Below are 144,179 nucleotides of genomic sequence, written 5' to 3'. Positions count from 1 at the left end.
ATCTATTGTGCCTTACCAATTAGTTCCACAAGCTGGCTAAGGATTTGGCCAAAGTATGTCGTCACCATTAACGCTAAATTCACTTTTAGATTTTCTCTTCTTTGCTGTTGGCTCTAACCATTTTTGAGCTCGCAGCAAGTTGTCCTTTAATCCAGAGACCTTCTGGTCTGTGTACCCAGAAACATGACACATTTAAGCCAAAGGGTGTCCCCTGGGTGTCGTAGAGAACGGAGGAAGCAGCACTAATATCTGTGCTGCAGATACTGACCTGCTGGTCTCAATGCTTTCACATCCTGTTGAGCCGGAAACCACCTTGGGAAAGCCAAGCTCGCAGGAAGCAGCTGACCTGCTGTGACTGGATCATAGCTCAGTTACTCCCCATTTCAAGCTCCACACAGCCTGCAAGCAGGCCGTGAGGCCAAGCCTTGAGTCTTGAAGCTTTCACAAACGGACGTGGCTTGCAGCTTTCCACAGAGGGCGGGGCTGCAGCCTACTGCGCCCCCCACAGTCCCTCTCAGCAGCTCCACATCTGATCCTCCTCTCAACAGCCATCCCTGTTGGACCTCTTACTGCTGTTCCCCCCAGAAACCGTGGCAGGTTACTTCCAAGCTGCTGAGCTTGAGGTCATTTCTTGTTTTCAGTTCCCCGTAGAAACTCAGTCAAACCACGGGCCCTCTATTAAGATGGTGCCTGGCTACCTCGTCCTCTGGAATGGGCAAGGAGTATGAATTCAAGAGGTTTCTCCTTCCCTGCTGGCCTGCCAGGCCAAATGGATCACTGTTAGGCTAAATCCCTACCCTGCCCTAGATTCACAGCTTGTGAAACTGGATTTGTCACATGGCTGGAAGGGCCAGTTTGTTGTCATCAGGGCTTTCTCTGTCTTTCCTTGTGGTTGTGGTTTTAGGTTCCCCTCCCAGGGAACAGTTAGAGCTGGGGACAGCTTTCTTCTTTTCTCCACCTTGTTCGTTTCCCAGTGCACTTTAGCTGTCCTTCATCTTCTTGAGTTGTGTCCTGATGCCCACCCTCTTTCATGGTTCTCTGAGTGCAGGATCTCTTTTGTTCCCCTGCCCTTCCCCAAGTGAAGTCGCTTGTACATATGGAAAGGTATCTTGTCAAAATTGAATTTTTCCTCCTTCTTTTACTTCTAAGGAGAAAAGAGTTGTGCTACATAGAAAAAGATAACACACGAGCTTTCCCGTCTGACTTTCTGCCCCTGCCCTTTTCTTGCTACAGAGCTGGTCGTGGCTATTGGCTACTTCTCTTAGATTTCAAAGACACTCTGCTGTGGCCCGTGAGTCAATAGTGAGAGGGTGATTTAGGCTCTGGAAACTGAAAAATAGTGGCTAGAGCTCAAGGGTAGGAAGAGAAAAAGCACGGCAAGAAAGTCTGCCTGGGGAGAAAAGAAAAAGGAAATTCCTCTGGAAGGGTGTTCCTAGAGCAGTGGTCCTCAACCTGTGGATCAAGATCCTTTGGAGGTTACATATTAGATATTTACATTGCAATTTGTAACAGTAGCAGAATTACAGTTATGAAGTAGCAAGGAAATAATTTTATGGTTGGGAGTCACCACTGCATAAGTAACTGTATTAAAGTGTTGCAGCCTTAGGAAGGTTGAGAAGCAGTGCCCTAGAAGGTATTAAAAGGAAGGTTTGCTAGGGATTTTAGAAACAGAATCTCCTGAGAGATATAACAAGAGGGATTTATGCTTGTCTGCAAGCTGCAGAATAACCTCTGAGTAACAGTCACTGAGCCAATATGGAGCATTGTTTCTAGAACACACACACATACCACACATGCACACACACATGTTCATGCACACACATGCACCCAGACACCCACACAAACATACGCACTCATACACATGCATGCATACACACACATTCACACACGCATGCTTGCATACAATGTTCTTGCATACAATAAGTGGTATTGATGACTGCTATGGAAGTTACATGATCAATAGCATTTGGTGATATGTGCCCCTCTTTGTCTTCCATCACTGTTGGTGTAGTCAGTTTTTCAGACACCAAAATAGGTATTTCAGCTCTAGTTAAGTCATTTATATTATTGCTGCATGAAAGAAAGAACAAAGGGATTGTGCTGATGCTTCTTAGGTATTTCCCAGGAGTGACTCCAATTCATTCACTTAAAAAAAAAAAAAAAAAGCATTGCTGACAATCTACTTGCATGACTGCAGTCATGTAATGTTTTGCTCTATTCCAGCAGGGTATCCTGTTTAAGAAGAGGCTTTTCTGGAAAATGGACATTGAGTGAATGATTAATAGACATCCCAAGAGAGGAATAGGAATTTAAATGTTGTATTGTGAACTATATGATTAAATGCTTTAAATTCCACTTGAAAAAATTAAGTTAAATCTTGATCGGTCCTGTATTTTATTGCCTATGGCACAGACATGAGGTTCAACCACAGGAGCCAAGGTTCATTGTTCCTCTTGCTACTACAGAGGTCATTAAATATCTATTTCTGGTTGCTTCTCTACACTTCTCCCACTGAAATACTTTCTTTCCCCCTGTATATTCACTTATAAGACAGGAAAGCATATTGTCCCTATCGCTGCTTAAAAGTACTGCGTTTTCTAATGAATGGTCTTGAACTCTTACTTTCCAAATGCTGTTTTTAATCATATCCATTCTTTCACCTTCTTTTTACATTTTTAGAAGATAGTGACAACTTTTCCTAGTGCTAAGCCAAGTATCAGTGACATAGACCTTTAACCCTAGCACTTCGCAGGCAGAGGCAGGAGGATCTCTTGAGTTCAAAGTCATCCTGGCCTACGTCGTGAGTTCTAGGTTAGTCAGGCTGCATAGTGTGGAAATAAAGTAAAATCAAAAATTTTGGTGCTCCAGGGCTACTGCCAGGACCAAATTCTGCTCATCATGCAGCTTTGTTAGAAACGTTAAGCACTACCTAAGTCAGAACATTCTCTCTCTCTCTCTCTCTCTCTCTCTCTCTCTCTCTCTCTCTCTCTGTGTGTGTGTGTGTGTGTGTGTGTCTGTGTGTGTTACAGAAGCAATGTTCTGTATTGGGCCAGTGATTCATTTCTTGTACTCATCCTTATCTGAGTTTCCCTTTCTACCCATAGAAGAATTTAGAAAATACCCTGTTGCGTCAGGAGTCTCTTATAAAGTGGTCATTGTTGAGATGAGGGAATGTCATCCGCAGCCATCTTGAAGGCTGTGTCTTCAGTGTTATTAAGTCTCTTTGTAGAGTGCCATCCTCATTTCTCATTTCATGGTAGTTAGAAAGCCTCGGTCCTAAAGTATATAGATTAACTTCTCACTCTCCTTGCAGGATGTTAATTGCACGTATGTGGTGGTTTAAAAGAAAATGGCCCCCCAAAGGAAATGACCTTGTTGGAGGAAGTGCGTCACTGTGGGGGTGGGCTTTGAGGTCTCTTTTTCTCAACCTTCACTCACTGTGACAGGCAGTTGACTTCCTGCTGCTTCTGAGTGAAGAAGTTGGACTCTCAACTCCAGTGCCTTGTCTCCCTGCCATGATGATAATGGACTGAACCTCTCAAACTGTAAGAAAATCACCCCAATTAAATGTTTTCTTTGTAAGACTTGCCATGGTCTTGGTGTCTCTTTACAGAAATAAAACCCCTAACCAAGATAACATGCTAGGGATAAGATGACAAAACAATGCATACTGATTACTGTAAATTTGGAAAAGCATAAAGAGGAAAAAATAATCTTGGTCATGTTCATAGGACTCTTTATAGTGTTATGTGCACAGGTTTATATGTATGTAAACATATATGTGTGTTTTAAGGAAAATTTAGAATAGCCTATACAATCTTTTGTTTTCTGCATTCTATTTGACCATGTTCCACTTTAAAAGGCACAGTTTTTAATTAATTTTGTAATTGCTGCATAGTATTTACATAGAGAAGACTATTATTCTCTCTAATAGTGATTTTAGGTTTTGTTGTTTGGTATTTAAATCAAGTTTGTGAAAATCACTTTCACAAATACAGGCAAAGCCAAAAACAGTAGTCAGATTACAATACTTAGTACCAGCTTGATTAACCAGTCTGAGATTCTTGAATTTAGACATCACCCTTACATCCTCTATAGGCTTTAAAGACAGCATCCAAGAAACTGTTCTATCTTGCCTACACGGCGTTGGTCATCACTCTTCAAGCATCTGGTCTTACCCTCCGTAGTTGGCAGAATTCAATGGATGCATGGCTCTATGATTTCCGGGTCAACGTCATAAAGGGCCTTGCATTTTATGCTTTGCAGGCATTTAGAAGACGTCTAACTACATGGGGCTGCTGCCTCTAAGCCTAAGTTAGTCATGTGCTTAGTGTTCACGGTCTACAATGAAGAATGGGAAAAAGAGGGAAGGAAAGAAGGGAGACAGGGAGAGGGACATTTTAAGGACAATTTGTGTGGATGAGTCTAGCTGATCCTATGCATTCCAGTAAGAAAAAACAAGCCAACTTGAACACTGAGGCCAGCCAAGCTTCCGTATGCTAGGCCTAGTCACTGCGCAGTTGATCCGAGGTGTGTTGCCTATTGCTTCTCACTTCAACCTTAGGAAAACAACTTAAAGGCAGAGGTTATTAATGACTTGTAGTGTCAGAGTTTCAGTCCATTGCTGGCTGGATTTATTGCTTTCCTCTCAAGGCAAGTGTCCTTGGACAATGCCCCACCTAGGGACCAAATGTTCAAAGCCCGTGGAAGACATTTCATATTCGAACCCAACATTCCTCTTTGGGCTTCCAAAGTCTCAGGGCTTGCTCATAATACAAGATCCATTTATTCTAAGAATCTTAACAGTTGTTCGAAAGTCCAAGTGTAAAGGTTATTCTGGGATTCAAGGCATGGGCGACATAAAAGAAAACAGATGCTTAGGAGATTATAATGGCACAAAGTTCATTCCCAATCAAAAAGGCAGGCATGACTGGAAAGGAAGAGTGGGATCAATATAAGACTGAAATTAATTAGTGCAAACAGTATGTCCTTAGGTCTATGGCTGGTTGGTATGATACACAGGGCTTGGGCATGCCTTCCCTGTGGCTTTACTAGTGCCAGCACAGAAGACTAGCCTCTTGGGCTTCCTATTGCTTGCAGATTTCTTCAGGGACTCTTTATGTTCCAGGCATCTCTAGCTACATTGCCTTTGGTGGGGAGGGTCTTCTTGTCTGCTACATCTTGCCTAGCTTCTCAAGGTTTCCTTTGATATATGTAGTGGTTTGAATGAGCATGGTGTCCATTGGGTCATAATCCCCAGATGATGAAACTATTTGGAAAAGATTAGGAGCTGTGCCCTTGTTGGAGGAGGTGTGTCACTGGGGGCGGTCCTTGAGGTTTCAAAGACTCACATCATTCCCATTGTGCTCTCTGCCTCCTGCTTGCCAGTTGAGATGTGAGACCTCAGTTGTTCCCGTCCCCATGCCTTTGCTATGCCATCACAGACCCTAACCCTGTGAAACTGGAAGCCCACTTAAGCATTTTCTCTTATAAGTTGCCTTGGTCATGTTTTATCACAGCAATAGAAAATAACTAATACAATGTACAAGAGGAAACCTTCATGGTCCTATTCTAGTGAATTCTTAATGCCAGTAGAGGAGGCATCATTGTCTTCTCCTGACATTTGTATGTAAAACCCTGTGGGAGCAGAGCATATAGAAGGTATTCTTGACTAAATTACAACCTTTGAAGGAGTTTATCTTTTATGCCTTTAGAACATGGTGGGTAAGGTTTTGCTGATTCCTGAAAGGCCCCAAGGCATCTTTATTACTGTCCCAGTGTGAATCTCTTTCCTGGCCTTTTTAAGACTTGATTTTAAATGCACATTTTTACTCAGCATACACTGACCGTTGAAGTAACACACTTCATTATAACATTCCTGTACACACACAAACACACACACACACAAACACACACACACACTTTCACTCATCTATTATGCTTTCTTATTTTCTTCCCCCTTCCTTTCTCTTTCCATGTTCCTAACAGACCCTTTACTTTGCATCTCCTTTCCCCTTTTCAGTGGTATAAAAGAAAATGACACTCATAGGGAATGGCACTAATAGGAGGTGTGGCTTTATTGGAGTAGATGTGGCCTCATTGAAGGAAGTATGGCATTGTGGAGGCCAGCTTTGAGATCTCATATGTGCTCAAAGCCATGCCCAGTGTGTCAAACTATTTCCTAGCTACATACATGTCAAGATGCAAGAGCTCTCAGTTCCTTCTCCAGCACCATGGATGTCTGCCTGCATGCCACCATGCTTCCCGCCATGCACCAAATAATAGCACACTAAACATCTGAATGTAAGCCAGACCCAGTTAAATGCTTTACTTCATAAGAGTTGCCATGACTGTGGTGTCTCCTATGAGAGAAAGGATGGGTCTTAATGTTTTCTGTGTTACCATGACAGAATACCCTGACAAAAGCATATAAAGAGAGAGAGGGCTTATTTGGGCTTTCTGTTCCTAAGAGCTACAGTTCACCATGACAGGGAAGACAAGGCAACAGACAGGGAAAGAACAGTGGCCATATTGGAGATTGGTATCATCATCTTCTCCCAATTCAAGAAACAGTCAGGTACCCTTGGAACATGTCTGCTTCAAGGCCTGTCCCCAGTGACCCATTTCCTCCAGGGAGAGATGTTCCACTTCCTAAAGCTTCTACAACCAGTATCACCAGCTGGGGATCAAGTGTTCCAACATGTGAGCTTATTATGTCTGTTTCACATTCAAAAGACAAAAACACACACTTGTCTTTGTGAAATTAATTCATTTCACATAGCATCATCTCCTTTTTCATCTGTTGTCCTGAAAACACAATTCTGTTCTTCATGGTTGAATAAAATGTCATTGTGTATGCATGCGTGCACACACACACACACACACACATGCACTTTCTTCCCCATCCATCTGTTCATGGACATCTAGGTTGGTTCCCTGACATGACTCTTGTATCATATCCTTTTCCATGGCTCTAATATCTCCAGTAACCACAACTTGTTTTGTTTGTTTGTTTGTTTGCTTGTTTTGCTTTTCCTGCCCAACATGGTTTGCCTGAGACAATTCTCCACTCCCTTGTACCTAAAAGGCAAATTTTAGGGGAAAAGCAAAAAACAAGGCAGAGAAAAAATGATGAAGGAAGAAGAGAGACAGGACACTTTCCTGTACCTTGTATTCTTTCCGAGGAAGAAAAAAGTACCACAAGAATTAGGACACTCCTTTCTCCCTAACTCTCTCTCCTTTTTTTCTCTTTTGTAAACAAAGTACAAAAGGCACCTTTTCTGGATCCTGGAGAACAAAAGAAAGGACAGTCACCTTCCTTCAAGATGTAGAAGGAAATTAGGACTTTGGCAGAGGTGCAACAGTGTGTTCCTTGCACTCCTGGAGCCAGAAAGCTGTGGGAACCTTTAGGCATGGGTACTTTGTTTTGGTACTTCATAATCAAGGGTCCTTCTGCTCTGACAAGACAGCCAGTCACAAATGCACAAGGTCAGATTGGGGCAAAGGGACAGCAAGTATCTTTTCATTATTATTACCTTGTCTTTCTGATTCCCTTGTAAAGGACTCCCAGTGTTCACATGGTCAGGCTGCATAGTGCCCTTTGTGCATAAAAATACTATCTAGCACAGCTGATTCTAACCTTCCTAATGCTGTGACCCTTTAATACGGTAATGTTGTGATGACCCTCGACCATAAAATTATCTTGTTGTTATTTCATAACTGTAATTTTGCTACTGTTATGAATCATAATGTAAATATACAATACGTAGGATATCTGATATACAAACCCAAAGGGGTCATGACCCACAGGTTGAGAACCACTGATCTATAGTATGGTACACTCTATGCTATTTGAGGTCAAAATCCCTTTAGATGTTAGAGCGGCCTCAAGACTGGCCCTGTCATGTTAGAGAGGGTATTCCTCTACCTTGAACATGAAAGTTCCTTAAAAACATGTCAACTGAAAATATCCTGGGAACTCCTGCAATGCATTCTCTTGACCATTCTCCTGAGGGCAATTTGAGTAGCACCGACTGGAGACTTCCATAGAAAAGACATGAAACACAATGACTATGCTGGTTCTGTGTCCGTTGCTGCCAAATATATAATCCACAAAGGAGGCACTCTTCTTAAGGATTCTATCAAGGCCTGGTGGCTTGCTGTGCACCGTGGGAGACTCCTGGAGAGCCTCCTCCTTGCTTTATTTATTTATTTATTTTTTTAACTCACTTAATTCTGCTTTCTGCTTTCAACATCTCTCTGCTCAGATTATCCACTTTAAACAGGCGCCCCACTGACATTCCTTTGTTCTCTCAGAGGCTGTGGGTGCCTGAGAGATTTTCCACAGTGTGTGCTACCTGGCTCACCTCGGTACAGAGTCGGCTTTGCCTTGTACGACTTGAAAGGCCCTTTATGTGGGTGTTGGTTTCTTAAATGTGGCGTGGTCCATCTTATTATCACTTCTAGTTTGTTTTAAAATCGAATGTTTTGCTATCACACCCACTAAGTCCATCCAAAGAGTGTCTCTTTTTCTCCCTCCCCCCCCAAAAAAAAGATTAAGAAAAGCCACCCCAGGTACCTATTATGCAAAGGGGAGAGGTGGGTGGGGGTGTTTTGCGATGTGATTTGGTGTCTGAGAGTTGTTATCTCTGTTTAGTCTTGTCTGTCCTTGGTCTGTAAGGCACAATATTCAGCCATCAACTACCTTGGCAATCTTCTGACCGGCTACTCTGGAGGGTCAAACATGGCAGGTTCATGGCGCAGTAATAAATAATTGGTAGCGAATACGTACTGGATCAATCCTGGAGCCGCTGTTTACATTTGGGGTATTTGGTCATCCTTACAATACTTGTTGCTATTGTCATGGCTATTAATGCTCGCTGGAGTGTGTCTTGAGAAATGCTGGCTTGGGCAAAGGAGATGTTTGCAGTTTAAATAGCTGACTTTTGATTTAAAGATTCCGCTAGGTATCAGCTCTACCGGGGAGCCCTTTTCTGGTTCTGTTACCTGTGTGCTTCTATTATACCACTTACCGTAGAGCACAGTGCTTGAGATACCTGTCTGCTACCTAATGGTTGCTCACTTTAAGTACACTTACCACAAGCTTAGCTTAGAAGAATTCCCAAATGGCTGGGTGCGGAACACTGGCAGAGCCCTGGAGCAGTAGGGTGATGCCGGGACTTCTGAGTAATGGCTATCGTGTTGCTCATCTTGCAAGTTGTCGAAGAGGAAAAAAATGTTGATATGTCCTGTCATTTTATTTCACAAACATAACTGGGTGGTTACATGGAGTGGAAGATTGTCAAAATATTCCAAAAATGTTTTAAAACTGTTTCTACTTATTCAGCTTTAGGAGGCCAATATCTTAGAAGATTCGCCAGTCAGCAGGTCATCACTTTGTTTTTCCTTAAGTTCTGATTTGGGGTTTTCTAGCTAGGAACTCATATTTCCTTGTAACTCATTTCTGTTCCTAGCCTATAGCAATAAGAATGGTCCCCAAGGGAACCCAAAATATATTTTATTAACCTTTCTTTATGACCATGTTTGGTTTAGTTTGGACATGGTTCAGACAAAAGAAAAGGGCAGAAAAACACCCTTTTACACTTAAAAAGAAAGCATTATTTGACAAGATTCCTTTGGGGAATACACTGTGGTTTTATTTCCATTTTCGTTTTTATTTTATTATGGTTTATGTTTCTCAAGTAATCAGTAGATGGCTTAATATAGAAAACAAGTTTGAGAGAGTTTAAAGTTTATTTGACAGCTGGATAACAAAAGGAGATGTAAGGGATAGTTTAAATATTGGGGATATTTCTGTTCTTAGCGAGGATGCCTAGTGTAAGCTAATGTGCTTACATGCCTCTGAGGTGGTTCCTGCATCAATACAGAACTGAAAATAAAGTCAGGGGGAAGATGGCCTCAGTTCCAACAGCCAAACTCGACGACTAACAAGAACAGAAAAGATAATTCAACAGTTCTGCATGAAATAAATTCACCATGGTAAGAAAACTGTTTAGTTTGAGAACATTCCTACACTTTCAGAATAACTCATCACATCATTTTGTATAATGGATGAGTTTCTCTCAGCGGTCACGGTTTCATAATTTGTAGAACCTAACAAAAAAAGCCTAACCTTCTAGTTAGAGGTTTTATTTTTATAGTTCTTTTCTAGAATGCTGTGGCATATTAAATTACATTGAGTTGAACATTTTAAATTCCAAGAGATACTGCTGCTAAAGGCACTTTGAGAAGCAGGCAGAAAGGGACAGAGTCACAGGCTTCCAGCAGTCATCAAGGCAGAGGGATTGGGTGTGATGGCTGAATGGATCATGACCCTTTACTAATGAAAACATACGATTTCATTAGTTGGAGGTCTGGGTCTCAGGTTTCTGCTTCATAGAAACCCTAGCATAAGTGATAAATAAGTCTTCTCTTCTGGGGTCTTTAAGGATGTGGTTCTTGAAAAAATAACCCTTATTCTGAATTGGGGACCATTCCCATTGGTGGGAGTGATCAATGCTGTGTAGTCTCAGCAGGTCCCAGGTCCTGGGGTTCAAGCTCAGAGACTTATATGGTTGCTACTTGAGGTTTGATGCTGGTTGATGCCTCAAAGATGGTCAGAAAGCAATGGTTCAGGAGAGGCATGCAACTTTCTTGTTAGTGGGTTGTGACAGTTATAGGGTAGAGACTTGGGCTGTTCTGTTGACCCTGGGGAGGGACAGATGTTATTGTAAAACTCTTTGTTACGAAGTTTTCCACTGAAGAAAGAGGGTAGGGATGAAATGGGTGGTCACAGTTATAGTCATGTTATTCTTGTTTCAGTGGCTGGGAGCCAACCCCAAACACAGTGGCAGAAAGGAAAAAGAAGAAAATCAAAAAAAACATTATTATTATTATTATTTATTTTGCTCAGGGATTCTTTGGGCAGGGCATAGTGAAGGCAATTTGGTTTTGTGAAGTCTGGGTTCCATTCGGAAAGCTTGGTAGCCAGAGTCTAGAATCACCTGTATGCTTGCCATTCATATGTGTTGTAGTTAACCCTGGTGGTTAGAGGGTAACCCAAGCTCCAAAGTCAAGGCATGTGCAAGTAGGCCTTCTAGGAGATAAGGCCCATTGGGACAAGAAGGGCAGTACAAGTGCTTTTATAAAAAGACACCCTTTATTCTTTCTCCCTATGACAAAACACAGTAAGAAGACGGTGATCTGTGAAACAGAAAGAGGACGCTCAATGGAGTCTGACCCGAGGGCACCTTGATATAAGCCTTTAGCATAAGAACTGTGAAAAATAAATGCACGTTGTTCAATACACTCTGTGACACTCTATTACAGCAATCTTAACTAGCGAAGACAGTTATCACCTGAAATCCCTAGCTCTGAATTTCCATGGTCAGAGGGTTAAGCAGGACCCAGCTTTGTGACCTGTGCATGTACACAGGTCCCATATGCAGAGAGAGAGAGGGGGGGGAACCCTGAGCTGGCCATTGGCTTAGAAATCTTTGTTATGAGTAAGCTCATTTTCACATTGTGCTGGGTCCCAGGAATTCATTATACTACTAAGAAAGAAAGGGACACAATGAGGAGGAAAAAGGAGAAAGGGGGAGAAAAAAGGGGGGAGGGGGTGGCTGCGAGAGGGGCGTGGGGAGAGAAGTACTCAGAAGCTACGAGGAGTTTTTCTTCTTTTTGACCATATCTAGAAAGTCGGGCAACGTTACTTAGAGTAGACTGCAGTTTGCTAGAAGTGCGTGCTCGAGGTGTTCCATATTCAGAGGGGAGAGAATAGATTATGCTGTTTGATGGAAGGATGTCAAGGCTCCGGGAGAATATGTGGGAACATAAATATTGCTACGGCCATTTTTGGAAAATACAATCTGCCACACATGCTCTGTATGTATTTCGCAGGTGCCACCTCCTGGGTTAGTTTTTATTTTGTTTCTTGTGTAATCGAGTGTTAAAATTAAAGCTAGAGACTGAGGCGCCAAGATAGAATGGATGTGGTATTGCAAAGCTAGATCACAGTATACATAACTTTCTCTCTGTGACTTGAATCTCTACAACTACTTTCCAAATGGGAAAATGGCAATGCGAGGATCGGCATCGAGGGATATCTTTGGAAAGAACATTTCTCCCACTCTCGTTTACCCAAAGTTTAGTAACAAGAAACCTCTGTGAATCCACTTGGAGGGTCTTGAATCGCATTTCCCATGGCTGGAATGCTCAGAGGATTAGAGCCTAGGATGCTTTAGAAAGTCAAGAGGATAACGAGAAGAGAATAAAATAATACTGCAGAAGGGACAGGGCTCAGGGGAGAAGCACTTGCCTGGCAAGTGTGAAGCCCTGGGTCCAACCCTTAAAACTGTAAATATGAATTGCAATCTTTGATTTTTATTAAAGGAAATCTTATTTTACTAAAATTTATCATTTACTAATATTTATTTGAACTGTTTTTTACTATGATGACTTTAGTTGCTGGGAGTATTAGTATTTTTAAGGACAAGTTTATCAACAAATCAATCAAGACAGGGAACTCTGGCTCACCAAATTCATCATAAAGGTTTCAATTGACTCTAAGATATCCATAAGCATTTTTTTTCTCCAAACCCAAAATTGACACTCCTGAAGCCTCTCTGTTAGAATGAGGGAGGGGCTCATTCTAACAGGTCAGGGCAATCTCAGAGGGAGAGGCCTATTCTAACATGCCCAAGGCAATCTCAGAGGGAGGGGCCTATTCTAACATGCCCCAGGCAATCTCAGAGGGAGGGGCCTATTCTAACATGCCCAAGGCAATCTCAGAGGGAGGGGCCTATTCTAACATGCCCCAGGCAATCTCAGAGGGAGGGGCCTATTCTAACAGGCTCAGGGCAACCTCACTGGGAGGGGCCCATTCATACAGACCCAAGGCAGTTTCCAGTCTGTCCAGACAAGAGACAGGGAATAGTGCAACGGAGCAGCTTTTCCTATGCAGATGGTGATAAGTACATTGAATATCAAATCCAGGCAGGCTAGGGCACTTCTAGCTCCAGAATTCAAAGGGCAGAAAGAGATTTCCTGGAACATACAGGCATTTGAATGAGTGAGTCGGTGTGAATTGGTTCTGAGTTCCCATAGTATCCTAAAAAGACCAAGAACCAAGAGCCTGGAGCTAAAATTGACACTAGGTAATTGGGGGCTGCAGGAAGATTCCCAGGGAGCCGCTGACAGGGATGTCCAGACGGTTGCTCTGCCGGAACTAGGGAATTTTCTGTGTGGCGGTGGTACCTACAGGAGATAATTAAATCACAAAGGCGAGACCTTTAAGGAGGTAGAACGCATTTTAGTAAGTCCTGAGTTCTGAAATGGGGACATGTGCACAATCCAAGATAACTAGTCCCCATACTGGTTCTTCTGTAGTGAGGTGCGTCTTCCTGGGACCGGGAGGTCAGAGAGAAGCCTGCAGGATGCTCATGGGCTCTCCCACAGCACGTTCCACGCCCAGAATACTGAAAGGTATTCCTAGGTACTTCTCCATTTGGCTTTAACTCAGAAACTGACCAGTAAGCCTCAAAGTAGCTTCAGGAAGTCAGGACAGAGACCGGCGGTCTAAAGAGAGTAAGTTCCTACAGTCAAGCCATCATACAAAGGGCAGGAGGAAGTCCGGTGCAGAACTGTTCAGTTTCTAACTGTGCAAGTAATTCACTCTCCACACGTCGGAAGCGACTGGGGGACCCTCTGATCCTAACATAGAGTCTTGAGTAAAGTTCTGGGATGTGCTCAAATATTTAGTCTCTGGCAAAGGGATGTCAGACACCCTGCATAGGTGTAGACATCAAATAGTTGACGTGATTTTTTTTCAGTGAGCAAACTTGTTCAATGTCTGTAGTACCTGAACCTTAAAGCATTTGTTATCCAACAAAAAAATCAGAGACAGCAAGTCAGGAAAATCAATCAAACAGACACAAAAACTAAACAAAAAACAAAAGTTGATGCTTTTGTTTTACTTCCATGAACTATTTAAAATCCTTCCAATGGAATCCCACGTTTTCCATTCCTCACCCAGTCACCAACATCCATTCCATTGAGTTCAATATTTGCCTCTTTCCTACATGGGACAAGCATCTCTAGGAGGTTCTGCCCAATCTCCCACAGAGACTGTAGCTTCGGTTAGCCTACAGGTTGACTGAAACAAATCACAGCTTCTCTCACTGCCTCAGTCAAGTCATTCCCTTGCAGATGCATTGATCATCAAAGCCAGGCATGGTGGGGTACTTTTAGCTCCAGAAGTATAAAGACAGAAAAGTCATTTCTCACATGTATGGACCCCCTCCAGTGCACTCAACCTAGGTCATCAGCCTCTTGAGTTCTGGCAGACAGGCAGAGCCTTTTGAGACTGACACCCTAGCTAGCCCTCGGTCCAATCAAGCATGGACTTCAGTCCCAGGCTCTAAACTGAATCCTTGAATCTTTGGACCAAGCCATCCTGTTGCCAAGGATTTCTGTTTGGGGACTGCTGTTACTATTCTTCACGGTTTTCTCGGATCTGAATTCTAGTCTCGACTCTGTTAAGATGCTGCATAACTTTAAACAATCGCACTGACTCAGTGAATCTCAGTTTATTCATTCACACAATTGGAATTAAAAGCAAGGATGCTGTAAACAGATAAATGAATAGATGTGACAGCACCTTATTAAAAATTATAGCACATACCGTAGATGTGTGTGGAGTGTTATTTGCCAAGTTAAAACTGGGATTTCCACTCTTCTAATTTGAGCCTTTACTCTTATCATTTCTGCCACCTCTATCGCTCATGTAGATCTCTGTAGTACCCGACAGTAAATGCCAACATCCATCTCCTCTCTGGACCATCATCTAGGGACAGTGTCTTCCTGCTGGTCTGTACAAAGGCCAGCTGCTTCCTTCCACTCCCATATGTGCTTTCTATGCCTTCTCTGTTGGAGAACCCTTCTCTCTGGCCTAACTTCCTGGTGACTGCAGAAACCTGTGAAATTCCAGTTCAGCCAATGCTCTTCTCCCTTCTTTCCTCAGAACTGCCACGAAGGATAATCAGGACAGCAAAGTGCTCTGGCAGCCACGTGAAGACTGTTTTAAGGATGGAGAGAGCAGCTCTGGCAAAGCTGCCAGCATCTCAAGGAAGGTAAGACCTTAGTATTGATCACTGAATTCTGCAACGTGGAAGTTGCTGTTGAGATGGGGTCCGAAGTGTGGTTCACATAGGTTCAAATTGGAGCCAGGAGCCATAACTAAGTTAGAATCAGGCAGGTGCAGCTCTCGAAAGGATAATAGCTAGAAAGAGATAAAAAGAACATTTGTTAAATTAGAGCTAGAAAAGTGAAAGGCAAGAGAATCATTGCAGGAAGAGTAGAAGTAGAGAAAGAACATGTCTACAGTTATGGCTTAAGTAGGTCAGAGCAGATGGGCTGGGCAGGGACCCACCCTAGAGGCTGATCTTAGGGGACATCCATAGCTCAACAACAGTATTTGCAGGGAAGTGAAACACTTGTGCACACAAGAAAGGGGGTGGGTGGTTGCTTCAGTATATTGTAGAAGAGGAAAAACTCTCTGTTATGAATGAGGCATTGGAATTAGAAAAAAAGAGAAAGCAAGGGTTAGTTCCACATTACGGTGGAATAGTTAGCAGTTGGGGAAACCTGATGAATTGCTGGGCAGTGTTGGTCACCATCTTCCTAGTCACAGGCTTGCATCTGCATTGCTATCATCAGTGTATTTTCTCTGGATATCCATACCTGCTCAGGCGCAGAGTAAGCACAATGCCAAGCTTAGCCAGTCAGGTGTTATTCAGTATAGTTCAAAGAAAGCAAGGAATCTGAGGGCAAATGTAAGCTGGTTAGTGAGAGCAGTGAAGCTGAAGGAAAAGCTAATGAAAAACCCAAATGTCCCATTAATTGATGGTCAATTGTTGGATAGAGGGATTGCGGGTATTAGGGTATAGGAACTGAGCTAAAAAATTAATTTTGATAGTTATTAGTCAGAAAAGTAAACAAATTGAGATCATAGGGTATTTGTAGTTATGGTTAAAATCAAAGGACATATTCATAGAAATGAGTGCTCAAGGATGTGTGTTTGCGTGTGCACATCCTCTATCTATAAATAGAGGTGGCCTCTTCCAAGATTTGAAGTAGAAGACACTGAAAAGCATCAGCAGCAGCATGGCCACAGAGCTCACCAGGAAGCTAGAGAGGAGGATTAGAAAGTATGGAACTTAATTATCTTTACAGAAACGGGGAGTAACCAAGTAGGTGCTGGTGGCATGACAGATGGAGGTGTGGACGAATCCAACAAACTCACTTCCCTCTACTATGACGGGCAGATCCAGCTTAACATGGTCCCCTAAGTGCTTGATGCCAGCAAATGGGCTGTGAAGGATCATTGATTTTACTCTCAAAATTGTGTTTCAATTGTAGCTAAACATATTAGAAAAAAAGAAGCTGAAAAAGGAAGAATTTGTAGTGATGATAATTCAGTTACCACAATCCAGTTTAATAATTCATCTCAAAGTAAGGTCTAGGAACCTCTCTTTATGCATCCCTATTTTTTTCTGATCCTAAGTATTTTCATAACAATACTAAGATGTCATTTGCTGTTGTTTCCTTCTTTATCCTCTGAGTACAGTGTAGATGTCAGGAAGCTATGTAGAATGAACACAAGGACTGAGTGCAGAGGCAATTGCTGGAATCCATCCACTGCCCAGGGAGGAAGAGATGAGGGACCAGATGCTGGACAATCAGGCCATCCTCTTGTTATGTTTTCTTGGTCCTATAAAAGTTATATTTTACATATAACTATTGTTTCTGTTAGCTTATAGTGGGACAATTCTTCTAACTTAAATAGTTTCTAATTTATTTTAATTTAGATTATGTTAAACACGGACAAGCATTGCATACACAAATACATACCAGTATTTAAGAGAGCAAAGGGGACCTGAAGCCAAAACCTTTAAGAATCTCTGACTTTGGCCACTTGCTAGAAGATGAGGGTGAGGGGCCAGTTTCAGAAGGTTGAGGCAGGGTCCCACAGGGGCTTCAGATCATTGGGATCTGCCAGCAAGATCATCTCTCAGTGGCTGGGACTAGGAACGTGTGTAGGAAAGCTATTAAAACGTTCTTTTGTTCCCAGCCCCTTTCCTAGCCTGGAACATCATGAAGAGTATTCATTTTATAAGTAATTATTCTGAAAAGCTGAGCAAGACATGAGTCTATATTTTTTAAAAAATGGTGTCTCTTTGCGATCTCTATGAAGTCTAGTTGTTAGAAAGGCTTTGAGGTTTGTTTCTTTTCTTTGATTACGAGCACGATGTAGATCACTATAGAAAATGTAGAGAATTCTGAAAAGTCTCAAAAAACATAAATTTTGCTGGTTGGTGGTATCACACGCCTTTAATCCCAGCACTCTGGTGGCAGAGGCAGGCGGATCTCTGTGAATTTGAGGTCAGCCTGGACTACAGAGTGAGTTTCAGGACAACAAAGGTTACACAGAGAAACCCTGTCTCAACAAAAAAACAAAACTAAAACCAAACTAAAGCAAAACAAAACCTAAAAACTCCATGAATTTTATTTCCCTCACAGAATGAGTTAGCGTATAAGTTTCCTTTCTATTTTCAACAAATAATTGTTATTATAATGTTTATTATTAAAATAAGTGATTGCTTTATGCCTGTTGTGGCTATTAGCATCTTTGATGATTGTTTTCTGGTTTGGTAATCATTTGACATTATTATGCACATGGAGTAAAATCTATTTAAATTATAAAAATAAATTTAAACTGCAACTGTATATAAAGAGTTGCTCTACATTATCTTCTTTGATATTGAATTCTTGAGTATACCCTTCCCAGAATATTAATTTATTTTACACACAGTCACTCCTGAAAAAACAAAAAAAAACCCAACAAACAAAAAATCCTATCTCAACATATATACTGATTTCAAAAGTGTTCATTTTACTATTGAAAAAACATAGAAAAGATATAACTTTTTCCAAAATTGCCTGTAATTTTATTATTCTTTCTACTGTTAAATTTATTGACAATTTAAACAAAATATATGTTTTCCTTTCTTTTTTAGCATAGTTAAATGAAGTTGGATTTTGTTTGGTAAAAATCGTAGATAAGAAAGAAATGGAAATGAAGAGATCATTGAATAGAAATGATGGAGACAGCAATATTGAAATGTACTGTAAAATAAGAAGAAATGAAATAGTATGATTTGATAATAAAGATGGAGAAATAAAAAGAAGTCTTGGGAAATAAACCCTATGTAAAACACCTAATATACCCGTAAATAGTGTTTAAGTTCTAATAGTTTCACCAATAAGCAGCGACACTGGTAAATGTTCAATAAACGTTGTAAAAATATCATGGCTTAAAAAAAAAAATTCTTTTTCTAAAAAAGCCGGTTTAGCGAGATAAATTGGAAGAAAAGATGTATGGTGCCATCTAGTGGTTTTTCATATAGCTGCACACATATTGCTCCACGTTTCCACTGGCAAAAATCAAACTTCTTCGAAGATTCCAGGAACGAAAATCATTCATTAATAAAATATTTCATACCGGTTCCACCAGAACTAATGTAAGAAAAGTCTAATTTTAATGCTGATAAGATGATTTCTAGGTCCTCAGAGATTAAGGTAGCCTGTGTAATTTCTGAAGTTAACGTGCAAGAAATTACAATTCCAGACATTTACATAAACAAGCATGCCAACCTGTCATACTTTTTTTAGTAACACAATGAAACAAAAGGACAATTTGAATAAAAGCACGCTGATTGAAAATTCATATATGGGAGCAGAACCTGCCAGTTATAAGTTTTGAATAAAGAACACAATTGGAAAAACCAGTTCTCTAGATTGAGGCGCCTATGGAGGCTCTGTGTTTGCCCTGGGCTGTAGATAAGTAGTTTTTGGGCCCACTGCAGAATGCCTCGTCCCCCTAGTCTCCAGGTAGGTCACACACGTGACCATCACCACACTGGCCATCTCCACACTCATTCTTTGCCTGCGCAAGTCCCAGTCAAACAAACCAAAATTGCTACATTGGCACAGGAGCAGATCTACAAAGCAGCCCCTCTCCACTCCCTGCTTGCAACAGTAGCTCCCTGCTGTTAAAATCTTCTCCCTCACTGTGCTTTCTTGGGCCATCCTTAGTCTCCTTTTGGGTGTGGGAATGAGATAATGGGGACAATGCATTTCTGTCTTGAGTGCAAGCCTAAACTTCAGAAGCTTCAGGTGTCCACGAATGTAAACTTGAGCCTCAGACTAAACAAGTGGGACAGAGTTCAAGGAGCCCCCGTAGGAGATGAATGCAGAGCACCCTGATGTGCTCCACTGTGGCTGTGTTCAGCCCTGTTGAGAGCTACTCTGACTTCTCAGTATCCACCCAATGAGCCCTTCATTTTGCTGAATCATATGCAAACGCTTCTCTATCTTTTGATCCTGAAGAGATTAAATAAATAAATCATCCGTATTAAATCAATCATCCAAAGAGACAGATCATATCTAGATCACTCAGTGGCTGGATCACTTCCAGGTCTAGTCTAAATTCTTCGATGACCGATGAGATCTCTGGTGACCTCTCTGTGTCGCATTTCCCTTTTCCCCACTCATCTTCACCCTCCTTCCTCTCTATGCCCCAGGCAGCGGAAGGATTTCGATTCCACATTGTATGATTTATCAGCCACTTAATCAGGCTATTCTTTTTCCAGAAGATATTTCTCTCATATTTCTTTCCTCGACAGCTTTGTTTTACCCTTTGCATAGGAATTCAAGCTCCTTTGGTCTCCCAGGCTTGGAGAGTTTCACTGGCACCATCCCATCCTTCATTCCATGTCCCTAACCCTGCTACAGCTTTGCCAACTCTGCGGAAAGATGGCATCTCCATTTGAAAGAGACTAAGCTCTCTGATGGGTGGATGGTGTCTGTCTCTCTGTTGCTTTGTACTGAACCTAGGATATGTATGGTAAGCACCTACATATCTGTCCAAAGAACTAATGAATATATACAGAGACCATGTCTGTTATTTAAGTGAGAGTAAGGCTCGAGTGGGCTGGGCAATGTTTCCTGGGAAAAGGCTGTGTCTAATTGACCTCCTTTCTCCTTCAGCTGCGATGTGTAAAGCCTTCATTTCACGGGAGCTGGTGTTTCAGGTTTCAAAATGAGACTCAGACTTCCAGTGTGACTCTTCCTTAAGTCAAAGCTGAATGTACAGGAATCAGTATAAAGATTATCTATATTTTGTGGACATGGGTGGTCCAGACACCCACAAGGAGATAAATAAATGTTTGAGGTGGGTCCCTCAATGATTTTTCAATAGATGCCAATTTGGCAAGCTTGACTGGGCCCTACCAGTGTGAGGAACCATGATTTTGGTATGATGTTGGGGAATTTGTGGCTTCCATCTGCTGGTTATCTCACAAAACGGAGAGCTGAGAAAAATCACATACTGATTAAATCATAGAATCCCACACTTGGAAGGGACTTCATGAGATGATCGGGCCCGCCTCCTGAAGGTCAATGCATAAATCATCTTGTGCAGATGGCTGTTTATACTATTTTTAAAGCTCTTTAAGGATGGAGATTGCACAGCTTCCCTTGGTAGTCTGATCTTCATGGTCAAGAACTTCCCTTTTTAAAAGCCCAGCTCCTCGCTGCCGTTTGGCTCATTTCCTCTTTTTGTCAGCTCACTGTGAACGCAGGGAGTACATGTTCAACCTCCCCTGCTAATTATCCCTGGCCCACATCTCACACCCTCGCAACTAATTATTAAGAGCTCTGCTGTTTCCCCTCCTAAGCAACATAGTCACAATTCCTTTATTTTTCAGGAGACTTATGTCCCCAACCTATTATTTTTTGTAATTTATTTTATTTTATTTTATTTTTTTTTGCCACACAACCATCTCCTAGTTCACTGTATAAAACCGGAAATTGCACCGCCGTTCATGTCCTGATCAGCTGTCAGTGAACAACAGTGCTCACTCACCTTGCTTTCTAGACGGCAGCATTTCTTTTTCTTTCTTTCTTTCTTTCTTTCTTTCTTTCTTTCTTTCTTTCTCTCTCTCTCTCTCTCTCTCTCTCTTTCTTTCTTTCTTTCGTGGATTTTGCCCTGTAATAAATCTCAAGCTGCTTACTGTAAGTGTCCCATGGGTACTCTGTCTTATTTGTGTTGGCTTCTTCCTCAGAAGTGCCTGTCCTGACCTCCAGAAAGTGAACAGGTTCCCTTGCCTGCCGAAAGGATTTTTGCAATTACGATTAAGAAGCTTGAGTTGAGGAGATGATTATCCAGGTGAGCTCAGTGCAGATACAAATGCGAGGATAAAATAGAGACAGAGGGGTCTGGGTCAGGAAGGAAGGATGGCAGCTGATGCCGGAATGACGGGTTTGAAGACAGACAGGGGGCCACCAACCAAGCGCCACAGCCTATTCACAGATGGGGAAGTTGTGGCTATTGAATCTTTTGAATTTCTGTGGAGAGCAGGGCCCTGCTGCTATTTTGGTTTCAGCCAAGGAAAAAAACCAGTTTGGCTGGTTTGTTCTTTATTATTATTTTCCCCCTTCAGGCCTGGGCATTGGAACTAGGGCCCAATGGCGTGTTAGGCAAATGCTCTCCCATGGAGTTACATCCTTGGGTCTCCTCCTTTCTTTTGAGATATGGTCTCAAAGTTGCCCTGCCTGCCTTTGGATTCATTTCTAGCTGAGGCTGTTCTTGAATTTATAATCCCCCCCTGCCAAAGTATCCCTCCTGATAGCTGGGATTACAGATTTTCACCACTCGATCTGGCTTGATTTGGGCTTGTGATCTGGAGAATTGTAAGGGGGATACATTAGTGTGATTTGAAAGGACAAAACTGTTGGAAATCTGTTAGAGCCATGGGAAGAAACAGGGTCCATTTATGATGAAATTATCTGTGCTTGTTTTGAATTTAAGAGGTTTTATTTTATAGACGTTTGGGGGCCTATGAAGGTTTATTAGTTCTGTCTAATACACAAAGCCACGGCAAAACTAACAGATGTGTACCAGGTGAGCAGTAACCTCACTACTTCTTACGGTTTATTTAAGATAGTTTTTCAAGTCGGCTTCACTGATTAAACAAGTTCCCTGTAGGCGCATGCTCCATGAGCTTGGAATGGCCCACCTGTGCCTATCAGGGATAGAGATGGATTAAAACGGTCGCTTTTCTGGGGCTTCGAGACGCAAGTTATGTGCTCACAGAGCTGACATTTGAGCTACTAGCCTGATTTTGAGGCTGTTTCCTCTCTCCTGGACCTGCCGACCTGCTGTGCCGTCAGGTTCTGTGTCTCTAGGCAGAGTGCAAAGGTGTGAGGCATTTGAAGCATCAAGCACTGTCAAGGGAGATGTGTTACTATGGATGTGACTTCTTGGGGAGGGGAGGAAATGCCATCTTCCTAGAAATGCCTTGTATTTGTTCCAGATGTCAGATGGAAATGTTTCAAACATCAAAAAATAAAATTACGATTGTTAGAAAAGTGAGAGGGATCACTCACTCAAAAACATCTCTTGAGCAGGGAGAAGCCAGAGCTCCCTGCCTTGGCAGGAACTTGTGATTTCCCTGGGGAAAAGCACTTCAGAGGAGAAAGGATTCTAAATTAGTTTTCAGTAGAGCAAGGCTTGAACTCTGCTTCTGCCCCATGGAAGTTTCTGTCATTGTGCTGCTCTTCAGTGGGACTTTATTACCTGTGTAATTTGACGTGTGAGGCAGGGAGGGACAGAGCTTTATTTCTGTGTGATTTTTTAAAATCTTTTTATTTACTTTTTAAAAATAATCTTTTCTCATTTTACATACCAATCCCAGTTCCCACTCCCTCCCCTCCTCCTGCTCCCTCCACTTCCTCCCACCTTACCCCCATCTACTCCTCAGAGAGGATAAGGCTTCCTATGGGGAGTCAACAAAGTCTAGCACATCACTTTGGGGTAGGAACAATGCCTTCCCCCCATATCTAGGCTGAGCAAGATATCCCTCCAAAGAGAATGGACCCCCCAAAGCCAGTTCAGGCACTAGGGATATATCCTGGTCTCACTGCCAGTGGCCCCACAGACTGCCCCAACCATACAACTATCACCCACATTCAGAGGGCCTAGTTTGCTCCTCCCTCTCTTTGACTGTAGTTTGGGAACTTGGCCCAGTGCTGGCTGTGGATCTCTGCATCTGCTTCCGTCACTTGCTTGATGAAGTTTCTATGTAATTTCTGATTACAGGGGAAGGCCAGTTCAGGTACCCTCTCCACTACTGCTTAGGGTCTTAACTGAGGTCATTCTTGTGGATTCCTGGGAATTCCTCTAGTACCAGGTTTCTCAGTAGATCTACAATGGCTTCCTCAATCAAGATATATCTTTCCTTGCTCTTTCTCTCTGTCCTTTCCCCATCTTGGCCATTCGGTTCCCTCACATCTTCCTCTGCTCTTCCCTTCCCCCCTCCTCCCTTTCCACCCTTCCTTCTCGAAGAAAATGTTTATGAAGGTATAAGAAGCTTACAGAACACTAGATAGACTGGACAAAAAAAAGTCACCTTGTCATATAATAATTAAAACACTAAACACACAGAATAAAGAAAGAATATTAAAGAGCTGCAAGGGAAAAAGGCCAAGTAACATATAATGGTAAACCTATCAGAATTACACCCAACTTCTCAATGGAAACTCTGGAAGCCAGAAGGTACAGGACAGATGTGCAGCAGACACTAAGAGTCCACAGATGCAAGTCCAGACTACTATACCCAGCAAAGCTCTCAGTCACCTGAGACAGAGAAAACAAGATATTACATGACAAAACCAGATTTAAACAATACCACAAATCCAGCCTTACAGAAGGTACTAGAAGGAAAACACCAACCCAAGGAAGTTAGTTGTACCTACAAAAACATGGGCAACAGATAACCTCCCACCAGCAAACCCCAAAGAAGGGAAACACACAAAAACTACCATTAAAAAAAAATAACAGGGGGCTGGAGAGATGGCTCAGTGATTAAGAGCATTGCCTGCTCTTCCAAACGTCCTGAGTTCAATTCCCGGCAACCACATGGTGGCTCACAACCATCTGTAATGAGGTCTGGTGCCCTCTTCTGGCCTGCAGACATACACACAGACAGAATATTGTATACATCATAAATAAATAAATATTAAAAAAAAAATAAAAAAATAAAAAAAATAAAAAAAAATAACAGGAATTAACAATCACTGGTCATTAATATCTCTTAATATCAATGGGTTCAATTCTGTGTTATTCTTATCTCCCCATTCTCTCTGTTGTAAAGGGAGAGTACAGTTTTATTTTTAATGTTACCTCTCCTGATTCACCTTTTGTATGAGGACTGCCGAAGCTAGGGGACACATCTATTTGTTGCTTTCCTGTCATCTGAAATCTACCATGACAAATTCAGTCAACAAATACCCATTGACTCTGCTAATCTGCCACTTTCCCATTTTAAAATCTGAACAATTAGTTTAAATTTTCCATCACTATTCAAACATAGTTTTAAGATCCATCCATGTTTCTATCAGACCATGCACTGACATCCTTTTTACAAATAAACTTTATGGTGCCCTCACCTCTTTTCTTTCTGCTCAATCATTAAAGATCACAGTGGTGTACAATTGTTCTTTGTTCCTCACTTTCTTGTCTCTTAGTCCATTATAATGCATCTTGCTTGACAATCCCTTCATGACACAATAGAACCCCCCCACCCCCCCCCCGACACACATACCTTAGGTTCTTATGGGGTGGGAGTGGAAGTTCAGTTGGGTATCATTTCTTTCCTGTACCCAAGCCAAACCCACTGTTTCTACAGCCGTGAACATTGCTCCTTGTTAAGAATTTACTCTTCAGAGCACAGTGGGCAGCATTTAGATGCTGAGCCAGAAACCCAAGGTTCCTCTCCCTCTTAGCATCCACAGCATCTCTTTAGAACCGTCCCTCCTGCTTCTGACCTCACTTCAACACTTTTTCTTTCTCAATCCAAGTCACCATTTTTCAACGGAGTTATTGAACTGCCTTCCAGACTTCCAGACTAAAGCTTGTCTTGAGTTTCAGAATTAACCTTTTTTTTTTTCCAGGAGAGGGGGGAGAGAGAGAGAGAGAGAGAGAGAGAGAGAGAGAGAGAGAGAGACAGAGAGAGAGAGAAAGAATGGAGGTGTGATGTCGGAGGTATGTTTACTATGAAATGTTTTATTGCCATTGGTTAATAAAGAAGCTACTTTTGGCCAATGGCTTAACAGAGTAAAGCCAGGCAGGAAATCTGAACGGAAATGTAGAGAGGGAGCAGGCGGAGTCAAGGAGATGTAATGTAGCGGCTGCCGAAGGAGACAGATGATGGACAGAACCTTACAGGTAAACCACAAGTCATGTAACTGATACAGTTCCTGGGCAATTATTTTGGGTCTAGTCAGCCGGGAAACGAACAAGCAGCCTCTACGTACAAAGGTGGCTGAAAAAGATGCGGATGGCAGTGACCTAGGCCAAAGCCTCTAAGAAACGAAAAGATGGCAAGAGAAGTCGCGGCAGGCTGAACAGATGAGCTAAAATACTGAATCAGTAACAACTCTAGGGTGCTCCATGAAATGCAGGCTGCGGAAGCACTCATAATACTGGGAGGCCATTTATGCCGATGAGAGGAACTGAGGTAGCAAAAGTTTAGCCTGAATTGCCAACTGTTGCTGTAAAATCCTTGGATTATTATTAACAGCACTTGGCTATCCTGGATAATTTACTATAAACTAGGAACATGGAGACCTTCCAGGCTCTCTAGCTCCCTCCCTCCCTCCCTCCCTCCCTCCCTCCCTCCCTCCCTCCCTCCCTCCCTCCCTCCCTCCTTCCCTGTTTTCTTTGTTCTGAAGAGTATTATGAGATATTTAAAGCACTCAAACATACACAAAATGCCTCAAATTACCCTCCGTTGTTTATAGAGGTCCTGCTTTCTAACCACGCCTTCTGTTGACGTATTCAAATACTGCCAGTCTCCTCGGAGTGAACGGCATCGTTTTTCATTGTGCATTTGTCTGGCTTCTAGTGACGCCATTTCATTTTCATATTTTATGCATTCTCTGTTGACTGTCTTTGATACTTTTCTCATAAATATTTTCCTTTTGCTATTAACGTAAAGAGTTCTTATATCATGCATCTTAAGTGGAATATAAAGTCCCTGAAGTTATTGGACTTAAGAAGCTGAAGACGAACAATTTCTGACACATTATCCATTTTCTGGTTGATATCTACTCTGTCCAATCTTTAATAAGCACCTTTTCAGTATTTATAATTGTAGTGTCCAAGATGTCCTTCAGTTGTAGAATAAATTGATTTAGTCCAATAGGCAATAATCTATACCATGAAAAAGATTTAGATATGTAAGAATCACAATGGATAAATATTTTAAAATATGGCATAAATTTTAAAACAGTAAATGCTTCCAAAAGTCAGTTAAAGAAGGATGCTCTAATCAGGGCATAGGTCATTTTCAAGTACTTGCCTATCAGGCCTGAGTCGCTGGGTTTTATATCCAGCGTGGCAGAATAAATTAGCTAAAATGGCTACAATTCAGATAGACTTTCAAAACACATGGTATTTTGTATGTTATTTGCTTTATACTACATATAGGCAGCTTAAACATAAATTGTATATGGGAAACATCAACAGTAATTTAAGAATCACTTTACTCCTGGGAGAGAAGAAAAGGGAAGAGATGGGGATTGAATACCTGTTCTATGCGCTCAACTCCTAGCATTTGGATTGGCAAAATACTGTATCATCACATGGCACCGAAATTATCTGTTATATTTTGTTTTCTATAGCGTTATACAATATCATAATTATTTGTTCTGTTTTATAACCTTTCCTTGCATTTACACTTTATTATTTTAAAACTTAAAACACATGTATTTTTCATCATAAATTATGCCTATAGTCATTTCAAGTAAATGATGGCTATGATTTAAACTACACCAATTAACAGTTATATGGCAATCGAAATTTCAAGGTTCTCTGTGTTGAGTTCACAACTTACCAGATAAGGGAGTTCTCCACTTCTACAAGCAATAAAGCCTAGAGGTTAAGCAAGATCAAAAGTTACAGAAATTTTTAAAGTATAACTAAAGGATCCTACATCTGTGAGCTGCTTGCCTTTATAACACTCCAAAATGCATAATTGTTGAAGCATGGTACTTAGTACAAAATCACCGTGCCACTGGGAAATCTGGGTTCTTTCGTCACTGTGCCCCTCATTGTAAAGTTTCAGCTACTCTACTCAGAACCACAATTTATTTGTCACTTTTCTTCCTTCCTGTTATATGTTGTCACATCATGAAAACCGGCAAAAGCTTCCAATCAGGGTGTCCCCTGTTGTCTGGGGAAAGCAGGCTATTAGGATGGACTCTGCCCCTGGTTTCTGCTCGATTGCTACATACTTAGGCAAATCACTATTATCTTTTCCCTCCAGTTACCTCATGATTTCAGAAAACATTCTGATTCCCATTTTCCATTCAAATCCCTAACCTCAGAGGTGACCACTAAGGTACCGCCAAGCCGCTGTGTACTTTGGATGACTCTTAAACTCTATATAAGTAGAATCACTAGTGCTTGCCATTTTGTGTTTATCTTCTTTTTGTGACCCAGCATTTGTTAGATTTATTTGTGCTGTGTGTGGTTTTTGCCCTGCAGTATCCCATTATGCGAACATAAGCATTTTTCTCTTCTCCACTATTATTGGACTTCAGGTTGTTTCTAGGTTTTAGCTATAAAGAAGACCTTGGAGAATCTTGTTTTACATTCATTTCTTGTGTGTATGGGGTAGGGAAAGCATGTGTCATGGTATACCTGTGGTGCTCAGAGGACAACTTGTCTCTCCTTCCACAAGGTGGTTTCTAGGAATGATACCAGGTCATCAGCCTTGTTGGCAAGTACGTGCCTTTACCATCTCGTTGTCATCCCATTTTATGGTTATTTAGTTCTCCGTCTTGTGTGTATAGCTTTATCCAGTATCCTATTGAGAGTGAGTTAGATTATTTATTTGTTCTAAGTTTTCATAAGGTAGATGCTTAACCATCTAACCAAAAGCCCAATCATTTCCCTGAATCCCCACTTTATGCAAGCATGAGCACTACAGCTCTTCACACTTTGGACACTATTTGTTTCTTTTGAGGGTTTGGCGTAAGTACAGAATGCAGTAATTCCGTTTTACTTACATTTTATGAGAATTGATGGTAATTTTTATCAAAGGTTGATGTACTGGATATAGAGTTAATGGCAAAACTTTTTTTTGTTTTGCTTTGCTTTGTGATCAGCAAATGGCTTTAGTAGATTTCCTAATTGTGAACCACCCTCAGAATCTTGAAATAAGTCACAGCTGATCTTGGTGCATTGTTAATGCTTCCCACTTGCTGTTGAATTCCACTTAAAATCAGTATTCATTAGTGAAATAAATCCATGTAATTTTCTCCTCTTTGGCAAGTTTTTTTTCAATGTTATTTGCAATACTTATAGCTATAATATTTAAGATATTCTTTTTAAAAACTAACCCTAAAACAATTTGCACAGCTCATAATTTCTTACTCATTGAAAATTTGAGAAACCTTGACTAGGAAATTATTTGGACCTGGTGCCTTTCTTATAAAGTAGTTTTTGTTTGTTAGTTTGTTTGTTTGATGTAGTCTGGGAATCAAACCCCGTGCTCAAACATGGTGGCCAGGTACTCCACCATTGACCTATATCCCAACTCCAGGTTTTGTTCATAGATTAAATGATACTTCCATTTAATCTATAAAAATGGTTTACTCTCAGGTTTTCGTTTTAAATCATCTACTAGTGTAATTTCAAAATAATTACATTATCTTATATGTTTTACAAATTTCATCTAAATTTTCAAACACACTTGTTCATTGATTTTAGCACTCTCTTTTCATCTTAATTCTTATTGAAATAATTATTTCCCGACTCAATTAGTTTCACAGACCACTTCCCCCTTTCCATTTAGATAGGCTAGTCTTTTTCTATTTCTTTGTTTCTCTCTAGACAGTCAAAACCTTTTTAGTACTACTGTTTTTATTACATTATTTTATACTTGACTTATTTCCGTTTAAATTTTCAAAAATTGTAAATGCTCTTTTTATGTCAACAAATGAGTTCACTGTATTTATTGAGACAGCCATACAAGCATTCCTTCTATGTCTGTTAATGGGAGACACATCAAAGCTTTTGTGATGCATTGCAAGGCTGTCCAGGGTGGTTCCCAGAACCCCTTAAGCCACAATTGTCAGTGCTCTGCTGTTTCTCTCACACATTGCTGGGTTTGAGTCTCTCATGTTGTGAATAGCGGGTTTTCATCTATGTTCCTTAGCCCCATGCTGTTTTTCTTTCAGGTAAAATCCTTCTGAGAGTGTTTATTTGAAAATTATCCTGGTATTATAAAATGAAATAGGAAGGATTCCTTCTTTTTTCCATGTTTTGAAGAATCAATGTAAATTTTTTTTTCCTTTTTAAAAAATGCTTAGAAGATTTCACCTGTGAAGGCTTCGGGACCTGAAGATATTTTTTGAGAAAGTTTTAATGTGAGATATTTAATTTCCACAATGGAGAGATATTAAGGTTTTTCTATGTTTTCTATGTCTATTTTACTATTATTTTTAAAGGAATTTTTCTATTCATCTCATTGTCAGCTTTATTGGACACAAAGCTCGGTACAGTATATTTTCATTGTAAGATCTGTAGAGATGTGCACTCTTGTTACAGAGAGTGGGGACATTTTTCCTCCTTTTTTTGTAGTAGGAGGCTGCTAATTCATTTCACGATTGCCAAGACCTAAAATATTCACACAGAAAGGGCATTAATTCAAATGCTGCTTGGTCTATTAACTCAGACTTCTTATTAACTAACTCCTGCATCTTAAGTTAATCCATCCCTATTATTTTGTGTTTTACCATGAGGCTTGTGGTTTACTAGTAAGATTCCAAGGCATCTGTCTCCCTTGGTGGCTACATGGCATCTCCCTGACTCTGCCTTCTTCTTCCCAGCATTCAATTTAGTTTTCCCATATAGCTCTGTTCTGCCCTACCACAGGCCAAAGCAGCTTCTTTTTTAACCAATGATGATAAAACATATTCACAACATACAGAAGGGAATCCCACATCACCTGCCGTTTTCCTGACTCTTAGAGCTTTGTAACTCCATCATCACCAAGACTAACATGCTTCTCTGTCTCAAATTCAGGCTCCAGCCTGAGTTGTACCTCCCTTGGCATCTTCCAAATCATGCCACCAGGAGCACAACCTACAACAATTATTCATCTAGGTTCTCTCAAGCCTCCCATTCTTCTCTCCTGAATGGTGGCACTAAGAGCTCCTTTGTTACCTAAACTGTATTTAATTAATTTATTTTGTATTTAATTAATTGTGTGTGTGCATATGACGGCACTCATGTGGTTGTCAGGGGACGACTACTGGGAGTCAGATCTCATCTTCTATCACATGTCCTGAGGATCAATGTCAGGTCTCAGGCTTGGCACCAAGTACCTTCACCCATTGGGACATCTTACCAGGGCCTTCATCACTTTGAAGCACCCTCTTTATCTTCAGCTTCGTTGATGATGTCTTTGTATAAGATTCACACATGCAGGCTGGAGAGATGGCTCAGAGGTTGAGAGCACTGACTGCTCTTCCAAAGGTCCTGAGTTCAATTCCCAGCAACCACATGGTGGCTCACAACCATCTGTAATGGGGTCTGGTGCCCTCTTCTGGCCTACAGACATACACACAGACAAAATATTGTATACATAATAAATAAATAAAAAAAAAGATTCACACATGCTTCGTATTTTATGAAATTTTCAATTTCTTTATTTTGGCTCCATATAAATGTTTGTTTTAATATTTGGTTCAATTTTCTATTCAGTTGGATGACAATGTTGCACCAAGAATCTGGACTCCCAGAGACCACCAAGAGACCAGATCCGATGCAAAAGCAAAGAGTCTTTTTATTGTGTGTTCGAATACAATGCAGCAGCAGTGTAGCAGAAGAGATCCCAGCAGCACCAGAGCAGGGCATTTATTTGGGGTAGAGCATGGGATGGGGGAGATGAGGGGAGTCTAGCAGAATCGGGATTGGTGTACCTCGGGGCTGGGGGTATCTATCCTGAACTGATTGGTTAGCTACAGCTGCAATATAGCTGCTACATCTATCTGATGGAGGTTGCTATGGTTACCACACTCCATCTTTACCTGTAAAGCCCCTCTGAAGCCTTCTAGCCTAATTTCTGATTGGTTCTTCACCATATGGGGACATCTTGTAGTTTTTCCAGTAACTAGGGTAAGGTCAGGGGCACATCCTGCCACCATCTGAGTCAGGGGCCTACATCCTGCTGGGTTCTTTCTTCAACCTGCCATGGCTACAGGATTGTCTTAAACAAGGGTCTGGGCAAGAGCGTGGGCCCTTCACCATTCGCCTTCAATTTGGTTCCTTTATGTCAGTGCGAAACTTATATTTGGAATGGTGTCTGTCTTCTGCTGGTTTTTTTTTTTTTATTTTTTATTTTTTTTCTTTTATTTATTTTTTATTCTTTTTTTAATTAAAATTTCCACCTGCTCCCCGTTTCCCATTTCCCTCCCCTCCTCCCAAATATTGCCCCCTCCCCCCACTCCCCTCCCCCTATCCCCACTTCTCCTCTCCTCCCCCCACACCATTCGCCCTCCCTCTCGATACTGAAGAGCAGTCCAAATTCTCTGCCCTGCGGGAAGACGAAGGTCTTCTATCTACGTCCAGGAAGGTGAGCTTCTAAACAGGCTAAGCTCCCACAAAGCCAGTTCATGTATTAGGATTGAAACCTAGTGCCATTGTCCTTGGCTTCTCATCAGTCTTCATTGACCGCCATGCTCAGAGAGTCCGGAATCAACCCATGCTTATTCAGTCCCAGACATTAAGCATATAATGTGTGATCCTATAGAAGTTAAATAAGAAAGTGAACCCAAAGAAAATCATATAGTCATCCGCATGGAGAGGGGGAAGTAGACAAGATTGCAGGGCAAAAACTGGGAACTTGCGGGTGAGGTGGCATGGGGCAAAGGGAAAATGGGATGAGAAACATGAGAAGGGGAGGATGGGAGGAGCTCGGGGGATTGGGATGGTTGGGATATAGGAAGGATGGATACGGGAGCAGCGAAGTATATATCCTATCTAAGGGAGCCATCTTAGGGTTGGCAAGAGACTTGACTCTAGAGGGGTTCGCAGGTGTCCAGGGAGATGTCCCTAGCTGGTACCTTGGGCAACTAAGGAGAGGGAACCTGAAATGACCCTATCCTATACTGATGAATATCTTGCATATCACCTTAGAACCTTCATCTGGCGATGGATCGAGGTAGAGACAGATTCTCAATTTGGAGCAACGGTCTGGGCTCTTAAGGTCCAAATGAGGAGCAGAAGGAGGGAGAACAAGAGCCAAAAATCAGGACCACGAGGGATGCACCCACCCACTGTGACAGTGGAACTGATTTATTAGGAGCCCACCAAGGCCAGCTGTTCTGCTGGTTTTTATCTGAAATACAGTCGACACTCATTTGTCCCGGACTCCCTATTTACAATATCCACCTTCTCTCCGAAATGTATTTGTAGCCTCTAATGCGGTAACCACAGCACTTTCATGACTATTTGCAGGCATGGTAGATTGGTGACGCTTTCAAGTCATCAATACGATTTCCTAGCTGAGTTCAAAAAAAGGTAAAGTTGTGACCTGGGTACCTGTCCCTTTAAGAGACAAACCCCACCCTCCCAAACCCCACTTTCTGGCAAGCAGTCTCTCTCTCTCTCTCTCTCTCTCTCTCTCTCTCTCTCTCTCTCTCTCTCTCTCTCTCTCTCTCTCTCTCTCTCTCTTTCTCTTCCTCTGTCTGTCTTTCTGGACAGATAGCTTCTGCCTCTCTCCCTTCTCCCCTCTTTCTCCCTTTCCCCTTTCTCCCCTCCCCATAAATTAACTCTATACTAAATTAACTCTATACTCAAACTCTCTCTCTGCATGATGTGTCTGTCTCCCATCCACCAAAGGGGACCGGTAGAGACCTCCGGGTGACCTGCCCCATTACCACAGCTGCCTCTCATGGGATCGGTCCCCGCCATCGCCATGTCTTTATAATAGAGATAACACTTGGTAGCTTGATTGTTTTGTTGGTTATGCCTCTGTTTATGATGCTGTCCAAGCATGACGTGTGTGTGTGTGTGTGTGTGTGTGTGTGAAACATTACTGTCCGTGCTCCTAATAGCAACAAGTATGTGGATTCATGAAATGACTGCTAACTGTTTGAAAGGCAACAAGCTAGAAAGCCTTGTTCCACGACGGGAAGTTATGAACCGTGAAGTCCCATTTCTCAGGATCAAGAAATTGTCAGCCCTTTCTTAGGTAGCGCTGGCTGCCTCATGTGTTTGGAAATGTGACGCAATCCAGGAAGTGCTGAGCACTGAAGGCGAAGGAGGCAGGCTCTACTAGCAAGAGACTACAGATGCAAGAGAGAAAAAAAAAATTAAATACCCGCTAAGAGCTATGCAGGAGAAGGGTTATGTGGGAGAACCAGGTTTCAGTGGTGATGAAGATGGCTTGTTTCCCAAGGAAATTGGCACAAACATATACAAGGAAAATGGTATTTTAGTTGACAAGAATGTTAACAGAGACTTGTGAGAAATTAAATCTGCATTCCTGATAGGAATAATAGTCCTGTATTTGTGGTCTTGTAGAACATAACTACCACATTAATATAATATAATATAATATAATATAATATAATATAATACAGTATAATGATCATTGACTGTGTTCTCCGTTTCCTTTCTTGCTGGAGGTTATTAATGAAAATATTTTATATTCTTCCAATATCTAAATTGTCTCTTTGTTTGCAGTACTTTCCCCACTGACTCTTTTACTGCCGTTTTTCCAGCTACACAGATATATTCTTCAGTGGATTTATTTCCACTATATTCTTTTTCTTAAATTGTGTACTTGCTCTTGTTAAGCTATGTTTGTAACACCTCTAAAACAACATTAAGTAGCAGTCAAAATAACAAGAATCTTTCCCTCGTTTGCGACTCTATGGAGGACTCGTCCAATGCCTCCCGCTAGCTGGAAACTCTAAGCTAAAATATGTTTTAATAGCTTGAGAAATATCTGTTGATTATTGTTTTATGGGGAGGGGGTTGTGAGTTTAGTATCGCCCCCTGATTTTGCTACTTGTGGAGATGTTATTGCATTTTTTGAATCTGTTAATATAATAAATTATGTTAAAGAATTTTAAAATATAAAGCCATTTTACATTGATATCATGATTCTTCCTGGTCACAACATACTATTTTTTTAATGTACTATTTAGTATTTAATTTAATTGCATCAATTTTATAAATCCAGTTCATTTAGAAAATTCAAGCACAATTTATTCTCACAGTTTGGTCTTGACATTATACTCATTTCTGAAAATGAGTTAATACCTTTTCTCTTTCAGTTTTCTAGATAATCTTACTTATGATTGAGTTATCTAATATTCAAGATTAAGTATAAATTACTATTAAAACATTTGGTTGAGGAACATTTTCACCCTTTCTGCATAGAGATAGTATGTGTTTTGCTGCAAAGCCCTGGTTAGATTCAAATTATGCAATTTTACTGTCTCAGTTTCCCATGTGTTGGGATTGCAAGCATGCCTAGGGAAGAGGTTTTAATTTTTATTTTTTTCAGTAGAACATGAACACTTTAGATTGTTCTTCTATATTTGTGGTGACATTGGCAAGTTATATTTTCCTATAAAGAGTATTTTTCATTCTAAGTTTTTAAACAGAGCTGGAGATGTAGCTCAAGTTTAGAGTAAAACCCTGGGTTCCATTCCAAGTCTGTCATAAATCGGGCGCGGTGGCACCCAGAAGACAGATGCAGGAGGATTAAAAGTTCAAAGCCATCCTTGACTAAACAGGATATTAAAGGCCAGCCCAAGTTTCAGGAGTCCCCCCCCACCCCCCGCCAATATCAAAAGATGTATTGATTACATGGGACCGGGGAGAACTTAATAGAGGAGTGCTGGCTTAGCGTGCATGAGGCCCGGAGTTTGTCCCGCATCTCACTATCTAGGTAAGATGGCACAGGCTAGGGGAACTCCAGCACTTTGTAGACACAGACCAAGGGCATCCTCAGCTACATAGAGTTTGAGGCCAAGCTGGGATACAATGAGATCCCGTCTTAAACCAAGAGCCACATTTAAAAATATAATAATAACAAGTTGTTCAGTTAAATTCAAAATTTGAAAACAAAAATGATTTTCTTTGGTAATGATTTCCAGTTCCTTTTCATTTGGTTTTTGACCCTTCTCCTGAATAAGGATGGGGTGGGGTGGCGGCTTCCGTCGTTTGTCTGTTCTGGTGAGCAGACTTGTTGAGTTAGTCACGGGTCTGTTCGTTTTCTCTCTCGCTGTTTTGTCTTTATTGGCACGCTCAGTTTTTATCTTTCATTTCTTTTTAGTTGTTTTAGTTTTCTCACAGCCCTTTGAAATTTGTTCCTCATCTACTTGCTTCAAGGGCTGCCTGTATTGTTTATTTTAGTGGGCAGGTACAAAGGCTTTTGGAAGAGATGATCCTTTCTGGCTATGGTGGCATTCTGTTGTCCTCGAAAGAGCTTTTTAATCACGGAGGCTTCCTTTTTCTTTTACTCTATGTGGGGGTAACGTTTGTACGTGCTCCATGTATTCTTGCAGAGCGTGTGTCTTTTCCCATCAGAATTTGTAGTTCAATCTAGACCTGTAAAATCTTTCTGGTTATATTGCTCATTTCTTCCATTTCTTAACTTGTGCTCCACCTCAGACCAGAAAGCATAGGAATCTATAATTGTGGTGTCTCATATTTTCTCCCAAAGTCTGCACATAGTTTCTGCTATATAGACATGAGCAGGGTGCAATTAGATGTAGAGATATTAATCATCTAAATTTTCATGACAAATCATAGCAGGATTTTGACGTGCCCTCACATCCCTTCTTTCTTCTTCGATTCTCATTTGTCTGATGCTGAGAGAACTTCTGTGCTATTTTATATGCACACACAACAATTGCTGTATTCAAGTTTGTTTTGTATTACATGGCTCAATGATTTATTTTTCATTATCCTTTATTATTTGCCTCTGGATCTTCAGGGCAGGTTCATATTATCTGATTGTAATCACTTGCAGTCTTTTGGGCTTGATTCCTGGTGACCTCCACACTGTTTACTCTTCTTTTTACTATAGCCAGGTGTCAATGTTTATTGTAACCAACCCCTCTTTTCTATATGAGTGTATTGTGTGGTTCTGAAGGCTAACTAGAACACACACAAAAATGCTCTACTCTCCAGGGTTTGGAGAGCATGTATATTTATTACAAAACACTATTATTTTTATAAAACACACACATTTTACATGGAGCCTATTAGGTCATCTGTGGGTACACAGGATTGCAAGTCAATAATTTTCATAAAAGAAATCATGGTGTTGTCATTGCATTTCCTTGAGTTCCTTTTGCTAGAACTGTGGAAAGTATCGTTCCTTATTCCTACCAGTGGAACACTTTCACCACCAACACAGATATCTTCTGTTAAACAAACATGCATGAAAACAGACAGAAACCCAACTTTGAGTCTGTGGTTATACAACTTGTGAGCCTCTCACTGTGAGATACTTTGGGGGAGAAAGGGATGGTTTTGATTTTGGAGAAGCCAAAGACAGATGCAGTTTCCTGCCCTGAGCACTAATAAGACAACCATTTTATGATCTTACTATTACTGAGGCCTCAATGTTAAGCAAATACAGAGAGTTGAAAAATGGAGATACAATAATGATTAGATTGCTTTAATATTTTTTTTTTCACATGAGAAACTTGAACCCAAAGGAATTAAATGACTTCTTGGGATCCTTCTGCCAGCTCTAACCTCATTCAGATATCTGTGGTCTTATAGTTTCTAAGTCAGGAGAAATTTTCTATTATATGTCATACACGAGTGAGTGAATGAGTGAAAGTCAGAGGTTTTCTCCAAATCCACAGCTGCAGATCAATTACACAAGTAAATTACCACACCGCAAACTTTGGAATCTTATTAGTGCGGAAGTCTACCACACTTCAGTGCTGTGGAGATGGAGACATAGAGGTTGCCATGGTGCAAGAGGAAAGCTCAGGCAGGCCAGGCATCATCAGGGTCAGTCAGGACACTGACCACAGTAGAACTGGGAGAGCAGGAAATAGGATATTGTGGAAAAGCTCAGATATCTGCTGGTGTCAGGCAGACAAGTATGTGAGTGGGCCAGAGGCAAGTGCCTAGGTGTGTGAGTATACAGGCAGGGTGAATGAGGATAAGCAGGCATGTACTGGGGCGTGCATGTGTGTAAAGGCAAAAATATTAAACTGGCAGGCACCTGGTTTCCAAAAGTGGATGTGGCTATTTGGCCCCAGGAAAGTTTTGACTTTTGAGTCTCATGCCGTCTGATGACATTTTTTTTATCAAAATGAAACATACATAATTTTTTTCTATGATGGATGCATTGTTCACTGTTAGTACAACATGGTAGAGTACTGCACAGTCGTTCAAAGCATGAAGTTGCTCCTTACATTAGATTTGGGTTATGGGTCACCAGCTAGTAGAATGGGTGCTTGGAAGGAGGGACTTAGAAAGAGAAAAGAGACAACAGTAAAGAAGGATGGGATTTTTATTTAAATCTATCCTTGATACATTGAAAGCTGAGTGCATTTATGATAAAGGACTCAAGGAAGACGTTCCCTCTCCAGGTTCACCAATGCGGCCACCAGGCTGTCATGTCTTCTGTTGTTAGAATGCAGGTGTCGTGACCGTCATGATTTATATCACACAAGAGAAATCTCACGGCTACACATGAACAGGTGGGAACTTTAAAATGAGAAGAAAATATGAGAACCCAGCACTTTCTTATTGTAAAGTTTTTATTTTATCAACATCCTGGAAATACTTCATTTCATTTACAATTTTTTTAGCTACACAATGCTAAGGGAAGTGTGTTTACCCACGTGTAAAGCAATACGGCTTTAGAATGTAATTCTTAAACATATAGAACTTAAAATCTACATCCCAAGTGGCCGGCTGGCGATGTTGTGAAGATGCTTGTGAAGGGTGACATACTTATTTCCTATGGAAAAAATAAAAAGAGTTGTTTAGAATAATTATAATAACCACATGCTGCAATTAATTTATTCAGGAAATAATTAAATGTCATTTAATAAAAAATTGTTTAGCCATCTCTTTACCAGTAAATTCCTCAACATTTTTACTTGAATTCATTTTCATTTAAGAATTCTTTAAACTATACCAAAACATTATTTATAAATAGTTATGAAAATTAAGATTTACCAATAAATGACATTTTGATTTGATTTCTTTTATTTGTGCCTTTACCTATGTCTTTCTTTCTTGTTTCTTTCTTTCTCAATGCTGGAGACTGAGTCGAGGACCCTGCATATGCTTGGCAAGCCCTGTACCCACTGAGCCGCATCCTGGCACACAGCTGGGCTTTTAAACTAAATAAACAATGCCACATATAATGACATTTTACCCAAGTGCCAAACTTATAGCATCTTAATGTGGTATCAATATGTAATGACTTAATTCTTCTCCATATTTCATTCATATTGTGATTGCTGGTGCTTTGTTTATCACAGTCACCCAGAGAATGCTTTGTGAATTAAAAGTGGATAGAAACGTCAAGGGAAAGTTAAACAGGATGGCACTCTTAAGTGACTTCAGTGTTCATCATATGGATTACACAAGATGCTTCTGCACGGCGGAACAACTAATGGCTGTGTAACCTACATTTATGAAAGTTTTGATACACTTCAGGATGAATTGAAAAGTGCTTACTTGTCAGTGATTTTGGTCTGAATCAGCCAGTTGATGAAGTCTCTGGTGGCAAGATTATCGAGAATCGTGTTCATCTCATCAGAGAAGGAGCCGTCAGCATGTCTGCGGCCGAGTTCTTCTACAATGGTGACTTCCTCTGGGAAGCTGAGAAGAGAGGGGTTGACGTTAGTGCTTGATTACCTCAAGCAAATCCTTGTGGATTGCTGATCTTTGGTGAAATATAAGAGTTGTATTTGAGGGCTTTGATTAAAAACCCCTCACAGAAGCCCACACAAAGCGGAGACCATTCAGAGGCAGAAGGTTTTAGACCTTGGACCCAAAAGCAAGCTTATGTAGCTTCATGCCCCTTTTCAACAATTCATGGTTGCTTTAAATAGTTTCATTAGTTGGCAACACAGACACCATTGTTTAAACTAATCATTTCTCCGATTCAACACAGATGCCTTGGGCCACGTAGAACCAGTGACTGTGAAAGCAGCCTTGCAAAGTGTAGAAGTAAGGGATTAAAACTTTGCCTGTGGTTGTATTTGGTTTTGGTACTCATTTGCCACCATGGAATCTGTTACAGATTGATGAATATCCATCAAGATGCACCACTAGGTGCAGAGTTATGATGGTCTGTGCTTACACATCAGCCTCCTTCCCATTTCAATCTTTCTCAACAAGCATGTTTTAATTCTGCTAAAAAATCAGAGTCAAACATAAACTTTCTCCTGCTTCCATTTCAAATGCAAATCAAAATGGTCACAGGAAAATGAGATGCTTCAGCATCTATGTATGTTTAAGGTCTAAGCATGTAGCTAAAGAACTTGCTCTTATTTTTCACCTTGAACATTGCATGGCTATCTATATGATGGTCCTATAAAAGCTAAATACATGGTTAGATGTGATCAATGTCTCTACACATTTTAGTATCTACTAACACATGAATATGAGTTGAACAAATATGGAACTCCAGGTCAGACTATGACCATTTATTAAATATTGAAATGCTCTTAAGTTTTCAGTACAATTTTTTAAAAATTTTCATAGAATAGTTTGTTCCCCCCAAATTTCTACATTAAGGAAAGGCATCAGGAAAGAAACTTGAGACTTACTCTCGCCGTCCTCTGCCTTTCACTAGCCAAGCAATGAATTCCTTTGCTGCCTGGCCTTCCAAGTAAGAGCTCACATCGCTGGTAAAGGTCCCTTCAGCATGCCTCTGAAACTCATCATGACGTTTGGCAATGTTGTTCCTGGAAGAAATGTGGAGGTTAAATTGAAGCTCTGTCTCCTCGGCAGTGTGGTCCTCCCTGAGAAGCGGTGGGAACTTCAGGCTCATGAATGAATGGCAAGATGGCTGAGGAGTTTGGGAGGTAAGGATGGCTAGATGATTATTCTGAAGTTGCATCAATGATCTGGATAGAAAATTAGTGGGAAAAGTCTAATGAGGGGCTAAAAAGTTCCTCCCTTTTCCAGGGTCTCATCTCTACCCTCTCTGCTTCCTCACGCCATTGGTTGTTAAAGCTTCGTTTAGGTTTTACTTTATCCTCAGAGCAGGTAGGCTGTCCACTAGGCAATGCAACTTAAAGCCAGATTAGGAACTTGTTAGTAATGAACATCCAGTCAGAGTTAGTTAACGGATTTAAAGGAAAACAAAGGATGGTTTTGAATCATTATGATAAAAACTATTTGATAATGAATTAAAGAAAATACATGAACCAGCAGGAAAGGAGTGGAAGTGTGCTTTTATCCCCTGTTAGTGTGTGCAGGGACCCAGGGGAGCCAGAAGGAACTGCTTGCTGAATGTGCATTGCCCTTGGAAGATTCATCGGAGATGAACAGACAGCCAAGGTTATAGGTGACCTTGTGTTATTTTTGCATGTTGCATCATTCCCATTATGAGGTCAGAGCCCCACTATGAGGATGAGAACAATTGTTTTCAACTCTATAAATGTGTGTTTTCTCATAGTTCAGACACCTTACCTATAATCATTGGCAGGGACTCAGTAGCCCGCCCCCCCAAGCATGCTTTGGCCAGTATGGCCATCTTCATGGCTGCTGGACTCTCTGCTTTAAGGTTACCTATGCACTGTCACCTCTTCTCATTCCCTCTTCCTCCCCTTTCATCCCACCCAGACACATCCATGTCCTTTTCCTGGTTTTTAGATTTCTTCAGCTACTTGGTATGCATAACTCCCTTTCCCAAGTGGGCCACCCTCCAAAGAAATTGTGAAATTCCACCATCTCTGTGAAACTCTTGTGGATAATTTTCTCCAGTAGCCTAGGAGTAGCAAAGCCCCCAACACTCCTCAAACAAAATCCAACATTAAAATGTATGCCTTATGATGGGTTTGTGTTCCTGTTTGCTGCCTTCTCTCTTTATGCTCTGTGACTAGCTAGGCTGCAATTTTAAATGCGTGTCTTGGATTTTATTTTACAAGAGAAAGAATGCATCTATTTTCATACCTTACCGATGATCAACTCAGCTATGGGATAATCTTAATGTGATTATAGTCATTGGCTTGAACCCCACAAAGGCACATTGAATTTGCTCTAACTTTAAGTAAGAATTAACTTTCCAACCTAGCAGGTCCCCAAAAGTTAGTTTCCAATTTGAAGGCAAAATAGATGAGAAGAAATATTGCTAAGACTATTATTTGTTTGTGATAATAAAATGTCTGTGTTATATTGGTGTGTAGATAAGGAAATTGAAAAAGTGAATCGTGAGAGTTGTAATGAAGGGTAGTACCCATAACCCCAAAATCATCCAAATTGAATAAGCCTATTTAATGAGCATGATAACCTCAGAGTTAGGAGAACTTCTTGATATGCATTTGTCTACAATATGGGGAACAGGTTTAGACTCCTACCTGTTCCTCTTGGTGTTCATCAGCCACTGCACAAAATCTTGGGCACGGCGGGAGTCCAGGTATTTGCTGTAGTCACTGGTGAATGTGCCCTGTGAATGGCGCTTGTCTTCATTTATCTGGTCAGGGTCCTGCAGTGGCTCTGTCTGGGAAGCTGGGAATGATCTGCAAGCAGCCATGATCAAGCAACATAAGTAAGAGTCCAGGAGCAAGGACCCTAAGGGTAAATACTCCCTGAGTATTCTATAAACAGGCTTATTGAGAGGATCCCTCACTGCCAACTAGAAGGTTCCTTGCAGTAGTGAGGTTGTTGCTTCTGCAGACACCTTAATTTCTAAGGGACCTGAGAGGGTCCCTAGAGGGACTTCAGCTGCTTCTGAGGAAAGCTTCAGTGTATTGGAGGATACTTGTTTTGAATTCTAGCAACAGGTTTCTCAAACAGGATGAAACAAATCTTTTCAACTAATTAATCTACTCATGATTATGCTAATATGATAGAGGAGAGCAGTGACTTGAATATTTTAAAAGTTTAAGACTCTGAAATCATTTGTTTGGGCAGCAGATCTATGCCCCCAATTTTGTCTTGCACATACTAATGTTAAAAAAAAAATAGCTCAATTACTTAGTTATACGGTAGCTAAAGATTGGAGAAAGGGACAAAAAAACACCATCTGCTAGTTTGAAAATTCCTGGTGGATATTCCTATGTAACTGGTTGGCATGGTAAATATACAGGAATATCAGTGTAATAACCACAAATAATATATGATTTTTACTCATTGAATTAAAATTACTAAATATTAGAGAGGATAAAATATTCCTCTACTGGTTATGGGAAGTGGCATGAACTTCCAGAACTCTTCTGGAAGGCAAATCAGCAAGATCTTTGTATAACTCTGGTTTAAACTCACTCAAACCCTTTGACACAATAATCCCACTGCCAGAGATATATTGTTATCACCCCAGAAAGTATTAAGAAATGTGGGGCAAAGTGCATGTGGAAACTCCTGACTTGTAATTTCCTTTATGGAAAAATTTTAAGACTTCTTAAATGACCAATAGAAGATGAACAGCTAGATAAATATCATATATTTATGAAGTGAAAAGTATTCAGCTCTTATATATATGTAATGAATATTATAATAAAAGAGAAAGTTAACAATATAATTCCAAGAGAAAACCATGACTTATGGCCATATAAACTGAGGGATATTTGTACAGTTTGTAACAGGTAGAGGGGAGGGGCTTGGGGAATGGGTGGGGAGAAACTGATATAATGCTATTTTAATTAAAGACTTATTTTAAAAGTTTTTAAAATCCAGGAAAGCAACACAACAATTTTATATATTCTGAATTGTTGTGTGTTTTTTTGGATAGTAGAAATTTGAATACTTAAAAATTTTGCATAATTTTAACATTTTGCATTTTAGACATGTATGCTTTTTACAATTAGCAAAGACTGATATTAGTTTCAAAGACATAAAAGAGGAGCTTGAGCTGAAATATTTAAAACAATGTAGTTTGTCGTGTGTGAGTAATGAGTGCTTGCAAAACCTCCTGAAGACTCTAAAGGACTATCGTTTCCCATTTTCATGATGAATATACACTCTCCTCTGTATTCGAGAAAAACCCTTCTTTTCTTATCACTGTGCCTTCAGTATTTCAAAAGTGTGCAGGGAGGCCATGCCTCTGAACCATTGTGACCCCCTCACCAACCTCAGTTCTCCAAACTTTGTTTTAACCATATTGACAGGCTAGGTCGAGTCTACAGGTGAGTACCTGGGTTTCTCCTCCGTGTCCTGAAGGGAATGCTGCCAGCTGCCTTGCACCAGCATTATAAAAAATCCAGCCACAATGTAAATGTTCTTCATTTTTTTTCGTGCCTGTTGGAGCACAGGGTAGGGGGTTGGGGAATGACAGGGGAGCAGGCAGTTCAGATGAGTTCAGTTTTCACTAAGTAAAGATTATCCACAGGAAAAGGTTATCCTGCCAAGTTTATTCTGCCTATAGTTTCAATTCCACCTTAACTTCAAGTAGAATATATCTCTCCATGAATTTTGATAAGCAAAAAAAAAAAAAAATCACACAAAGGATATGTTCTACTATTAGGCTTTTCCATTAATGTAGGACAGTTCTGTTCATGTTTAGAAGGCTGGCTTCCAGACTTGAAATAAAAAAGTGTCCACAATAAACATTTAAAATACCCTCTGAGGATGATACGCTGCATATGGTTAGCCGGAGTGGCACCTTATCCGTAACACCACCCCCTTCACTATCAGTCTGGCTTTCAATTAATCGTCCTTCACTTCCAAGCATTTACATTATACTGCATTTCAACCATCTTAAAGCTGCCTCGGGCTACAACTTGGCATACCAGCTGTCGGTTCAGATGTATTATTCATTTATATTTTAAATAGTGTAACTTGGTCTAGACTTTGTAATTATAAAGCGGCCAACAGATTTGAGGTATTTTAGGGTGCTTTGACCTGTTCTAAATTAAAGGAAAAAAATCATTTTAAAGACAAGCAATTTGCAATAAGAACTAATGCTCCTGGCAACTTGAACAATCACAACTAAGAAATTAAAGATTTGTATCCTGGGGAAAATTAATGCTTGCTTTTGAAGTCCCAGAAGTCCCTGGGTTATCTGGTAATTAGGCTCAGTCTGGGAAATGACATTTCCCACTAATGACACTATAGGTCTCTCTGTAGCATACACCTGGTTTCTTGTCTGTCAAAAACAGATCCCCCATGAAGCCCAAAGATACCAAGTGTGTGATGAGGAGGACGGAGACACACATGAATGTGGACCAGGGATGCCTCTATGGAGCAAGCTCCTCTGTTTTCTGAATTGAAACCTTGAGTCCACTATGTGTCAAGGCTGCTCTCTGCCACTTTCGAACTCCAGCGTTTTATTTTTGAGAAGTGAGAATTTCAGCCCAAGTTTCATTATACTTCTCCATAAATAAATTAAATGAGTATTTTTAGCAAATGACATTTGGTTAGGAATAAGGATTTTTACAAATATTATCATTTTAGAACATCAATCTTTTCTTTAGCATCTCAGCCATATTTACTATCTGTCTTTGGCAGTAAAACAGAGAATGTCATACCTGCAGTGGTAATGTTCTGAAATAAAAAAAAAAAAACAACTCTCATAGATGAACTGGCCAATCAGACAAAGCAACGTAACAGAAACTAGGCATTCACGCTTCTTGATCATCAACATCAGATGACATCGCTTTAGCTTAACCAGTTGGTAAATTTTACAAGCCTGTTCTGTTTTCAGGTAATGTTTTTGATAATACCTCTCACTGGTCACATCTTTTTATAATATTGAAGAGTTAAAGCAAGCACTCCCCTTTAGGATTATAACAGTATTGGAAAGCCTCTTGTAAAGACAGTGCCAACTGAGTCCTAGAGAAATCCTTCAACCCAAAGTCCCTGAAGGTTTTCCGATAACCCTGGTCATGTTTTCAGGGGCAGACTTAGAGCAGGTAACACTGTGAGAACGTATGTCTTCTGATGCAACCCAAAGAATTCTCTTGGTATAGCTCACTTTTTGAAAGTCAACAAAATTTTGAGGAGACTTAATAGAATTAAGTAGTCAGTTTAATACTATGGTTGAGGATTAAACATATTATTTTAACATCAAAATTTTATTCAGTAAGGAATCTGCATTTACCTCCCTCCTCTTTTTGCTAGTGTAAATAGAGAATGTGGTATTTTTTTTTTAAAAAAAAACAAAAACAAAAACAAAGAAAACTACCACAATTTTCCAATCAGAATCAAAGGGAAACTATAGCCACAGTACTATCCCCTATAAAAAGTCTTAGAAAAAAATATTCTATTTGTAGGAGAGAAAAGATCATATTACTTTCCTGGAATATAGTGGTGTTGTAGGATACATAAATACTTTCTTCTTCCTTGTCCCCTTTCATAAGGAGTCCCTAGAGGGTGTTTAAACACCCTCTGCTCGATGGCTGGTTGTTGCTGGCATTTGTGAACCGTATATGAAGTCAAATAGGGACTTCAGAATATCTGATTTGTTTTCCTAAAGAGAGGTACAAGATTCCATTCCAGATGTAGCTAATTTGGATTTTATTTACAGTCATAGGTCCTCAGTATGTTGTAAATAGCTGCTAGTTTATAACCTACGAAAAAATCCCATCATCAAAGATGCTTATTCTCTGCACCAAGGATACCAGCATTTATTTGCAAGGGTTGATGCATAGACCTTGATGTTTGAAATGCTTATTAGAAATTTGGATATTTGAAAGATGATATCAAATATCTTCTTTTGGAAAACAAGAGCTTTTAACTGATAAAGAAATTGCTGTTTTGGTCTCATAATACATACTTTCCTTGTGAAATTAGAAAGCCCCTTCTGTTCAAAGTAGTGCGTGCATCTATCAAAACCAAGGAAAAACTATTTATTTTTCACAGTGTTTACTTACTTGAATATGCTGTTCTCATTGTAACGAGTGCATTGGTCTGAATCTTTTTCTTTCTATTTTATGCCTACATTATTTCTCTAAGTAATTTGCGGATTCACTATGTCAAAGTAGGTATAAGTCTAGTCAACAACATTTTTATCTAAATAATGTCCGTCATATTTCTATCGATAAGGTAAAAGATGAAAAAAATCAATGTTTTCATTCATAATACTTAAAAATACTTAGCTGCCCAACTTCCTCCAAACAGGCTTCACTTCACAGCCCCGCAGTTCGCCTCTTACCTTGTGTGACTGAGTCGAGAGCAGGTGCCGATGAAGGGAACCCACTTGGGAACTTCGGAGGTGTTCTCTGCCCAAGCTCTGCACTTCTGCACCAGGGTGCCGTGCTTTTATATATTCTCTGGGCTGTTTAGCCTCGCAGATATTGTGCTGACAATATAAATTTCTCATCTGTAAGTAATGGGGTTTTGTTCAAATGATTTCACTCGCCCACTCGCTTTGCTCATCTGCCTTCCCCGGCTGATACTGGGTTGAGACCTCAGAGACCCGGAAACTTTTTATTTACTCTTGTGCCCTTCTGTTTGGGAATGGAAAGGGCAATTTGGAAATCTACCCTCCAATCTCCCTCCGGCATGAAAAACCACTTAGGTTCTCTGAAGTGAATTCTGACGTCAAATAAGCCGAGTCTCGTTTGAGGGTCTTGTAGTCCTTTGGCCATCACGAGTTCCTGAATAACGGATTGATCATTCATCTAGGCAAACAAATAACTCACCAGCCCACATGTATCAATAAACCTCTTGTCCACATTATACGGAATAAATTTGTGTTCTTTTTGTGGGGACTTTTTAAGTGTCAGTTAAAATGTAATGAGCACCATATTAATGAGACACAGGAGAATGCAAAAAATGAGAATATCCAAGGTGCATGAGGCTAAAGGTTTTGAATCTAATTTTATTGAGAAGGGGTAGGGCAATAGTATACAAAAGAAAGCTATGTGAGGGGAACTTTTGAGATGGGTTGCAGGCTGTTACAGTTTCCAACTTCCGATATGTATATAGGGCCTTACTAATTATAGTACACAGCAGATACAATTCTGGTCATTTCAACAGAAGGAAATAGAAAATGGAAAATAACCAGGATGTACTAACAGACAGCATGAAACTCCTGCAATTATAAAAAAGATTTTTCCTTTTGCTGTCATCAATAAGCTGTGTGACCCTGGTCAAGCCACACATTCTCTTTGTGACTCTATTGCTGACTTGGAAGAAGAGAACAGTGGTTAAGCATTTCTCTAAAGTGAAGCTCATATTCTACATGACAATATCACCATAGCATTTGCCAGCTAGACCTCAGTATCCAAATGTGTCAGCTCGGTGCTTGATGACTCACATGGAAACAGACCATTGATGCAACCGGAGAAGTACTCTGAATGAACTTAATTCTTCAGTATGTACATTAAATTAACTGGCGGATGTCGGTGTACATTCAGAAACAGTTATCAGGCTCCATGTCAGTTGGGAGACCTTACTGAGGGGTTTTGTGCTAGTCACTATTGATGATGCAGGGCCCTGGTACCTAGAGTGAGGTCCAAATATCAACGTATATGAGACCCTATTAAAAATGGAAAAGGCTCATGGCCCAGAACTGATTTGCAGAATCAGAATCTGCATTTTATCAAGGTCCCTAAGGAAACCTACAGGCAGGTGAAGCTGAAAAGCACAGCTGAATAAATCGTCTATCTCACTCTCATTGGTGCTGCTGGCTGATCCCAGGACAGCTCTTGGCAGAACCAGCAGATGGGGTGAAAGAGCAGAGAATGGCATCCAGCTCAAGGTCCAGCAGAAGTAACCCAAACGTAATGATGAGCTTGACCATGTGGGATGGTTTAGCACCGATGAAATTGCTCTTTATGGCTACGACCTTCAGGTGCACGACAGCTGCACCTTTATTAAATGTGTGTTACTCCTTTTATTCTGTTGTCCATTTTCCTCCCCATTTCCTCTTCTCCCAGTTTCTCTCTCTCTCCTCCCTTTGCAGATACTATCAGTTTGTGAAGCACTCATAGCAGGGAGTTCTGCAGAGGACATCTAAGATGTCTAAAGGCTATAATTATAGCACCAGAATCCTGCTAAAACCTCTTGATAGCTCACCACATAGTGCTTCTCTTCTTTGTACCTTATTTGCCTTCTGTTATGTTAGAAGTAATCATCCCAGTTTTTTTTTTTCCCAAGAAAAATTTCTCTAACTCTACCTCCAACCTATTAATTCTGGCTCATGGAGGTAAGGACACCATGGGCACCATGAAGATAAGTCTTATGATAAGCCAGGGGCGTTCTGTATAGTACACTTCTCTTCCTTGATGTGCTAGGAGGATCAAATCAGCTTCTTAAAAGGCATTTTCTTATGAGACAATGTAGGTGCTAAGACAATTATTAAACTCAATTTAGTGTGCAGCAGATCCAATGATATCTTTAACATCAGTCTCTACTTTGCCTTCAATTCCCATCATTGCAATTGTTGAAACATTGAGATGTTGGGAAAGAAAAGAAGTAGATATGTATGCCTAAGGCTAATATTAAAAAGTTTGCCTTGAAACAGAGTAACTCTGTGTTTGGGAGGGTGTTGCCTAGAATTGTTCTATTGGTGGCAACATGGAGACCTTTGGTTGTCTGTAGCATTCTGTATTGATAGATATGATTTGCCTTCCTGGAAAATTGGTTTTAGTTATCTGTAATAAATGGTTATCTTATGAAATGAAATGAAAGATTTTTACATCAGTATTTAAGGTAAAACAAAGTACATAATTAGTGAAATTTTAGTGTTATTTTTATGAGGCTTAGGATAAAGGACAACTTCCATGTGTTTTCAATCTATGCAGGTTCACATACCCACATGTTTAGAAGGCTCAATGCTTGTCCTAATTTCTCTGTTTTACTGTCTTGAGAGTCTAATTAACAAGGCTCCACACTTTGACTTTGTACAAATTATATAGCTTGTTTTGCTAAGGACTTCACCAGAAGTCATGTGTGGTGTGAGGTTGCTGTGCACTGATTTTTGACAGCTCCGGAGGATATTGAGATTTAAATATTTGGGAATGGTTCATAATGCATTCTGGCAGCAAATCTACAGGAGGGAGGGATATATTGTATTGTTTGCAGAATACAATGTGTTATGTTCCCCTTTGGGGGATGAGTTTTAATGTTTAAAGAGTTATCAATACCTAGGAACCCTGACCCAGCAAGATTAAAGCACCATTTTGAAGTTTAATTGCACAACTGATGCCGCATATACTTGTAATGATGTGTGGAAGGCTCTACTGCTGTATTTTGCATAATCACAACATGTTAGCAATTATCTAAGGAACCATCCATATAGCATCGTCTACAAACAGTGCAGGTGGTCTCTATTTATCAATGCAAAGGATTCCAAGAGAGATTGCTAATTGAAACAGACAGAAGCATTGAATAACTACATATCAGACTACTTTTTTATGTTACAAGGAGAAAAAAATACAAGTTTATTTACTCATAATTGCATTAAAGCTGGAGGAACCCATGAGCTATTGATGAAAGTTTACCTGTTTGTAGGATACAGTGTGGGGCTGTACAGTAGTCAGCGGTAGGGCATGAAGAAATCATCTCATTACATGACAGTTATTATTCTTTGACTATTTGGTTCAAACTGTTACACAAAACAACAATAAAGTTCAGCCTACAAGGAGTAATAGTACAACCACATTAGGAAGAGGAAGGCTTGTAGTAAATGTTGAAAGAAGTTTTATTTATCTTAGTTATTAATTAAAACAATTGAAAGATCCATTAGCAAGAGAAATAATTGATAAATTGTGACATAAATTCATACAGTTGAATACTATTCAAAAACAAGGTACCAACAATGTTTACACATAGTAATGTAGATCAATTACACAGACAATGTGCACAGGAAAAGAGGCTGGGCACACAAACGTCAGTGCCATCCTGTGTGGATTCAGACATACAAGTTCAAACACAGGCAAAAAATACTTTTTGCTTTATTTATTTATTTATTTTGGTTTTTCGAGACAGGGTTTCGCTGTAGCTTTGGAGCCTGTCCTGGAACCCGCTCTGTAGACCAGGCTGGCCTTGAACTCACTGAGATCTGCCTGTCTCTGCCTCCTGAGTCCTGGGATTAGAGGTATGTGTCAAAACTCAAATTTTATTAAGGGCCCGAACTGTGGCTATTTCTTGGAAGAGATCAAGAGAAGTTATCTTGAATAGAACTTTCTGATAAGAAGAAAAGTTCTTTATTGCAATAAATGCCAAAAGATCCAAGCCAAAGTTAGCGATTTCAAATTTTATAAATTTTACACACACACACACACACACACACACACACCACACAAAGGTGTGTAAGGGTTAGGTGGAGGCATAGATAACATCTCAGGCAACACTGGTAATGTTCAGATGAGTGATGAACATATGGAATGTATTATGTGGATCTACTTACATAGCATATGCATGACATTTTCCATACCAAGCAGTTAAAATAAAACTACGATAGCTGCTTGTTAGGAGTGAGACATAAGCACCAATACACCAATTGTTTGGGGAATCAAGAGATTGCCCTCTCAGTTACTGAGCAGAAATGAGGTAAAATGCATGGCGTTCTAAGGCACCTGGCAGCAAAGAACCATATATGGGTAAGAATTCTCTTTTCTGTAGGAAGGGTTTTGTCAAAATAAGATTCAATGATTAAAAAAAGTATGTGTGATATTTGAGAGAAATATTTATGTCAATTGACTTTCTTTTAGATGTGAAGATTAAAGAAAAATTTGAAGGTTATATAAAAACAATGAAAAATTTTAAAATCAGCTTGTAGAATATCATGGTCAGATGTCCTTCATATCTTCATGAGTGGCCTAGTGGACTAAGGGATGAAGAAACAGCAAGAAAAGTGTTTCCATGGGGTTTCTAAGTGAGCCAGAGGATGTGAGAATACCCTTCCTGAGAGATATTTAAGAATAAGTTCATGATTGTCCATCTGGAAAGATTTGGAGGATGCCTGTGGAGGATGGGAGGTTCCCTAATAAGATGGATGGACAGTTTCATGCCCTGAGGCTCTGAGACCCTGTAGACAACTTACCATCCGTGCAGGGGACCGTGTGGCATCATGGCTTAGCAGTCGTTGATTTTATCTTTTGTAAGATACCCTGTATAATGAGATGTTTAAAATTGTTCTAAGTTTCAGTTGTTATTTTTATTCCTAAAGGGAACAAGAAAGAGAAAGAAAACAAAAAAATCACATTTGTACAAAAGAACCTTATTTCATAATGTATAAGCAGAATATATGTTTATGTGTATAAATACATATATCTCATTGAATACATGTGCTATGCTGCTACTATTTTTTGCATATTGTAGCTATAAAAAAACAAACCATATGTCATTACATTTATCCAACCTCTTGCTCATCTGGAAAGATTTTTTTTTTTCTCTTCAAGCTTCTCAGAGTCTCTAATGTGAACCAATTAAAACATTGTCATTTTCAAAGTCTTCTCGGAAAGGAAGTAACTTCAGCCATTAGAAAATGTAACATTTGAGATCTGAATACTAAAAGCATGCATGCGAACATATAAAATGAAGTCATCAACACTGTTGTCTATTCATTGCGCTTTGTAATCAGCTTTGCCCCCGCCTGGGACTTACTCAGCGTCGCCAAGTCACATGTAATCAGATGGATTGTGAAGATGGGCCCAGCTTTCTGGTGCCGCGGAGCAATAAAACGATGGAGGACGTTGTATAAAGCCATAGCCCCTTGCCCGATTTTAGATAGAGCTTTGTTTATTTGAGTTCAGTTTATCATTTAGTTGTTTTATTTTTTTTTCAAACCTGGAAAGTGGTTTTGTATGTTTTCATTTCATAAAGAACTACTGAAGTCGTTTGTTCTGTGGTCAACGTCACATCTAGGACTGAAGTCCTAACAATTGTTGGCTGATGGGTCCCTTAGAAGGACCCTTCTTTGCTACTGTGTTGCTGGAAACATAGAGGCTGATCTCTTACTCCTATCTCAGTAAGAATCCCTTTCCATTTTAGTCAAAATCCTTTTTGATAGACCACAATGGGATATGAACTGTTTGCTCTTCCTAAAGTTGAGGAGAAACTCTTCTGCTTTCTCCTCTGTTTGCTCTGTGCTCATCAGCATCCTTTCCCGTCAGCCCAGCCAACATGAAACCAACAACCATGACTCCTACATGTCTTTCTGGACCGCTTTGTCATATCTTCAGGATACTGCATTGAGTATCTGCATTTATGGTTTCACTTAAAAATCTGATCTAACATTTTATTGTCCTCAATAACTATATCATATAGAACAGTTGTCATTGATTAAAGCATTAAATTAAAAATGATAAATTTGAAAGCACGTTCGAATGAACATTTTGTTGCAAAATGTAATATTCATTCTAGTGGTCAGCACACAACACCAAGACAACATGTTTGCTGAATTTATTTTTGTTTTTCATCTGAATTAAATTAGACACTCAGACGTAGGTCAGGTCTTTTAAATGGTAATAATATGAGTGGAATGTGAAATGCTCCCAATGACTTAGGGCAGGCTTTTTCTTTTGGTTGATGAATGAGAAGCAAATCCCTAGGAATAGAAAGAGCTGCCATTTATTCTGTGTAGGCCTTCGGCTGCTTACAATCTATTCTAGGTCAAATCCACTCACAGATGTCAGATAGCCAAGTGCAAGATCTTTAAGTGTTACACAGTGGCTACAGGGAAGTGCGATTTGGTGTTTCTGAGGACACTCAGGGAATTGTCTGGCCATTCTGCCCTGGAAACATAGTTATCATTCAAAGAAGCAGGCCCGCGTTCTTTGGCATCTGCTTTCTTGTCCTCTCTCGGGGCCTTTGACCATTGCCAGTCTATACTGTCTTTATATGTTAGATTTCTCTTCACATTCCACACTAGAACCGATCTCAAGTATCCGATAATGTCTGACATCTTTTGCCTTAAGGTTCATCCATATTGTAGCAGTAGCCAGCAATTCATTTTTTTATGGCTGAATAATAGACCAGTGTATGCACAATATGGTGTTTCATGTCCTCATTTCTTGTCTGATGGGCATTTGGTTTGTTTCCACTTTTAAACTATTATGAATAATGCCATTTTGAACATTTGTGGACAAGATCTAGCATAGATATATCTTTAATTATTTTGTGCAAATAACTAGGGGCAGAAATTTTGGGTTATGTGTTTACTCAATGTTCACCTTTCTGAGAAAATTCCAAACCCTCTCCCAAGCAACAGAGGAGGTTTTGTTTTTAGTTACCTGAATCACAATGTTTGGTACACAATGTTTGGTTTTTCTGTCTTCAATAGCTGTAGATTTCAAGGAGGGCATTTGAAGCACTTAGGACTAAAGTTCCTGTTTCTATGGTCTAGACTGAAGGCAGCGGCGGTTAGGGGCAGGACAAGGTTGGGTGTGCAAAAGTCTCTTTGGAAGAGTGAGGGGAGTTTAAAAACTATAATGCAGAAATCTAAAAAGTGAGTTTCTATTATCTGCCATGCTCAATTCCTCTGACTGCTCAGAGAGTATGAAACGTGGTTGTGAGATGAAAGGAAATTGGGATGAATATTAGTTTCTTCATATATATATATATATATATATATGTGTGTGTGTGTTTCTCAACCTGTGGGTCACGACTCCTTTGGGGGAGGTCACATATCAGATACCCTACATATTGGATATTCCTATTATGATTCATAACATAGCAAAATTAGAGTTATGAAGTAGGTATGAAATAATTTTAAGGTTGGGCGTCTCCACAACATGAAGAACCGTATTAAAGGTTCTTAGCATTAGGAAGGTTGAGAGCCACTGCTTTCAGCACAGGTGTGGTTAAAGTAAGTAGAACTTAAACCTTAACTTCTCTTATTGTAAAGGAAAATGGTTTCTGTTTACTTGTTTGTTGTTTGTATACTGGCAAAAAGAATGGGTCAAAATTGGTGTCTCCATAACATTAAAGAGTCAAATACCCAGGAACTATCCAGAATACACTTCCCCCTACAGCAGATTCTCTGCTGTAGAGATGACCTGGAAGTTCTTGTGGATTGTTTACGCTGAAGATTGAGATAATATAAAACATAGCTTATTAAAATTACCTAGGTGAGATTTGCATAAGAATTATACCCTTTAAAGCGAGTTGAGCAATGGATTTACTGCTTTTAACCAACACCTCTGCCATCTGTCAACTCACATCATTCCAAAATAAAAACTTACAGCCTGCAAGCAGTGTTTCATCGCCTTTCCCTCCAAACTCTTTGACAACCACCAATCAAAATCCTGCCTTTTGGGATTTACCTATTCTGGACGTTCTGCATATATGAAATATACAAATAGCCCCTTGTTTAGCCTCTTCCATTTGGTTTGCCTCACTACTCCTTTATATTGTGGTTTGCGAAGCTACTTCTATGTTGAAGTACTATTCTATTGTGTATATGTATGTGTGTGTGTGTGTGTGAGTCTGCTCAACCCTTCACCCACTGATTTGGTAAACATTTGGGCTGCTTACATCCGTTGGCTGTTATGGAGAATACTGCAGTGCCCATAACCAGCGGTACTTAACTGGGGTTTTAATTTTTATTCTTCTAACTGTTAAGCTTGTTGAGGACTTTTGTATACTTTCTTTAAATAAAGGTTCATTGAAGATTTTTTTCCTCAATTTTAAAATTGAATTCATCTTTTTGTTATTGTATTGTAAGAATTTTTATATGTTTACATATGTACACATATAGATATAAATATATGACTATGTCTGTAAAATTTATATAAACACATAAACATGTATATAATAAGTATTTAGATCTTTTCCAAAAATGGATAACATTTTAATGAATTCATTATATAGTTTTAAGTTATACTTGTTAGCCATATAGTCATAGTTTCTATTACTTTGATATTTCCTGGGAAATATGACACAAGGATGATATGAACATTTTTCTATTTACAATGTTCATTATACATTGTAAAATTTGTTAAATTCATATTATTTCTAAACATAAAACATGAATTAATAAATAAACTCATCGTGGATCTACTAAGAGAACTTCCTACTGTGTTTTTCCTAGGACTTGACTTTTTCACTTAAGAAGATTAGGTAAATAATATTTTATGGCTCTTGTTACTCTAAGTTGCAAAAGCAAATAATAAATGTTGAAGGTGCTTTGACAGTTTGTAGGTATGCATGATTTTTGTTAAAACAAAATTTGATTGTTTTACTAACTAAAAAGGCAGTCAGACCTGAAAGGCATTTTCCAGCGACTCTTGTGAAGTTTTATTTTTATCTTTCTAAAAATGTAATCTGAAGAAATGAAACTTGAGATTTGCACACTCAGGCTTCTTTCCGATTGGAGTCTATTCTTTGACAGTTGGAGTGTGGTTGTCATGATGGAGCCCTTGTTAGTTTAGAGACCATTCTTAAGTGATATCATGAAAGTGTTCCCCCAACCCTTCCCCCACCTCTGTTTTCGTGGCTATGGTGTGGGAGTTGGCAGCGGAGCAGGCCTGGGAGTGTGCAGTGCAGGGGCGATATTCACTAGAAGATGCCAGTGGAGGAGAGATGGCAAGAAGATTGGAAAGCCGGCATCATTTTGAGGCATGTGTGAGGTTTACAGATGAGATAGCTTGTGTGTTGACACACACAGTTTTGCTAAGGCCAGAAACAAGTTCTGCAATAGCCGCCTACCTATCTTTATTGAACAACTACCTAATGGACACTCCACTGACTGCACTGAAATTCTAACAACTGATAATAAAGAGCTAACTACCTAGGCTGCACGTATGTAGACACTAGATTCTTTGAATTTTATATTTTGTGGAGAATGTCATGCATAATCATCACTGCATCACTGCCCTACTTCTTCTCAAACTCCTCCCATGTATTGAATGTTTGACTAATGACAGTAATATGTAATCTGGAAAGGCTTTGGACTTCACTGTTCTTTTTCTAGAGTGTCTAAAGAGAGGTACTGACACCATCACATGTCAACTTGAAGTAGTAGAGAGTTCACAGTACCCGAGCAGATGATCTGGGACATATACTTTACTTTGTAATCACAAACACATATATCTTCATTTCAAAATTACAGTTTCTTGTCTTAAACAGATTGATGGACATGGAGCTTCAGTTATAGTTTACACTCAAAAGAAATAAAGCGCACTAAATTTAAAGTAGAAGCAGATAGATACCCGTGGGACGTTTAAAACCCACTCTTCTGGTTTCTCTTTTTGGAACTTGGAAGGTCTGGAAAAATCAGTCACCTATTTTTGTAAGCAGCTGTGGGAGACAGTAGTTGTCACGCCATTAGATGCTCCTCTTAGCTCATCAACCTCCCACCATTAATTTGAGAAGACCTCATTGTAACTGACCATCCTTGGTCACTGGGTGTATTTACTCCTTCTAATCGTCTGCATGGCCTCAAAGGCTACTTTAACAGGGAACTCTAGGCCAAGTTGTCTAATAATTTATTGAACAGATTTTCAAATAGCATTTGAGTTCACCAAGGACAGTGGTAGATGGTGATGGTGAGCATAACCCATTAAAAATAGTTTTCTCCCAATGCTGCCTAGGTCAGATGAGCTATTTCCACATCAGTGTTCCTAGGGGATCTATGATTGCTGTCCAATGGAGCATTTTCTATCCGATCCCTAAAAATGGTACGTTAAAGAGACTCATTAGTGTTCCATACTGATTTGAAAGCCATGGCTCTATCTCTATGGAATAAGGAGGAAAAGAATAACCGAACCTTAGGAAAAGAGAAGATCTAGCTAAAACAGGAGAACTAGAACACAGCTATTTGGACTCTGACAATTCAGAGGAGCACAAGCCTCCTCTGCCACGGTGGGAACTCAGAAAGTTCAGTTAATTCATGTTGAATCATCAATGACAAAAATATGGCTCACGACGTACGATTTCTGGAAGGCTCATTCATCGAGTTGTTTCGCATGACTTCACATTGTCATCTGAATTTAAAAGTCGGAACCAACGAAATTTCCTGGAGTTGAACTTGAGATCTAGCAAAGGGCAGAGACAGGAAGCCATGGGCAGAATTGTTTTATAGTGTAAAATAAATCTTTAGTACTTGAACTATATTTATCAGATGAAATACATTTTTAAAATTAGTATTTTTAAAGGGTAAAGATTTCTATACCCTGAAGAAAATTTTGAGAAAAGAAGTATTTATAAATAAAAGCTGCTAGGTTCCTCAATAGCACTTCATATACTCATCTGATGCCTTGAGTCTGAACATTTTGTGCCAAATGTCCTCAGTATGTGGCGTCCCTTTGATGATTCATCAAGAGGCAGCAAATATCTAACTTGGGACAATGCAGTAGGCTGTTTCTATTTCCTAATCCAAATTATTTTTGTTTAAAAGGCTGATATCTTTTCTGTCTCTGATTAAGATTCCCTTCCTCCTTAACCCTGTTCTGCTGTGGGCAGCATGCTTCTCAGGAATTTCCTTTCTTACTCTTCTTAGGGGGTGGGGCAACAAAGTTCTGTTACATTCTGAGTTCCAGGAAGACTAAACCATGTCTCCTTGGAAAGCTTTACACAAACATTATAATTTCGTGGGGCCTCTTAGGCACACAATGTGGGGGCTGAGTCAGCAGATTTTGACAGCCGCTTTCCCTCCTTTGTTTCAGGTCTAGTCTTGGCACTGAATGTAAAGCGGTAAGTAACAGATGAAGTTTCTGGTGTTTGCAGGGACAGAATAACACACACACATAAGTAAGATCAATTATGATATATCTAAGTGCTATCAAGAAAGCAAAATTTAGGAATGTGGCTGAACAGTTCTGACTGTGGTAAAGGCAACATAAAACTTGGTGGCCAGAGACATTCCTTCAATGGTGACACCTAAGCTGAGATCTACATAGGACCCAACCAACAGCCAAGTAGATAAGAGATGTCCTGAGTTCTGAAACAGAAAGAAGCTTGATAAATGAAAACCACAAAGATTATCAAAGTGGGGATCCAAGGTGTGCCGTAGATCACACAAGAAGGGAATGCATAGCCTTTATCTGCATAATTCTCTGGCAGTCTGTGTTTCTCAGAGGCGATTAGCCAACATTGGGCCTCAAAGGTTACCACCTTTGCAGACATTAGGTTTTGCAGACAGGTCGTTGTTGAGGTAAAAGAGTAACTCACTCATTTAGGATAAGTGCCAAGGCAGGTGAGCGTCTTGGAGACTTACAGCCTTAATGTTTGTCATTCCTAAAAGGCCATTGTTCTAGGTGTATGTGGAGAATTCCATAGAAATGACTAGGGATTCTAACCCATATTAAATGTGTTGAGAAGAGAAAGAGATTATTGACTTTGGATTCAAGCTATCAATTTCTCAGCCAGGTGGTGGTGGTGCACGCCTTTAATCCCAGCACTGGGGAGGCAGAGGCAGGAGGATCTTTGTGAGTTCAAGGCCAGCCTGGTCTGCAAGAGCTAGTTCCAGGACAGCCTCCAAAGTTACAGAGAAACTGTCTTGAAAAACCAAAATAAATAAATAAAATAATATAAGTAGATTCAAGCTATCAATTTCTTAAGAGTTACATTTTTTACAACAATGAAAAGTGTTTTTTGTGTTAAATAATAACCCTCAAATTTCCTATGAGTTAGACAGTATTAGCTCTACAAATATTATCTATTGTAAGCTTCCAATCAGCTCCATGGAATGGGAAGTGTGATTACGTCTACTTCGCTGTTAAGAAAAAGAAACAATGGGAATGTATGGAAATTGAAGAATTTTATGTAGCTGTAACTTAAATTCAAACCAGGTACTCTAATTTTGCCCTTGTTGTCTAGAGTGAACTTCTTCTAAAGTGAGCCTTTATGAACTGGTTGTATGTAAAAGGATGGCATGTGGGATACGCTGTATCCCATTTGAAGTAAAAGGAATGTTCTATGAGGGAAAGCATTGCTTTAATCTTCTAAAGGAAACAAGATAGCAGCAATGTTTCCTGTCGGTACGAAAAGCTGTGTATATACTAAAAATCAGTATTTGGCCATCATATCTTTAAAAATGTATTAGTTCTTGGATTTTAATAATTACTGCTCAGCATTGGAAAAGTAGCTTATTATCAGCATGATATAAAACATTTAAAACACTTCTGAAAGCTATTTGAAAGAATTGTTAAATAGCAACCTGAACTATGTGTGAGTGGGTGTGTTTTACACGTACTGACCACTTTTATTCTGTATTATGTGTTTCCTTAAGACACGCATTTCCAAAGTTTACTTTCTATTGTAGGGAAAAGCATTCCTGTTCCCAGCAATTAATGACTGGCACAGGTGATTCTGTCTTTGCAGGTCAGTGAACAGTAATTATCAAAGAAGGAAGCGGGGTTGTCAGGTTGTGACCTCCGCTTGACTCAGCCTTCCTCTCACTCACAGAACACAGCCTGTCCATAACCAACCACACAGCAAAGGATGCCATGCTGTACCAACAAATATTTGTTAAAATGTAGGGTGTCAAAGCAGTTTTTTTTTTTTTTAAAAAAAAGAAAGTAGCCAATAATGGAGTATTAATTAGAAACCAATGAAATGGAATCATACCGGTCTAGCTTGCCAAAGACATTACCTGTGTGTCAAAAGAAGCGTTTGTGAGCAGCATGCTGGGATTGCATGCCAATGATCCAAGCAGGTGGTCATTAGAGGCCTTGCTGCAAGCCAGATCATTTTCTCCCTGAATAGCTTGGTGAGGTCCAGGCACTAATTTCTCCCCAAATTAAAAATTATCCCACACTGAATTGCCAAGGTACCTGTCCACTATGCCAAGGAAGTGTCTCAACAAGGTTTTCTCAGGCTGCAGAGGATTTGCCACACTCACAGTCTTTCAATTTGTCTTATTGGGTAAACTCAGAATATTGGCTTTATTGATTCAGTTTGAAATCTCTGCTAGGAGCCTTATTTGTTCCTTACAAACAGCATAATTGAAAGCATTGTTTTGGTAGAATCTTCTAAGAAGACCACATAATCACCATTTAAATTAGCCCTAATTCATTTTACATTTGCTTATTTTACTTTCCCAGAACTAATTTTTTTTAAACAATTAGAACATCTGAATTTTAATTACATTGCCATCAAGAAGCTCATTAAAGTCACTTAATTGGCAACATTTCCAAAAAAACCTTAGCTGGGTTTAATATATTTTAAAGAGTTACTGTCAAAGTATAATTTCACCATTACAAACAGCTTGGCAACAACATTTGCATAAAGATCTGTCAGCTTCTGAAAAAATGCTTAAATGTTGGGAAAATCAGATTCGTTAACTCGCCTTTACTGAAACAGCCTAAAATGGAGACATTGTGACATGCACTCATCTTAGTAACCCCTGAAGTGCACACACTGTGCCAACCCAGGGAAGGGCTCCTTGAAGGAAATAAATAATACACTTTGTACTCTGAGGTAAATTTAAAAAAATAAATAAACAAAACGGCAGTAGACGTTCCTTCGTTTGTGTTGAGTTTAACCAAATTTCCCATGCACCTGCTTCTGTTTCCTCACTCTTTCTAAGAAATATTACGCTATCATTTAAAACTTTGAAACCTTGACAAGTAGTTAGAGGGCCAGGACCACGGGGGAGGGCATGAAATTTTTTTTACACACTTTTACGATTTCTTCTTATCGTGTATGAGGGTTTTGTTTTTCTTTTAGTCACCCACAGTACATAAAATAGTGATTTGTGTCTGTTAGTGAATGAGCTGATGAAACTCTTGGTTGTAGTAGGTGGATACTTTGTGATGTGCACTCTGTAGACTCCAAATAATCCAAGAGTAAAATGTGGAAAATAGAAATGTTACTATGTTAGTCTTTTTTTGTTTTGTTTTGTTTTGAAAGAAAAGAGGTACTATGTTCTAGAAGTATCCTTTTAATCTGGCATTTTCTACTTAGAATAGCTCTCATTGTTGTTTACAGTCCTTCTATTCTTCCATGCCCCAAAGAGAATCTAGTGGAACAGGATAAAATGTAAATATTAAAGAATCTCCAGTCAAATTCCTGCCTTTCCCTCCTCAGAGTATTGCAATGTCTGGTACACAGACAGATTCAGCAAATGTCTGTTGAGTGAACCAGTCAATGAATGAACGTAAGTACAGTCAAAGCCTTAAGGAAGACCTAGATGTTTCTTCCTAGAGGGTCAGGTTAAGCTCCATCAAAAGTGATGCAGGAAACCTCCCTCTCCCACGAGTAGAGAGGTGTGACTGTAATGAACTGTTGGTGAGATTCCTCCGTTACAGTGCGTTGTAGGATTCAAGCCATGGAGAGTGCTCTAGGATATGGCTGCTCGTTACTGTTCTCTGTGCTGATGTCAATAGCCTAAATCTACACATCTCCCACGGTACCTACTACTCCTTGGGGAAAGTATGGTTAAAGTATATTTTAATTTCATCTAATTTTTAATCATTTGGATTAAGATAGCCACAAATGGCTAGCGGCTACACTAGACTCTCTCTGTGTGGTGAGATGTGAAGGAATATGGTACATTAGGAGAAATTCAGTTCTTATGGAGTTCTTATTGGAGAAAGGTTAGGAGAAGTCTGCACGGGAAAGACTGTGAAAGAATCATGTGTCCATGTGCTGTGCAGTTGAGGTAAAGATTAATCTGTAAATGGGGAGACTCCCTGGAGATGTCTAAGGAGGGAAATGACCTGATAGGAGTTGTCTTTTGGAAGTCACTTCTGTGTGCCCAGAAGCAGAGGTCTGAGGCTCACAGTTATTTCTGTACATTAATATAGAAACTGGCTTTTCACATTCCACAAAAATGTGAAACTCAACTTGTTGATGTACCAAGCATTCTGATAGACATCCTGTTAGTAAGTCTTAGGCAGAGTACCGCTAGGAAAAGTCTATTGGTTATTCTCTCCTCCCAAGCTGGAAAAGGATGAAGACCCTTCTGGGCTTGCTTCAGAGGCTGTGCTGTGGGGAACAGATACTTAGGGGGCCTCATTCTCTGTGGCCCAGGACAGCCAGCCTCTCTGTGTGGTGAGAGACAATCTTCTGGAGGTATGAAGGGGCTTTCCAGCTCCCCAGCTACTCTGCAGCCCTGTCGCTGTGGGAGGTGAGACTGGGTGGCCAGAGTGAGAAGCATCTTTCAAAACTGGGCAGTAGAAAGGATTTTGGGTTGAGGACTGTTTCATGCTTTGGAAAAAAATGGTGACCTGTGAACCGTCAAGTGCCTGTTCTTCACTTGGAGTGGGTCTTCCAGCTGTAAAAATGAGAGGAGGTTCTGAGGGCATGGAACCTATACCCAGAAAGGAAGACAATTTTGGGGGAGGGGTGGAGTACCGAGGGCAATCCAGAGCTGGGAAACATAAATAAAATGCCCTCTCGACAGTGCTGGGTGGATGCTTCCAAATTCATTCCCGCTTATCTGCTGGTGTCCTGGTGTGGCAATCACAGAGATGGCAAACTACCTAGAGTTTCTAATCGATGATGGGCATTGTAGCTCTCTATTTTCTGAAATGAACTTTAGAATGTAAAACTTCAGAGGTAATAGATAGGTATATAGATGTAAATTATTCTTGTTTAGATATTGTTGACAGTTTTATTTTGTTGGTTTAACTTAGTAATTCAGTAATCTGAGGTAGAGTTTATTACTAATTCTGTAGAAATTCAAAGTCATATCACTTCCAGGTTTAATGTATTTCTTAAAAGGAGCTTGGATTCAAAAGTCTGACTTTTCCCTTATCAACATAATTGGCAGGACTAGAGAAATTTTTGGAATTAAAGTTAGAAAACATTTGTTAGAGGGACAGCAGAAAGTGTGGACTTTTCAGATTCGATCACTGCATGTGCAGAACGGTGCCTTCCTTTACTCTGTGCTATGTGTCCCAGTATTTGGGGTACTCATTACAAACCCCCCAAAACTGCATCTAGTTTATCCTCCTCTATGAACACTAAGTTAGTCAAGTATTTTTCCCATAGAAGTATTTCCCACAGTATGGCACAGAGCCTGAAACTAGCGTCCACAAATGACAAGACATCACTTGAACTTCTGACTTTATTTCACCCCAAGTGAGCAGGAGATAAAAACCATTGTGTCCAAAGTGAGATGCCTGGGTCCCTTCTTCTCTTTTTCCACAGAGTATAAGAAAATGTAAACAATATTGAGCTTGAACTTCTGAACCCTCCTTAATTGTTAGCGACCTTTCCAATGTTCATGGTCCACGTCATCCACGCGAAGCTCCCAGACTGGCTAATACCTGCCTTGGTTCAGTCGGATAAAGAAAAGCATTGTTTGAGGAAGTGGGTCATGTGGATGTATAAGTGGTTGGTGGACCCGCGAGATGATAGGCCATGGTTCTGGTCCGAGTACCACTGCAACACAAAGGAGAGAGGCAGGTTTTATCCCTGGAGCTACGAAACACACCTCGCTTTGGTTTTCTTGGACTGTATAGTCACAGTAAATTTCCTAATATTTTTGGAAGATTCTTTTAAGAATCCTTGAATAATACAATTGTTTGTAAGCAAACCTTGGGAACAGGAAAGAGTAGAGTTCTTATCAATATCCAGTACTGTTTTACATCCTAAAGGATGAGCTCTTCTAAGGGCCAGCATCCTGGGGATTAGAATCAAGAGTTTTGGCTCCCAGAACTGGTGCATTAGGTCTGTTACTTTATTTTCCGGCACTTTTGTTTTTCATGTGAAAAGTAAAAACGTTGTATTTAATTTTCCCTAGGATCCTGGTAACTCAAAAGTTCCAAGAAGCTTTTGGCCTGTAAATATAATTCTCTGCTTCAGAAAAATTCACGATGTAATCTGTCACAATAGCATAAATATCTTTTATAGAACTTTAAAACACCATTGTAACAGAAAAAAAGGGGAATAACATAACTTAAAACTTCCTTGTTGGAGGGATTGCAGTAGGATAATTGTCTTCATTGCTTAAAGGTGGCAAAGGCCATGATGTAATGTTATACATTTTCCTAGTTGAATTTTTTTTAGGAAGTCACAATAAACAAAGGCCACAAAACCTCATCTCGCTTCTTGTAAATTATATTTTAAAAATACAATCTTCTAAAAGCTGAGGAACTCCCTTTCTGGAGTCCCATCCAATATAAACAATTGAGGGAGAAAATACATTTATTGAAGCAGGGACACCCCGGCTACCAATCTCTACTCTCAGTCTTGGCCTCATTGCCTTCTCTGATCCCATTCTGCATTCTTCTAGCAACCTGGAATACATGTGCCAGGCCCTGAGCACAGACAGATGAACGGATTCTCTAGCTGAATGGAACTGTGGAAATTCACTGAGATTCTGGGAACATCTTGCAATTGCTTCTTACTGAATAAACAGAACCTTTTAGCTGCTTTGCTACTCCTGGGTTCTGTAGGAACTCTGATGCACCTAGACTTATGCACACAGGACTTCAGAACCATTACATATTTGTGCTGTTCAATCTTGCAAATTACCTTATTTTATATGATTCAGGCCAGTTTATATGGCATAGGTGGTTCAACTTTTGAGGGGATTCAGAAAAAAAGTCCATGATTCATTTACTAATACTCTGCTTTCTCTACTCACCAGCTGTGTTTTTTTCCAGATTTGACTAAATAAATAACTATATAAATATATATGCAAGACCCCTGTCTCTTAGCATAGTGGTCAAAGGTCATGAACAAGAGTAAAACGGAATCACGTACCATGGCCTGGAAATCCACTTGTGCATTAACCAAAGCTTTAGCAATCTGTGCTGAGTTCTGGAAATGCACATTATCTGCAACAAAGAGAGAGCGAGAGTGAGATCAAGAGAGAGAGAGAGAGTTAAAGTGCTGCTAAATACCAGAAAGCCTAGAGTGACAATGTACTGCCTGGAAATGAACACCGACAATTATCTAGTCATGCATTTGACATTGTCAACAGCGAGCAATCACGCTCAGCTATGGAAATGTCCCTGACTCTTAGGTACTGACCCTGAGCACAGGCATAGGAAGATGCTTAATGTTTCTTAAACAAAGTGATGCTGGCTCAGTATTTTTATGTGTAAGAGTCTTGCTTAAACCTCACCATCTGCTGTTCCGTGGATGAGAAGATAGTCTACATTTCTGAAATATTCTGCTCTTGCCATCACAGTTGAATTCTGGAAAAGAAGAAAAATTAACATTTTAGTTGCTGCAAAGTTCTAATAGAAAACTAGCTAAATCATTGTGCAATGGACTTCGCACCAATACTGAAATTATGTATTGCTTTGGTTGATAAATATTTAAGAGTCAGAGCAACACATTTTCATCATCATTTGCATTACTTCCATCTGATTCTTAGTTTGAAAAACTGAAAGTTTATGTGTCATATGTTACATATGAGTGAGACCTTAGGCATAAATGATGCCCGCTCAAGCTGTGTAGGCATTGGGGGTGGGGAGGGGAGATGAGAAAAGGGAGGTTAGGGAAAGGAGGATGGCGAAAGAATCGAATCCCCAAAGAGTAACATTTCATTCTAGTGATGCGTTCCAGTTTAACAAAAGATCATAATTTTTTCCAGGGTATCCAGAACTGATTCTGCAAAACTCTGAATCACTGTTTTAGAATGACTTAACACATGCGAAATACATTAGTGGCCTAGATACAATGGGAAATGCTTACTTTATAGTGCGCGAGATTATCATCCTTTGTCGGGAGGCCCATGAATCGCTCCGTGTAGATGGATGCTGTGAAAAGACGCCCGTGTGTGTTATTTCCACTTTCTACATGTCACTTCACAACCTTATGAAACTCCTACATTAGCTACAGTGCCCCAGTCCTCCCATAGGGAGCCTTTGAGGCGAGCTCTTGTTTTCCTTGCTATCATGCGTGGCCTCAAGGAAGGTGTCCTTTCCATAACTCACTGAGGTCCGAGAAACAATGCAAAAAAAATATTATGGAAACATGAGCGTCTAAGAGTTTCCTTTCACAGGCTGCTCTTAAGCTTTTCCCTGTACTCTCCTTGAGGGAGTGTCGAGATGGGAACGGCCTCATTTTATTTTAAAATAAAGTGCAAAATCCACCACCCCTGGTCTCTTCACTGGTGTCTTGTTGCATCTGGGATGACAACGTGTCCCCCAGATTTGCTCGATTCAACATCATGCGCACATATTCAAACACACAAATGCATACCTTTCTGAATAAAGAAAGATTTTTTTGTAAGGCATGAATGTCTCATTTTTACTCCAGACGAGAAAGAGAGTCTAGAAGCTCTTTAACATTTTGTTTTGCACAGTTATTAGAGTTACTTTCAAATAAGCATTCTGCATTGAGGTTAATCACGAAAACAGGCACACACAGGAATGGATACTTTTCAATTACATGCACACGCACGTGCACGCGCGCGCGCACACACATATTTTTTTTTCTCTTGACTTGACTTGTGAAGTAAAGGAGCTGTGCTCCACACTGTAGTGTGAAGGTGAATTCCTTGGCCCCCAGCCTGACTTTGCAAAAGATTTGCTTAAAAGCTGTCTTTGCTGGAGTTATGTGTCTTCAAAAACAGAGTTAGCTCTGGTGTTAAAGATTTGCTTTAACAGGGACTCAAAGTTTCTGAGAAAAAATAAGATATACCGGATTTCTGAAGAATCCTTCCTCTTATGATCTTGAAGAGATCTTCTGAACCACTGAAGGTGGTCACAGCAAAATAATAATGAATTATAGGAACAGCCTCGTTTATAGGTTATATTTTTCCCCAATGATGCTGGGGTGAACTTTAACTACATAATTTGTTTTCCTAGCAACCTCAAATACAGAGTAATTATGTGTTAAATGTTTTTGCGGCAACGTTTACGAAATGTTTCCATACCGTAATATTCCCAGCTGGAGACGGGAGCCACTGCTATCCCACACTTGAAAAGACCCGTTCCGGATGCAAGGGCCAGGGATGAAACATAACCTCCGTAGGACTGTAGAGACATTGTTATTGGTCAGCTCTGAATGCATGCGCAGAAGCGTCTCTGCTGTTATTAAAGCTAACCTACTCACAATAAAGACGGGGGGGGGGGGGGGAGCTGGAGGGGGTATGCATAAAGTAAATTAAAGGGCTCACCTTGCACCCCAGTGGCAAGCGCCACTAAGAATTTTATCTCTGATAATAACAGACTCCCTGAAAACAGGGTAGGCAAAGTTTAGGAGAAATATGTTATTACAAGGTTTCTATAAAAACACAAAACAAATTGTCCATTTAGATCTTTCTAACTAGGACTTTGTTAGAAAGAAAGAAAGAAAAAAAAAACAAAACCAAACAAACAAAAAGCCAAGTTTCTTCTTGAAAAAAGGTGCACAGAAAAAGAGAATGGTTTCCAAATGCAAAGGTGAGATGCTTTCTGAAGTTCACGAGAGGTCCATGAGGCAGAGTTTGCAGCTACGTTTTTACCTCGTTCTTTAACAGGGCATGACTGGAGTTTGTGCTGTTTTGAGGCATTCTAACACAGCAACTCGAAAGAAGAAAAATTGCTGATATCCTTCAAGCCCTTCCATTTCTAACAAATTTCACAGAAAAGTAAAGAAATGCTAAAGGAGACGCGGGGCAGAGCTGGGAGTACTTTAGGTCTCACAGAGTTCTTTCTCCAAGGAATCGGTGTGGGGGGGCATTTCAGGACCAGCTCTGTGAACAGAATGTGTATGTGGCTTAGCAAGCAGAAGAAATGAATAGGACATCACAAGGGGGTTTTATTTCCTCTTGGAAAGCAAATCTTGCCTGTACAGATAAGTTTGGAAGAGTTGCTAGTACTGGGTACATGGTCTAAGCGGACCTATAAAAGATGGACAAAAACCAAGTCACACAGGAGATTAGAAAGTCATTCCTTGTGCTTTTGTGGGCCCCCCCCCCGATGCAGGGACATCTGCATCACACAGGACCTTGTGACTTTCCCTCTGCAGTCATGCAAATCATGCCCCCTCCTAAGCTGTTAGTCTTTAGAGAGGCGTAGGGACGGAGAAGGGGGACTGGAGCAAAGAGGAGCAAGTGGGCCCATTCTTCACCCATGAAATATAAGGCGTGGAAGACAAGCTAAGAATCTCGTTGAATTTAACAGTTAAATGAAGAATTCTCTAAGTGGTTTGTGGTTTTGTGTTTCCATCTCTAGGGAATTTTTTGGAGGGCCTTTGGCTGCAAAACACAGAATAAAATAGGCTACTCCAATTATACCATGGCCTCTTTTTATTATATTTGGAGGAGAACTAAGCTAGGTTTTAATAGGGGAAATATATTTTAAAAGCAGAAGGAACATTTGGGTTTTAAAATCACTTTGGTAAGTGAAATTTCCTATATGATTTGAAATTTCACTTATGAAAATAATTTGCTTTAAGTAGTAGGGCAGCAAGAACCTGCTCCTGGATAGAAAGGATTTCTTCCCTCTTTAATTTCAATTTCAAATGAAAGCTGAGTAAACTTGAGAGCTTCATCAAACACTATTGTTTATGATTTTATTGGAAAAGAGTATTTACTAAAACAATAACGTTGGATATGGACTCTCCTCTCCACGTTTGAGAGCAGAGAATAACACAACATGACATTGAAATGCCTACTCCGTATCAAAATATTCTCAAACGTTTGTGTTCAGAATCTTAGCCATTATTAATATGTACTAACTCAGGAGTGTGTTATAGCACTATGTTTAAATAGCTATTTTCTTTTTTAAGGGTAGAATACAAATATTGTCCAGGAATTAGTAATAGCAAAATCTTACTGTATACAGAGCACAGCTAGAGAAGTTTAGGCTTTAAGTGCCCGGGTGGCTTGGGAAAACTATTCCCACTGTACAAATGAAGAGCGGAGAAAAAAAAAAAAACCCACATTGACTTTCTCTGTTGTGTCAGGAGTGGGTCTCCTAGGCAGAGTGGGTGGTTACTGCAAGAAAGGAACCCACAGAGCAGATTGGCCAAGAGAATTCTAGAATTGTGTCCTTTGCACTTAGATGCCTTGCCATTTTGTTTAAATGAAGTATGCTTTTAAAATCATTCCGGGAAGGGCACAGAATTTTAAATCAGGGGTATGGGTGTTCTTATTTAAGCTATCATACATTTTGGAACATTTTTTTCCTACCAACAGTAACAATAACTAGCTAACACTTGTCTGCCCCAGGAGTTCACTGCGATGCTCTTTGAGGTTCCTCACCATCTGTCCCATCTTTACCCATCCAGCCCCCCATCCCTGCTTTGCCTTTCTTCCACTTTGTTCCTTGGATTTCTTGTTCTTTGAACTCTGGCATCGGGAACTGACCTGAGGACATTTGCCATTCCTGTGACTTCCTGTGTGGCCAGCTCTTTCCCCAGAAAGTGCCTGTCCTCAGCCCCCTTGTTCACTCTTCTTCAGGTCATCGCTCAAATGTGACTTCTAAAGACCTCTGCAGCCATTTTGTTTCAAATCATGCAAGCATACTAGCCCTTCATTATGCACCTTCCTTCTTCTATTCTGCAGTTTTTAGATAGCTCTTACCATCTCTCAACATTTTGTATTGTACTCGTTTACTTTTCTTTCTTTTTCTCCCACTATTCTCCAACTTCATAAGTATAGACTTTTGCTTGTTTTGCCTATGGATCTATTCCCAACACTGGAAAAAATGGCCTTATAAACAGGAGGGATGTTTATACACATATTTACTAAAAGTATGATTCCACTGTTACCTCCTGTAATCCCCATGGAGACCAGGGGGAGAAATTGTTGATGCATTTCATAATGGAGTAGCAATACCCCAGAATTCATAGTGAATTCATAATGGTGGCATGGTGGAATCAGTAAAAAGCAGAGTTGGGGCTCAAACCTAGACGACCTGTCTTAGCAACCCATAACGTTTCCTGTCTTCCCACACCAGAGCGACTTCTTCTGGAAGAAATAATATAGTCTAACGTGGTCTCTCATTAGAAGTGCATTCATCCTACATTTACATCCTTCTCACATCGCAATTCAAATTGCTTATAATTAGTCACTGCAAGAGAAAGGAACTAAGATTAAATAATGAACTGATGCTTATTCAACACCACCTGGCTAGGTCTATACTAACAAAGCAACGCCTGAAAATGTAGCTTCTTTTTCTAATAGTTTAGGCAAAGCTCTCTCTGCTCCTGAACAGTAAGAATATTGCTTCAATTTTTCATTGCATTCAACATTTTAAGACTACTGATGTTATAAGCTTTCTTACGCAGTGTTGAGCATTTCAACCTCACCCTGTTCTCTATCCCACATGCTAATAGCTTTTCTTCAGAGCAAAACCCTAACGTGTCTCTAAGTATTGCCAAATGTCCCAAGGGCAAAATCACTTCTTAACCACCATGATAGAGGCATAGCAGATATTTAACAACCACCTAAAATGAGGTTATAAATCTTTGGTTATATAATCCAGTTCATAAAAAGTGGTGTTGAAAATGCCTCTCTTTCTGTCTCTAAGTCCATATCTTGGAAGAAAATATAGGATTTGAAGCTTATTTAGAAACCAGTTATAAATAGTATTAGCTAGGTTGGCCACGACCTATTTGACAGGCCACAGAAATACTTAATATTACCCAGAAAAAGATACCTTCCTTCCTGATATGGAACATTAACACCCAACCCTTTAACTTATTATTCTGCATGGGAAAAGGTTATGGCCTCTTCCCATTGCTTGCCTCTCTAGCTAACTGTAGGCCTTTGCAATTTGTGCCCAGTGTTATCATTCAAGGCCCCTTTTCTATCCTCAGGGTGCCTTCTAATCTATGACATTATCTTTCTAAGACACCTATACAGGGGTATTATTAATGACAACAGCTCTTCTCATAGAGATATCCATGAAATCATATTTTTTCATACTATCAATATGTGCTTACAGAAAGAGAAGGCATCAATAATTGTGGAATAAAATATTTTTTTGTGCTAAACAAAAAAAGTTTAACAATTCTTTACTAGTCTTTCATGGGGACTAAACACACTATTCTTAATAAACATCTATTTCCCAAACTGTTGGACCATAGAATATTTTCCTGGAAAAAAATCTCCTGGTATGAGTGGGACAATTTTGGGGAAAACATTAAGGTATAGGATTAATTTTGAGACCCATTTCACTCTCTAGGCCTCCTCAAGAGAATGAGTCTAAGAAGGTCAAAGGGTGGATTCTGCTACTGTTGCCTTGCTAAATGGACACGTTATCTGATTTTGCTTTTAAAATGATGTTTAAACCCACACATTAGCACTGCTCCCTGTGGTTTGTCATAAAAGCTTACTTTTGGAGTGGGCAATGATTAATGAGGAGACTCCTGAGAATAAGTCCTGAGAATGAGGACAAGTTAGCAACATTTATCACTTCCTTCAAGGCCCAGAGAACTCTGTAGACTGGATGAGAAGACAAAAGGAATTTAAGAGACCAAAGGCGGAAAAAAGTTGCTGACGTGGACTTCGTGTTCATGGACTCAAAGTAACTGTAGTTATCCTGAACAAGACCTGTCAGCTTTTCATCATACATGGAGAGGATTCAGAAAACCTTCCTCTCTGTGGGATGGTTAGCAGTTAACTGCTGGGGGAGGAGAGTCATTTTATTTAGTGGTATTGTCACTGAAATATTGCCCATGTTATATCCTAGTAAATACTTGTCCATAACTCATGCTAGTGCAAGCAACCTTAATAAAAAATCAGTTAGTCAGAAGTAAAAAAAGAAAAAAAAAACAAAGAAAAAACCCAATAAACAAAAACATCTCACATCTCAAAGGTCATGAAGGTATGAGGAGGGCTTGTTGGAAAAAGGTTCTGGAGGCAGATGGTAGGAGTAGAGAGAGGGTAATAAAGGGTGAAAATGACCAAAGTTCATATATATATATATATATATATATATATATATATATATATATATGTATATATACACATATATAACATATAGTGTGTGTATGTATGTGTGTATTATATTTATGTATGTAATTTGTAATATATTATATATATACAATTGTGAAAGACTAAAAAAAATCTCAGAATGACAATATTTCAAACAACATTGGAGTTTGTGAGGGTTGACCAAGTCAGTTAAGAAATAATTAAAATAACTTAATTAGAAACTGCCCAGCCTGAGAGCATAGACCAGAAGCAACAGCATTTCCTGGAATTGGCTCAGAAATGGAATCTCTGAGCTCAAGTAGACTTTCTGGTGGTAAGAAACTGGACACTGTGTTTTAAGAAGTTTTTTTTTTTTTTTTGGGTGATACATACCTTACATTAGAGAAGTTCTGGTTTAATGACACATGAAGAAATTGAAATCAAATAAGGTCATTACAGATGGCAGTCATTACTTAGTCATTAGAAGTGGAAAAAGAATTCACTAATCAATGTTGAGCTCAGAGAGATTAAAGATAGGAAGTAATTCTTCTGAGCTTTCTAATTTGGGTGACTTGGTAGATGAGGGTCTTCAGTGATGATGAGGGCTTGTTTTAAGATTAGCTTGGAGTAAATGAAACTTGAAGCCCATGAATGTCATCTCCTGAAGGAAAGATGCCTGGTAAGCTGCTGATGTATAAGACTCAGAAGAGAAGTGAGTACAAATGGCCAGCCATCATCTTTGAAACCACAGAGTTTGCTCCAATGGTTTACAAAATATTGATGTATGGGTTATGGCCACACTCAGAAACATATTAACATTTAAGGAACTTAAAGACTACAGTGGTCTCAGAGGTACAAAATGTAAAAAGCCACACACATTCTCTTTCATGTGGCCTAAAAGGTCCTGGTTACTTCTTGACCTACTTCTCCTGACATATCTCCAAACTTCTCTTCATGATTCTTTAGACTTTCAAAGTTTAACATATTCTTGATCAACTCAAACATGTGTCTTTGCTTTATCCAGACCAGGATAAATGTGGTCTTCACATTCTCAAATGTTCATTTACTAAGCTATTTTTGCCCATCAAAGACTCTGACTCATTTCTGACGTCTCTATTAGCTCTCACAGGCACAATTAACCTCTTTTCTTTCTGTTGTTTTGTACGATGAGTAATAAACCATTGCTTTTCCACTCTTTGCCCATATGAGGGTCAAATCTATAACTTATTCACCCTTTTGTCCATAAAGAACCTATCATGAGGGCTGAGGATGTGATTCTGTTGGTATAGGGCTTGCCTAGCATGTGTGAAGACCAAGCTAGATCTCTAAGGCCACAAAAAAATGGGGGAAAGTAGTGCATGTCTGTCATCCCAGCACTTGGGAGATACAGTCAGGATGATCAGAAGTTCCAGGTCATTCTCAGATATATAGGCAGTTGCAAGTTAAGCTAAGATGCATGAGACTATGTCTGCAAAAAATAAAATAAATTGCTTAATATAAGACCTAGTTGAGATATAATGGAAATATACAAGGATGAAGAGATAGATGAACTAGAGATCAGAAATATGGGCTAATAAGAATGGAGTTGTGTACAAAAAGAAATGTAGTATTATATATTTTTGCACCTTGTTTCCTTTAGCTGACTGGGGGCTACTTAAGCAGGCAGGTAATCTACTCATTGCTGTCTCCTTTTGAACATGCTCACTGTCTGCTTCATGGTAACTGCCATGCGAGAGCGTAAGCAGTGCAGGGAGACGAACAGATTTATGTCTTTGACGGCATTGACACAATCCGGTAGGGCAAGAGTCTCTTATTGAAGGATTCTGGGCTGATACGGATGTACTGTGGGGCGATGTGTGGGTTTTCAATCATCCCACATAGAAGAGTCTCTACCGAACTAATCCATAACCATATTCTATAAATGAAATGGAAAGTTTTAACTTATGGTTACTCAGAGCCTGCAGCAAAATCAAAGCACAGTTCTAAGCAAAATGTTAAGGATTTTGTACAGTATTTGCTTAAAATGAGACTCTGTCAAAGACTGACTTTAGGAATTTCACAAAAATGGGTGGTAGGAAAAATCTTATCTGAAATATTCCCCTATAAAAATATTTCACTTGTTTTTACCCATTTGAAGCCCAACTCTGTTTAGATACGTAACATTAGTTTTGAGAAGGACAAATTGGCTTGAAATAACAACTTTCTCCAAATTCCTAACTCTTTTTCATCTGACCACTGAGCTGGGAGTTGAGCTGGATCCTGCAGGTCCCTCTCCACGTGTGTCTCATTCCCTCTATCTTGTGCAGGCCTCTCTCAGAGAAATCAGCCAAGAAAAACAACCCAAGCTCAACTGACCACAAACTGACTTTCAAATGTACAAATTCAGACCAAAAGGTAAAGCAGGCAAATGTCATTGAAGGCCAGTTATCATAATTTGTAATGGGCAAACCTAAACTCTTTTCACTATTTCTCTAGAGTGTCTTCACCAGTGACTTCACGACTCACAACTAATCACTTCTGCCACTCATTTTTGTGTTTTTTTTCAATAAATACATCACTCCTCAAACGTGGGAGGGAGTTCCATATCCATAACCAATATCTAGGTAGCCAAATAATGCTTCTCTTCAAGTTAGCAAAAATTCATATTGGGTCTACTAGGAGAATCTGATTGTCCAAAAAGATAAAAATGTCTAACAGCCCTGGAAGGACTACACTGAGCTAAATAAAATGCACTGAAAGTTTCTATAATTTCAAACTTTAACTCATCTTTTCATTAAAATGAAACATAAAACATACAATAGCTATTAAATTCAAAATCAGAGAGGCAGTCAAACCTTTGATAGGCATAGTTCAGTTTGGTATGTTATAATTCAGCACCAAAAATTAAGTAAAAATATGTCAATTATGAGTTCATTTGTTATACAAAGAAGAAATTGAATTAAAGAAAGGAACAAACACTTAAAACCACCACTTCAGGGCTGATATTATCCAAATTGACTGTTTCTATTGACAGATTAAATTATGTTGCAACACTGACATTTCATGAAAAACCTTCTAAGCGAACACTTGAGAAAACGAGGATTACCAAACTGAATAACAGGCAGGGAACTTATAAAGCAACTCACCCAGCCCCATATGGCTATTCTTTTTTCATCAATGAAACCCATTTCTATGAATTTTCTAAAGTGAAAGAAACAAATTTTTAGAATTTTAATTGTGTACACATGACATTTACTTCATTATACAAGCATATTTAATCCAAAGATTTAATAGAAACGCTTCATTTCTTTGTTTAAACACGTGCATAATAAGGCTGCATTTACAAATAAGTAAAATAAAAGTATCATGTTTTCGGCAGAGAATAAAAGGATCATCTTAGGCTCTGTTCTTTATCTGCAGCGATCCCAGTGCCCTCAGGAGATTAAACCTTGTTTGAACCTTTTTACCAAAGCCTGTCCTCAGATTGCCTCATTAGAACACAATGGCTCCACTAAGGAGTACCAAATTTCCCAAATCCTTGGGTCTTGGAAGGATTTTTGTTTCATTTTGATTCAATTTTTAATAAATTTGTATCACCTTATTTGCTTACTTGTTGATACTCATTTTGATGTTAAGTCCTATTCAGAGAAAAAAAAAAAACAGCCATCCTTCTTGACATTCATAAACAGGAGTCTCCAATTTACCATTGTATAGACAATTATGTATTGTAATTAGGAACAATTAAAATGTTGAATTGATTTGCTTGGCTCCATCACATTTCCAAGAAGCTTTGAAAACATTCTTTTCCTCGGGAATAATGAACTGTAAGAAAAACAACCTTTGAAAGTCCCAGGAAACATCTAGTCAACACAAAGCAAGGCATGCTGGTCACTTGTACCTCAATTCCTCAGTATAATAGAGAAAATGAGATTTATTTGGGGGAATAGGTTGATAAAGCCTCAATACAACTTTAGAAGCAGAGAGAAGCAAGAGAGATAGGTGTGATGGGAGTGGGCGGGCTCTAGGGAATGACACAGTAAGTAAGCAGGGGTAAGAGGGGAACCCAGAGACAGCCCCATAAAATACAGCGGTGTGGCCTCTGGTTTCTGTTAATGGCTTTCTGTTAATGACTTTCTCATCTGTTCTCCAGAAGTAGAGAACAAGTGTGTTTTGTTAGTTGAATAATGGGTTCTCCTTTTCCTTTGTTGTTCTGGGCATAGAACCTAGGTCTTTAGGTATCCTATGCTAGCTAGCGCCCTACCTCTGAGTTCTTTTTGCCAGCTCTGTAGAGTTACTTAAAGGGATTTTATAGCAACCATTTTTCTCATTGCATCGACTCAGCATGCACGTTTCTGACGAACTGAGGAGTTGGGCAAATGCCCGGGACAAACAGATGGGAAGAGGCCCCGTTAGTCACAGCTTACCCGACACGAATTCTGAAGGACACTGAGTGTACAGGGAAGAAACGGAGTAGCAAACGGAAAATTGCTACCTGAGTGGAAGCTGATCAAGGGAAAGCGAGCAAGCACGCAAAAAATATGTGGCCCTTCAGCCATTCTCACACAAATTTCAAAACCCAAATGTGGGACGAGAAGGTTCATTTTCTTGTTTAAAAAAATATAGCTAGTTCCGCTACTGGTGTTGGAAGACGGTCCTGAGCCATAAAATCGCTCAGGATTTTATGATCTCCCAGAAGCTAACAATCATTCTACGTTGCATTTGGGGCACAAAGCAAATAACAGGTGATCCATGGAAACAGGAAAGTCTTATCCGTGCCCTTCCTAGGTGTGTTCTGAAAGGATGACATTTACAGGAAATGATAGGAGCGGTGGTCAACATGGAAATGAAACATTAACACTTAATGTGGCAGGACTAGGTTAAAGGTTAGCTAGATAATACGAGCCTTTTGAGATCAACGGGGCTCTGTAAATTTCACTTCCAAAATCTGAAAAGCTTCCTGGAAGGTTATCAGAAAGAACTGATAATATGGTATTATCAGCACAGTCGTAGTAACAAATCTTAGAGGTTGAACTGAACTTCCAATTTTTTTCCACATGAAAAGGACTCTCAGCTAAGTCATCTTGAATCCTAGCGATCCATTTTACTATTTGAGAAACTTTCTCTTCGACACCATCTATAAGTGTGATAATATATTTTTTTCTCTTGTAATTTTTCACCATTAACCCTTAAATTACATAAAATTAGAACTATGAGAATATAAACAATGCCAAGAGACTCCAAATATGTGGAGCTGACCCTGTAATTTCAAAAATTTTATGATTTTCTTTTATGTAACATTTTCCAAGGAGCCCGAGGGAGTCATGTTCCTTCTTCACCAGAGCTGTCTTTAGAAGCATTCTCACGCACAGACAAGCTGTGACGTCATATTTGTCTTGTCTTCCTCTATTTTTCACTGTCTTTAAACTTATTATCTTGGCTTGGCTCATATTTGCTGCTGTCTCAAGCACACATATATAGTTTTCTGTTCCTAATTCACCTATGTCAAATTAATAAGAGATTCAAGGAAAATGTTCCATTTCTGGGGTGATTTGACAGTGGCAGTCAAGGGCTTACAAACCCATTTCCTTGGGTCAGGGTTTGGTGTGTGATTTCTAAAACACTTAGAGAAAGAGAGAGAGAGAAGGAGTTGGGTCATCCTTGGGATCATTATTTTCTCCTCCTTAACTTTTCCTTTTTTTAGGGATCGGGTTCAAAGGCCCCCTTTACATGTTCATAGAACAGAGATTTCAAGCAAAGCCAAGGCCAGGAGCTGGAACTCTCTCTACTGTTGGATGTGTTGCTTGAATGGGCCATGCAGCCACTCTGTTCACTGAGGAGTTTGCTCAAAGTTTCATCTATAAGTAGTGCTGTCCCCATAGAATGCAGGCCATCCATCCATGCTTAACAGATTATAAATGCATTGAAAGTCAGGACTGCAAATTGCGCCATTTTGTACAGAATGTATTATTAAAATCTGGGGTGCCGTTGTTAAAGGGCTGAACACATGGGTGGCTGTATGCTCACCCTATTTCAGGGAAGCTTTCCCTAGGTTCTGACTGAGAAAAAAAGTTCAGGGAAGGTAATGGCTACCAGTTTCTACCTCTGGCACACCTGCAATTAAGTACCAAAGACAAGTTGGTATCAAAGCAAAACTGATACAAGGTAAAAACTGTGGCTCTGTGTTCTCTATATTGAAGGCTAGAAATAAGAATTTTCATTAAGATCTTTGCATGGGCTTCAGATCTATGCTTTTAATTCCCTCAATGGAGGAAATTAAGAATTCTTTTTTTGTTCAGTACAGTATTTGTGATGGTAAATTAATGCCTTAAATACCATGACGTATTTTGTTGTTGGTGGACTGTATGATTATGATTATTTTAAGCCAAAGCCAAAACAAACAACCTTCTAATCCTATCCATCTTAAGAGACAGTTAAAGAAGAAACAATGAATTGTAATTTTTATCTCCAAGCCTTTGGGAAGTCTTTGGTTTATATTTCCTTGGTGTTTTTCATTGTCTTAATTATTAATAGAAAATGCCCAGATGCACCTCTAACAAAACACCTGAAGAATTAATGCTAGAACTCTGACAAATGTGCTCATACTCTTGACAGGACACATCATCATCTGGAAAAGCTAAGCTGAGGATTTAGCTCAGTGGGTTAGTGACTGATTAATATTTACAAGGTCCTGGGCTTGGATTCCAATGCTGCAAAAATAAAAACAAACATACAAAAGCAAAATATAAAGTTCTCTGTTACCCCAGAGGAGTTCATTTTGAATCATTTCTCCACTGGACAAAGTTCTTCCAAATAAATTAATAGTAAAAATGTCAAAAATCTGGACCAGTGAGAATCATGCAGCCTCCAAGAAGTGAGGGACTAATTATAGACTTTGGTTTAACAATTTAGTCATTAATTTACTCTATTTTATTACAATTGAATGCTTTAATCGAACATTTTATCCGTGCATAAATGACTAGTCATTGAAAGGAAGAAACATTGGAATCTATGAGTCATGACTGCCGTTCTATTCTTAAAATTAGTTACATATGAATCTAAACTTTTCTGCTTTGATTAGAGTCAGAAATACAGAAACAGGTGCTGTCTGGGTCTTTATTCTAGCTGTTAAATATAATCTCTTTTGCAAATGTTGATCAATATTGCTAATAACAATAGCGCTAAGGGGATAACAAATATTCTTATTGAATTCTCTAAATTGCTCTTTCTTCTGAATAGGTGTTCAATCATAAATTGTTGCATGGACAAAATCATCTGTGTCTATTAATGCAATCAGCCAGTTAGCCCATTGCTTTTAGACTGATAAGCTCTTATTCACTATCCCCGCCTGCTCACATTATAGCAGGGCAGCAGCAGTTTTCCCGACATCCTTTGCGATTCAAAAGAGATGGTGGGATCATAAACTGTGGTTAGAAATCTAGGTGGGGTTAAAGGGGAGGGCAGAGGTAGGGAGGGGAGCAGAGAAAAAAATGTAGAGCTCAATTAAAAAAGAAATCTGGCTGGAGGGGAAGAAATTAGATCTGCCTTCCTTCCAAATGCTCTTATAATAATATTTCTATTATATCAAAACAGGAGCTTTTTGTCAAAGGAAAATTGGCAAATACCTTCATGCTAGCATAGCAAAAATTGACGGCAAGTTTAATCACAAATGAATTCCCAACACCTAGAACTTGTACTGCGATGAAAATCTGATCCGTTTCTAAACTAAAGAGTAGGACCAACAATGATTGAATGCCTTTGGATATTTGATTTCCTGAAGATTATTGCTAAAGTTATGTAATATTTTTCTTTCACTTTTCCAAATGTGAGCCATGACAATAAATAAAAGTGCTTTGGAATGTTTCACATCTATCCAGTATTTTTTCTGCACGTTTATTAGCCCCTTTCAGTGAACAACTTTCCCCATATTTGGTCCAAAAGATCCGTTTATAACCAATAATCATTTCAGGAAACTAGACCAAAAAAAAAAAAAAGCACAAAAAATGGAAGCCATCAGGAATTGAAAACATGGTTAGGTGTATAGCTCAGTGGGAACACTACCGTGTTCAGGGGCCGCAGTTTGAACTACACTAGTGTTTGTGCCACATCTGTTGTGTGTGGACAGCTCGATGGAGCGGCGCTCACCTGACAGCGACGATCTGGTCCTCCACTTCATACACACCCAGCTTTCGATACACCGCGTACAGGAACTTGTCACCTTGGAAAGCAGTGCCTCGGCCATCCACCAAGGCAACAACTATCCCCTCCTTACTTGCAAGATAAGTTATCCAATGAACAGCAAAGACAGATTTGACACTCTGGCTGCAGGGACCTCCATACCTAAAGGAAAAATACAAAATAATTTCTGAATTCTTTATAAAATTCAGTTTCCCACCACAGCCTAGAACTGACTCTGGCAATTCCCAGGCCAATTATGTGATAAAAATTCCAATATCAATAACAGAGCTGGCTCTAAGTCAAGAGGAGACCAGGCTCCCCCAGAGGTTTGCTACAAGGAAGTTGTTTTGGGACACAGCCTCTCCCATTCCCCAAAACGGATACATCTAGGGTTGGCATTTCAAGGAATATGTGTGGGTTTTTCGTCATTTCTGCCACCTGCCACTTGCTAAAAGCAGACATAAGATATACTAAAAAAACTGCATGGTGTTTTAAGCAAGTTGTGTGTAGGTCAGCCCTGATTTTGGGTGTGATTCCACTAAATGTATTCCATTCCTTTATTTCATTTCTAACTCAATTACATAAGATGTTAAGATGATTTACACTTTTTTTTTTTTTGGCTGCAATCTCTTTATCTCAAAGGTATTCTGACACATTCGGCAATTTGCCATCCCAAGGAAATTCAACACAACAAATGCAGGCAAGTCCATCTCAAATCTCAAAACTCCCTCGATCTATTTTAAATAGCCATATTTTATTTACTCTGATTAGCTGGGGGAATATATAAAAACAGCATCAATAGGAACTGTTACCAAGGAGAATGGTTCATTCTATTTCATAAGTGTGTATTTCATCCAGCATATTTTCAGTAAATAGTTTTTACACTAAAGAAAATATTACATACACTTGGATTAGCAAAGGGTACTTCTTTGATCTGTCAAACTGAGGAGGAAGAATCATCTTATACCATAAAGCTTTGGAAACAGAAAAAGAGAGAATAATTATTCCATCACAGGTATATTACTGTTTGACCATGCACATCATAAAAGCAACCCATACCAGGTAAATCATTAAGAATTAAGAACAAGTTTTAAATTGACTTTATCACATATTTCAGGTCTAATTTGCAAATGACTATAAATCTCAAAATACTTTTCATTCTAGAATCATATATTCTAAAATTAAAATTAGATAATCTCTGTATTTAAAATGTCAGTGTTGAGAGGGAGCTATGAAAAAGTAGATGATCAACTGTATGTATAATCATATTCTAATGTTTAACAAAGCTAAATATTGTTACAGAAACATTATTTTAAATGAGAGCTTATAGCACACAGCTTGGACTATAACATTTACTCGGTAATTTTTTCTAAGTGAGAGAAGTGTTCACTTTCACATCTCTACGTGAGACGTTTTTAAAAGGTCTTACTTATTTCACCGTCATCAAGCTTCTTAATTTCCTCTGTAGGCAGCTGGATATTTCTCAGGGCATTTTCCAATTCCTTGTTTTCTTCCAGTATTTGGATTTCTTTAAAAACATACAATGTTCAGCATTAGTTAATAGTATTTATACAAATTTCTTTAAATTTCTTCAGCTTATACGGACAATGCTGGAGTAACTGGGCAAGGGTCTTTCAGGTACCTCATCTTGGCATTCATAATGAGCTGTCTGTGCACTGTGTCCGAGTGTGAGGACATCACACTTCCATTAGTGACCTTCAGTGATCCTTACAGCCACTATCATTTCCAACATTTTGCTGGGCAGTGGAGGCGCACGCTTTTAATCCCAGCACGCAGGAGGTTGAGGCAGGCAGATCTCTGTGAGTTCGAGGCCAGCCTGGTCTACAGAGTGAGTTCCAGAACAACCAGGACCACACACAGAGAAACCCTGTCTCAGAACATCAACCAACCAAAACCAACCAACCAATCAGACAAACATGCAAACCAAAAGCCCATTTCTAATGTTTTGAGCAGAAACATAAGAGCAACAATACTAATTTGACCATGTTTTCCCACATCCAACTATACTTATTCAGTGTGAAGCCATGGAGCTGAATAGGTGACATTGCTTTAAAATTTTAATTGACTAAAAGGAGGAAATATAATAACCAGATCATCGATTCATCTCGGTGAAATGGTGATATAACTGTAACCCTAATGTATTCAGTGTGAGGAGTTAACATTGTTTCTGAGATTTGTATTCGTGTTTAACCTTTTCCTGTTATATTTGATTAATATAGAAATTTCTCTTTTTTTTGAAAGCAAATTGCTGTGTACGTGATTCTTTAAAAATCTTTCCCCCAAATTGTCACATATCTCAGTCAAAAAACACTACACAGTATTGATCTGTCTCATACCTGATCAATAACCTCAAAGCTGCTGTTCATAGTCAAGAGTAGTACATCCTACCTATAGTTTCAATGTTTGGGAGGCTGAGTTCAAGGTTCACTTGGCTCACATAGAAGTGAGTTTGAGATTAGCCTGGTCAATAGCTTAAAAGGCCCTCCCTCAGAACAAAACAAAAGTTTCTGTTCTACTTGAGCTCAGTTATATTTTCCACACTCTAATGTTTCATACTGAGTAAATTAATTGATCCTCTGAATGTTACATATTGGCAATACATGTAAATGGGTCTATATTAAGGAAGCTTTTAAAACTAAGTTTTAATTTGATACTAGCATCTTCATGAGAAAAATTAGGCTTCCATACAATATGTAGAGTTATATTTTCTGTGAAAGGGAAAAGTGGATGACTTGTGAGATATGGTAATTGCTACAAAATAAATCCTGAAGATTTTTGTTTATATTCGTTTTTGAAAAGTGGTCACCGAAGACAGTGAACTAGAGACTTATATCTACTCTGTTTGCCAAACCTCTTCCCGTATAGCTCTCTGTTTTCGTATGCTCGTGGCGTTTTGTTCCAAAACTTATTATATTTAATCTTAGCACACATATAAATGCTTTGGGTATGATTTATATAAAAGACATAATAAGTTCCACATTAGCATTGAGTAACCCATCAGAAAAGAAATACTTGTGACCTACTAGAAGTTAAAAACTCACAAAGATTTTTTAACTCTATTGCCTTTCTGTCAATTATTGAACCTTTTAATTTTATGACTTAATGAAGTGTCAGGTTTGATTGGAGAGCTAATCAATACTTCTGTAGTTAGAATTGTATTCTTCTGAATAGTGAACGTGAAGTTGTTGTATCTATTAAAAAAGAAATAGAATTTCCTAGGCTGTGGTAAGAGTGAGAGGTGACGTCAGGATTTCTCTATGGAGCTGTGCTGTATGAGCCATCAGTTTGTAAGGGGTGGTACAGCCTGGACCATATTCTTTCTTCCCTTCACTTTTCTTTGTATATTTACTGCTCCTCGAGCCTCCTGGGGGTCTAGCATCAGATATGGTTATGTCTCCATATGTTTGTAGATACTTTTTTATAAAAAAACTGAATTGAATTTTAAAAGTGATAGATCTTATATTTGATTTTTGCTTGTCGTATAAAAATGCTGTATTTCATATTAATTAATTTTTGTGGAGAATCTGTGGAAAAGGTTGAGGTCATTCAGTTACTTAATTTAATGAGAACCTGAAATGCCCAAAGCAACTAACTTCAAATTGGCCCTCAGTGGTAAGTGTTAGTACCTCTGGGTTTCCATAGTATCTGATTCGAATAGAATCTGCTGTTTTCAAATGACTTCTTTGTTGGAAAAGGAAATGAAGCTCATTGTTTTCCCTAAGATTTTCAAACATTCATAAAACTACCACTAAACTCTTCTTCCTTTCCCATGACAAGAGACTACTCTCTTCATGTATTCCTGGACCCTTCCCAATTTCTCAGGAACTTTCTTATTCTATTTCTTGGGTCAAATATAGTGCAGTTAATGTAGCCAAGGCTAGTCTGGAACTTCTGATTCTCCTCTCTCTCTCTCTCTCTCTCTCTCTCTCTCTCTCTCTCTCTCTCTCTCTCTCATTGAGTTTACAGACAGATGCTATGTGCTGTGCCTAGCATTCTTTAAACCCCTTTAGCCTCATAATTTCTTCAATTAGACTTCAATAAATACTTATCATCTTCAGAACATTAACTTTTCCCAACTAGTATCCAACTTTTCTACTCTCTTCAAAGACATATGCAGTAAAAGCTCTGTTGGCTTTGCCCAAACAAATGCCCACTAATTTCCTATGCAGGTGCAACTTCACTTTAATCTCATCAGCTCCTTCACTCTTCTCTAGAAACTGCCCATAAAAAGTAACTGTCCCTGTGTCTTCTTTGTCATTTGTATGCCAGTATCTTCTTGAGACCCTTCTATCTCTCCCTTCCTCAGCCCCATCTCAAGGCTGATGACCTCTTGATTTTCTCCTTGATCTCCCTAACAGTCTCTGTCTTTCACTTCTTGAGTACTGGCATCCTGAAGGCTCCCTTTTACTAATTTACCATCTCTCCACTCCCAAGGCCATATACACCAAATTCTCCATACACTAACAACTTCTTGAGGATCCTTTTCAGCACAGCTGTCGCTTTTACATTCAGTTCCCAAAATCAAGTTACCATAGGCCAACCAGCTCGACTTGCATGCCCTATCAGTACTTTGAACTGGATATTCAAAACAAATGTCCTCATCTCCTCAAAGGTCTTTTTCCTCATCATCAGTACTTTGTGAGTAAAAAGTGAACATTCCAGCCCACCCGCCAAGTCAACCATCCAAAAGGGCATCAACCTCTTGCATATCCAAGAATCTCGAGTTTAACAAATGTCATTAGGAAACATTTCCTACCCACGGTAACCTAGACTGGGGCTCTCCCTCTATGCTTTGGTATTTCCCGTGTTTCCTTTCTCTTAGCCCTACATTTCTTTTTCTCACTCTTGCCTGCTCCCACATTTGCATTGCTCCTTAATCTCTAATCTCCTCGAGGACAGGAGGAAGGCCCAATCTCTGGCATCTATCATTTTAGAGATATAGTACCTAGTATAATATATGACCTACATTAGTAAATGCTCAATATTTGCTGAATGAAGATTGCTGGTACAAAATGAAATTAATATTGGGTTTAAAAAAAAACTAAATGTAGTGCTCAGAATCTGCTATAAAATGGCAGTTAGATGTTTATCAAAAGTGTGGATTCCCAAGCATAGTTCAAACTGGACTGGACTGATCTCTGGATATTTGTATTTGTGATAAGCATGTGTTGTGGTTTGGATGGAAAATGTTTCCCCCATAGGCTCATGTGTTAGAATATTTGCTCTTCAGTGAGTGACAAACTTGTGCTATTTTGGAAGGTTGTAGAACATTCAGAAGGGTTAGAGAGATGACTCAGCAGTTAAGAGCACTGCCTGCTCTTCCAAAGATCCTGAGTTCAATTCCCAGCAGCCAAATGGTGGCTCACAACTATCTGTTATGAGATCTGGTGGCCTCTTGAGGAAAAGACCTGGTCAGTCATCCTCATCAGCTTAGACCATAAAGCCCAATATGGACAAGATCAACAGAACCACCATATATGGACTGCCCATGCAAGCGTCAGCATTGCCACGGCGTACATTTCACTTTTTCATTCAGGACATTCAAGAGGTAGAGGCTGATTAGTCACTGAGAGACTCGTCTCTGCCTTTCTTGCCCTTTCTCTGCTCCCAGACTGCAGGTATAACAGAGCCAGCTGCCTCAGGATCCTGCCACCATGCTTTCTAAGCCTGACGGATGGTGTCCTTCAAGCTGCTTCTTACAGGGATTCAGTTGGAACAATGAGAAAAGTAACTAATACAGTGTGAAAGAATACTGTTCTCATTAGACAAGTTGGTGGATCTGTTCTCTGAAAGAATTTGAGTGGTTTCTTGAATTAGAAAATATAAAAATATATATGATGCATATAGAGAGTGGTGTAATAAAACTTCAAAAGCATTAAAAAGATTAGTATCTGCCTAGACTATAACAAGAACATCAAGAAAAAAAAATGCTAGGATATAGAACTTCATTTTATGGAAGAAAGGAAGAGAAGTTATATTTTAGAGTGGTCACAAGATGGACTTTAAATATCTATGGAGATTTCCATTAAAACAAAAACTTCAGGACTTGAAAGTAGTATTGCTTCAAAGTATTGTTCCCTGAATGTTGAATATGTCTAATTAACGAATTTAATCTGTTGTGCATCAAACCATTTTGTTATTAGACACAAGGTTAAAACAACTTTAAAATGAAACTAAATCCACTGTCCTACTTCTTAATTCCCGGCCTTTTCCACACGTCTTCATTTTCACCTCTTCTTGAGCCATTAACCTGACACAAACCTAATCCCCAAGCAGTGTCCTGACTTGTCAGCCAGGCTGTCCAGGGACAGCTGCAGGCATGAGTGCTGAAGGAAAAAGCATCTGCTTGCCCCACATCACCCCTGCTCGCCAGCAACTCTGATCTTTTGGTGTTTAATTTAATGGCCAATCAGAGGATAATATGGAGCCATCAGGAAGAACACCGGGCAATTATACAGTTGAATAACCCTGCAGAAAGCAAAACTGCCCATCTGAACTGTGAACGGCTTTAACCGCCATCACGAATTCAAGGTAGAGGAGAATTCTGATGACAGCCGTTAAAAATGGAAAGCATCCCCAAATTCCAGGGATTTCACACATGGCAGCAATGTGATATAGCTGTTAACTCAATGCAAAACAAACGGCAGTGCTGGCATGGCAATCCTCTCTGCTCCGAACTGAATCGGAGAAGTAATGTTTGGATTCTTTGCCAGTATGGGGGTGATGCAATAAGAATAATATGAAGAAGAAGTAGATGGAGGAGGAGGAGAAGGAGGAAAAGAAGAAGAAAAAGAAGAGGAAGAGGAGGAGGAGGAGGAGGAAGAGGAGGAGTAGGAGGAGGAGGAGGAAGAAGAAGAAGAAGAAGAAGAAGAAGAAGAAGAAGAAGAAGAAGAAGAAGAAGAAGAAGAAGAAGAAGAAGAAGAAGAAGCAGCTCCTCAAAAAGCAGGAATTCTTTTTTTGTTTTTTGAGGAGAAAGAATATGTGTAAATATTCTTTCTGATTCTAATCTTCTGCAGTTTTAGAAGGTCGGGGGAGGAGAGAACCGATCTCTGTGGTGCAATTTCTATTATGTCACATTGCCTCTGCCAATAAGTACCAAGCCTCAAGTGATCAAGTTTAATCCAAGCAACATCTGAATCTGTGAAATAATACACTTTATGATGACAACGTGGCTTTATAATTCCTCCTCTCCAGGTAGATGAACTGACTATGCCCACTGCAGTGGCTCATGATAAACCACTCAGGATATCTTTAGAGGCAGGAGAGTACCTTGGTCTGTTCTGCCATCGTGGAGAGTTGAAATGGGGAGGCCAGGGCCTGTGTATAGGATGGAAACAAAAATGTGACTACTTTTAAAAATAACATTTCACTTTCAGCCAGGATTGCTTGTAGACCAGTGCCAACACATCTTTTAATTCTTCAGTGACTTTGTTTTTTAATCCACAGAGAAGCAAGCATTTTAAGTTACATTTAAACAACATGCATCATATCAAAACCCAATCAAAGAACAGATGTGAGAAAAGTCTTACCTGTGCTGCAGCTTTTCTAGGGGTAAACCTGGAAGGTGGAAACCTAATTAATTACACAGGAAAACCTCAGAAGCTGCAAATGGCCTTCTGGGAAGCTGTCACATGGCGTTGGACAACTTTTAGTTGTGCATTATCAAGCAACCTTCATCAGCACCTATGTTGTATTTCTGTTGAATGCTGAGTTCATTTGGTGGTGGTTAAAATAATCACCTTTTAACCTTGTGATTATTACATGTAGAAATGATCTTGCATAGACTGTATTTCCTTCTCAAATATGCTGTTTAGGTCACGTTTTGGGGGCTAGTAATTTGTGGCATGAGGAAGGGCCATATTGAGATGATGCTTGAGGGGTTAAAGAAGGAAGGATGGGGTCATGAGGGAATGCAGGTTTTAATGTCTGTTACAGAGACTCGAGCCAAGCCTCCAGCAAGCTATGGAGCATGCAGCGCTGTCATAACAGGGCAACATGACAGGTCCTTGTCTCCCAGCACAGAGCACAACCATTGGATATGGCCTGTGACTAAATCAATCTCCAGACTCGGGATGTAATCTGTCAGCTAGCAGCATCTTTTGTAATGACCGATACATTCATTCTTAAGATGGATGCTCTGTCCAGGACATCATACCCTACCATGTTTTGCAAAATTTAGCTTCTCTATGTAGAAACTGGCCATTTTAACAATATATAAACAAACAAACAAAAAAACATGCTATCACTCATCTGAAGTGTGGGGTAAATTAATAAGCAGAGTACACTTTTAAAGAGTGCATTTACTGAGGGACTCAATGGATTAAAAAGCAATACACGTAGTTGGGTCGCTGCTCTTGCATTCCAAATACCTCCTTCTGCTTTAAGGGAGTCCCATTAGAATTGTGTCCCTGGCCCCAAATAAAACAGAAGAGGGACTTCTCTGAGTTCTTAGGAGACCTGCTTATGAATGGGGCCTTCTGGCTGGTTCCTGGCAGCTTTCTCCCTGTGGAAAACATGCTTCTGATTTATTCCGTAGAGCTCTAAGTGCCAAGCCCCATGGGCAAATCCTGGAACTCTACAACGGTACCCATGTTTGTACAACTGTAATTGTGTGGGGGGGGGCGTGTTAGAAGGCACACTGTTTACCTCCGTCACATTCTCTGACGAGACTTTATAAATAATAAAGCTAATATTTTGATTTCCGCCCTTCCTTCTTAGTATAACTTGAGACAAGAGGGAAGAGATTTTTATTTTGGCTTTCTTAAAAACCAGCAGTCCTTATGTGACAGTCGAGAGTATTTGAGAAAGAATATAACTGAAAAGCTTTTCCCGAGACTCAGTGTTGCTTCAAAGCTATCAAAAGGGACACACATGCATATTACATTTGGGACTAGAATCTAAGGAGACAAAGCAGTTTAAATCGCTCGGCTTTATTATATTAGCATCCATCATACGGAATTTTCATGGGCATATGCTTCCAGTAGTGAGAGCCCACAATTTTATTTTAATCTTAAACTAAGAGACAAATCAATGACGGTCTGTCCATGACCCAGCAGGAGGAGGACATAGCCCTGAGACATGGCATCAATGCCTAAAATTCCTATTTTGTGCTAGTTTTGTCCCGCGTTACGGATACGATTTTTACCTGCATTAATCCTGTCTTCCAGGGTTCAAGTTCAACAGCCCTTTGGAGAGTTTGAAAGTTACATAATGAGGCGTTACTCTTAGCCCTGAAGAGAAAGATTTCAAGGTTTTTCCTATGATGGTGCAGTGACTCATTTTACTGGAGCTTCAAAAACACCAGACGATGTGATGCTTCCCACACAGTATATTTTTTGCTAAATGGGAAATTACCATACTGCCGAGGAAGAGTGAGTGGTAGAAAAGTCAGGCGATTCAAGTTCTAGAAAGGACTCTTCCACCAACTTTTGATGAGGGTTTAGTCTTTGGTTCCTTATCTATACTTCAGTGAACATTTAGGTTCAAGTAGATACTAGAGAGAAGCGATACAAAATGTGTTAGCATGCTTTCCCCAAGAGCTGGATCACGTTATTCAAATACAGAGTGCATACCGCTATAAATGCATGGATGTTAATGCGACACTCTTGCCTTTATCAGCAAATAGCATAGCAAAAAAAAAAAAAAAAAAAAAAAAAAAAAAAAAAAAAAAAAAAAAAAGAAAAGAAAAGAAAAAAGAAAAAACAACTATCTTGGTAGAGTTTGCAAAAGACAGTCATTCTTTTGCTGCTCCATGATGCCTATGTATAATGTATTAGACACTCGTCTCCCAGTTATGAGTAGCATGACTCAAAAGATGAGCCCACCCAGCCTTCCAGGAGAGAGAGATAAACAGATGCTCCAGCATCCTTAGTTCAAGGATGCTGTGTGCCTGACATGTAAGCTTTTGATACATGTTACATAAATAAAGCGTTTGGGTTGGGAAATGTTGCATATAACTTGAGAGGGACATTTAATGTTTACCTTTAAATGCCATCATCACAATCAGCACATATGGCCATGAACAACAATCTCTTGACATTTCAAAGATGCCACTGACCAAACATTTTATGGAAGTGTTATTTCAAACTGACATCTTGTGACATCTTGAAGGGAGCATTCGGGTTAAAATGGTTATTCATGTCTACATAGTCAAATGAGCCGTGGCTCGGGTTCTAGAGCCAGGTTGTTGAATTAAGGGACATGGCATATCATTAATTCTTGTTCATTATACAGGAAACCCACAGGAGGCCTCTGCAGCTGAGTAGAGATCTTAATTGATAAAAGGTTCCATGGTTCTCTAAGTCACCTACCTGCACAGGAGTAATTGGTATCAGGAATAGGAGGAGGAAGGCGTGCACTTTGTTGAATTTCCTGCCAAGTGTGCTACCCACTTCCCTAAACTAGGGTTAGCTAGCGTGACAATTCAGCAATTATAGAATTAGAGATTCTACTAAACCCTCAGTAGTCATCGATTCCATTGGGTTATAGTGTTATCTTAACTTGTATTTCTTGTTATTTATTCAAGATAACATGTGAATAAAATCAACTTATCTAGACAGCAAATGATTTGTAAAATATAACCGTGGTATAAACAGCTAGAAAATGCTTTCTGTGTTGTGCTACAGTGGTTCATTTGTTAATATTTGAATGAATTACTCAACTGCCTTCCAACATTTGAGAGGAAGGAAAGAATGACAGAGATTTATTTTTCTGTCCTCATTTGATACTAGCATTGGAAGGATAATGTGTTTTCACTGTGCTGATCTCAGGTTTCTGGGTCATTGTTCTTTAATACTTTTCCCACAAATGAGGCCCAAGCAGAACAACCACTTTATCAGAAAAAACAACAACAACAACAACAAAAAACACTTCTGTTTTGACATTTCTCCTTCTGTACCTATCTGGTAGATGGTGTCTGCATGTGACATCATAATGATGTGGAACGTGGCGTCTAAGAGCGAGAAGATGAGAGGCAGCCAACTCTTGCTTCAGCCCTGACGATTGCCCAACAGAGCTACACACCTTAGCTGGTTATTCAGTTTCCTCAAGCACAAGCAAGCAAGGATAATACCTTCCAATACTGTTCATTCCTCAAGCCTTAGGCATTCGATAAGATCCATGTATATAACAGGTTCTCAAAAGATAAAAAGCTTCACGCAATCAGATGGCGTGACAAGGATGATGACAATGGCAGTGGGCATGGCGATGTTTATGTTAGGTCCATCACCTACCGTAGCAGACAAGTGCATAGTACTTGGCGTCGTAGCTGAAACTTGCTGTGTAATATTGGCACCTTTCTTTCCTTAGATGGCAAGTAACACACTTCTTGCTCGGAGGAGAGTTTCCAATGCTAATTCTAGAAGGAAATGAAAATAAAGCTAAGCTGAAAATTTTGAGATTGTATTTATCAAAATGTACTACTCCATGTAAAGTGACTAATTTACATATTGACATCAAACCCACTCTATTTTTCTGTTGCCAATATCATTTAAAGTAGAGGGGAATCACAGTGTTTTGATGTAGCTTGATTTTTGATCCATTTTTGCCTGAAGAGGCACAGGATTCGAGGGAGAAACCCTCTGTGGTTTTCCCGAAGTGGGAGGGCTGTAGAACACTCGTGATGGGAGTGGGGTAGTGGTTTCTCATAGCCATTAATTGCTTATGAAGTAGTTGGAGATCTCCCCCCCCACACACCTCCTCTCTTTACTCCACATCAAAACATCCAAAGGAACCTGGGAGCATTACCAAGAAGGGGTCTTTATTCTTTCCTATGTCTGAAAGGGGACTTTAGTAATGTGGAAATAAGAAGCCACATTCTATTTGCCTTCTGAACCTTTCATCCTTTCAATGGGACATTCGGGATTTTGGGAGCTCCATCTGAAGACATTGCCCTTCCATCCCTCACAGGTCAAGCTGCCACATTCCTTCCTCCATGTCCCCACACTGTGGTTCTGGAATGGAGTCATTAGTTTCAGTAAACAATAGATTTCTGAACTTCTCATCAAACACGTCATCAGAATCCCTTCTTGGGGATACTCGATGGTGTTCTGCCAAGGGTCAGGCTGTGTCAGAGGCCATTCTGGCTGCCAGGGTGAGCTCTGCCACCTCCCAAGTCTTTCTCTTCCTTCTCTCTGAGATTGCCTTGAGCATGGCAGTGGGAGTCTAAGACATGGTTGTTTCCAGAGAAGGAGGATTCCAACTGAAAGGTAAATGTGTATCCAGGTGTGAAAGAGGACTATGAATAACAAGTTTTTTTTTGTCTTTTGTTTTTCCTCTTACAGATTCCATGCTTGAATTTTTGTGTGATCTTGGAAATAGAAGGAAGAGAGTTAACAGTAAGGGCTCAGAGGACAGCACACGCATGTTCAAATCTTAACTTCAACAATATTTTCTACTTCCTAAAAGTTACTAAAATTCAATGCAATTACAGGTGCAAATCGGTTAAGAAGATAGCTGGTTTATAGAAGAGCACCGGCAATGCTAACCACTGTTTCTATTTTTACATGCAGAAAGGAGGCTTTTAGTTACTCTTCCACCCATCAGCAGTACAATTGGGTTGACTGATGTAGGGATGGAGCTGGCGATAGCAAAGTGAGCCAGAGTGGTGACCACATGGCAAGAGTAAAAAGAGTGTGACACATAGCAAGTGCTCAATAGATACACATTAGTAAATAAAAGTCCTGAATTAGCTCCAAGTTTTTGAAATATGTGCTACCATGCAAAAATATTTAGTATTTACATCATCGTTAGAATTTCTTATATTGTTCTTTTCAAAAGAAAACATTTTAAGTTGGTTCCTATTTTAGAAGCATATGGCTTATATTAATATCATGTATGTCATTTTTCTCAATTATTTACCTTAACTTACAAGTGAATTTTATTACATTTCACACTTCAAGAAGCATTCTTTATCTACTTAGGGTTATGATTCGTTTTCACTCAAATATCTATGCGTCTCTGTATTTACGTATCAATACTATTTTGGATTGACCTAAATTACCTGTAGATGTTTCTTCTTCCAGGGTAACCTTCAAATTCATTGCTAGAATAAAACCTGAAATGAATATAGGAAATAGTAAGCATTGATTATTAAGTGACAAAAGTGTTGCCACTAATATTAGTAACTTTGGCAAAAATCCCATTCATTTAATGAAACTGTTAATTAATACTTATGTATAGGAATCACTGCTATAATTTGAGTTTGGGGCATTTACTGTAGTTTACAGATCATCAGAGAAAGGTAAGAATGAGCTGAGTACACTTTTTATGACCAAAATATCTTATTCTGATTCATTAGGTACGAGCCATGAAAAATGACTTATTTAGACTAATATTATACTTTTCCTTTTCCATTATGAATGTTTACTGGTTTCTCAGAACTAAATTATTTACTTTGTACATGACTGAGAACACATTTTGATTCTATTCTACACTGGCATGCCAGGAAACTCGCCTGAGCTGGATGGCATGCACATATCACAGGCCATGTTTGTTCACCAAGCTGCAGAAGAAACCACAGGAGAGCAAACTTGCTACCTAACCACCCAGGTGCAGGCTCAGTTCTGTCTTAATATAGCTATGAAGTGGAAAATCCAGTTTGGTGACATGACTTCCATTCCTCTGTGAATTTATTGGAATATCTTAAGGTAGCTGTCTTTTTTTTTTTTCCCTCAAGAAAAGCATAATAGAGTGTGAAAAGTTTAGAATAAACAAGGTTTGTTTTTAGTCTCAGGAGAGCTTAGCAGTTCAGGCATCCTCAGTGTCATTTAAAAAAAAAATTCTTAAAGAAGAAAGAGACAACAAAACACAACGCATTTCTCGTATAAAATTTGTATTCAAAACCTGCATCAGTCCGGTTTATTTATGTCTGTACTAATGTCACCACCCTCTGGCCTTCACTGTCACCTGCCTGTCCCACACCCTTTCAAACAGTGTGTGAATTACCTGCCCACTCCCCTCCCCGTGGTACTTGTGGTCCTCGCTTTCCCAGGCTGTCAAAGTTGCCAGTATTGCCTTCCCCTCCAACACTGCAGCCCAGCCTGCTTTCCTAGTTGCCTCTCTCCTCTCCCTCACAGACAATAATAATTATTCCACCCCATCTTCCCTAAATATCTACCCTTTCCTGTCATTCACTTAAGAAAGATGAACTGATCCCTCACTGTGTTGGGCCTCATGTCGAGGACACACAAAAAAGGAGGCATGTCTTTGTCTTTCTAGTCCACAGTTCATTGACGTCAGAGCAGCTCAAGCCTCGGTCACCCCGGCCATCATTATAACCGGTGCAGGATCTTCAAGCCTTCAGGGTTTTTTATTTCCCATTTACCAAACCTATTTTGTGTGAAATCTATCTCCCATTCATTTTTATCTCATCATTTTTCTGACTCTAGTCCCTTTTATGGCTGTTTTGTGTAAGGACCAAATTCCTTTGACTCCGTTCAAATAATTTCATAGAATGGCTGTAAGTTCCTAACCCTTTCTATATGGTAAGAGCAGACTAATAATTCTCTTCCTTTGCTCCCCAAGTTCCATTTAATGGCAGCCAGATTATGAGTACTGGGGGAACATTCCTAATATACACAGCATTAACATTGACGGAGCAAAAAAGCAGGGACTTCTGATTAGTTAAATGCATCACAGATGACTATTCCAAGATAGTTTTATAAGACAGTGTGTGGATGAACAAAAAGGAAAGAACCTAAAGAATTCCCTACTGAGGTTAACCGCAACAGCCTTGAATTCATGAACCTTAGTTCTGAAGTCTCACCTTCCACTAATTAAATGGCCTTTAGCCAAGTCAATTACCTGCTCTGAGGATCTGATTTCTCATCACCTGGGGCACTCATCCTGACCTCCCAGTCTCTGGCAGGCAGTAATCCTTCAATACCTGATATCTGTTATAGGTATCATGAAACCCAGATAACACCAAATCACTAGAAAAGAGTCTCCATATCTGTGGTCTAACTTCTATGGAGTTTTGAAGCCTGTTCATTGCTTTAAGAGTTGCAGAATAAAACTAACCTTTAGAACCAATTGTTATCTGAGGATTTTTATACTTTCCATAAAAGTACCTAATAGAATTCTCCCCCAAAGGAAATCTTGCTGACTAGTTATTAAAGAATGCGCACTTTTATTGGAATCATAGCTGTTTGACTGTACCCAGAGAGCAACAGAATGCTCTTTTGGTTAGCTGAGTAGACAGGACAGTCCATCATTTGTACATCCATTGTTTGGTGCCAATTAAAATCTGAATGGTGCATAGTGCCTGTGTGAAATACTTACAGTGAATCCTGTGTCACTCTGAATATATATATGGCCTCCCACTTGCCACTTGTAATTTGAATAGCATTTTCCTATAAAAAGACAAACATTATGTTGTGTGAAGCTGAGCGTTACTTGAGCAACCTCAAATGAATGATCTTTGAGGAGATAAATCTTGGAAGGAACGTACCACAGTGTCTTTGATATAGTGAATATGTTTGTAACCATCCTTGTCGCTAAATATTTTGTAGTACGAAATGGCATCGTGGCTAAAAGCTGGTGTTGAAACAAAGAACTGAAAGAAATGAACAGAGGTTATATTCCAAAGGACAAACTAAAACCACAGATTTTTTTTTTAAAAGCCGTATATGACTAAGGATCCTAGTGCCTGGCCTCTCCTATCACCTGTCACTCATATCTGAAATTCCAAGTTTTCAGATGACAGCTTTTCCAGTGATCTAATAGGCACTTGCATGTGCCAACTGGTGCTTGTTTGCCGCTGTGCGTGCCCTCCCCCCAGAACCCCTAGCATTACACCGTCTAATGTAACACATTCCTGTTCTAAGGTGATGTGATTTGGAATTGAGTTAAAAGAATAACAAACGAACATTGGTACTTAATCAAACCAGACTTTAAAATGAGGCATTTGAACAAAGTATAATTCTCACTAAAACTTACAGTACATTTAATTTTTGATCTGTCTGATGCTAAGCTCCTAATGTCAACAATTTAATGAAGACATTTGAAAGAGTCTGATATCGTGGTCTAACAGCCAAAGATTTTAGTAGTAGGGCAGGCCCAGCGCACTTGAGAGAAATCACGAAGCACAAGTAGAGAGTAGAATGACTTTAGCTCCTGCTCAGGAGACAGAATAACCTTGTGATCTGAGTTTGAAGAGCTCAGCATACCCTGCTGGGAGCCATCTAATTGCATTGGAACTACGAAACATTCACATGTCTTGGGACAGAACTAATGGCAACTCAATATCCTAAGAACAGACAACTAAAATTCTGCAAATGTCTCATACCAAATTTCCATCGATAGTGTCATATTTCTGCCCTTGTAAAATTTTGATTTGCTCTATCAAGAGTGTCATGTGTCTACCTTTGTAAAAATTTTATTTGTCCTGCATTTATGCCTATTTTTACAGGTTGTCCTCCTCTGAAAGGATAATAATTTTCTGAGAAAAATCTCATGAGAGCAGAGCTCATCTATAGCATGTAAGAATACCTTGAAACATAGTCTCTTTATCTGGTTTAAGTCCGTGGAACAGTAGGCAAAAGTTTTCAGCTACTTTACACCCAAGGAAAACAATAAACTCCAAAGCACATAGCAGTATCTTCTAGCTATAAACATTTGTTCCTTTCTATAATTTTTTTCTGAGATCAATTTCTGAAGAAAGGGATAGTAGGAAGAATCGCTATGGCTAATTGAATGATCACATTTGGATGCAATCTTTTGATAAAATTATTTCTCTTATATTGTGATCATGTGTCATTAAAATGTAATGTATCTCTTATATCTCTACTAGGTGAATAATGTTTCTCTAAATTCATTTCCACCTGGATGGAAACTTTATAGATATAATTATGATAAAAAAAAATTGAAGATGTGATCCTACTTGATTAGTGTTAGCCCTAGATCCAAGGACCACAGTCCTAATGTGGGTTAGGACACAGGCAACATGGAGAGACATACGAAAGGGTCCTGTATCCTTGAGGCTACCTGATCAATGAATAAGTCTTGGCTCACGTTTATTCTGCTAAATGTAAATGTCTGATTTGTCTTTAAATAGTTTTGTAACAGAACGGAAAATTGAGTAACGTGAGACTGTTTTCTGTTTATATATTCATAAGCATCCTTCATCGTAGGACCTACATTGTAGGATTTTGCATCTTGAGACAAATTACATTAAATGAATCAAGAGGTTAAGGACTAGAAAATTAATTGGCAATTTAGTGCATGCACTGCACTAGTATAGGATTTGAAAAAAGTTGTTCTTTCATTTCAGAAAGTTTCGCCCTCGACTATGTATGGCAGAATTAATTACAAGGATCCTCTCTACAACGACTCCCTTGTGCCCTGCACAGTGAGAGACAATTGAAGCCGCATTGTCTTAGTCACTAAAATGGAACCCAAGTCACAGGACATTTTAATGTAACATAGTGAAAAGTTATCCCCTCATACCTAGTGAGCTACCTAAGGGACTTTTAGAAAGATTGCATTTCTGAATAAAGCTTTCATTTGTAGTGAAAATAAAAAATTAACAGGCCAGACTGTTTTGCTTTAGGATATTAGAACCAGGCAAACAGGAAGAATCTTTCTGCTAGGCTAAGTCTGTTATCTCCTCCCTCTCATTGCGCACATGGAGGACAGTTGCTTCCGATGAGCAGGTAACTTAGGGGATGTAAAGAGAGTGTGAAATATTTCCGCTATCGTGCTGGCAGGGCTAGGGCCATAATGCAGTCTGAGTTAAGTGCTTCTTGCGGCAAGTCACACCTGGACCCTAGATAAGACGTTCATCTGCCCTGACCTCGGCTTTTACAAGGTCCTGCTCTGGTTTCTTTGCCACGCTTAGATTTTCTGATAAATTGCTTATCTCCGTGTGAAGTGCAAAGCCATTTAAAATGTCCCACCTAGAAAGCAAGTTTACTCGTCACAGTGCTCTGATGCCACCCTCCCTAAATGGGAAAAGATGATGCTTTAACCGAGTTAACAATTACTTCAAAGTACAGGTTTCCAGAGAACAAGCACAAAATTCATGCTTTGGTTTTCATCAAGAGGTTTTAGCAATGGGCCTAAGATATGTGGAGCATGGTTTGATTAGCTGGTGGTAGTTTTGTCATTATGATTTCAGAGCTTATTTTCTAAATGTAAAGAACAAAAATTTAGGTTCTTTTATGCTGTATATTCACAGGAAAAAAATATTTCTAGTTAACTTCTTGTGACTTTTGCAGTTTAAATCTCTGGGATGGATTCTAAACAAACCACTTTTTATAACTAACCATGTATTGTATATTACTAGTATGACTACCCTTTGAAATTTCTCTAGAGACCCAATAAATATTCATTAACAAGGAATGTAATGTATGGTAGAACACTTGCTTAGTATATATGGCTTTTGTTGGTCACAAGTACTACACACTCACATACACACACACTCGTACACACACACACACACACACACACACACACAAATTACCTTAATGACTGTGTTAATCATGTAACATACCTACGTTTTCTCAGGTTAATTTCATTGCTACTAGTTTGATTATAGGTCAAGGAAATCTATTCAATAAAGCAGGTACCTTCAGAGGATGGGAAATTATTCCCCAAAGTTAACACTACGAAAATTTTTTGGCAGTTCCTCTTCTGAAATTGAGAAGTTTCACTACTAAATAAATTTCCAAAGGTAAAAATTAATATGCATGGTTCTCTTCTTGTACACTACATCTGATCTCAGCAGAGCAGTTAACCCAATGTGAATGCTTGCCAGATGCAACCACTGTGGCATGTGGCAGCATCCAGCCAACATTCACTTATTCTCCCTTGAAACTTGATTATTTTTACACTAAGTGGACCTCATATATCACTGAATAACTCCATCAAAAGCTTCCAGGCACAAGTAAATTATAATAAATTATAAATTATAATAAAACACACTTTCCTGTTTGATGCCTAACCGTGACATACAAGGTAGGACACATACATGCTGTAAAACTCAGTTCAGTGAGTTGGATACCATTAAAATAAAGGAAAATATAGAAGCTCATACTCCACCAGCCCATCCTGTTCTGCTTTCTTCTATATGCTCCCGGGTCTAAAAGACAAAAGCAAGAGATGATATTAATCATAAGAACAGTTTTTTCAAAAGCATAATATGGACACTTTGAATGGTCAAGACGCCCGGTCAGTGTGTAGCGTGTCCAACTGCTCAGCCTCCAGTTCAGGAGAGTTTATTAAAGATTACAGAATAGCACTGCTGAACGTGTATGGACAAATTAGCGCTGAACCTAATCTTGGAATTTTTCTCCCTTAACTCTTCCATGAGGCAGGTATTGGAATTATTGCACATGTCTGGATGTTCAGCACAAGCCAAGCACATGGTTTGTTAGAGAGAAAAAGGAATACCATAGTAAAGTCAAGGTTGTATTCTTTTTTCTCTTCCGGGGTAACTAGAAACCTAAACATTTGTACTTTTAGGTTTTAGCAAAGTGCAGAAGTATCACTTCTTAAATAAATATTTGTCTTTTTTCTAGACAAATAAAAAACATTCTGAGTGGAATTAATATGTATAGATACTGTAGTAACTGTAGTGATGGACAGGAAAGTGGCCACAGTAAATTTGGAAGCAAGGAAGACACAGACATTAGCAAGAACTCAAAGAAACCTGTAAGCCATCAAGGAATTCTGCATGTCTGTGGCTAAATTCTTTGAAGTATATCACTTGCCAAATATGGAAAATAAAATTGTAAACAAGAGAGACGATGTGGATTTGGTAGTGGGTATGGTGGAATGAGGCCAAGGTGCCACCTAAAATGTGAATGTTTAAGAAATACGATAAAGACCCAGATCAAGGGTACAGTCCTGGGGATAGAGTACAGGAGATGCTGAATGTTCAGATCATCAGAAATCATTTTTGAGAGTTATTGGCAAATAGTCCTGGAAAGGTCTATGTTTAAGCTATGAATAAAGATTACCTGCAGGGAGTTAAGCAGGCAGTTGTGAAAGAACCAGCAGGATAATTGGTTATGCTTCGGGGGAGGAGTGTTTTTCTGTAGCTGAGCCACATTTCCCAGCTTCCCTTCTAGTGGGGTGTAGTTATGTGTTAAGGACTAGAAACGGCGTGTGAACAGAAAAGGGAAACAGGCTGTTTGCAGCCCTTCCCATATAAACATCCCATGCAGACATGCAGACCCCCCATCCTTTTCTCCTTGCTCCAGATGAATGTTAATGACTTTGAGTCACACATTAAGATAACAGGATTGCCATCAGCTGGGCTTCTGGACTATGTGATGGAGCAGAGGATCCACTCCATACCACAACTCATTTTCTTGGCCTTGCTCTTGGTTATATAAACAAACCATAAATTCATATTAAGTATAAAGTATTTGTATAAAGTATTAAGCCACTTCATCATTGGAATTTCTTCCTACAGCAGTGCTGTTGGCCAGCCTTGGAGATGTATTATGTAGAGAATGAAGTTTTTATGTAAGTGGTCAGCCTGACTGCCCAAACTTGAGCTCAACGGGATGACAGCAATGGACATGTCAAAGCAGTTGGGGAAAAGCCTATGAGGCCTTACCCCTGCGTGCATGCACACACACATACACACACACACATGAACACACACATGCACACACACGCATGCACACACACACACGAACACGCACATGCATACACACGCATGCACACACACACAAAATATAGGAAACTCAGAAAAGCTGGGAGCTGGAAAAGTGGACACCGATTGATTGTCCAGTGACAAATAACCTTGAAAACATACAAACAAGGTACATTATACAGGCTGACCAGGTCCTACTGAGGAATATATATGTATGTACATATGTGCATGCAACAATAATTTAGAAAAGAACAGGGCATACATTTGAAGGAAAGTGGGGAAGGGTATATGGAAGTGTTTGAAGGGAAGAAAGAGAAGGTAGAATTCTAATTTATTATGATTGCAGAAAGAAACAAAGTTATAGGTGAATGAGATTTATCTAGGAAAGAAAAGAACAGGGGCTGTGAGAATGGCTTCTTGGGGGAGGTGCTTGCCTTGGAAGCATGATGACCTGAGTTCCAGCCCTAGAATTAATTTTAAATGCCAAGCAGGTATATTGATATGCACCTGTAATCCCAGTACTGTTCCCTGGGACCTGCTGGATATTCACATGCATATGGGTTTAATGCTGAACTCGGTAATGAGAGACTCTGTATGAAGGAGATGATCAACATTCCCGAGGATGGCACCTGAGGTTGTTCTCTGGCTTCTACACTCATGTCTGAACACACATGTGTGTGCTCCTGCCCTCACCACACACACACACACGCACACACACACGAACAGAGAAAGAGAGAGAGAGAGAGAGAGAGAGAGAAAGAGAGTCAAAATAAAAGGAAGACCTTGAGAATGCATACTCTTCCAACAACGCATGAAGACAAAAACGGTCCTAAGAGAAGATTTTGATTATCTCCTATGCTGGTAGCTAGTGCCTCACAGAGAAAAAGTAAAACAAGGATGGAAAAGAAAAAGGTTTTGAGTATTATTAGTCATGTAGATAAAAATTATTTTAGTCTATTTTTAGAGAGACAAGACTAAAATATAAGATGATTGTTCGTTAAACTATAAATTTATTTTCCTTCCTTCCCTCCATTTCTTCCTTCCTCTCCCTTTCTCCCTTTCTCCCTCCCTCCTTTCTTCTTTCTTTCTTTCTTTCTTTCTTTCTTTCTTTCTTTCTTTCTTTCTTTCTTTCTTTCTTTCTTTCTTTCTTTCCCTTTTGATGCAGGGTTTCCTTGTATAGCCCTGGCTGTCCTGGAACTCCCTCTGTAGACCAAGCAGGCATCAGAGATTTGACTGCCTTTGCTTCCCAAATGTTAGGATTAAAGGTGTGTACCATCACTGCCCAGCAAGCTATGAATTTCTTAATTAATTTCACCAATATTATTATAGCATAAATAACTACTTCTAGCTTCTCTGCCTTTTTCATGTCTGGCAACATCAATAAAATATAGAATGACTACCCACAAATATTACCGATTTTCAAAACATAAATACATTTGTCATTAGTGTGGCTGTTGGAAAATTATGAGTTAATTTAGTCAAGATATTCCAAATGCAATTACTCTTCTAAATATAAAGGCTATTTTTCAGGAAACTTTGTTCCTCATTGTGGGGACATTTTTTTTTGGTTTTCATATGTTCTGTTGATTTAAATTAAAATTGTATCATATTTTGATAAATTATAATTTTAGATTCCAAATGAATCCATTTTTATTGGACTGTGTTTATAGTTTCCAAGTTAATAACATTAAAGCAGAGTTCATAATGCTTAGATTCAGGGAGTGTTGATCATATATACAACCAGAGTCAGTCAATCAGATCAGTGTGTTCCAATTAACTAGTTTAATTAAGATCAGGTTTTGCCAATGATACTACTTAAAATTTTCCTTTTGCTTTGTTTATAAAGACATAAATGAGATAAACTCCGTGTCTAGCAAATTTTCTTAAGCTCAGTCAAGGCTTTCTGACAAGGTAATGACTTAAAAATAATTTTAGCTTAAGTAATGTTGACTAATATAGCCCTGATACATTTCCAAACAGAATAAAATATTCTCCGTATAAAATAAAATGTTTTAATTCCTAGATAGAATTTAATGACTTACTTTTATTGATCTTGACTTTAACTTCATAAAATAAGTTTACTCATGTTTGGTTTAATAAAATATTTCTTCATAATTAGAACTCCCTAGAAATGTATTCAATATTTCTTATTTAAAGAAAGAATTTAATGTCTTAGTCTTTAAAATGAGTACTTAAAGACAGGTATATTTTAATGATTTTGACTCATTAAGTTCAGCAGATAATGTTTGAATTTGAGTAGTTAATTGAAACTCAACAGCAAATTTGTATTTTACTTTCAAGTTCCCCATCTTTGCATTAGTCAGTAGGGGGCGCTCTCCAAAGATAACTTGGCAGTGGCATAGGGTGCATAGTGATCATGTCCCATTAACAGGCACCCACCTTTGATTTAAAAAATAGGCAAAAATTTGAATCCCTTTTGTAATTTTTTTTTCAATTTTTGACAGGATAGAACATGCCTAATTTTCATTTCTTCTTTTTTTGTGTGTGAAACAGCTATTTCTCTAATATTCTTTAATAATTTCTTTTATGCTTTATCTTCTTTGTTTTGCTTCTGTCTACTGCTGATCTGACCATCTCAATGAGAGAATCACCATCCTAATGTCACATGGTCTCATTTAGTATTTTTCTATATTCAAATATTTAATAAAAGCAGCTGCTGTGCTATGTACTCAGGATGCTGGAGTTGCTGTGAAGACGTGGCATGTTGTTCTAAAGAACAATAAGCAGCTGAGCGTGCCAAGTCGTGTTCCACAATACAAACTGTGGCTCATAAACAAGAAGTTCCTGCTGTGTCTTCATCTTTGGAAATAGTTGCCAGTGATTTTAACACACTTTACCTTTGGACAGTCCCATGAGTGCCAATCTTCCCTGAAGTCACATATAGACAGGACAGAGACATTCTGCACTCTCTTTAGCCACTGCAAACATATTCGTTCGTCAGTCACCCACGTGAGCCAACTGAAATAATAGTCACTGCCAACAAACCGAAACAGATAGCCCATTATCACTTTTAAATTATAACTTCAATTATATTTTCTAAATATAAAGACAGTTGTTTTATATTTAGTAGGTAAAAAGACAAATTTTCCCAGAGAAGAATATTTAAATAGAACTGCTGGTTAGATTAAATCTAAGCAAATTATTTCATACTTGAGTTTTCTCCTCATTTTTGGCAAAAAAAGAGTTAAGATGTAAGTTAAAGCTCTCTCTCTATCTGTCTGTCTGTTTGTCTGTCTATCATCTATCTATCTATCTATCTATCTATCTATCTATCTATCTATCTATCATCATCTAATCTCTCTCTATATATATGGCACAAAAGTGTTAGATTTTCTATTATGTACCCATAATCTTATTTTTTTTCATATTTTAGTTGGTGCAGAAAGAGTAAATATAGTGTAAAGACCATCTTTGCTTCCAGGTGGGGTTCATGGTAGAAGGCACCTTTAGCTGTCACCATGGTCAAGTGCTGAAATTTGGGTTAATATAATAATCAGATGATGTAAATAGCATTGTTAGTGCTTATAATATAAGTGCCAGTGAATAGCTGTGGTGGCTATTTTTGTCTATGAATTAACATTTATATCTAGAATTGCAGAACATTTTGATTTTCCATAGAGCTAGAAGGGACTTGGGGCTCAAATTCAGATCTCATATTATCCAACCACAGTGAAATTATTTAGCCATGTAGTTCTTTGTTTCTATATAAAAATAATAATGTACTGATTTAAATATGTAAATATGGGCCGAGAGTGTGTAGAATGTCTCTTGACTTATGTACAATTACTGTTAGCACTAAAGGAGAATAATACTTTAAAATAAAAACACCTATTCAAATTTCCATTAACCAGGATGAGTTTGACTCTATTTGCTTCTGTTTTGTGTAGCTGGCGAAGACTTAAGCCATGTAGGCAGGTGTGCTAGGCAGGTAAGGCTCTTGGAGACATTGTTTGTTTGTTTTTGTTTTTATTTTGAGACAGGATTTCTCTGTAGCTTTGGAGTCTGTCCTGCTGGCTCTTGTAGACCAGGCTCGCCCTGAACTCATAGAGATCCGCCTGCCTCTGCCTCCCAAGTGCTGGGATACAAGACATTCACTAGCACCACCTGGCTGACTATCTGGTTTATAATATCCCCATGGTGTTTATAGATTCAGAAACCTCAGCTTGAGGGAAGTAGATCAGACATTAATGGAGCACACTGAAGTCATGATAAACTTTTCAATCTGCAAGTTGGTCCCAACTTTACACTTCTACCTCTGAGGAAAACCCAAGAAAGCTTTTGATTCATCACCAAAAGGAGTCTTTTAAATGGGTTAGAGGGTATTTTAAAAACTAGTTTAAGAAACTTATTTGTGACTTTTAATTTGCAAGCATCTTGCATGTTAATTTTCTGCTTCTGGCATGCGCATTTTTAACTCACGAGAAAAAAAGTCTAAGCTTTTCAATGTGTTAGAATTTGGTTAAAAATGAGAGACAGGGTCCATTGGTAGCTCTCGCCTTTATCCCAGCACTCAGGAGGCAGTGGCAGGTGGATCTCTGTGAGTTTGAGGTCAGCCTGTTCTACAGAGCAAGTTCCAGGCAAGCCAGGACTACACAGATAAACCCTATCTTGAAAAAGAAAACAAACAAAACCGAAGAAGGGGGGGGGGGGGATCTGAGATCACTGACCTTGACGCTATCATTTCTGGAACTGGTACTTCTATGGGGCCCACGTGGTGCGGGTAGGTAGTATCAACAATAAAGATACGGACAACAGGATTCTTAGCTCCAGCCTAGCAAGAAAATGGAAATTTACAAGCTAATACCATTTTTACTTTTCACCAATATTTTTTAAAACATCTCATGATTCTAGGTATATTTTATTTTATTATTTATTTATTTATTTTGGTTTTTCGAGACAGGGTTTCTCTGTGGCTTTGGAGCCTGTCCTGGAACTAGCTCTGTAGACCAGGCTGGTCTCGAACTCACAGAGATCCGCCTGCCTCTGCCTCCCGAGTGCTGGGATTAAAGGCGTGCGCCACCACCGCCCAGCTTCTAGGTATATTTTAGTAAGTGAATAATGTTATGAGTAATACAGTTGGAAATATTCTGCATAGAGTTCAGGAACTTCGTTTCTATTGTACTTGCAAGGCAATACCAATGTTGTACCAACGGGAGTCAAAGGTATTTCCTGTGTTTGATGAAGGACTTGATTTACAGGAGAAATCATTGGGGATACCAAGTGTACGTCTGCCACCTGTACTCTCTCCTGATTTTTGAGACAACTGTGTTTCATTATTTTTCAGATGATAATGAACAATATACCCATGTGTTCTGAAGGGCATAGATTTGGAAGAGAAAAGAAAGCAGAACTATATAAAACTTACCTTTTTTTTTTTTTTTTGCTTTTGCCCAGATTGCTAATCTCCCCAGTTGCCTCACAACACACAACCATTGCTTCCTTCCCAAAACATAGGGGAGCCGGGCGGGGGTGGCACACGCCTTTAATCCCAGCACTCGGGAGGCAGAGGCAGGCGGATCTCTGTGAGTTCGAGACCAGCCTGGTCTACAGAGCTAGTTCCAGGACAGGCTCCAAAGCCACAGAGAAACCCTGTCTCGAAAAACCAAAAAAAAAAAAAAAAAAAAAAAAAAAAAACAAAACATAGGGGAAATCACACTAACAAGTAAAGAGCCCGTGGGCTTTTACCCTTTTCCTTGGTTTGTGCGTATTGTGCCACTCTTTTCCATGACGTTATATGCCTCATGCCTAGACAGTCTCTTTGAATTGATGTTATTTTGCTTCAGAAAGAATCTTGCAGTTAAAATAAAATCCGCAAAGTTTGGGAACACAGTATTCAATAACTCAATGCTTTTTGCCTTCATCTAAAGTGTGGTTCTCAACCTTCCTAATCCTCTGATCCTTTAATATAGTTCCTCATGCTGCGGTGGCTGCCAACTGTGAAACTATTTCCATTGCTACTTCGTAACTATATGTTTTCCACTGTTATGAATCATAATGTAAATATCTATGTTTTCCGATGGTCTTAGGCAACCCCTCTGAAAGGGTCACTTCACTCCAAGTGACCCACAGCTTGAGAATGACTAATCTAAAGGATGTTTGGTCTTTTTTGAGATTTCTTCAGTTCTTTGGAATTTTCTAATCTCTTCATCCAGCACTAAAGGTTTTAGTGTCTCTAGTTTAAAGAAACACGAGGACTTAGGTCCACACTCCCAGATAAGTGGCTGCCACTCCTCAATGCTGAGTGTCTTCACCTAGTCTTGCTCACACTGCTCTCCAGAACACCCCAGTTCTTTCAATTTTGAATTCTTAAGTATAAGGGTTTTCACTTCCAAGCAACTCCAACTTTTAATTTTTCTACACAGTCCTTGAGGGGACTCCTATCTCAACACGCATTTCCTATCTCCTCTCTTTTCTTAAAAGGCTTTTAACATAACATTATAATTCGACTTCTCTCTCTGGGTTGTCTTTGGCTTGTTTCAAAAGCCACTTTTGCAAATGCCACCACATCCATGCTGTCACATGTAGGGACCCATTGGAGTAATTCATGATTAGGGTTTGGCAAGTAAAAGCAGTAGGAGCTATGTATAAAGAAGCCACATTCTTAAAAAAAAAAATGTCTAATTCTCTTGCATGAGATAAATTCATTCCCTGATTTTTTGCTCTCACGCCTTTGTCTAAATTTAAAATAGGTAACAATGCTCCTTCCCTGTCCCTTGGCCATTCTGCTGCACGCTCAGGTCGTCTTCCAGTCTTGGAACTGAATAAAAAGTATGCATGGTATTTACCTTCATTTAATTACCTTAAAGAAGATGCATAGGCTCACAGACTTCACTGACCTGTCTACAAAAGATCTAATCATCCCCTGATGCTACCTGACCAAGTCCTCAAATTCAACATTTGAATTTCCCTTTTGGGTTTGCGTTTACATGAGAATTCAAGAAGGAATTTTGAAACAGAACTTTATCCTGAATTTGGAACATAGAATGAATATATATATATATATATATATATATATATATATATATATATATATATATTTAAAACTAAGTTAAGCTTGTTTTTCCTCCATGATCTAGACCATATGTTTTTTTTCAAAGATTCTGCGATGGATTTTTTCAAAGACTACTTCTTCCAGCATCGCCAGATGTCCAAAGCAACAGATGTCCACATAAACAATAGAGCACAGTACAGTGTTTGCTTTCCAGTGACAAGGACAAGTAACTTTGCAAATGTGTTGATCCCACCTCTATTCATGGTAATGATTGCTCATTCTGATATCAAGGGATGAAGGCCTCTATGAAAAGTATCCAGCATACCTTTGGGTATGGAATATTTATTGTTCTAGGATACTGTCCATCACCGTAATAGGAATAGGCAATAATTGGTATGTCCGAATCGTTAAATTCTGCATATGCCAAAAATTTTCCATTTGGAGACCACCAAAGAGCATACTTTGCAGCAAGCATTTCCTCTGAAAAATAAGTATTTACATATAATTTACAACTGTAGCTTATTCTTAAAATCATTGTCAGTACTTCTAGACAAATATTTATTGACTTAAATCATGTTTTTAATGTGGATGTAACATATGCCAGACTTTGGTTATTAAAAAATACTGTGAATTAAGAGGAACAGTTTAAACTTTATTCCACATCAGACGTCAATTAGCCTTGTTAGTAACTGCTGCTAATCACAAACGCAACATTTAAAATAAATAATAAACACATTGATAATAATTAATTTTCCCTTTAGGGCAATTAAAAAATAACTTAAAGTAGCCCTAATAGGCTAAGCTACAGACTTAGGTAGACAAGGCTGTCTAGTAAGTAGGCAATGCCTGAAGTAGACAAAGCAGACTGTAGTTTCACTGCCGAATGACATTGCCAGTGGAGGTTGAGTTTCATTCCTAAGTTTTTAAAGCCAGGGTTAGTGTGTGTGTGTGTGTGTGTGTTTATAAAAATATATGTATACATATATATTTTTAATGAAGGGAAGAGATAATAGATTAGAAGACCTCTTAAAATCCAATTAAGGCATGTGTACTACATATCTCGGAATATGGGTAAAATTTAAGAGGATGTCAATATAAAAAACTAAAAACATTCTCCTGCTGAATTTCATAGTTGTTTACCTTGGAGAGGAGGAAGAGTTCTTCCTTAAGCCAAATAAAAATGGGAAAACACATTAACTAAGTAACTGAGGACCATATTCTTTTTAGAATATAAGTATTATGTACTTTATTGTAACATTCAAAAATATCAATTCCACTGGTCCCTGATAACAAGATTTTATTCTTTAAGATGAGTCACTGTCTACTCACAACCTATTAACAGTTTCCAGAAGACCAGCCACTCATAAGAACAAGATTCCGTTCAACTAATTCCTACTAAATATATGAGAACATTTTCAACTTTAAGCCTGATACAGCAGGAGTAGAAAAGAAATATAACTTACCTTCATAAACCCAGTCTGGGATTCCATTAAATATTTTATTTTCTCTTCCAGTGTAAGTTATTTGAAAAGGTGGATCTCCTGGTCTTTGTTTCAAATAAATATTGTTTTGATATACATATGCCTAGAAATGGTAGAAAATTAGTGAATAAGTGAAAATTCTTTATCAAAATCTGCATTAGAAAATATCAAAATAAATACAATATTTGTTAAAGTTATTTCATATTTTTGCACATATACAAATGTATGTTTAACTATCACACTGTATAAAGAATGTGGTGATTATCTGTAGCCATTTTAACATGTCCACTTGAAATTTAAAGAACTATCAATATTATTGTAAAAAAAATTCAAATTGCTATCTACTAAAAAAAAACAGTAAAAATTTTTATTTAATTATTTACCTAATTTGTCTTTAAAGGGCTGGTAATTCAAATGCAAAAGGATCACAACTAAAATAATCTAACAGGTTAAAAATGTAATCAACTTACATTAACATTTTATGATTTTAAAAACATTCATCAAATAAAGTAATTTCTACTGCAAATATTTATTTTATTATCCAATACATAATTGTGCATATTGACAGGCAGTCAAACAAATCCCTGAATATTAGTAGCTAGCCAGATCTAATCTTTATATAGAGTCCTTAAATAAGAGATTGGACAAAATTTCATGTTGTCTGAAGCTAGTCTGGGAAACTTGTGAAAACCATATTTTTCCTGCGTTTTCTGGCACAACGCATTCTGGCTGAGTGTAAGGATAAAGTTTTTGAGTGCGATATTTAAAGAAGTCTATCCATGAGCTTTGGATTTTGCGGAATTCTCAAACGGGTTTCAATTTATCCAAACTCTTCCCGTTTTTAGCCACTGAAATAGTCATGATGTATCTTTTTTTTTTTTTCCTTTTAGGCAGGGAAATTTAACAAAGGCCAAAATAAAATGGCTCCTCTTTTATTTAAATGATTAAACACTTCTATAATCTAAACACTTACTAATTTACTCCCAACAGGCGACCAGCATAGATACTGAATTGGACGAGGGAGCTCATAGCCTCTCACAAATTCCCTAGAAAGAAAGAAAAACAAATATATAAAAACACAATTCTTGGCATTCAATATTTTAAAAAAATCTGCTTAAACAGAATAAGTAAACAAACCATTAAAATTAAGGACATCTCTAAGAAATATCCCCACTTCTACAAGTACAAAGGAGGAGTACATGGGAATCAGGTACAATAGCCATGCATAGTGACGGCCATCCTCCTATTGATTTAAAAGCCACCTAACTTGTCTGTTTTCAGAGCTTAACGATAACTAACACACCCACAGAGTGGGCCATCTAGACAGCATCTAACAGAGTCCCTCTATTTTATAGAAGGCCACTGTGAGACACGGAGAGATGACAATGGCTTTTACAAACTGCATTGCTGGTTCCTGGGCAGACCCCAGATAAAGCTCCAGTCATTTAACCCCTGAGACTGTAAAATTTGCACACACCAGACTAAGATGGTCGCCGATGTGCCTTCCAGCTCTGAGTTTCTATAATTGGGCTCAAGTTTAATATGTGCTCTTCCACATCCCCATTCACAACCCCCATCTCTGTGAATGCATATGAATTTCAAATTTTTGAAAATAAGATGCCATTTGACAATCTCCCTAGGGATCTGACTTGAAATCAGAAAAGGAAAGGAACATCTGATCTCGAGCTAAACTGAAAAACAGATCGTATGCTGGGCAGTGTGCCGTAAGCTTGCAAAGTTCTCCACCCGTGGGGAAATTTCAGATATTCTATTGGCCAAAAAAAAAAATCTTACTTTAATGTTTAGAGTCCTTCTGCAAGCTTCAGCTATGTGAATTGCATTGTGGAGCTCTTGTAGCTTTTCAATGAGAACACATTATGCCCTAGAGAATTCTAAGCTGCTGTGCTGAAAGTTTCGCTACTTGACAATCAGGGCTGTTTTTTGTGGGACAGCCTAGCAGTATCTACTCCTAAGGCCTATTTGAAGATATTCAGAAAGACCCCATTTCCTTTCTGCTTAAATCTCTGTCTCTTGCGCCTCACATTTGTCTGTCGGTTCTATCGTCCCCTCTCCCTCACACCTGGACACCTGTGAAGACCTGCCATGCAGTTTATCTTGTTTGAATTTATTATGTCACAGAGAACAATACCTAACACTGAGACAAACATTTAATAGGAAAATGTGATGCTCCTGAAAGAAGAAGATTATGACTTCTGGCAGCCAGAGGTCAATACATGAACACCATGCACATGAGAGGTCAAGGATATAATGGAGAGGTAAGGACACAGTTAAGGTAATCAGGCAGAAGCCATTCTTCATCTGGTTTACAATTATGTATCAAGTTAATGAGGGTATTATATTTGACTGACATTGTAACCCTGCCTAAATTAAAATACATTGTAACTGCCTAAGGTACAGAAAAAAAGCCTAACTTTTCTCTATGGAATTCAGTTAAGGCATGCAATAGCATAAACAATTGCAAGATGCAAATCCAGTTGCGTGTCTCTTTACTACTGGAAAGCCCTTGAGCTGTCATTTTGTACTTTTATGCATCACTGATGCCATGAAACATGGAGAAAGGGGATGTTTTATAAAAGCTCTCACCACGAATTCCCACATTGCTTTAAGCACAGCTATCTTTATTACTCCATACTAGACGTTTTTTTAATTTATTAAAAAATTTTGTTAATTTTTTCATACAATATATTTTGAGAATGTTTTTCCCCAGATCCTTTCTACCACCCAACTTGATATTCTCTTTCCCTTAAAAAAACCATGAAAATCAAAATTAAAATGAACAAGTAATGAACAAATAAGATTTTAAAAACTAAAATAAAACAAAAAGTCCCCAACAGCAACAACAAAAACTACAGATATTGTTCTGTGTTCAACTACCCCTGTGCATGAGGCCTACCCTAGAGTGCAGTTGATATACTCCAGTGACAGTCCATGGAGAAAAGTGATTTTCTTTCAGTGTCTGTGGGTATCAATTACAAATAGCTTTTTGGTTAGAGGTTTTAATAATCTTAAGAGGCAGGGGCATGGGATGAGTGGTATTTGATCAAAACTTGACTTTCTACCAATGAGCCATCTCCATCTGAAATGATATGATTTCACCTGGACAAAAGCATCTGCAAAATTAAAAAGTCATGGCGAAAATAGGAGACACACACACACACACAAACACACACAAACACACACACACACACACACACACACACACACACACACGCCCAGTGGTTTGACTAGATTTACTGCAGACAAGCTAAATAGGTAACACAGTTGCAGGACATAATCTTACCGAAGTCATTGTTAAGATATTAATAATCATCATTTTATTTGGGAATGTTTTCATTTGGGTGCTTTTCAATTTGTTAAACTTCAATATCAAGTATTTTTAAGTGAGTGACAAAACATTAAAAACAAGAACCCGATTAAGGCCTGAATAAAACTGTTCTGCAAGGCTACAAATCCCATCTTGCCAGACTGAAGGGTTCTTAGGAGTAGGGCTGGTTCTCTCCTCTCATTTGCATTTTTCTCTATATGCTTCTCGGGCTATAGAGCTCTGTAAATACCTTTTGCCTTTAGTGGTGATATCGAAACAGAAGGGAGACTCCAAATCCATTAGTGCAATTGAGACTATGTTTTAAAATCCAGGTCTTGCTTCTTTCCTGAACATTTTTTTTAAAAAGGAGGTGACTTTAAAAAAAATTATTTTGTTCCTTGCTAAACAAAAGGGGAAATAGCCCAGAATAAGCTTTTCAACACCTCTTCAAGACATATAATTATCCTTACTTTTTATATAATAGTAAAGAGGGTATCATATTAAGATGAGTAGCTAAACTAATCCATTTCCTCAATTAGCCAGAGTGAGTTGTCTGATGTGCAAATCCGATTGTGTCATTTCCTTAAAACCCTTCAATGGTTTTCTTTTGTCTTCAGAAATAGATCTGAGCTCTTTTTAATGGTTACCTAGCTATTATTGGCCCCTGTTTTCAGACCCCAAGTCTTTTCAGCCTGTAGACCCCAACCCTAGTAGGCAGCCCTACTCTAATCAGTTGACGTGAAATACTTAAGTTGTTTTTTCTGTTTTTTTTTGTTTGTTTTTAGCACTTTGTGTTCTCTCTGCCTGGATGATATCATATCATATCATATCATATCATATATCATATCATATCATATCTGTCTAGAATGCTGCCCTTCAATTTTCCTATACATTCATTTTTTTCTTTTAAATATTAACTATTTATGTAGTTGGAATGCACATAAAAATAAAGAAAGTAATATATAAATAACAATCTCTATTCCTTCTATAACTGAGAGATATTTAATGCTTTAAAGATTGAAATAAGCATTTTGAAATTTTAAAAGCAATCAGTTTTAAATCAATGAGTGGAGTGTATCCAGACAATGATTGTTGCCATAACTCCTATCTCAGGCCTCTTTCTAACGCAGTGGTCTCCTTCCTTAATATAGTTTCATGCCCATGCATTTAAAAAAAAAACTTTTATTACATGTTTTTATTTCCAAAAGTAGAACATCTATATTTCTTTAAATGAGAAAAGTCAAATATATCTTGTAAATATCATACACAATACTAGTCAAATCAATAGGAAGCTATATCATAGGAGGGTTCTCCTGTTTTGTGGGTTGACGTTTATTACAAACTACATGCGTAATATCAGTAACAAGATAATGTAGTCTTAAACTCAGGTTGGAGTTCAAAGTCTTAGAGTTAAGCCACATTAATAGTTAGCGGTGGTGCTTTACCCATTCCGAAGGTCATAGATGTAGTATGTCGCTGTGTATGAGTATCGCCAAAGCTGTTTGGAAGAGAGACAAAGACAGAGGACAAAGTTTTAAAGCTCAGAAAGCTTATTCAAATAATACTATGTTATGACAGATTCTCACTGGGCTCTAGGGGAGATGTGCTTCCGTGCAGAGCAGGGTTTTGTTTACTTTATACCTTTTTGTGGTTTGTTCAGGTCCCAGAGGACACCCCAGGATGATCTAACTTTTACTCCATTAAAAACCTGCCCAAAGTCATTTTCTAGTATAAAAAGCTATCCTTGACATACTTTGTCTTTAGAATAAAGGAGGACCCTGATGATGCTCATAGCCTCTAGCAACTGCCTAGAAGAAATTTCACCACACAGCCTGTTATAACATGTCTTCCTTTCTTTGGGTGTATATATTTAAACCATATAACTTGAAAAATAAATAGGAGAGTTTAGCTTAATAAACTTAATATTCCTCCTGAACAGAGTGCCCTTCATCTCCTTGAGTGCATGCTGGGATTAGTGAATATTGCAAGCATTGTTTTGGATTCTGTTTCTTAAAGGACTTTCAATCTTTTGACAAGCTCCAGCAGGTTAAAATGTGTATTTCTGAGGATTCAGGTCACCAGGGCTACTGAAGAACAAGCCCTGCCTGCACATCCTGGTAGGGGCTGAGTGACTTTCCCATCAGGAGAGGAAGGAAAGCTTGGCAGGGAGCTTCATCCCAGGGAAGATTTGAAAAATGTAGTCAAAGCAGAAGTTTGTTTTCTCTTTTCTCTTTTCTCTTTTCTCTTTTCTCTTTTCCTTCCTTCCTTCCTTCCTTCCTTCCTTCCTTCCTTCTTTCTTTTTTTCTCTTTATTTTTGATCAAAACAAAAGATCTCAAAAGAACTGCTAGAATTTGGATTTGAATGTAAGTTTCTTATGTTTTTGTTACATATGGAGAAAAGAAGTTAGATAACTATTGACTATCTAGCACTTATTCATTCAGGAAGAGAAAATTAACTACCAGTAACCCCAAAGGATTAGACTCTCAAATACATAAATCTGAGGCCTTTTCTATAGTATATTGACTATAAACTATTGCATTAATATATAACTTCATATACTACACCTTGACTCTTCCATTTGGAATTGCAGTGTAGTTTTGTGAGATTAAACTGCACAAGAATTGTCTAATGAGTTATGATGACAAAGACTTCTAGAGAGACCATAATAATTGTTCCCTTTCCGATGGCTATCAGTACGCCCAACTGAAGATTTCTCACCTCAGTTTAAAAGAAAATGGTTTCTGCTACTTGATAACCAGATAACGAGACTAAAATGCAATGTCAAATTATAAATTATTGTGTATGTTTCAGCAATGCTTTAAGGATTTATTGATTTATTGCATGTTTAGAGATAGATATAGACTTCTACTGGTAGGAACCCCCTCTCCTAGATTCACTAAATTTTCGTACTTTAATATACTAACCTGTATGTTAATGAGATAAATAATGTATGTGTATATATATGTATGTACATATCAAAATTAAGTAGTTGATACCTTTGAATAATCACTTTCTAGATATGCAAATTGCCGATCAGGTGACAGACCATAATCTGAAGCATTCACACTTTTCTGAAATTATGAAGAAGTTGGTTAGAATATAGAAAAAGGTGCCTAATATAAATTTTTTGTTCTTAAGGAGTATCACATTATTGATATACTCAAACGCAATTTCAATGCAATTTTTAAAAACAGATGCTAGACCTAGTACATATAAGGGAATTTACCAGACACTATGGGATGATATAATAAAAAAGCACAGCAATTTCAAAAGCATATAATATTAAACCTTACAAAGAGTGACAGTACAAATTAGCAAGTTATAAAAGTGATTCAGCATAGTGGTGCAAAAGCATTAAAGGGAGAGCAAAGGGATTGAAACAAGAGGATGATTGGTTACATGAACTACAAGGATATCCTGTGAGCTCAGAGTAAAGACCAGGTCTTTGTGGGTAGAGATGAAGGAGGCTGGAGAGCCCAAGAAGAAAGAATATGAACCAAGCATCATAGCTACCATCCACTGAACATCTAGCCTATGTTAAGCAATATCCTAAGCATCTTTCAATGTTATTTGATTTAATTTTTATATTAAACCAAAGAAGTATTATCACCCTCACTTTACAGTGGAAGAAATAGAGGCATTGCAAGTTGGTGTAGTGTAGTAACTTATCCAAAGTTTCTCAGGATAAAAGTTTCTCAGTTCACTTGACTCTAGGTTCCTAATTCATATCTTATGCTATATCACTTACATGGAAGGAAAAGATACTATGGAAGAGAGCAGAAGATGAGGGCAGTGGTTCGGTGTGTCTAGAAGAAGGCACTGGAGACGGAGGTGGGAAACGGTTGTAACCCCATCACCACTAAGAATTTGAATGTGGTCTTGAGTTGGTGGGGTGCTTGCCAAGGTTCTGAGGGGGTCATACGATGCTGATACATACCATGGTGCTATTACTCAAAATGACATATGATTCTCCTGTTTCAATATTATAAAATACTATGTTATCATCCGCAGACTGATGGAGATATTCTTGTGCTTTACATGCAAAAGAAAGCAAAACATAAAATGATGGCTCTTAAAGAAAATATTTGTAACAAAAGATCCCCCTCTGCTCCACAGATATGCCTCGCCTTCCTCCCTTCCAGCACAGAGAAGCTGGTCACAGGAGGACGAAACTGTGTTCTTTCTGCATCTCATAAAGATGACACATTTGCTAGATGGCACCCATGCAGCCTTTGTTAGAACGGATTCAGGGTGCTCAGAAGGAAAATGCCATCTTCTCTGAGCTACAAAGAGGACACACTAATTTGAAATGGTGAGTTTCTTTCGTAACACTGAAAACAAATCTTATTTGGGCTTTGTTTTGATTTACTGTAACAGATACTTTACATGAATTTTCTAAAGGGAAAAAAGGCAATACTCTACCATGATAAATGAACTTTTATTTGCACAAGTACAATGCAATCTCTTTAATCTTACCATTTCTTTGGTTAGACCTCTTTGACCATGCTCTAACATAAAAACTAGGAATATCAATTCTGCAACATTTAAAGGTTTATTTTTTGTCAGGGAAGGAACTGGCTTGCTCTTAGGTAGTCTAGATTAACGATAGACTCCGCCACCCCTCCCCCCCTTTTGGGTAAAATTCTCTTGATTCCTCCAAAATAAGGCCTGTTTCCTCTCCCAGAAGCAACTTCATTAACTGACAATATCCCACACAGCATTCCTAACTTTTGCTTTTCTGCTAAGATTTGGGGTAGCTTTATAACAATTGAGCAAGCCCAGAATGAATGGTGGTGCAAAAAGTTCCCTGAATCTTCTGAATAATCCATCTCTGTTCACTTCAAGTGATGAATAGGAGCTCCAGCTATTGAAAAAGTATCTTGGCACTAACAACAAAAAGAATGTATATTTTACAAACCCCCAGAAGATAAGACATGATTCATTTACCTGAAATCCAGTTTGGAAAAAATGTTTTATACGAGAATGTTCCATTTAAAATATCCTTCAGAGTGAGAGCTCTCCTTGTGTTTCTTTCCGGGTTGTGGACTTAGGGGAGTAAGAAACATATTATTAGAAACAAGGTTAACAGCCCAATTAAATTCTAAGCTTGTCCTTCATCTGTTCTTACTCAGGTATGGATAGGTTCTGCCATTGCAAAGTGCCTGTTGAACTACTAAATGGTGTGTTTGCTGACAGGCAACCCAGACCTAGGGAGTGTGCTGGTGGCCTGGGAGGGATGCGTGGGGGTCGTATAGAGGAAGGAGAAGATTTCGGGGAAAACAGGGATTTCATCCAGCAGTAAAAATAAAACCCATACAGGACTTCTAGGCAGGGAGGTGAGGTTCCAACAACTCCGGACCTCACAGAACCAATCTTGTTCTGAAGTACTGCCGAACTTCACACAGCCTACTCGGTCTCCACAGAGTTCGGCAGTACTCCCTCGCTTGTGAAACCTGGCTCCGTTTCCTGTTCATTGTTCAATGATGCATTTTAGAATCCCACTGGGACGAATGAAATCAGCCAGAATTCTTACCCTCTGAAATCTTAAGAAGGGCCCCACTGAACACACTTCTTAGCCCTGATATAAACTCTTACGAAAAGAAACGACCAGGAGCACCACAATAAGTATCTTAAAAAATTTATGTAAAACCAACCTTACATAGCTCACAAACCACAGGAAAATTTCTTTTATACATGAATCCATCTAAGCAGTTGTATTTTCAAACATGAGTTTATTTCCTCGGAAGCTCAGCAGAGAGCCTCAGGACTGTCAGGTTAAGCCAAATGGGCAATAAGGCGATGCCCTCCCCACATCTCTTCATGGCCCTGCTGCCCTTCTCCCTCCATCCCACGTGTTCCTTCTCCAGGCCACCGCTTAGAACCTCAAAGTTACAGGAAAGCCCAATACCTCAAAATAGCATTTATGAGTCTGGCATTCGCCCAGGTGAAAATAAAACTGTTGAAGATGAGAACCATAATATTATCCTTCTGCTAACAGTCTTGCATAGCTCGCCGCGACTCTCATTATAAAGATAAAAATTCTCAACTTGGACTACAGGTTCAGGCAGGTCTGGAACAGCTTTTGCTATCAATCTTTCCTGCTCCTCCATCATTATAGTCGTGAGCCCAAACATGCTGGGTTTTATTTCCAGCCCATAACCACCTGTACGAGTCCCTTCTCTGTTGCTGTGATAGACTGCCCCGACCAAGGCAATTTAAGGAGGAATATTTTGTTTCATGATTCCAGAGGAACAAGAGTCCATCATGGCAAAGAAGGGATGTGGCAACAAGTTATAGGCATGGCAACAAGAGCAAGCTGCTGAGAGCCCACAGTTCTAAATGGAAGCCTGCAGAAGAGAGAGCAAACTAGAAATGGTAGAGGCTTAGTCTCGAAGCCTACACCCCGCCCAGCGATGTACTTCCTCCAGCCAGGCTGTACCATCTAAACCTTCTCAAACCGTGCCGCCGACGGGGAACCATATGTTCAAATGCAGGAGATTGTGGGGGAACTTTTCTCTTTAAATCAATACACCACCTCTGTCTCTTTGCGGGGCTTCCGCACATCTCTCACAATCCTCCGTCTTTGTCTCACGATTTCTATTTAGGCTTGAATGTTTGATTTTAGTCTTCTACTTCTGAGAAGCCCTTCCTGACCCTCTCATGCAAGTCAGGTTTCCTTTCCACAATCTCCGTGCATAGGCCACTTTATTTTAGAGAAGCTAAATTTGAAATTATATGAAATTAATGGCTAAGTTCTCTTATACCATGCAACCCAAATGGTTGCCATAAGTCTGGAAATTTTGATTGCCATTGCATTTTTTTGGTGTCTAATAGACATAGATATTTAATAAGTGAGTGTTTATTAAATTACATAGAATGAATGTATACATGAAATGAAGGATGGATGGAGGCATGTAAGTATGAGTGGGTGGGTATATATTCTTCATTAATTATATTGCTTTGGTGGATCTCTGCAGCCCTACTTTGCTCACATAAAATACAAGGGATCTGTCCACACAATACTGGCAATCCCATTCAGTCATACTAGACTACACTAGGAAATGCGGGGCTCAGTTTGCTTTATTTACCTTGAAGTAACAGTCATGTGTGCGTGCCCTGTAATCACAGCTAAGTGGTTAATTGAACAGTAGCGTCCTCGGCTATTTTAATCTATTCCTACAGATGTGCATATGGCCCACAATCTGATTATGGCCATGGGTTTGGTTATTGTGGTGGTTTAAAAGGAAAATGTTCCCCCATAAGGCTCAAGTATTTGAATACTTGGTCCTCAGCAGCTGGCACTGTTTTAGAGATCACAGAACGTTCAGGATGTGGACCCTGGTGGGAAAATGGACTTTACTGGGGAGGCATTAAGAGTTTATAGCCCCAACCTGCTTCCAATTCCACCACCCCTGCTTTCTATATATGAATGGGATGTGACCAGTCAGATGTTGAGCACCCTGCTGTATCCCTTTCCCTTTCTTCCGTACTCCTTTGAAGCAGAATCTCTCTCTAAAACTGAAGCGTGACTGTTCACTCTCCTGTCTCCACCCTTTGCAATACCTGGTTTCAGACACACAGGATTATACCCAACTTTATTTATTTATTTATTTTTTTATGTGAGGCTTGAGGATTTGAACTTAGGTCTCCATGATGACAGAGTAAGCTGAACTGTCTCCTCAGCCCAAAAGTATTCTTTAAATACCCCTGCTGTGTGTGTGTGTGTGTGTGTGTGTGTAAGAGACACAAGGGGAAGTCACAAGTTAATGCTGATGCTTTCCTTTATTCTCTGCCTCGTTTACTGAGAAAATGGTTGTTAGTGAACCTGGAGCTTGCTGCTCCGGCTAGTCCCCAATATCCTTCTGCCTCTCTACCACAACACTGGGGTGGCAAATGCTTGCCACCAGTGCCTAGCCTTCGTGTGGGTGCTCATGAACCAGACTTGGTCCTCCTCTTTGTAAAGTCATCTAGTCAGTCACTCAATAAATTATGTAGATCAGTGTTTCTCAAGTACTTTGATCCCTGGGCGTTTTTGTTTGTGTTATTGTTGAAACTGAACTAAATCACAGTTTTCTCAATGCCGAGCTACCTGAGCCCATGATATAAACAATGAAAGCACACTTTTTTTCTAACTTATCAAAATGCATCAGTCACTCTTGGAATTATTTGGCTATTGTGCAGCTCCTGAACTGACATGTTACCGTTACTGTTGTAAATAAAATTAGTACCAATTTGACATGTATGGCCAATTTTTCAAAGTATTTTAAAGACCTAGTCATTTTCTTTTTTGTATGATTATTGGTCACCTGGTACTTATTAGATTACGATACAGAAAGGTTGCACTTGATAGAATATTTCATATGATTTCCTAGTTAGTCACTTATTTACATGGGCACATAGTGGTTACAAATGCCAACAATCTATTTAGAGAAGCTAGCATATGTCATATTATGGCTCAAAATATCAGTAAAGTATTTAAGTAGTATTACTCATGCCATTCACTGCCAGAATGAGAACAGTACTTACCTCCAACCAAGCATGATGCACAACATATGTGTGCAGATGAGGGATAAGGCTCATGGCATAAACTGAGGTAGGAAGATCATTTCTAACTTCATGGCTATGTTGATTTTAGGCTGGGTACCACTACATCACTCCCTGGTGGAGTAGGGGGAGGATTTGAGGTTTTCTTTTGCTGGGATATACCAAGCATCTGTAACTCAGTGGATGCTGGATCTCTCCTCTAGGATGTTGCATCAAATTACATTAGAGTGTATATAAAACAATAAAGATTGTGTGTGCGATGCTCACTGCACCATCGACTGGCATCTGCCACCTGAAACATCCTTGGTGGAGCTGTGCCACCGCATCGCGGCAGTATTGAACATGTGTGTTTTTCATGTTCCTTGAGGCTTAGAATTCCAACCACGAAGACAGATGTCATGCTTGATGTTTATGACTGACATGTGCCTTACACAAAGCAGAAACACAAGAAATAGCTTTAGGTGGAAAAAAATTAACTATGTTTACTGTATCTTCTACTTATGTGTGCCTTCATTTAAATATTTACCCAAATTTGGTCCTTGGAGTCTTGTGGAATGCTACTTAAAAGCTAGATTTCTATGCATGTAGCAGAGGTATTCTGGAGACTGAGGTAAGAAAATAGAAAGTTCAAGGCCTGTCTAGGCTACTGAATGTTCTCATGGTCAGCCCAGTCAACTTAGTGAGATACTGAGTCTAAATAAAAACATAAAGAGTAAAGGACTATGTATGTAACTCCGAGGCTGAGCTCTTGCCTAACACGAAAAATGTACAGAGTTCACTCTTCAGTACTGCAATGTACAAAGAAAATGGGTTTCTAAAACCTAACATGGCCACTTCTGTTTATCATTCTAGGGCCAGGAAGGCTCAGGCAAGGGAATTTTTATGACTCCGTGGTTAGCCTAGGCTACAAAATGATTTCCAGGCATGTTTGAGTTACTGTGTGAAACTCTGCCTCAAACAAAACAAAAGAAAACAAAACAAGTAACTAAACCCAAAAGACCTGAAGCAAGCAAGTCATTCAAGCTCACTGAAGCAGAGTCTCTGGCTGGGGTCTGGTAGGGTAATTTTTTCCATGTTTCTGGATGATTCTTATGTGCTTCACTAAATCTGCTCTGTTAATGTATCTCGTTACAATCATCAGATCTGCTTCCTGCCTACAAATTCCCGGGAGCTTGTAAGGCTGTATAGCAATCTCCATGTTACGGAGAAGACTACCACCAGACCAAGCAATGGCTGTGACTCTCAGGAGATGTGTATGGTCTCTTTCAACATTTATGTTCCTGTGCATTGCCTGCAGTGGACTTTTCCTTCAGGCATACTCTCCTTCCTGACTACAAAGAAAAGGGGAAAGGCAAGCTGATTGATTCTGCTCCAGGTTAGATGTAATATATCAGGGAAAGCATTCTGGTCATTGATTGTGGAGAGAGAGAGAGTGTGTGTGTGTGTGTGTGTGTGTGTGTGTGTAAACAATAAAACACACTAAACAAATTCGAATCATTATTCCATTAAAATATCTCATTATTCAAATTTTTGAATGAATAAATGGACTTTCTAACCATTTTCTAAACAATCATAGATGCTGTAATATAACCATTGGGTGATTTTAGATTGGCGGCTTTGCGTTTGTGGTTCCAAACTCTGATGGCTTAAAAGAAATAGAGTGTAACTATCAAAGCATATTTATCGGCTCTGCACAACTGACACTTGCCCATTTAACACTTCATCCTTGGCTGTGCCCTTAAATTCAACTTGGCTCATCTTTAGCATAGTTATTCATACAGCACTTAAATGCCCTAATTAGCCATGCCTTAATTACTTGAATTTTCAACATATTAAGCAAAGATGAAAGTTAGCTCAATTATTTATTCAAGAAATTACAACTCATGAAATGATTCACAAGGAAGTAATGAGCCATGGTACTCCTAATTCTTCCTGAAAACGCTGTGTTTTTATGAGGCTGTGTCTGCCATTTAATTGACTAGTCCTAAAAGATTGAGAGTGTGCACCATAGTAGAAACATCCAATCTTTGTAGGCACATTTTGTCAGGAAGCACAAGAAGAGTCATACCATCTTAAGTGAGCACACAATGACAGGCAGGTCTTTGTGTTCTTATTTTTGTGAATGAGTTGGGATTGATGCCACAAGGCCACTCCATGGAAGACAAGTGGCCACAGAGCATCCTCCTGACAGCTCTTCAGAGAGTCTACTTAAGAGGGGGCACCATCCTAACCATTCGAGTGGGTCCCGCTTGTTTCTGGAGTTAGTCCAAAGGAATAAGTGCAGGATACGTCTGGGTAAAAAATATACTTAAAGCTGTTTAAAATTAAATATGAGTGAAGACTACTGCTTTTCTGGGGGAGGGTCTGAAGTAATAGATTTCTGTCAGCAACAGGTGTATTACAACTGACTAAGCAATCTCTCACTTGCGTCTATTAAGACCTCACAGTGCTCCTCTGAGATATAGACTGTTGTGAACACTAGTTGTAAGTTAGGAAGTAGAAACTGGAGGCTAACTAACATGCTTAATACATCACAAACTTGGATTTTAAATCTATCTGTTTAGAGAGGCTGAGCGCTTTGCCATCATAGTTTAATATAAAGGCACACTTGTCGTAAAACAGCAACAACTATGAAAATTAGAACAGGAACCAAACAACAGGCAAGAAGGAGAGTAATTATTCTCTGAAACATAGATGAAAAAAAAAACACGAAGAAATCTGAGCTGACTTCCAGCAAAGACATTTCTAGCCTAGAGTACTTACTGTCTGGCTACAGAGGGCAGGAGCTCTTTATCTTAGAAGGTAGCAACCATACTGAAGAACAAGTCTTTCAAAGGAAGCATAAAGTTTTTCTATCGTGAGCTTTTTAAGATCACGGGACTGGGTCAGCATCATGCATAAGAGCAGCATGCAAGGACCTTCTTGAGATTCATAAACACAAAGCCTTTCTTTGTCTATTTTAAGACTCAGTTTCCTTTGGCAGCACACCTTCTAACTTGAGTTTGAGATTGTAGGGTAGCTCCTTCATTGCTGCTGTGCATTGCCCATGACCTGAGGAGTAGCCACATTCTGAAGTCATTTCATTCTCCCAGTATAGTTTTTGGGGACATACCTGTGGACCAGTATCACACTTGAACCCCACTTCTCTACACCCCAGACTCCTGTGTGTTCAGCTCCTTAACATCTTCATTTATACTTCAGAATTAGTACAGCTAGAGGTGTGACTCGGAGGTAGAATGCTTACACGCATACTCACATACACACAGAGACATAGATGGGAGAGGGAAGGGGACTGAGAGAAAATAACAAAAAAGAAAAGGGAAGAGGGGGTTAGAGAGATTGCTCAGTTGTTAAGAACACTGACTGCTCTCCAGAGGACCTGAGTTCAATTCCCATCACCTAGTGGCAGCTCACAACTGTAACTCCAGTTCCAAGAGACCTGAAACCCATGTCAAAAATACCGATGTACATAAAATAAAAATAAATAAAATTTAAAAAAATGATCTAGGGTCTCTGCAAGGCATGGTGGTACATGCTTTTAAAAAAGAAAGAAAAAATGAAAGAAAGGAGCAATACCCAGGCTCCTTTTCCAGGTTCCTCTCCATAAATGGCACTAGCCGCCATGCACACATTCCTCCATTGAAATGACTGGGGCTGATCCTTGACCTCCCCTCTCCCCTTGGTCTTTGTTCGGCAACCAGACCTGAAAGCTCGTCTATGATGTCTCTCTCTGCTCTGGCTGCTCTCCTCTGTTCCTTTTCCATGCCACATTGCAGTGGACAAGTTATTTCCCTGCTTTTTCCATTCCGGGCATTTTATTGTGGCTTTGATTGGCAGTTTGCTGATGATGACTGGTGTTGAGCACCATCCGCGTGCTCATTAGCCCTTGTTAATTTTCTCTGTATATCCCGTAGACAGACTTTCGGTCAGTGTATTTCCCTCTTTACTGTGAATTGTTATGGTCTTTATAAATTTCTCTCCCCATTTTGTGAACGCTCTTCACTTTTGTGATGTTATTCTTGGCAACTTAAAAGTGTTAACTTTGGAAATGTTTTAGTTTACCTATTTTGTCTTTTGTAGTTTGTACTTAGGGTCAGAGTTTAGAAATCATTGCTCCACCCAAGGACCTAGATATATTCCCTGGGTTTAGAGAGTTTGAATGGACTTTGGCCCACTTTGAGTTAATTTTTTCAGGGTGTGAGGGCAGAGCCCATGCTTTTGGATATGGACATCCAATTGCTCCAGCTGAAGTTTCTGTTAATATTTTCCTTCACTGATTTTTCAAGGTAGCTATAAAAGTTAATTAACCATTACTGCAGAATTTTCTTTCTTTTAGGAAAAAAATTCCTTTATGTGTGAGTGTGTGTTTGTGTGTGTGCGCGCGCGCAAGCATGCGTGCATGCATGGAAGAGAGAGAGAGAAAGAGAGAGAGAGAAAGAGAGAGAGGTTATGATGTGTTTGTAGAGGTCAGAAAACAACTTCTGAATGTCAGCTCTTGACTTTCACCTTCTTGAGCCAGAGTTTCTCTTGTTGTTCTGCAGCAAGATATCTGGTCAATGAATACTCAGCTGATTCTACTATATCCTTTTGGGATTACAGATACATGCCACTCATCCTGTTTCTTATGTGGGATCCTGCACCAGGGTATCAAATGCAGGAGGTCAGGATGTACTGATAAGAGCTTCCACTCACCGAACCATCTCTCCACCATAACGCTCTACTTGTGTACTATCTTAGTTCATAGATGCAGCTGCCTTCTCTTGTGCTTGAAGCACAACATCCTGATTGCATAGTTTTCAGAGTAATTTATGATGCATGAAGCACAAGTCCCTCTGGTTTACTTTTAAATAATATCCAGCTATTTTAGAGGTTTGAGAATCAACTTTTCAATTTCTGTTAAAGCTATGGAGAATATAATGGAAGTTGTTTTCCATGCATACACATATTAAGAGATTTTTGCCATGTAAAAATATTGTTTTCTGATTATTGAACTTGGATAGCTTTCTAAGTAATTATATTTTCTTTCCACAGTGGTCACTGCTAATATACGATGACTAGCCATGGCTGTCGAATTTGATTGATTTAGAATGAATGGAGGAAATCCTTCTGGGCATGTTTGTGAGGGTGGTTATTAGATGGATTGATTGAGAAGGGAAAACTTTCCCCTAGAATAGCCAGCAACACCTTCTAGGGTGGTCTTTATATAAAGAAGTCCAGCCGGGCGGTGGTGGCGCACGCCTTTAATCCCAGCACTTGGGAGGCAGAGGCAGGCGGATCTCTGTGAGTTCGAGACCAGCCTGGTCTACAAGAGCTAGTTCCAGGACAGGCTCCAAAGCCACAGAGAAACCCTGTCTCGAAAAACCAAAAAAAAAAAAAAAAAAAAAAAAAAAGAAGTCCGAAGGAAAAGCAACACTCACATTTGCTTGCCCACCTCCACTCCTCGCTGGTGAGTGCATCTGCTGCATTGCTGCCACTATCACCACCACCCTTTGCTGTCACTGAACCCAGCTTTTCCAGCCTCCGAACATGGACTGGAAACTATCAGTTCTACAGAAATCAGACTGGGAGTGTTGCAGCATCCAGCCTTGTGAACTCAGCAGCTATCAAATTCTCAGCCTCTGCCACACGCAGAGAGAGATTGCTGGACTGTCAAGACTGTGACATATGAACATAAATCCCCTCCATAAACATATCTTTAATGTTCTGAATCTGTTATTTTCTTGTTCTGGGTGTTGAGAGTGGGTTCTCTACATGGCTAGCCTGGAACTGGCTAAGTAGACCAGGCTAGCTTCAAACTTGCAGCCATTCTTCTGCCTCAGTACCCCCTGCTACAATTGTGGAGTGTGCCATTGAATAAATGAAATTAAAACACTTCAAAAATATGAGAGTTTGCTCCACAGTTGTAGATATTAGTACTGGGAAAATCTTAAGAACATATTCACATTGCCTTTCAAAATGATTGCATTTGACAGAATTTCTTTTTCAAAAATTAACTGCTAAGTTACAACACTTATAGTTAGCAGAATAATAATTATTTCTGCCTAACTTAAGCACTGAAATGATTATTCTTCTTAGAAAGTGCTAATCTCTGTTCTATTTAAGTTAGTTATGAATTCAAAAATTCTTCTAAAATCCATTATATAAGGTATGAGTAGCTATGATTAATGAATGTTAACAAATATTAATCGTGATGCAGGTTTACTTGATGTTGTCCTCTATATGTAATCCTGTATTCTTTGCTTATGACTGAGATAGCTCTGGAGTCATGGCTCTGGTTTCATGAACTTTCTAAACACATTCCTGAGTGAGAGGCCTTGTCTTGCTTTCCCCCCTATAATGAGGGCTTGTCATGAGCTTTTACCCTTCTTGTTCTTGAAGTCCTCCTAGTTCAGATATCATTTTGTTATCTTCTTATGAGTGGAGTTGTGTCCTCTAAAATGTGGCAAGTTGAGGGCTAGTGAGAAGGCTCCTCACATAAAATGCTTGCCTCCAAGTCTGATGACCTGAGTTCTATCATAGGATTCACATCTTGGAGGAAGAGAATCAATGCCTAGAAGCTGCACTCTGAACTTCATACAGACACCATGGCGTGCAAGGGCACATGTATATGCACATATACACACACAAATAAACAAATACACAAAATAAATTTAAAAGTTACAAGTTGAAGGGCAACCCCAATGTGATTGTGTTTAGAAAATTAAGGGTGTAATTGAAGTTAAATAACATTGTAATGGCAGAGCTCTCATCCAGGAGGATTGGTGTCGTTACAAGAAGAGGAGGGAAGGGAACTGTGGTTAGTATGTAAAATAAAATTAAAAAAACCTTTTAAATAAAAATGTAGCTTTTGAAAAACAAAGTGAGAATGAAGAGAGAAAGAAGGAGGAGGAAGAAGAGGAGGAGGAGGAGGAGGAGGAGGAGGAGGAGGAGGAGGAGGAGGAGAAGAAGGAGAAGGAGAAGGAGAAGGAGAAGGAGAAGGAGAAGGAGAAGAAGAAGAAGAAGAAGAAGAAGAAGAAGAAGAAGAAGAAGAAGAAGAAGAAGAAGAAGAAGAAGAAGAAGAAGAAGAAGAAGAAGAAGAAGAAAACCAGGGACATTCATACATAAAGGAGAGTTCAGGAGTCTGGTAAGGACACAGCGGTCTGCAAGCCAAAAGAAGTCTGGAACAAGGAACAAGCTGGCCCCTTGGTCCTAAACTTCCAGATCCCAGAACTGTGAGAAAATAAAGTTTTGTTCAAGTTCTCCTAGTGGTCAGAACAGACTACTTCTGGTCCTGCTTTAAAAAATATTTTTGTAAAGAAGCCCAAGACTTAATTTCTTATGGGAAATCTGATTTTAAATTGGCATTCACTACAAATTTCTATAAAACACATCAGGTCAAATTGACAGCAAGAACCAATGAAGGAAAGAGCGGAAAGGAGGAGAGGAGGGCGTATGGTGGTTCAAGGCTAAAGCAGCAGGGTCTGCCCTTCTCAGGAGCCACGGGGTCACACTTCAGAAGAGCCTGGAACTCTGCACAGTGTGACCCCTTTGCTTTCTCTCATTCAGCTATGACCCCACACCCCTTCATCTCTCTACATTTTTATTTCATTTTAAGACTGCCACACACAAAAATGTTTTTTAAAATATATGTTGTTTTAGGTCCAAACAAGTGGAATATAGAAAAAAGAATGACACTCAGGCATATAGGTTTCTACTATCATAATTAAATAGATTTTTTTTAAAATTAACTATATCCAACAGTAAAATCTATGAATCATCCTTTATCACATATATATGCCCATATTAGGATGGGAGAGAAAATAGAATTGAAGACACATTTTTTTGAATATATGGCACATGCTATAAATTTCGGAATAAAAAAATTGTAGTTGGGATGGTGAGATGGCCCAGCAGTTAAATGTGATTGCCACCAGTCTGCCAACCTGAGTTTCATCTCAGAAACCCACATGATAGAAGGAAAGAGCCCACCCCTACAAGTTGTCCTGACAACCACCCATACAAACATACCCATACCCATATACACAGAGAAGTACATGTAAAATAAATAAATGTAAAAAATCCCAGCTAACATGTATTGAGTGTCTGTGTATCACCGCATGGGGTAATGTACTATCCAAAGATTCAGAGGAGGAAAAGGCAAAATCCAGAAAACGTAAATCATGACTCAAGGAAGGCAATAGAGATTTTGAAGAATTCTAAAACCTTTGCAACTTTCTAATTCTGGTTTTAGTTTGCATCATAGCTGTAAGTCACTCGAGAGAAGAAAGTCTGTGTGATGGTGGTCACTGGCATAGATAAAGGGAAACTGTGCTAACTTTATTCCTGGCTGCACTATCACAGAGGTCTAAGGGTGACTCCAAGGAGAAAAATCCTCAAGAGAGAGAATAAATGGAGGCAGAAAAAAGAGAGAGAGAGAGAGAGAGAGAGAGAGAGAGAGAGAGAGAGAGAGAGAGATGAAGGGGCAGAAGCTAAGGATCACACGGGTCTGCAGCGGAAATGCGTGTGTCTCAGTTTGGATGAAAATGAAAATGAAATCTTCTGGGAACTTCAGAAGGAGCTGTACCATAGTTGTTTTTAATATGTAAGTGAGCTAAACAGAGCTTTCTTATTCACTGCCATATTTCTGCTTATTCTGAAGATCTGCTCTCTTTCCTCCAAAACTCTTGTAGGCTGGAGTCTGATCCTTTGTGGACTTCTGATCCTGGAAATAAGAAGCCTCTTTTGTCTTGACTCTATTTCTTTCACTTATACTTGTGGAACGTGACAGAAATCTTCTGTAATGGTGATGATGGCTGTGTGTTTTGAGGCATGCACAGTGAAGAATTATCCCATGTTTGCCTGAGGGAAAATTGAGACTCTTGAACTTTGGAGCCTGCACAACAGCACAATGGTAGGAGGTACTTAGGGATCTGAGCTCATTAGCATAGAACTTAGGGACTGGATGACTCTTTCTTGACTTCTGTTACAATGTTACACAGCGCCTGGACTAGAAACAAAAGGCACAGAGGACAAATGTGTGCTGATGGCGTTTCTGATAAAGTGGGGGTAGAGGCTTAAATAGCTTTTAGTTCCCTTTTCTGTGCCCGCCCTACTTTTTCCGGACTGAACACCTCAAATTGTGTTTCTCAGGCACTGAGAAATTGTAGGTAGGGTGGAACCCGAGTCCCGTCTTGGACATGGTGAAGGTGTGGGGCGTGAGAAAAATGAAGGGAAGCCAATGGAAGGAGGTTGTCACACCAGACCCCAGGCCTGCTGCTGAGGTGAGGGACGATTAGTCTCACTCAGAAGCTGTTCAGATGACATACAAAAACGAGGATATTATGCACCAAAAAGAAGTCTTAAGCATTTTTCATTTCTCCATTATAACTGATTCTTAAAATTTTATTTTGAGGTTAATTTGATTATTTCACAATATCAGGAAATCACTTAGAGAATTATCTTTTCCATTGAAAATAGAAATCTATGTTATAAAAAAAATACAGGACTTTTATGTTATATATAGTTTATAACATATTTTTGAGTATGCTATTCATAAAAAAACTTGGAAAGAAGATAAGGATTGGGATTATATGTAATTACACAAATGTCTGCATCTATAAATGTAAGTATAGACCCAAATATCTATCCTTATATGCTATTTGCATTGGATAAATATGCTTCTCATTGGAAATATACTTCAAAGTCCAAAGTTCAACATGGTGGACAAGAAAGGCTGTCTCAACAAAGTTCATATACTTTTGTTTTAAAAACTGTTAATTTTTGAAGGAGCAGATTATTCATTTCAAGCTCTAGTGAGCATTTGCAAAAGTCAGAGGATAATTTTTAATAGATTGGATTAAAAGGGTCAGCGACCTAACCCAACACTCTGGGTTGAAGGAAATGTGTCCTCTAAAATATTGAAGTGATAGTCTGACTTTAAATCAGTTTGAACTTGAACTTGTTTTTTAAAAAATAAAAATTGGGACATACATTTTAATAGCCCAGGAAAAATCTTGTACTGTGGGGCGTGGACATGTAAGGTAAATATTAAGACGCAGACACAAGGACACTACCTTCATCAGGTTAACCTGTATTCATTTTCTAATTCTATGAAAGTTCCACGAGTATTTTGAACTCTTCAATATTTTTGTGTGTTTCAATTTAAAGGCAACAGATAATTCAGGACACGTGTTCTTCGGCTGAAGGTGTGCCGTCAATCCCCTGTGATGTTGGTTCACTTTTAACCACACATATTCCCCAGCCCTTATCCAGACCTACAGTACAAGATCTGTTATTGCTGCATCATGTTTCCCAGATCTTAAGTACAGGATCTGTTATTCTTGCATTATGTTTCTACCCTAGAAGCACAAGTTGCTGTTAATAAGAATTTTCATAATCAGAAAGAGTTCACTATCAATTGACAATATTAAAATTAAAACTAGTTTCAAAATCAGTGCATAACAACTTTCAGGTCTCAATGAAGGGGTATCATTGCCAGCCCAAGTCTTTCTGCACAAAATAAATAAATAAAAACAAAAACAAAATCCAGTTTATCTTGATAACACTTGCTTAACTATACCAAGCCTCCTAATTTAACTACTGCATATAGAATAAGAATTTTACTTTTCCTATATGGCTATTCCTGAGATTTCTATTCTGAACGTCTTCCTTACATTTTTTGGAAGCACTATTTAGTGATTTCAAAGCCTCCATAGGTTCTTTTTTTAACTTTTCTATTCTTACTCATTATTTTTGCTTGCCACCAGGCAAATCTAGTAATAGAAAACAATGCAAGTTAAAAATATTGTCTTGAGAGGCCTATCAAAACTTGTCTTCTGCATGTATTTTTGGGGGTGGTGGGAGTGATGTAGAATAGCTCCCAGGTTTTTCTGTTGCTGAAATAACACTGTAAATCTCTTCCTACCCTTAACTCTTCAGTATTTCTGGTCTTGCACACAAGACAACTGTGAACTTACACGTCTTCTTAGAAATATCAGGCTTCCTTTGGAAAATAGGCGCTTAGGAAATGTTCACCCATTTGATTTCACACATTGGTGCGTTTTCCAGGCTACGCGAGGCAGGCTGAGTGAATCAGAAAATTTCTTACCTCTGGAGGGCCGTAAGACAATGCATATCACCAGTAAAGCAAGCGCAGCCAAAGTGGCAACTCCGAAGACAGTTTTCAGCCATGTCTACGTAGAATACAGAAAATTAGACACGAGCTTAGTTCCTACTAAGGAATGGTAAGATTTCTGTCGATCCCTAGCTCCTACCTCTCCTCCCCTACAAAGCTTGTGATTGTGTTCCACTGATCTGGCGGTAATTGCTGGAGCCTTTCCAGTTCTGCTAAGACAAATGTTTCTACAGCATATTCTGAGCCACTTCCCAATCCTAACACACACCGGGAAGCAACACTCACACACAAATCCTCTAAACAATAGAACACTCTGACAGTACTCAGCCCATGCTGCCCCTGAGTCGTGATAATCCCCGGGACCACACGCACTAACCTTCATTTCTCCAGATGTTTTTGAAAGTTAGCTGATTCTCACTGCACAGCGTGGGTCACTGCATCTGTGGAAACCGTTGAAAAGAAGCAAGTCCGTCTTCCAGTTGGAAGCTGAAGTCAGGACATGAGCTTGGTTTTTTTTTTTTTTTTTTTCCTTTCCACGGACTTTTGACTACTGTGCCAAATTTCGAAAGATTTCTGTAAAATTAGAAACAGATTTTGGGGGTGTTCTTGGCCTTTAAATGAACTACGAGTGGCTCAAGGGAGGCTTTATAGCCCTCCCATCCTTGTAAACTCTACACCAGCCTCTGCTTATGTTGTCACACAGAGGTTGTTGTATTTCACTCTTTTCGGTGTTCATGTTTTTGTGTTCATTTTCTCCGAGAAGTCCCTCAAGTCACTTTGGTAACTCTCTTTTCCAGACTCCTCCCATTTGCAGCTCAGAGGAGGAATTTCAAATAAAGAAACTTTCTGATACGAGCATCACACATTTCTGGTTTTTAGGAAAGGATGGAAGGGAAGAACATAGGAGCCAAAAGTGGCTCTGTGAGAAGTACACGGTGTAACTGCACACTTTCCTCCTCGGAGCCGATGAGGTGCAGCAGACAGAAATGTTTTTCTTTCAGTAAAATTTCTTTGTCCATATAGCACCATATGCACTTTCAGTAAATACAGAAGTTTAAAAATTCAACTGTCTAAACCCACGGCTGCTTTCCTTTAAAGAAATGAAGCGCCATCTGTCGAAATGTAGTATGGGTTAGGTGTGTTTGCACAGGCTAGAGAGATGGAAAGACCAGTGGGAATAATTTACCAGCAGACCTTTGGAAGAATGGAAACGGCTTTACAAGAGTGATATTTTTGCCTTGCTCTCAGAATATCTTCTGAGAAAGGAGAACATTTAGTAAGTATAAAGACCTTAAAATACATCTTAAAAAGGCAAGTGAAAAAGAGTAGTCATGTGTACGCCATTGTGGCCAAGTCCACATACTTCAAAGTGATCGGTCATCTTGGCAGATCAGGAAAATGACTGATGGAATTCACACACACACACACACACACACACACACTTTTTTTTTTTTTGGACATTCTCTCTGGATGAGAGCAATTCACTAGGGCAGAGTCTCTGCTCCCCCACGGATACAGTTGCTAAAGTAAGCTATCTTCAGTTTTCCACCGATGGCTTTCTTCAGAAGTTTTGTGGCATCTTTGCCTGACTATGCTAAACTTCAGGCTGCTCTTTCATGAACTGTTTATGGAAAGTGATGAGGAAGCATTCCTGGAATATGGTGCTGTTTGCCTTAGTTGACTGCTCTGATTACCACAGGAAGCTTTCTCCACCATAAACCAGGACAGTGGCTTGTGAACTTCCTCTCAGACATTCTCCAGACAGCCATCCCCGAATTCCAGCCTCATGAAAGGTCTATTAAGGAAAGTGAGTCATTAGCACGAGCTGGCAGAGAAATACACTCACAGCCCACAGCAGCTTTGGGATGAGTCCCATTCCCTTTGCAGTTAGTGAGCTCTCACTTAAGAAATGGAAGCAGTCACGAGAGTCATAGGGGTGCTGTGCACTTACGGGTATCTCCATGTGTCTTGATCGTGAGGCCTCAGTCCAAGATAAAACCACCAGCCTGGTGCCAAATGAATGGCCCTCAAGTGGATCTTCTTAGATTGGTTGTTTTCTTTGGAACATCCACCTAATACTTTCTCAGAAATTCTGTCCCAGCCTGCCAAACCCCCACAAGTCAACAAGTACTTTGTAGTGAGTGATTCCCAAGACCTCCTTTTCTCGACAGAAACTGTCTGCAATAAATGATGAAGGTATAATTAAAATGCATCCTGCTAGCTTTAGCAATTAAAGACACTGTCCCATGACTGGGCAGAGTAGCACTGTGGACTCTAGAAATGAGCGGAGGATTTATCATTAGGACTCTCAGAGACTCACTGGAAGACATCAGAGAGCCTTTAAGAAGAAACAGTTAAGTCGGAAGTGTTAGCGTGGGGGGAAATGAAAAAGACGAATACACATTCTCTTTCTGTTTGTGTTTTCCTTAGGAAGTTAGTTGAATCAGACCATAACATCTGGAAACTTATTAACTGTTTGAACTGTTTAAAGTAGAATACAACTGAGTACAGAAGTAAAGATGGGCTCCTGCATCTAATTTCATAAGTAAGGAATAAATCTCTCACAGCAGAAGTACAGATAGGTATGTGATCTAGCTTGTATCCAGGCAATGGTTTCCAAATACTTGGACTTTTAACCATTAAAGCAACTTTACCTTTTTCTCTCTTTTGGAGTCAATATAGAAATACTTTTAATAAGGTGTTTGATTTTCTTTCTTTTTCTTCCACCAAGGAAACTAACTTTATAAAAAAATTGCACAGTTATCATCTAGTCAATTTTTGTTGCTGGGAAAACAGAGACAAAGATAACTGTGAGCAGGTCTGTTTCACTGAGGAACTTATTCTCGTACAAGTATGGAAGGTGCATCTTTGTTTCTTCTTTTTTTTTTTCTGGAACTCTTGTAAGGATTGCAGGCTGGAGCTGTGCTTGGTAGGTGTACCTTGATTGGCTGGTAATTTCTGGAGACCTATGACAGGGGACCAAAGGGACACATGACACAAGCGTGCCATCCTCCAGTGAAATGGTGCCATTTGTCGGCATGAAAACTTTTCTCATCAAATGACTCTATATCTATTGAAATTATACAGAAACAGAGAGAATGGCATTGTTCCATTAAAACTCAAAGGCATGAATTAGGATAATAGAGACTATGAGCTGTCTCTGTCAAAGCAGGGGTCATGTAACGCTTAGTTTGAAATACGATGATATTCAAATAAGCTACGAAAGCACCTTGCTAGAGCTATTTACTAACAGATATTGGTTGCTTTCCTAAACAGCTCTGTTATAGTTTTGAGCTCAAGTGGCCTCAAAAAGCCCTTATATTGAAGGGTTGATCCCTAGCTGTTAGAACTGAAGAGAGGTGTTGAAAACGCTAGAAATTTAAGCTGTACTGAAGTTAGGCCAGTAGGAATGTATCATTGAAGATATACGGGGACCTTGGTCCATTCCTGTCTCTTTTGGCTTCCCAGGTATCAGGAGGTAAGCAAGTTTGTGGTACCACCCTTCTGCCATAATGTTTTGCTCTCCACTTTGGATCTTCAGAGGTTATGACCACCTATTCCCCACTGTAAACACGGTACTTTAATATATAATTTCTCTTTGCTGTATCTAAACTCATTTACTGATTATAAAACAACATCAAGATTAAAAATTAGATAAATTACTCATCATTCTAATAGGGCATAGTTTGAAAATGTTACATTGATTCTATCTGGGACTTCTCTGATTGCTTCTAAAGTACTAATGATTATTTGAATTAATGAATATACCACGGCTTTTCTCTGGAACACAACATAAGAGTGTCATGGCATTTTTAAGACTTAAACATAACTAATACTTTAAATGTTAAAACAATAGTTTAGTTTTAAACCACATCCCTGGTCTGCATCATCATTGTATGTTTCTCCAAAGCACACAGTCTCACTCTACAAAGACCATGGACAGAGTTCTGTTAGAACTGGAGCCTAGTAATCAGAGAAATGATATTTTCTGGGGGCTATGAGATCTCTCTTCAAATACGTGGGTAATTTAAAGAATTTGTCAGATTACCATCAAGGGTTTCTCAGATCCAAGCAAGAATGTGTCCCGACATCTTGAGAGCATATAATAGCTGTCACATAGTTAGAGATCTGGAGGAAGTGGTGTGACATAGTGTCGATGGGAGAGGATATCACTTAAACTGCTTTTAAGATCTAATCTAATTTCTAAAATTATGATTTTGATGTAAGGAAGAATATGAAGAAACTTGTCTTTCAGTTTATAATTGGTACCCACCACCTTCCCAAATGTTATAATTAAATACCAGGAGTTCATTATCCTATCGCAATTAAAATGAGCTCTGGAAGCAGAGGGAGTTATCTGTTGAGTTAGAATTAGAAAGAAAATAATTTCCCTCTATGCTGCAGGCACAGAGACTCGGAAGATAAACAATGCTTCAACGAAATTTGTGTTGTATTTTGTTTTTTTCTTTTTCTTTTCTTTTTGGTTTGGGACGCACCTTATAGCCCAGGATAGCACCACATACCTGATTTTTCAGACTCTGCTTCCTGAAGGAGCTGGGACCTCAAGAATTTGCCCTGACTGTCTTTAGTGGTATTTGAAATACAACTCCTTCACAGTGGTTCATTCATGGGAAGATTAATCAGCCAGTATAAATTTATACCTATGGTACTTTGGATCAGAGAATATACTGTTTCACCAGTTTATGAACACCATGAGGAGCAGCCAGGGCCTGACACTTTTCTTGTTGTTGTTGTTGTTTTCGAGACAAGGTTTCTCTTTAGCTTTGGAGCCTGTCCTGGAACTAGCTCTTGTAGACCAGGCTGGCCTCGAACTCACTTTTATAAGCATTTTACTATTGCTATCTCATTGCACCCTCAGATGTTACTGCCTTTATTGTCACACAGGAGAAAGCACAGGGACATGGGAAATTTAAGCAGCTTTCGAAAGTTACACAGCTTGGTGTAGATGGGACCCAAAACCATGTACTCTGTAAGACAATTGACTGATCCGTGCTAAGGTTTAGCTGGAGAGTTTTTGGGGTACATGACTGTGATGTGTAATTAAGACTAGACCTGGAAGATGAATAAAAACAGAAGGAAGGCTTTGGATAAGCTGGTCAACTGGAAATTTTCGTCAATTGAAACATACACGTCCTAATGCGATCGATCAGGAAGGAAAAACCTTTTATTGGACAGTGTAGGTAGGTTTCAGCTAAGAAATAAGACCTCGCTGACAAGGACAGGGGTAAATTCAAAGAAATGAGTGGGTAAGAGACAAAAAGCTGCCAATAACTGGAGGCAGAGGAGAGCTGTCTTGAGTCACATTGCAAATTCTTCATAAAAGAGTTGGAGAAATGGAAGTCCAAATTGACAAACTGAACATATGCATTGGTATTCTGTTCATTTAGAGTATAATACAGGGAAAAGGGGATCTATCAAGCAACAATGAAGACAGTGGAAAAGGTATCATTGGACAATTGTGCAAAAGATAAACATCTATCTGAGACACACTGAGAAAGGGACTATTTGGCCTGAAAGAAATGGGGAATTCCAGAACTGATCTGGCATTCACAGCAGAGGGTGGGAGGGTGAGAAGGAGCTGAAAAGAGTATTAATTGGATACTATTATATAGACAGTTTTGCTTTTGTTGATCCATCCTCCAGCTCCATGACTTCATCAGTATCCTTAAATTTTCCATCCCCTTACAAGTGTGTTTCCATCCTAAGTTTCATATCTAAGGTATCTAGGTCAAAAGATAATTTTATTAAAACAGGACAAATTAAATTTCTAAAGCATGAAAGAAAAAATGAATAAAACAAAGTTGAATATATGAAAAAAATCAAATCCAAAGGGGTAAAAACAACAACAAACAACTGTCAGATAATCCTAGGAATTGACACAGACAGTTTTAACCTTCTTTTTTTATGAATCCTGGCTGACTCTTCTCAGTTGTAGTAAGCCCAATCATAACCATCATTTATATGCAAGGGTAATAGAAAATAAATTTAAAGGATTATGAAAAATCTTCATGATGGATAATTTTGTGCATCAGTGGCATTGTACTAAGGAAGGTTATGATAGCTGCTGAAACATTCCTTCTGTGTTCCTCCAGAAAAGTTTGCAGATAAATCCAGAGTGTGAACAATAATAAAAATCAATCCTTATCAAAGTGGGCAAAAGTCATCTGATCTCTAGGTCTGAAAAATTCAAAAAAATTTTTCAAAGAAAGAACAGCTCTATAAATCTATCTATCTATCTATCTATCTATCTATCTATCTATCTATCTATCTATCTATCTATCTATCTATCTATCATCTATCATTTATCTAATATTCAGCTACCTATCAATCACTTATTTACCCATCTATTAATCATCTTCTGTTCTCTACCTATTATCTATCTATTCATGCATTTATAAAACTATCCTTTTCTATTTACCTAGTCATTATCTATATATCTATTAAATAGTTCTACATACCTATCTTTTATCTGTTTATATTGTTGTATTGCAAATATGGATAGTGTAATAAAGCTCTAGACCTTAGTAGTCTCCCCAGACCTTAGCACAACTGACTCCATGATGGAAGTGTCATTCAGTCTGTAAAACTCAGCATATAGACAACACCACAAGATAAACAATTGAACAAAAAACTAATCCTTCAAAATTCATAATGCTGGAAATGTATCTAGGTGTATTAACCTTGCCTTTTGGCTTCCATAATTCTTCTTCTGGCTAACTGTGCTTGCTAACTGAAGTATTCAACCAAGAATATGTTTTCGGTGTGTGTGTGTGTGTGTGTGTGTGTGTGTGCTTAAAAACTGCACCTTGAGAAAGACTTAGGACTACATGGGGATCCAGAAAACCCAGTGTGGTTGAGCACCAAGTGGCTAATAAAGACTTTCCATTGTCGAAGCTGTCTTCTCTAGTAGATATTCTACAACAGATAGCATGACAGGAAAGATAAGTGACATAGAGGGTTCAAGAACTAAAAGTCAAAAGAAAGGATTTCAAGAAGTAATTCTAAGATGATACACACACACACACACACACACACACACACACACACACACACAAACTCTTCCTGATCTCAAATGACATGCAGTGTCCAGTAGACTTTGGAAAAGAAAAAGAGAGAAATAGAAACATACAAATTATGAATAAGGAACAATAAAGGTGCTGAAGTCCTTCCTCAAATGCCCTGCTTTTAATGATGCCTTACTACACATTTAATATCAGCCTTTATTTTTAGATAAGGTAACCTGCTTCTGGCATTGGGAAGGAAGGTAGAGGCAGAAAGATTACCAGATTGGGCCACCTGGGAAGTCCCAGATCAAAGTGAGCTACTATATTAACTATATTAAAAAACACTAACCAAACATTTAGCCCCCAAATTCCAAATGATGATGATGGTGATGAAATTATTGAATGAATACTTAAAGCTAAATAGAATGTAGTGTAATTGACCACTGTTGGGGCTCAAGTCCAACTTTGTAGTAGTGTACTTGCCTCATATGCCCAAGGCCTGACTTCAATCTTTGGCACTGCAAAAATAAATAGATATATAAATAAGTCAGCAAATACAAATAAAACTGACCTTTTTAGCTCTTACATTTTCCTACTCTTTCTAGCCTCCCCAGATTTAATCATTTGCTGACATCCTGCAACATTCTCCTTTATTATCTTTATTGCTTCCTGTCTCTTTCCCCTACGCAGCTCCATCAGGCAAAATTTTATCTTTACTCACATGGCCAGGATTTAGCAACAACCACTTAGTTTAAAATATGTACTTAATAAATATTCATGGCCAAATAACCGAGAGAAGGAAGGCAGAGAGTCAGAGCTGGGCCCTCGCTTCTAGTGGGTCCAGTTTCTGCCAAACTAAAGGGGACACTTACAGGCGTGGTTAGTAAATGGTCAGGTTTGTTTCTGAGATGCAATCAGATATCAGCCATTGTTATGCCACAATGGTCATGTAATCCTGAGCTATTGCATCAGGGTGTCTTTCAATATGGACTGCAGGGTTTAGATTCTAAGTGGAGCATTAGTAAGAGGAGACTTCACTGCAGCTATTTGGGTATTTTCCCTTGAGAAGAGAAGAAAGCTTACCAGCAATTTATTGGAAATATCTCTTTTATGGATTAGTAAAGTGAGAATTATTCAAACTCCATGTCTCCTTCTTATGACATTTTAATTGGTGAAATTTCAGTAAATGCACAGTTTAACAAACAATACTGTGATTCCAACACTAGGGCATTTAAATGTTGTAAGAGGCTGCTTATTTGTTCCCGGCTGCTCAGTCTCGAAATAATCACCCAAAAAACATATTATTTGCAATACTGTTCGGCCACTAGTTTAAGTATATTTCTGGCTATCTGATATCTTAAATTAACCCATCTCCATTAATTTGTGTATTACCATGAGGCTGTGTCTTACTGGGTCAATTTCCGGTATCTGTCTCTGGGGCTACATGGCTTCTCTTCTGACTCTGTTTTCTTTCTCCCAGCATTCAGTTTAGCTTTTCCCATCTAGTTCTGTTCTGCCCTGTCATAGGCTCAAAGCAGTTCTTAATTAATCAATGGTAATCACAGCATACAGAGGGAAAATCCCACATCACTTAAAGATGAAAAGTCATACTAGACTCTCCTTTCATCATAAAAAACAACCACTTGATCAAATTTTAGAGGAGGTAAAACCCTGGAAAGTCATTGTGTAGCTCAACATGTCAGAACTGTGGGATGACTTTTTTTTTAGGGTGTGATTTACCTTGATTGCAGTGCGGCTGCACCATGTGGAGCTAATGTTATGGTGGTGCAAAAGGCACCTCAGAACTCTGTAGAGCCTCTGTGACCATCGGGGCCCACGTGGCTGTGGGGGTGTTGGGTTTTCTTCCCTTGCACTAAAACTTTAATACAGCTAAGGGCTTCCTTTCCCTATAGCTCCTCTTTTAGACTCATCCTAGTAAAGCATTCCCGGCAGGGTCTCAGTTACGAGGAAAGATGGGGAAACAGTAGGGAAAGAAAGGAAAAGTGGGAGGTCATGGTCTCCATGGCCTACACAACCCTGGCATTGGTTTCTGTGTATTATGCTGGGACAGGGACTCCTATGGGAAGATCTCTGTATAGCAGATAAAAACCAAACTTTCAGATAAAGGGTATCTCTACAAATCCACCCAGCTCCCTGAAAGGGCTGTCTGTCAACCTAAGGCCTTCAGAAGTCCTGTACTGAATAAAGTATTCTTGGAAGTGAAGGCAGAGCGCCACAAATAATAGTATTGTGATTAAAAAAAAAGCGTCTGGAAAGGTAGAACTCTTCCAGGGAAGAAAAATGGGTGAGCATTCTCTTAGAGGATGATGTGGCACAATGTTAACTCGTGAATCTGTTGCAAACCATGGAGCCACTCTGCGTCTCCACCCCAGGAGACAGGCCCGGAACAACTAGAAAAAGTGAAGCAGGGCATATTGTTGTTAGTGGATGTCCTACTTTCCATACAATGTGTATTGGTTGCTATTCTCGTTGCTGTGGCCAAGCGGCCAAGCATCTGACAAAAAAGGGAACTCTGAAGAGAAAGGGTTTATTCTATCTGATGGTTTAAGAGGAAACACAGTCCACCATGGACAGGAGGAACAACGGCCTGAGTGTGAAGGAGGTGGACACATTGTGTCCCTCCGAAGAAATCAGGTAGAGAGAAATAATAGAGTTCAGGCTGCTTTTTACTTTTTATTCTTTCAGGAGTTTGGACTCTAGCCCGTGGGGTGGTGCTATGCACATTTGTGGTGGATTTTCCCTCTTTAGTTAAAGCTCTCAGGATATGCTCGCAGCAACACAACCCAAGGTGCACCTTGTTAGGCTTGTCAAGGTAAATGGAGCTTAACAATTACTCAGTTCTGTTAATGACCAATTAGTCTGGTGATAATTGCCTCACACTTCAGCCCAATGCTGTAACTGAATGTTTTGAACCAGCCCTCAGCAGCTCAGGAATTAAGGGGGAGCCACAGAGTCAGTGAACTAATCACTCAATTTGACTTCTCTATTTGAGGAAGTAAAACAGTTTTCTGTGGCTAAAGAATGAGACAAAGCTAAACTCTCTGGGACTGGTGGAAAAGACCCACACACACACGCAAACACATACAAAACTTGAATGTCTTTCCATCATCTCCCTCATCCCTTTTATCACTTTTCTTCCCTTTATCTAGATGTATCCCTTCTGTGTCTTTATTTTTTCCCTTATAGCTTATATGTCCCAACAGAATCTTTCAAGCAATATAAAAATTACAGTGTAGTTATTTTTAATTTTTAAGTGAATAATTACAATGAGTACAAGTAAAAAATAAGTTTGCCATCTCCCTTACATGATTAAACATTTTACGTATTGCAGGTGAAAAACAAATTAATCCCAAGAACCTAATACATTCAAGACCACGCAGCTTGTTATAGATTAACAGAGTGTAAGTAAGCAAGGTATTTTCCTCAGCCAGTTCTTTAAGTGGCAGACTGAATTTTTCAGTTACAAAGAAAAGATCAATCACTTCATTACTTATCTCAAAAGGTAATCTTATAAAAAAATCTTAAAAGAATCATGAACCTAAACTTTTATATAGGAAAACAGTCAGCTCTACTTTAAATTGTCATGGTGCACACCCATTCAACAACAGCTTTTTTATTGCTTTTATAAACTATACATTTATCTCTGCTCCCCTCCCTTACTCCCCTCTCCCCTTCTACCCTCTTCCACAACCCCCATGCTCCCAATTTACTAAAAAGATCTTGTCTTTTTTTTCTCCTTCCTATATAGATCCTTGTATGTCTCTCTTAAGGACCTCTTTGTTATCTATGTTCTCTGGGGTTGTGGATTGTAGGCTGGTTTTTCTTTGCTTTATGACTAAAAGCCACTTATGAGTGAGTACATATTATACAAAGGAAATGTTCAACAACCTTAGCCATCAGAGAAATGCAAATCAAAACAACCATGAGATACCATCTTACACCTGTGCTCAACTATGTTCGTCAAGAGTTTTTTATATCAGGAAGCTGAAGGCAGAAATGGGTAAAAGGAATTAATCATCACCTTTGATTATCTAGCAAAGGAGGATATGTCAACCAGCAATAGCCAGGCTGCCACTGTTTTGTTCCTTGACCTCAATGAGTCCCTCACTCAGCTATTAAGTGTGCCTCTAAACTTTACATTGTTCCCCATGATTTTCTAATTCAAAGACATTAACAAAAACATATGCATTAACCTAACTTTAAGTCATTATTTAAAGCTTTGTTTTAACTAGCTTGTATCCTGAAACCTGTGAACACATCTCCTAACATTAAAACTAAAAGAACTTGAGCTAGTCTGCCTTCTGGGACTCAATTGTTTCCCTAAATCATTAACCTACACCATAATCTTTATGGCTCCTCAAGAGAAACTCGTAAGTCCCAGCCATGTGGCACTTCCTTATTCTTATATTCATATCCTCTGCAGCCCCAGCTTTTTCAGGGTCAGGGGCAGCACTGTGTCCTGTCTTTACCTATATTAATTTTCCCACTAAACTAACCTCTATTGTAATCCATTACTATATTTATTAAAAGAGTTCAATCAGCAAAATTCTAGTAAAACTAACACTATTATTGTATAAAATTATTACTTCACTTAAACAGTAGAGCTTAGAAAGAAATCATCTTCATAAAACCCACAGGTAAAAAAAAATGTCCACTGAAACAGGATATTTTCATGAGACAATCACACTACATTAAAGATAGTGGGAATCCACCCCCCCACACACACACACATTTACATCATGCCAGACACCAGGTAAAGATGGCAGTGGCAAACATGTAAAGGCACGGTAGTAGCAAGAGACGTTCTGGAGCCGAATCCCTCAGGTCTTTGCCTATCCGAGATTTACCCATCATGCCTTGCGTTCGGGTGGACCAAAGTCCTGGAGTCAATTGTCACCTGATGCTCCTCTGACACGGCCACCGGCACTGTTTCTCCAT

At 39.1% G+C, this 144,179-nt stretch overlaps 2 protein-coding genes across 2 annotated transcripts; both read right to left on the bottom strand.

Moving 5' to 3' along the window:
• Positions 1-38,862: 38,862 nt before the first annotated feature.
• Gcg (glucagon) lies at positions 38,863-46,483 on the bottom strand. The gene is made up of 5 exons (XM_057755785.1): positions 46,452-46,483; positions 43,494-43,597; positions 41,719-41,880; positions 39,964-40,101; positions 38,863-39,010 (listed from the first exon to the last, which is right to left on the bottom strand). Exons 2-5 carry the CDS (start codon positions 43,583-43,585, stop codon positions 38,863-38,865), a joined length of 540 nt encoding a protein of 179 aa, XP_057611768.1. The 5' UTR covers positions 43,586-43,597; positions 46,452-46,483.
• A 16,744-nt stretch (positions 46,484-63,227) lies between these two features.
• Positions 63,228-132,677, bottom strand: Fap (fibroblast activation protein alpha). Its single transcript, XM_057755748.1, has 26 exons — positions 132,572-132,677; positions 132,169-132,253; positions 117,486-117,584; positions 116,476-116,570; positions 115,535-115,609; positions 113,983-114,035; positions 110,186-110,258; positions 109,195-109,315; positions 108,057-108,211; positions 105,408-105,511; positions 103,578-103,713; positions 99,151-99,195; positions 95,566-95,670; positions 95,397-95,467; positions 93,118-93,171; positions 91,349-91,473; positions 87,387-87,434; positions 81,526-81,624; positions 81,001-81,070; positions 80,064-80,258; positions 75,068-75,122; positions 66,972-67,071; positions 65,786-65,850; positions 65,211-65,283; positions 64,847-64,920; positions 63,228-63,520 (listed from the first exon to the last, which is right to left on the bottom strand). The coding sequence occupies exons 1-26, from the start codon at positions 132,575-132,577 to the stop codon at positions 63,416-63,418; spliced, it is 2,286 nt and encodes a 761-aa protein (XP_057611731.1). The 5' UTR covers positions 132,578-132,677; the 3' UTR covers positions 63,228-63,415.
• Between the last annotated feature and the right edge of the window lie 11,502 nt (positions 132,678-144,179).

This window comes from Chionomys nivalis, chromosome 22, assembly GCF_950005125.1.
Source record: "Chionomys nivalis chromosome 22, mChiNiv1.1, whole genome shotgun sequence".
Taxonomy (NCBI): Eukaryota; Metazoa; Chordata; class Mammalia; order Rodentia; family Cricetidae; genus Chionomys; species Chionomys nivalis.
The sequence above is the reverse complement of the archived record's forward strand: the minus strand, read 5'-3'. Positions and strand labels throughout refer to the sequence as shown.

Excerpts from the sequence above, each read along its gene's own strand:
- Gcg (XM_057755785.1), bottom strand. The coding sequence starts at position 43,585 with ATGAAGAACATTTACATTGTGGCTGGATTTTTTATAATGCTGGTGCAA. Across the intron at positions 40,102-41,718 it reads ATGAACACCAAGAGGAACAG|GAACAACATTGCCAAACGTC; the intron begins GTAGGAGTCTAA and ends CATTTCTTCCAG. Across the intron at positions 39,011-39,963 it reads AAAGGCAGAGGACGGCGAGA|CTTCCCAGAGGAAGTCACCA; the intron begins GTAAGTCTCAAG and ends CTCTCTTCTCAG.
- Fap (XM_057755748.1), bottom strand. Across the intron at positions 99,196-103,577 it reads ACTCATGGGACTGTCCAAAG|ACCCGGGAGCATATAGAAGA; the intron begins GTAAAGTGTGTT and ends TTTGTCTTTTAG. Across the intron at positions 64,921-65,210 it reads CATCCACGGAACAGCAGATG|ATAATGTGCATTTCCAGAAC; the intron begins GTGAGGTTTAAG and ends TCTTTGTTGCAG.